This window comes from Mobula birostris, chromosome 23, assembly GCF_030028105.1.
Source record: "Mobula birostris isolate sMobBir1 chromosome 23, sMobBir1.hap1, whole genome shotgun sequence".
Classification (NCBI taxonomy): Eukaryota; Metazoa; Chordata; class Chondrichthyes; order Myliobatiformes; family Myliobatidae; genus Mobula; species Mobula birostris.
Genome location: NC_092392.1, coordinates 29,783,783 through 29,927,961, shown reverse-complemented (window position 1 = coordinate 29,927,961; position 144,179 = coordinate 29,783,783). Strand labels below are relative to the sequence as shown.

Below are 144,179 nucleotides of genomic sequence, written 5' to 3'. Positions count from 1 at the left end.
CTGTCTTGTATAATTTATGAATAATTTATATATAATTTATGTTCTGTGTGCATTGTCTGTTCAGACAGCTGTGGTTGGCAGCTCATCTAGGAGAAGGAAATCTCTGATCTCAAACCCCCGCTGCCTTGCGGCTATACCCACTCATGGGGAAGGCTTTGGGAGTAAACCCCGATGAAAAATCTGGAGCCAGAGTACCTAAGGCAGTCCAACACTGAGTTCAGCACTGACTGGCAACTCTGTGACACTGCTGGTTCCCAATTATATTGGCCTCTGCTGTTCCTTTGGATTCATCAGCTGCATGGAGAGGAGGAGGCTAATATAGGGGGAACAGCTTGCTTTCCATATCGTTCTGCCCTGGCTTGTGTGTATCACGTGACAGTTAGGACACAATATCTATGGTCAACCCCAACCAATGGAGGGGCCTAAAAAAAGGTGCGTTGGCTATACCTACTAAACTGTGATGCAGTTACAAGCAGGGTTGTCATTATACCTGCACTTCCGCACATAATAATAATTCAACTTAACTCCAATTCAGTCAAGGCCAGAAAGCAACTTAACCTGTTCTACACACACTGCTATCAATCAGGAATCACAGCACCCATACAGTATGTCCAAGCAAACCACCCTGACTGGATACGATATTAGCCCTGCCAGGTCCAAATGGTACCCAAGCAGAAGACACACTCAGCAGTATTTCCCAAAGCTGTCTGTAAGGACTTGTACATTCTCCCCGTGACCAGGTGGGTTTCCTCTGGGTGCTCCGGTTTCCTCCCACAGTCCAAAAACTTATTGGTTGGTAAGTTAATTGGTCACATGGGTGTAATGAGTGGCATGGCCTCCTTGGACTAGTAGAGCCTGTTACCATGCTGTATCTCTTAATAAAAAGATATAAGTAATAGCCCGACACATCTACACAGTGACCACTTTATTAATCACCTCCTGTACCTAATAAAGTGGCCACGGAGTGTATGCTCAAGATCTTCTGCTGCTGTAGCCCATCCACTTTAAGAATGTAATTTGTGGTTACTTCAGCTGCTGTCGTCTTCCTGTCAGCTTGAACCAGTCTGGCCATTCTCTTCTGACCCCTCTCATTAACAAGGGATTTTTGCTCATAGAACTGCTGCTTCTGGGTGTCTTCTGTTTTTCTATAAGATCTAGAGACTGTTGTGCGCGAAAATACCAGATCAGCAGTTTCTGAGATACTCAAACCACCCCATCTGGCACCAACAGTCATTCCACATTCAAAATCACTTAGATCACATTTCTTCCCCATTCAAATGTTTGGTCTAAACAACTGAACCTCTTGACCATGTTTGCATGCTTTTATGCATTGAGTTTCTGCCAATGATTGACTGACGAGATAATTGCATTAACAAGCAAGTGCACCTAATGAAGTGGCCACTGAGGATATAATTTCAGTGTTAAAGTTCTTGCTCTAACTACAACCTCCGACATTCAGATCACAAGATCAACAAACCCAACTCATTTTCAAAGGTTATTGCTTTACTGTTAAATTTCTACTGTTTAGCACATTCAACCACCAGCAGTGAGCAACAAGGGCTGGCATAATAGTTGACATAATGCTTTACAGCGCCAGTGATCAGGCCATTGCTGCTTGTAAGGAGTTTGTACGTTCTCCCCTCATGGATTTCCTCTGTTTGCTCCGGTTTCCTTCCACATTCCAAAGGCATATGAATTAGGGTTAGTAATTGTGGGCACGCTTTGTTGGCGCAGGAAGCATCGCGACACCTTCCGGCTGTCTCCAGCACATTCTTGGACCGTGTTGCTCGTTGACACAAATAATGCTTTTCACTGTATGTTATGATGTTTTGATGTACATCTGACAAATCTTTAAATTTTTAATCAAAAGTGCTCACATCCCTGCTTGGATACTGTGCATCCTAGTTAATCCCCCAGTTCCCATGCATGCTTTTTATCCCCGTGTTGTATCAAATGGTCAAAATTTTCTCTAACGTCACAAGATAGATTCCACAGGATTGTATTACATAGGTACTGAAATGTAATTGTCACCAGGGTCAAAATTGCATTTGGTTTCAGTGAAATGCAGAATCAGCCTTTTCTTTCAAAGAGAATATTCCCTTTTGTGGCTAGTACAATAGTCAGTGAGGGATCCTTTCCCTCACAAGTAGCCAATATCATCTTATGAGCTTTTAATGTTAGAACAAGAGTTGAGGTTTGCAAATGATATTTACTTATTAAATCCAGCATCAGAACAAAATCCTAAATCAACTGGTTTAAGACAGACATCATAACTTCAGAAATTAGATTATTAATAGGTATTTCATTAGTTTTTGCATGTGACATAAATATTTATATATAAAAATCAATTACTCATAACTTGCCCAAGCTTGTTACAACTGAGAAACTGGCTGCTTTGTGGGTCCTTGATTTACTTCCTTCTGATGACCACCTTGTTAGTGAGGTCCCACAACATAACGAGGGTGACTGCACTGAAGAGCATGACCAGAACAGAGTGATGAGGAGAGACTACATTTGTTTTTGTGAGAGGTGAGGAGTTGGGGAATTAGAGTCTGATGTTCTTGTTGGTAATTTTCTGTGTGGGCGATCTGTTAGTTTTGGTAAGTGGGAGAGGAGGTTGGGTGTTTTGAAGCTAGTGTCGTTGTTCTTTCCTGCAAGGGAGGGGGTTGGGGGGTTTGATGTTATCGTCGCTGTTTTTATTTATGAAGGAGGGGGTTGAGGGTTTGGGGATTAGAAACCATAGAAACTACAGCACAGAAACAGGCCTTTTGGCCCTCCTTGGCTGTGCCGAACCATTTTCTGCCTAGTCCCACTGACCTGCACATGGACCATATCCCTCCATACACCTCCCATCCATGTATCTGTCCAATTTATTCTTAAATGTTAAAAAAGAACCTGCATTTACCACCTCGTCTGGCAGATCATTCCATACTCCCACCACTCTCTGTGTGAAGAAGCCCCCATTAATGTTCCCTTTAAACTTTTCCCCCCTCACCCTTAACCCATGTCCTCTGGTTTTTTTCTCCCCTTGCCTCAGTGGAAAAAGCCTGCTTGCATTCACTCTATCTATACCCATCATAATTTTATATACCTCTATCAAATCTCCCCTCATTCTTCTACGCTCCAGGGAATAAAGTCCTAACCTATTCAACCTTTCTGTAACTGAGTTTCTCAAGTCCCGGCAACATCCTTGTAAACCTTCTCTGCACTCTTTCAACCTTATTTATATCCTTCCTGTAATTTGGTGACCAAAACTGAACACAATACTCCAGATTCGGCCTCACCAATGCCTTATACAACCTCATCATAACATTCCAGCTCTTATACTCAATACTTTGATTAATAAAGGCCAATGTACAAAAAGCTCTCTTTATGACCCTATCTACCTGTGACGCTACTTTTAGGGAATTTTGTATCTGTATTCCCAGATCCCTCTGTTCCACTGCACTCCTCAGTGCCTTACTATTAACCCTGTATGTTCTACCTTGGTTTGTCCTTCCAACATGCAATACCTCACACTTGTTTGTATTAAATGCCATCTGCCATTTTTCAGCCCATTTTTCCAGCTGGTCCAAGTCCCTCTGCAGGCTCTGAAAACCTTCCTCACTGTCTACTACACCTCCAATCTTTGTATCATCAGCAAATTTGCTGATCCAATTTACCACATTATCATCCAGATCATTGATATAGATGACAAATAACAATGGACCCAGCACCGATCCCTGTAGCACACCACTAGTCACAGGCCTCCACTAGGAGAAGCAATTCTCTACTACCACTCTTTGGCTTCTTCCATTGAGCCAATGTCTAATCCAATTTACCACCTCTCCATGTATACCTAGCGATTGAATTTTCCTAACTAACCTCCCATGCGGGACCTTGTCAAAGGCCTTACTGAAGTCCATGTAGACAATATCCACTGCCTTCCCTTCATCCACTTTCCTGGTAACCTCCTCGACACTCCAATAGATTGGTCAAACATGACCTACCACGCACAAAGCCATGTTGACTGTCCCTAATAAGTCCCTGTCTATCCAAATGCTTGTAGATTCTGTCTCTTAGTACTCCCTCCAATAACTTACCTACTACCAACGTTAAACTTACTGGCCTATAATTTCCCGGATTACTTTTCGATCCTTTTTTAAACTCTCCAATCCTCCAATCCTCCGGCACCTCACCTGTAGACAGCGACACTTTAGATTTTGATGTTCCAGCTGCCATTTTCCATGTGAACGATCTGTTTGTTTTGTGCGGGGGGGGGTTGGGGGTTTGTGAATTGTGTTTCTTTTTCTCTTTCGTGCCAGAGGGAGGGGGAGTCGTTGTCTTTCAACAACACCCATGGTTTTTCTGTATTTCCTGGCTATCTGGAGAAGATGAATATCAGAGTTGCATTGCACGAGCATATTTTGATAATTACAACAAGCATAGATAAGGGTGGCAGGCTGGAGATACGTCTGTACCAAAGGAGGTGTAAAGCATTCTTTCCGTCTATTAACCTTGGGCAAGGTATAGCACCTACTTATCCCCCCGCCGATCAGGGTCACATGAAGCCATGGGAGCAAGTGGTGGATGGTCGTATGTGCAGCTGGTACATATCACGTCCTGGTTATGCAACCAGGACTTGCCAGGCCGACAATCTCTGAAGAATATTGATAATGGCTGGGGTCACCCATCTTGTAAAGACACTGCCCAGAAGATGGCAATGTCAAACCACTTCTGTAGAAAAATTTGCCAAGAACGAACATGGTCATAGACCATGATCGCCAACTTCATACGACACAGGACATAATAATGACGATGTAAATAGGGGGCAGAGCAAGAAACTTTTCCAAGAAATACAGGTCTAAAACCTGAAGGCAGAAGTTTAAGGTGAGAGTTAAAGCAAATCTGAGGAAGATATTTTTCACTCGGGCAGGGGTTGGGATCTAAACGCACTGCCTGAGCGGGTGGTGGAAACAGAGACTCTCATAGCATTTACTAATGTTGAATTAACAGGGCAGAGAAGGTAGGGACCAAGTATTGGTAAAGGTTATTAGTGTAGATGAGTATTCGCTGTGCTCCATGACTCTAAACCAGAAGGTGGAAAAAACATCTGGGATTGTAATCACGAACAGAACCTTGAACAGGCCAGTGTGCCTTTACATTAAAATTTATTAACAATGTGTTTTCTGACACACTTGCAGAAGCCAGGTGAGAGTGGGAAAGCCAACACCACAGCATAAGGAATACAAGTTCCCTAATTCTAGTATTTTACACATGCAAACTGTGTGGGAGCTGACAACATTATGTAATTCCAAGTAGAAATTGACTATAAATAATACATGACTGTAGATATCCAAAGTCTTGAACAAAGAGTGTGCAGAGGGATTCTGTTCCAGGGAAGAGTCAGTCAGTAGTCCCACTCTTTACTAAAATTGCCCATCGCCAGTGACCCTGGACAGAGAATTTTGCTGGGCCATTTCACAGGGGAAAGACCATCTCTCATGAAGGTGCTCCTTATACAATGCAGACCATGAACACAAGAGAGGCCAATGGGGGAAGGAGACAGAGAATTCTGTTTCAGCCCCCGGAGAGGGCGAATTTTGATAAATGCCATAAAATGATGCACCATCTTTGGTAAAAGAGCAATTGATTGTTAAATGGGCAGCTGAGATCCCTCTCAGCATCTGGTACCTCAGGGTCCTGGACTGAGGTTGATGATGAGTTAGGCACTTGGCATCAGGCCCTCCTGCGGTGCAGGGCCCCCTCAGTACCACCTCTCCTTCAATGCTGAGTTCCCTCATGGAACCTCCAGAGGCGCAGGTAGTCCTCAGTTCTGCCCCTCCCTCATATACCACCCTCAATACAACCCCTGCCCCTCATGGCTCTTACCTCAGTACCATTCCCTCAGGATGGCGCTCCCTCAGTATTGCCCCTCCCCCAACACGGAGCTCCCTCATGGCCGCTCAATTTCACTCCTCCCTCAGCACCGACCCTCCCTAGGCGCGACGTTCCATCACAGTACCGATCCTCCCTCGGCGAGGCGCTCCCTCAGCACCGACCCTCTCAACACAACCCAATTAACAGTCTCCTTTTCTCAGGTGAGATTCCCGCCTTCAGTGCCACCTCGGGCACCAGGTGAAGATTCCCCCCGCCCCGTGACCCCGAGTGAAGGGTGGGGATACGGGGTGGGTAATCGGGAATTAAACCAGAGCAGGGGGTCCAGCAGCTCCCCCCGGGGGAGGGGGGGGGTCGGCTCCTGTCCACACCGTACCCCCGCTGCAGCCGGACGCCGGCAATCCAGCGCTGCCCTCGGCTACTGACACTGCAATGCAGCAGAGCCTCAGCAAGCAGGTAGCGGCTCCGCAACAGGTCCGCACGCCAGCCGCTGACGGCAGGCAGGCAGCCGAGACCCCCTGCAAACCGAACAGGTCTTCAATAAAAATAACGCACGTTCATTTATCCAGCAAGCCCCTTTTTAAAGCAAAAAAAACACCGGACTGGACTCTGTTGGAAATTTACATTCGTCGACAAATGCATACATCTGGGATTAAAGCCTACCTTGCATTTTTGAGAATGGGATTTAGATTTCCACGGGCATTGCGTGCCCAAAAAGCGGCATCTCCGTCGGGTTGGTTTATCGTGACCCACGCCGCTCCATTCACTCTCGCACCGGACTCTGCGCGGGTCCCGCAGCTACGCATCTGTCCATCACACCCCGCACACGCCGGATTACCGGGTTCTCGCCGGCTCGCTGTACCTCCGGTCTCTGGAAATGCAAGCGGCGACTACGCTGTGCAGTCCCCGGCACTGGATGCAAACACTGCGTTTGCAAACCCGTTCAATGCAATCCTTTAACATTGCAATGTCATCACGTGCCACGCCGAATCTTTATCCTTTCATCAACTGTAGCCTCATCTACATACAGATCCATAATTCCTTGAAAGTGGCGTCGCAGGTAAATAGTGTGGTAGAGAGTGCTTTTGGCACATTGGTCTTCTTAAATCAAAGTATTGAGTACAGGAGTTGGGATGTTATGTTGAAGTTGTATAAAATATTGGTTTGTATTAATGTTGAATCTCACATTGAAGAACGTGACCTGGACTCTCTGGATAAGAGTTTTCAAACTGGGGTCTGCAGACCCCTCTGGTAATGGTAAGGCTCCATGGCATAAAAAAGTGGTTGGCAACCCCTGAATAGTACCTCAACTGGGGCAACTTCAGATGGATGGGAAGATGAAAATGTCAGCTGGGAAACTGATGATGGTTTGACCGAGGATGAGAATGCAGAGGACAGTGAGGCACTTGAAGTTGGAATGGAGGTAGCAGCACCTTTGGAAGAGTGGGGTGGAACAAGCACAGGGAGCTGGTGCAACATCAGGTCGTTCAAATCCTGACAAAACCAAAGGGTGCATCTCCCGAAGGCTTTCACAAGATAAAGGAAGTCGTCAAAATTTTGGAAAGTTTAAAGAATATTACAGTGGAGCAGTTGTTGGCTGGCTCTGCTACCTCCCCAACAATAGAACCAGAAAGGCAAACTAAGAAGAAGATTCAAGGGGCTATCAAGAAGCTGCAGGAAATGCCTCAGAAGACTCTTGACAATGTAGCCATAGTGGAGGAAGAGAAAATGGAAGCTGTAGCAAAGAAGAAACAGTTGACATGCAGTGTCCAGTGAGTTCTGAGTGGACAAGTGATACACCTATGCTTTGCCACTAGAGCAGCAAGCCTAGAGTTACATTCACTAACACAAAGGGGGAAGTCCTCACTGTTCTTGAGTCAGTACCAGTATAATTTTGAAATTTCCAGACTCTGGGATGCTTTCCTTGCTCCAAGTCAACCTATCTGCCAATTGATAGAAGAGGAAATTATGAACTTTGACAGTATTTGGGTTGATGTCACTGGAGCCAATAATTGTAGCTGCATTTTGTTCCAATATTGAAGATAGCCCCAGTTTTATGAACTAGACCTTGGCTGGTCATCTGCGCTGATCTGTCCTCAGCACTAAAGGGATCTTTTAACATGGACAAGAGATAGGGCAGATTCTTCATTAATGATATAAGACCATAAAGGGTTAAAATTGAGCAAGTTAAAATGCAATTGGTTTGTTAATAATTCCTCTGAGTTTCAAGCTGGGGTTCCCAACCTGGGGTTCACTGACCCCTGGGTTAGTGGCAAGGCTTCAAGACATAAAAAAAGTTGGGAATCCCTGGTTCAGAGGATAGATTGGTGATCTGATAGAAGTGTTTTAGTGTCCTGGTGGGACAAATTATTTCCTTCATGGTGGGGTGTGCAGTGTGGGATGGGAGGGGTGTTGTGGTTGTGGTGGGCCTTAACTTTAACATTTGGAGCCAGGCTTGCCAGGGTTTGATGTCAGGGAGTGTTGCTCCATGCTTGTTTCATCAATAATGTGTCATTCCAATTTTGCTCACTTGCAGAGAGCCAAAATGCAACTTCACCCAATAGATTCAATTTTTTTTTAAGCACTGCGAGAAAAGAAATGGCACTAATTGCTACTGCACTTCCTGATTGTATCATGGTCAAAACATTCGAGGACAGAATGGCAAGTCGAACCAGTTTGTTGAATGCTTTCACCTGGTAGTCAGATGAAGTAACCTTTGTCCCTTGCTGTCCTTTTACTCTTCTTTATTATTTTTATTGAAGGAATGACACAATACAGAATATATAATGGATTACATTTTCCTCCATTTTGCTTTAGTATCGTACCCCCAAAACAAACCTCCCCCCACCCACCCTCCCCGAACATATCATGACAACTAATATATTTACAACACAACAATTCACAAATACAAGTACGGACATTTCACAACCATACCCCTACATTACTTCAAAATGACGGCTCACACACATCTGCAACATGTCAGATGATCCAAAATACACTCATATTTACAATTCATCAACCACCCTGTGAGGTAAATTATAAGCGTGTTAAATGGGAGGCAACTTCCCAAGTACAATCAAATGCCCTCCTTTTACTCTTAATATATCTGTAGAAGTCCTTGGGATTCTCCTTCACCTTGTCTGCCAGAGCAACCTCATGTCCTCTTTTAGTCTTTCTGATTTCTCTGAAGTACTTTCTTGCATTTCTTATACTGAAGTACCATATTTGATCCTATCAGTACATGGACGCGGGGATGGGAGGGGTGCACAGATGGCTATGGTTCAGGTGCAGGTTGATGAGACTAGCAGTTCAGCATTGGACTAGATGGGCTGTAGGGCCTGTTTCTGTGCTCTAGTGTTCTATAACTCTATGATATACCAAGTCTCCTCAAACTCATAATAAACACAAAATTCTACGGAATCTGGAGATCCAGAGCCATACAGACAAAATTCTGAAGGAACTCAGCAGGTCAGGCAGCACCTATGAAGAGGGATGAGCAGTCAAATTTTCAAGCCGAGGCCCTTCTTCAGGAGTGGAAGGGAAGGGGGAAGATGCCCGAATAAGGAGGAGAGGAAGGAAGACAAGCTAGAAATTGATAGATGAGACCAGGTGGATGGGGATGGGGGTTGAAGTAAGAAGCTGGGAGGTGATAGGTGGAAAAAGTAAAGGGCTGTAGAAGAAGGAATCTGATAGGAGAAGAGAGCAGACTATAGGACAAGGGGAATGAGGATGGTCACCAGGGGAGGTGAGAAGCGGTAAGAGGCCAAAGTGGAGAATACAAGAAGAGGGAAGGGGGAGAGGAAAAAATTACAAGAAGGGGAAATTGATGTTCATGTCAACGGATTGGAGGCTGCCTAGACAGAATATAAGGTGTTGCTCCTCCACGCTGAGAGTGGCCTCATCATGTCACAAGGGGAGACAATGGACCAACATGTCAGAATGGATATAGTGATAGGAATTAAGGTGGTTGGCCACCAGGAAATTCCACTTTTGACGGATGGAGTGGAGGTGCTCAACAAAACGGTCCCCCAATTTTCATCAAGTCAGATCCAATGTAGAGGAGGCTTCATGAGGAGTACTAGACACAATAGATGACCCCAACAGATTCACAGGTAAAGTGTTCCCTCACCTAGAGGGACAGTTTGGGGCCCTGTATGGAAGTAAGGGAGGAGGTAAATAAACAGGTGTATTATTTCTGTTGCTTGCAGAGATACTGTATGTGCTAGGAGGGAGATTAGTGGGGAGGGATGAAAAGACAAGGGAGTGATCCCTGTGGAAAGTAGACAGGAGCTTGGGAGGTAAAGATATGTTTGGTGGTGAGATCCTGTTGAAGATGGCTGAATTTTCTGCAAATTGATGTGTTGGATGTGGAATCTCATGGGGTAGTAAGTGAGGACATGAGAAAGTCTATCCTTGTTAAGGCAGTGGGTAGGTGGGGTGAGAGCAGATGTCCTGGAAATGGAGGAGATGCGGGTGAGGGCAGCATCAATGGTAGAGGAAAGGAAACCCCATTCTTTGAAGAAGGAGGACACCTCTGAAGTCCTGAAAAGGAAAATCTCATCCTGGGAACAGATGCGGCGGAGACGAAGAAGCTAAGAAGCGAGAGTAGCGTTTTTCCTGGTGACATGGTGGGAAGAGCCTTCGGAATCTGTAGGTTTATAAAAGATGTCAGTGGACAGTTTCAATAGTTCCATTTAATATCAGAGAAATGTATGCAATATACATCCTGAAATCCTTGTTCTTCACAGACATCCATGAAAACAGAAGAGTGTCCCAAAGAAAGAGTGACAGTTAAAACATTGGCACCTCAAAGCCTCCCCACCCCCACCCCCACTCATCCCTCCCACCCACAAGCAGCAGCAAAGCAATGACCCTCCTCTACCCCCACCCACTTCCGCAAAAAAGCATCAGCACCCTCCACCTACCAAGCAAGCAACAGCAAAGCCCCCAAAATCGACCGTAATCTGCAGTACAACAAAAACTAATCGTTCAGCCGACAATTCGACATACCCCACAGGCTCTTTCTCTCTCCTTAATAAAGGTAAAAAGAGGGGTCCGCTTTCACAGAGCGAGGGAAGACATAACGAAACAACACACTGATTTACGGTGATAAAAGTCTATCGTGCCGCTTTTTCTCCGGGGGGGGCAGAGAGAGAGAGAGAGAGAATGATAATGATTCATAGAGCACAGACTCTTCAACAGCTGATCTGCTGTTTCCAATGTTGTGTCCTCTCCCGCGACCTTCAGTTAGCAGCACCGGCTTAGAATCAGTCCGTCCGCAGGGCCGTGAGACCTCAGAACCCCGAAGGCACGCTCGTCTTCTAGGCTGCGTCCTTGGGATATCGGAACGCGGCTGGTCGAGAGCCCTTGGAAGCGGGTCCCACCACCGCAAAGAACCGAAGTCTGAGGTCAGAGTCATCAACAGAACCCCATCCACCCTGAGAGGCAAAAGGAGAGATGTCAAAGGTAGAAATTAAGCAGTTTTCATAGATGAACACGAAGCATTCACAATTTCGCGTCATCATAATTTCACTTCCGCCTTCGTAGTCTCCAGAGCTGGAGACGGAGGGACAGAGGAAGAGGAAGGAGGTGTCAGAAATGGACCAGGTGAATTTAAGGGCAGGGTGGAAATGGGAGGCAAAGTTGATGAAATTCACAAGCTCAGCATGGGTGCATCATTTCTTTATAACTGGATGTGGGACTTGTAGTGGATGGCACCTACGTTAGTAACTTATTTTCTTTCCATAGGATCTGTTCTCAGCTCTAATCAAAGGCCTAACATAGACTGCATATGATGATGGGTTATTTCTGTTTGATACATAGCTTGCTAGTGCTCACCCTGCAGTTTCTCCACTTTGCCATTACATTTCTCAATGTGGGTGTCTCGACCCCAACTTGTACGATAATGGCAATGTCTGTGTAAGTCTCTTGGGCACATGGATTGGAAAGATATGCAGAGATCATGCTCTCTTCTCGTGGCTGCCATCAGGAAGAAGTACAGGAGCCTCAGGACCTCCACGATTCAGATCATGCTCTCTTCTCGTGGCTGCCATCAGGAAGAAGGTACAAGGGCCTCAGGACAAACACCACCAGATTCAGGAACAGTTACTACCCCTCAACCATCAGGCTCGTGGACCAAGGGGAAAACAACACTCACTTGCCCTGTCACTGATCTGTTCCCACAACCTATGGTCTCACTTTCAAGGACTCTTCATCTCATGTTCTCAATATTTTTTGCTTTATTATTTATTATTATTGTGTATTTAACATTTCAGTAAAATTTAAGTAATGTTGTACATATATTATTTGCTCAAGCATTTTTTTGTTTAAAGAATTCATTATGGGTTATCTGTAAAAGTACGTGCATGGCATACGTCATCACACCACTACGTCACGTGTGTGCCTTGCATGTAAAATGAAACTGACGTACACGAGTAATCTCAGCTCCGTGTTTTTCTATTAATTAGCTTGGCGTTTGGAGTTACAGAACATAACAATGATTATTATTATTTCTTTTTTTCTATTTGCACAGTTTATTGTTGCACACTGGTTGTCCGCCTGTCGGTGCGGTCTCTCATTGATTCTATTATGGTTATTGGATTTATTGAGTATGCCTACAAGAAAATTAATCTCAAGGTTATAGGTACTTTGATAATAAATTTACTTTGAACTTTGATGGAAATGACCCATTATTTGATGGTAGTATTTGGTAAGATTTTTACTGGATTAATTTCTTTTGACAGACACAGTTAAAGGTAAAACTAAGGAGCTGTGGTCGTTTCTTAAGCAGAAATTAAGAGATCTGATATGCATTCAATCAGGAAAAGTTTTGACAGCAGTCATGAGTGTCAGCCGACACCGACATAACAGATAAGTGGCACAAAGAGCTTTATCATAATCTGAAATATATTGTCTGAATGGCTAGTGGAATCTGGCACGGTAGTACATTTTAAGTGTATAGATACTTGAGTACTTGAAGTCTATAGAAAAAGGTTAGTGGAACTAAATGGCTAACTCTTTTAAAGAGCTGCAATGTGCACTACACTGATTGGTCTTACCTCAAATAATAATGAGACAGCCTACAGAGAAGAAGTCATCACCCTGACACAGCGGTATCAGGATAACAACCTGTTCCTTAGTGTCGCAAAAACAAAGGAGCTGGTTGTGGACTACAGGAGGAATGGAGACAGGCTAACCCCTATTGACATCAGTGGATCTGGGGTTGAGAGGATGAACAGGTTTAAGTTCATCGGCATAAACATCACTGAGGATCTCAGGTGGCTGTGTGGTGAAGAAGGCACAACGGCGCCTCTTTCTCCTGAGATGGTTGAAGAGGATTGGTATGGGCCCCCAAATCCTAAGAATTTACTATAGGGGCACAATTGAGAGCATTCTGACTGGCTGCATCACTGCCTGGTATGGGAACTGTACTTCCCTCAATCACAGACCTTTGAAGAGAGTGGTGTGGACAGCCCAGTGCATCCGTAGATGTGAACTTCCCAGTATTCAGGATATTTACAAAGACAGGTGTGTAAAAAGAGCCCAAATGATCACTGGGGACCCGAGTTACCCCAACCACAAACTGTTCCGGCTGCTAACATCCAGGAAACAGTACCGCAGCATAAAATCCAGGACCAACAGACTCCAGGACAGCTTCTTCCACCAGGCCATCAGACTGCTTAATTCATGCTGACACAACTGTATTTCCTGTTGTACATAATATTTATTATAAATTACTATAAATTGCACATTGCACATTTAGACAGAGATGTAACGTAAAGATTTTTACTCCTCATGTATATGAAGGATGTAAGTAATAGAGTTCATTCAATTCAGTTCAATTCAATGGGTTTAATAGTATCCACGCACCAGATATTGGAGTGATTGTAACTGTGTGTAATGGATCAATTCCTAAGAGTACCTTAGCTTGATAACCTAAAATTACTGCTAAATACTTGCTGTAGCTTGGTTGTCAACATACTTGCCTCTGAGTCAGAAGGTTAAGGACTTCAGCAATTAGAGTACAAAAATCATACTGGCATTGAGAAGGTGCTGCACTTCCTCCAGGGATTAAATAATGTCTCATAGCATCATTCCGAAATAGAGAATATTCTGAAATGGTCTCTCAATCTCACATTAAATAGAAAAAAGCAGTAAGAATTGGAAATGAACTGTTGCTTAAACTAGAAAATGCTGCAATGGAAACCAGAAAGAGGAGCTAAGGAGGACTAGATCCTTTAGTTATACAGGAAAGTGCCAAGGGAACGAAGGAACTGAGGATTAATTAAAAACATTGTTAAGTAAAGTTAAAAGGAAACACTTGCACTTATCTCTACCAATGTAGTTGCTGGTGAGTGTTCCAATGTGTTTCTGAGAAGCTGGTGATGGGTGCATCGATCTGGGCTTTATTGTGTTTGAGCTCTGCCCTTGGACCTATGCTGTGTCCAGCACAGCAATCGACTGGCTGCTCATCTAATGATGATTACAGTGTGGGACTGAAGGGGAGTCTTTATCCTGTCAACCATAATGTGTGATCAGATTTGTTTCCACGTGCAATTTCGTTTAGGAATCACTGTTAATCTGTGTTCTTTCTACCAGTTAATACTTTGACTTTCAGGAACAGAAAGGTGGACAACTAAATCTAGTCTTCTGCAGGTACTCATATGAATTCAAGGTTAGTGCTGAGAAATATTGATCTAGTTCTTGTGATGTTCTAATGGGATGTAGCAGAAAGGAGTGACCGGAAGCCTGTGGATTTTGGGCTCCTTTTGAAGTGGGCTTATTCACTGGTCCATATTCTCTGTTACTTGGATTCTGATAGGGTTCCACTGACAAGTACAATCAAAGTTCAAAGTAGAAATTAGTATCAGAGTACATATATGTTACCACATACAACCCTGAGATCCAATATTCAAAGACATTTGTATATGTGTGTGGATAGGGAGGGGTTAAAGGGATGTGGGTCAAAAGCAAGCAATTGACACTAACTCAGGAAGGCATCTTGGCCAGCATGGACAATTTATTTGAAGGACTTGATCTGAATTCCATTATTTGACATGTACTTGGCAAAGCCACCCCCTTCAGCTCACTTTACTCCATCTTCCTCTCTGTATTCTCCCTCTTTACCTGTCTCCATCTATCATTCACCCGCCTTTGTCTCCCATTTCTACCTCTGCTCCCCTCCACTACTCTCACACCACCTGACTGAGCATAGTGTAACAATCGTCTTGATCTCCTTTCTCACCTCTCACCTTCTCTATACCATAATCCCTCAAGAAGTGAGAGCAAGATTAAGGCATTTGGTCCATATGTCTGCTCCCTGCTGATAAAGGGCATCAGTATGAGACTCTAAGGTGTAAAAATATTGATAAATGTTTCTCCCAGTGACAAAGTGATATATACACTTTTTAATCCAGATTTAAATGTCTACACATGTGGACTTTATTAAATTCAGAATGTTGATTGCTTTCTACTTATGTAAACATTGTAAGAATGCATGTTTTATTTTTTGAAAGTTACTTTTGGTTGCCTTATACTAGTGTAATATAAAACTTTACAGTTAAGATGTCACTGAATTTGAGTTTCACATTCTTTGCTGCTCAGTGATTGTTACAACATTCCCATAACACTGAATTAACGGCACAGAACATTGTAACACGCACAACACGCTGAAGGAACTCAGCAGGTCGGGCAGCATCCGTGGAAACGAACAGTCAACGTTTCGGGCCGGAACCCTTCGTCAGGACTGTAGAAGGAAGGGGCAGAGGCCTTATAAAGAAGGTGGGGGGAGGGTGGGAAGGAGAAGACTGGTGAGTTCCAGGTGAAAAACCAGTAAGGGGAAAGATCAAGGGGTGGGGGAGGGGAAGCAGGGAGGGGATAGGCAGGAAAGGTGAAGAAGGAATGGGGGAAAACACAATGGGTAGTAGAAGGAGACGGAACCATGAGGGAGGTGATAGGCAGCTGGAGGAGGGGGCAGAGTGAAACTGCGATGGGGGAAGGGAGGGGGAGGGAATTATTGGAAGTTGGAGAATTCTATGTTCATACCAAGGGGCTGGAGACTACCCAGACGGTATATGAGGTGTTGCTCCTCCAACCTGAGTTTGGCCTCATCATGGCAGCAGAGGAGGCCATGTATGGACATATCCGAAGGGGAATGTAAAGCAGAGTTGAAGTGGGTGGCAACCGGGAGATCCTGTCTGTTGTGGTGGACGGAGCGGAGGTGCTCGATGAAGCGGTCCCCCAATCTGCATCAGGTCTCACCAATGTAGAGGAGGCCGCACCAGGAGCACCAGTAATATTGAATTCTCCAACTTCCGGTAATTCCCTCCCCATCCCTTCCCCCATCCCAGTTTCACTCTGCCCCCTCCTCCAGCTGCCTATCACCTCCCTCATGGTTCCGCCTCCTTCTACGACCCATTGTGCTTTCAACAAACCTTAGAGCTCATCTGGAAGTGAAGCCCTGTTGCTGCCTATGTCACTTGCTGAGAGGTGATGGTATTCAAGCCTTGCCACAGCTGTCAAACATCTTTCATCGATTTGCTTAGTCTGAATCTTTCATCGATTTGCTTAGTCTGAAATTGCCACCACCCATGAGGTGGCCTTCCGGAGATTGTACCTGGACTCCTCGTAACTTTCTTGGTTGCCAGAATTGAATGCTTCTGATCTGGCCTTCAGCCGATTGCAGATCTCCTTGGTTCATTCAGGGCTTCTGATTGGGGAAGACTCTGAATGATTTTGTGGGGGCACACTCGTTTATTCCAAGGATAAAGACCCAGCCTGGTCAATCACTATCACTCAGGCCCTCTCGTCCTGGCATCATCCTTGTAAATCTTTGCTGCATTCTTTCCAGTTTAACCAGATCTTTTCTCCAACAGGATGATCAAAACTGCATACAGTACTGCGAGCAACACACATCGAAGTTGCTGGTGAACGCAGCAGGCCAGGCAGCATCTCTAGGAAGAGGTATAGTCGACGTTTCAGGCCGAGAGGGTTGCTTGAATTTCCAGCATCTGCAGAATTCCTCGTGTTTACAGTACTGCGAGTGTGGCCTCACCAATGATTTATACACCTGCAGTCTAACACTCCTACTCCTGTACACAATGCCCAAACTCATGAATGCCAGCATGCTAAATGCTTTATTCACCTCCCTGTCTACCTATGAAGCTGCTTTCAATTGCCTATGCACTTGTACTCCTGGGTCCCTGGTGCCCTACCATTCATAACATGTCCTATGCCTCATCAACGACCACCGCAGAACCAACCAGCCCAGGGGCCTGTATGGTGAGATCAACCTGGCCGCTTCTCCACCATCTCGTCCTGGGACACCCGCTCTTACCTGCATCCACACTTACCACCCACTGCTTCGCTCTCCCACCACTAAAAGCGGGAGGAGAAGATGGTGGCGCGACACAGCTCGCAGCGGCCACTCCGGTGGTGATGTCTGTTATTTGTCAAGGAGGGTGCCGTGCACAATCCTCATTTGATGGAGATGGACGTGAGAGCACTGAGGAACATCTGGTGAAACTTCTGAAATGCCTGCTTCACTGCTGCTGCTACTGTGTGGTCCAGAATCTCCGGAGGAGAAGGCCCCAAGTCCTCGGTCTTGCTTGTTGCTAGGCGGCCGGGGCAGGGTCGAAGCGCTCGGCAGAGATGGTGCTCGGAGAGGCTGTGTCAGAGGGGCTGGTCGGAGGCTCGAAGTTTTCAGACGGACCCAGAGTCCGCTGCAGTCGGGTGCTTCCAATGGTGCTGCATCAGCAAGTTGGTGGCGCTTGGAGGGAGAGTTCCTCCCTTCTGCCGCCTGCATGAGATGATGAGTCTACCGGGACTTTGAGACATTTTTTTACCGTGCCCATGGTCCGCTCTTTATCAAATTATGGTATTGCTTTGCACTGTTGTAACTATATTTTATAATTATGTGGTTTTGTCAGTTTTAGTCTTGGTTTGTCCTGTGTTTTCTTGTGATATCATTCTGGAGGAACGTTGTATCATTTTCTAATGCATGCATTTCTAAATGACAATAGATGAGAACTGAGTGTCCTCATAATCTAATCTAATCTAAAAATACCCAAGATATAGGAGTGGAATTCCCATTCGGCCTGGTGAATCTGCTCTGCCATTCGATCATGGCTGATTGATTTTCCTTCTCAACCCCATTCTCCTGCCTTCTACTCATAAGCTTTGACACCCTGAGCAATCAGTAACCTATCAGCCTCTGCTTTAACTATACCCTCAGCCATCTGTGGCAATGAATTCCACAGATTCACCACCTTCAGGCTAAATATGTTCCCCCTCATCTCTGTTCGAAATGGACTTCCATCTATTCTGAGGCTGTGCCCTCTGGCCCTAGACTCCCCCTCTACAGGAAACATCCTCTCCACATCCACTCTATCAGGGCCTTTCAATGTTTGATAGTTCAATGAGATCCCCCCTAATTCTTCTAAACTCAGCAAGTACAGGCCTAGAGCTATCAAACCCTCCAGTGTCAGCACATCCTTTCTTAAAAAAGTGTCCTAAAAACTGCTCACAATACTCCAAATGTGTTCTAATTAATGTCTTTTAAAGCCTCAGCATAACATCCTTTCATGTTCTAGTTCTCTCAAAATGAATGCAAACATTGCATTTGCTTTCCTTCCTACTGACTCAACCTGCAAGTAAACCTTTAGAGAATCCTACATCAGGACTCCCAGGTTCCTTTGAACCTCCATATATAAAATGTTCTCCCCATTTAGAAAATAGTCTACACCTTTATGCCTTCTACCAAAGTCCTTCATTCATACTCTTTGCACGCTGCCAGTCAGCCAACCTTCTATCCATGCTAGTATCTTTCCTGCGATACCAGCAATGAAAAATCCTTCCTCAGCTGACTGTGATGGAATTCCTCAGTCTCCACCCTGGACTTGCATGACTGACAGTAGTGACAACTGACAGGAAGCGACTGACATGATGAAAGAAGCCCTGAACACTGCTAGAGATGGAGGACCTTCATTGCTGCCCTAAATAGGAAAGGAACGTCGCATCCGGAGCGGACGATTTCCCTCCACGCCTCTCTGACGTAGTGGAGGAACTGCGTACGAGGCAAGTTACAGCAGTGGTTTGCCATTGCCTTCTACCGGGTGAGTTTCCAAAGAGATCACCAGCTCGTAACCCAGCACAGATAGAAAGCGTGTAGGGGAGCCGGCTGGATTCGAACCCGGGACCTTTCGTCCCGAAGTCCGGCGCTGATGCCACTACACCACCAGCCGGATTGCTGCCCTAAATGAAATGCCAGTGGCATAATGGGCAGTAAGTAAATAAACTTACTTTATCAGTCACAGGTGCCCCATCCTCCCTTTAGAATAGTTCTTCGTCTTTGGGAGGAATCTACCCTGTGCATTCTAAATGACTCACAGAAACTGTACCCAATGCAACACCGGCCCCTTTTCCACGCTTAGATCTTTATTGAGACAGTTTCTCATCAGTGCACTTTTTACAAAGAATGTATCTCAAAGTAAATTTATTATCGAAGTATGTTAACCACGTACTATCTTAACATTCTTTTTCTTGCAGGCACAGCAACTCAAGGCTCACCCCAGCTTGGGGTAGGGAATGGGGCCAGTTCCAGAGGGGAGGGGGAGAGGGGTGTCTGGGACCTCATAAGGGAGCCCTCCCTCTATTCTCCTCCCCCACCCTCCTCCTCCTCCTCACTCCATCTCACTCACCCACTCCCTCATCGCATCCTCTTCCCCCTCCCCCTCCCTTCCTCTCCCCTCCCCCTCCTCTACACCTCCCAATCCCCAACCCACACCCTCCCACATCCCCTTCCCTCCCTCTCACCTCTCCTCCTTCCATTCCCCTAACCCACCTCCACATCCTCCCCCACCTCCCCTCCCACTCCCCTCAACCTCTCCTCCTCCCTCCAACCTCCTCCCACCTCACCTTCCCCACACCTTCCTCCTTCTTCCCCTCCCCTCCCTCCCTCCTCCCCATCCACTCTACCTTGCAACTTCACTCCCCCTCCCCTATCCCTCCCTCTCCCTTCCCTACCCTTCCCACTTCTCCTCTCCTCTCATGCCTCCTGCTCACCCTCACCTCACTCCTTCTTCCCCTCCCCCTCATTCCCTCTTCCCCTCCCTCTCCCCTCACTCCCACTTCGCCTCCCCCTCCTCTCCACCCCCCCTTACTCCCCCTCAATCCTTCCTGCACTCCCTCCTCTCCTCACTCCCACTCACTTCCTCCTCCTCACTGCTTCTTTCCTCCTCACCCCCTCCTCCCCACCATCTCCTCCTCACATCCTCCTCTCCTCCCCCACTCCTCACTCCCTCATCCCCACCTACCCTCCACACCCTCCTCCACATTCCCTCCTCCCTCCCTCCCCTCTGAACTCTGCTTCCCCTCCCTTACCCCTCCTTCTCCCTCTCCTCCCCCTCCCACCTCCCCAATCTCCCCTCTCCCCTCAACTGCTCCTCTTCCTCCTCCTCCACACCCCTCCGTCCATCCCCCCGACTGTGTGTGTCTGTGTGAGAGGGCTGAGGGTGGGGACGGGGAAGGGGTATGTTGGGGATGGAGACAGGTGGTGGAGATGAGGAAGCAGCGAGGGCAGGCAGGAGGGGGTACAAGGGGAGTTTGAGTGGGAGAGAGGGAGGGTGGGAGGTGCAGCAGTCGAGGGGCAATGGGAAAGGAGTGTCCAGTTTGCGCAAGCTTTGCATTATGTGCGGGGTTGCAGTGCACACGGGGGAGTGGGGTTGTAGCGTGGAGTGCACAGCGTTGTGATGTGTGCGAAGGTTGCTGTATTGCAGTGTGTGCAAGAGTTGTGGTATGTACGGGGTTTGAGGTGTGTGTGTGTGGTGGGGGGTTGTGGTGCTTACAGACATCCCACCCTGCAAAAACTCATTTCAGGGAGGTCTCAACCGGAAGTCTCAACCTCATAGCAGGCTGTGTCAATGAATTTGTTAATTTTGCAAGACATAAGATTCACAAGTGTTTTGTGAGACGGCTGACTTCTGAATTCTGTCTTAATGTGACGCACCATGCTGAATGCCCTTTCTACATCACAATTAGAATTTGGCAGCACCAAAAGCAGCTTCATCAACTGGCAGAGCTCTTTGAATCTCAACTGCCCTGTGCTCACAGATTTTACTTTGGACAGCTTCCCCCAGAACTCAACTGGCAAACTTTTGTAGTTTGGCACCAGTCCTTCAGGTTAATTGAGACATAATCCAGAACTCACCTCAATATGTCTTTTACAGTCATTTAACCCACCACAGGCAATAGAAAAGTTACTGTTGCAAACAGTGCAGCGAGCAACACTGCCATTATTTTTGACCCCTTATTAGGCAGGGGTACACTTTAGTGTAGTCTGGGGTGACGTACATTTTATATTTTCTTGTTTTGGAACACTCTGCCATGGCGCTGCAAGACACTAAACTGAACTGATGGACAATGAAAGAGAGAGAGAGAGAGAGAGAGAGAGAGAGAGGTTGACTGTAAAGCCTGCCCACAGAGAAAACTGATAGGTCTACTTAACACAAAGAGAGACCAATCAGGATGCTCTCTCTGTCACTCCCTCGCTACATTTCTCTCTCTCTCTCTCTCTTCCCCCCCCCTCGCAATCGCTCACTCCCAAAAAATCAATTTCCTTGATATTGTATATAACTTGCGGGCGTCAGGGAGTCACTATCAATATGCGGGAGACTCCCGGAACTTCCAGGAGAGGTGGGATGTCTGTGCTTATGAGGGTTGCAGTGTGTGCGGTAGGGTGAGCACATTGGTGGAGGAGGGAAGAGGGGGAGGGGAAGACAGGTCTCACACACATACATTTGGGGGGAAGGAGGGTAGAGGTGGGAAGGGAGGTGAGGGAAAGGGAAGGGAGAAGGGGAAGGAGAGAGGAAAGGAAGAGGGGGAGGATTGGGGAGGGAACGGGGAGGGGTAGTGGTAGGGGAAGGGGAGAGGAGGGGAAGGGGAAAGGGAAGGGGAGGGAAGAGGGGAAGAGAGAGTGGAAAGGCGAGAGGGAGGGAGAGGGGGAGGGGAGGGGAGAGAAGGGGTGGCAGGAAGCGGAAGGGAGAGGGGAGGGGAGGGTTAGTGGAGGGGATAGGGAAGGGAGAGGAGAGGGGAGGGAGAGAGGAGGCAGAGGGGGAGGGGAGATGGAGGGGTAGGAGGGGGGGTGAGGAGGGGAGGGTGAGAGGGAGGGGGTTGGGGAGGAGGAAGGAGGAGAATGCAAGGAAGGCTCCATCATGATGTCCTGGGGGGAGGATGAGTGAAAAGGGGATCGGGTAAGAGAGGAGGTGGGTGTTGGGAAGGGGACGGGAAGAGAAAGGAGGTGCTCCCTCACTGGAGGACCCAGGACGAGGGGCAGAGGATGGGTCATGATGGAGGGTAGGGGAGGGTGAAGAGAACATGTCACTGGTAGTGCCCCATGATTGGTTGGATACTGATAATTCAACAAGCCAATCAGCACGGCAGATTTGAGTTGTTGGGGAGTTAATTGGCTCCTGTAGGGCTGGCCCACCGATTGAGCATTCGGTGGCACAGTGCTTGAGTCATTGGGGAAGCCAATCAGAGCCGCCTTAGTTGAAATGTTCAGTGGGCCAATCGGTGTTGTCGTTGTTGAGTCATTGGATGGTCCATTTGCAATGGCCATACTGAAATTAGTTGACAAGCCAATCAGAGCAGACATTCTGGTGTCAATCAAGGGGTCAATTGGAGCTGTTGAATCATGAAGAGCATAGTGGTGTTGCTGCCTGAAGCTGAAAGGCAGGAGTCCAATGAGGAGCCTGCAAATGAGGTAATCAAGTAGGGATCCTTATGTAGACCAATCAGCAGGATTATTGGATTGGAGCAAATCAGTGATGATGTTGGAGGACAGCCAATGTATAGTTGACTGGAGCCAATAGATATTGCTGTTGCTGAAGGACCATCTGCGGGCAGCAGGAAAGGGCTGAAGAGGGGACCAATGCTGCATCACAGGGAATGATCCTATCACCAGTGAGACAGGCCATTAACCAATGGGGCACAGGTGGAGCCCATCACAGGGGTGAAATTGGTTGGGCTGCATGATGACATCAAAGCTCTGGAGCCAATCACCATTGTCGTGGGCACAACCCCAAAGCCAATCGCAGGAGGCATTGCTGTGGAATCTGTTGGAGGTGACAGTCGTGGGACCAATCACAACCAAGGGTCTGGTCAACTAAATTGGCGATGCCATTGTCCTGAAGCCAATCACAGAGGCTGCTCTGGAAGGGTTGGTCATTGATATCACTGTCCCGGAACCAATCAGAGAACTTGATTTGTACCATCTGTTGAAGAGAACATCATTCTTGAGCCAATTGCATCAACTAGTTTGGATGACCTGGGGTAGTGGAGTAATGGAGGATGACAGAACAGAGGGGAAGAAGAAAACACTGGAGCAATCCCCACCTGAGCCTGTCCTATCTGCTTGCATTCGGCCTGTATCCCTCTAAACCTTTCCTATCCATGGGTGTCTTTTAAATGTTGTTAATGTACACACTTACCTCAACCACTTCCTCTGGCAGCTTGTTCCATACATGGACCGCCTTCTGGGTTAATATTTTCCCCTCAGGTTCCTATTAAATCTCCCCCCTTTCACTTTAAGCTCATGCCCTCTGGGTCTTGATTCACCAATCGTGGGGACAAAGACTGTGTGAATTCTCCCTAACTATGCCCCTCATGGTCACCCCTCACTCTCCTGCACTCCAAGGATCGAAGTCCCAACCTGCCCAACCTCTCTCTATAGCTCAGTCCCTCAGGTGCTGTCAAAAGCCTCATAAGTCTCTTCTGCACTCTTTCCAGCTTAATGGCATCTGTCCTATAGCAGTGCAACCAAAACTGAACACGATACTCCAGCTGTGGCCTCACTAATGTGTTTTTCAGTTTGAACATAAGACCACAGGAGCAGAATTAAGCTACTTGGTCTGTGAGGTTTGCTCTAACACTTCTTTAGTGCTGATTGATAATCCTATCAACCCCATTCTCCTGTCTTCTCTTTGTAACCTTGATAATCGAGAACCTATCAACCTCCACGCTTCATCGTGCGCCTCCAAGTACCTGAAACCTTACTTTAATAATGGACTCCAACATCTTACCAACACCTGAAATCGGGTTAACTGGCCTATAATTTCCTTTCTTCTGCCTCCCTCCCTTCTTAAAGAGTGGAGTGATATATGCAATTTTCTAGTCCTCTGGAATCATAACAAAACCCAGTGATTCTTGAAAGATAATTACTAATTACTTTAAGATCATTATTTATTACTTTAAGGGGAACCTGAGGGGGAACTTCTTCACAAAGAGAGTGGTGAGAGTGTGGAACGAGCTGCCAGCATTAGTGGTGGACAGGGATTTGATTTCAACATTTAAGAGACATTTGGATAGGTACATGAATGAGAGGGATATGGAGGGTTATGGTCCAGTGCAGGGCAATGAAATGAGGCAAATAAATAGTTTGGTACAGATTAGATAGGCCAAAGAGCCCGTTTCTGTGCTACAGTGTTCTATGATTCTAATGCCTCCACAATTTCTTCAGCTACCTCTTTCAAAACCTGGGGTGTAGTCAATCTGGTCTAGGTTATTTATCTACCTTCAGACCTTCCAGCTTCCCAATCACCTTCCCTGTAGTAATGGCACCTACACTCACTTCCTCTCCCCTCCGACACTCTCACATTTCTGACGTACTGCCAGTGTGTTCCACAGTGAAGACTGACACAAAATTGAATTCATCCACTATTCCTTTGTCCCCCATTAATACCTCTCTAGCTTCATTTTCCAGCAGCCCAATATCCACTCTCACCTCCCTGTTACACTTTATACATCTGAAAAAAAAACTTTTAGAATCCTCTTTGAGATTACTGGCCATCTTGTCTCTCCTTAGCAATTTTTGGTTTCCTTCTTATGGTTTTTAAAGGCTTCCCAATCTCTAACTTCCCACTAATTTTTGCTATACCATATGCCCTCTCTTTTGCTTTAATGCTGTCATTGACTTCCCTTGTCAGCCATGATTGTCTTGTCCTCTCTTTAGAATACTTATTCATCTTTGGGAAGTATCTATCCTGTGCCTTCTGAATTGCCCCCAGAAACTCCAACCATTGCTGTTTTGCCATCATCCCTGCTAGTGTACCCTTCCAATCAACTTTGGCTCTGAAATACCATCTAAGAATCTGTTCCCCTAACTAATGAATCCCCTATCACCACAACTCACCTCTTCTCCACACTTCCCTTCTGAATCACAGAGCCAGAGATCCGACCACTGTGATTTTCCTCTGCTAGGTCATCTCACCTCACCCCAACAGAATCCAAAGTGTTGTTGAGGGGGATGGCCACAGGGGTACTCTGCTCTGGCAACACCCTTCCCCTTCCTGACTGTCACCAATTTTCGGTGTCCTGCACCTTGAGTGTAACTACCTCTCAATATGCCCCATCAATCACCCCCCCCCACCCCCCACTCCCTCAGCCTCTCAAATGATCCAGATTTCATCTAGTTCAAACTCCAACTCTTCAACACGGTTTGCAGCTGGATGCATTTCTTGCAGGTGTAGTCCTCAGGGACACTGGAGGTCTCCCTGCCTTCCCACATCCCGCAAGAGCAGCATTCCACTACTCTACCTGGCATCCCTACTGCTCTAACTGAGCAAGTATAAAAAAGGAAAACAATAAATAAACTGGGGAATATCTACCTGCAGCTTTTTCACCTTCTTTCATTCAAGCCTCTCCTCACTGAAGCCTCGAAGAGAAAAAGCCTCAAAATCCCCACTCTGACACTGTCAGATTGGCCACTGCTCAAAACACCAACTGCCATGAATCGAAGCCTTTTGTACTCAGTTAGCGAACCCGAGTGAGCTGCATCTTCTTGCGCTTTGGATCCCCAAGTGGCCGCTCCTCAAGGCACCAAACTACTGTGAATTGTCGCCTAACGTACTCAGTTGATGAACCTGAGTGAGCTACAGCTTCTCATGTTTCAGATCGCTGATTGGCTTTGCACCTCGGAGTTTTCAATTTTCTCCCTGTTTAGAAAATAGTCTGTGCTGTTATTCCTTCTCCCAAAGTGCATGACCCTACACTTCCCGGCACTCTATTCCATTGTCACCTCTTTGCCCATTCTCCTGATCAGTCCAAGACATCTGCAGCTCCCTGCTTCCTCAACACTACCTGCCCCTCCACCTATCGTTGTGTCGGCTGCAAACTTAGCCATAAAGCCATCAATTCCAGCATCCAAATGTGAGTCATGACCCCAGTTCTTAAGTACCAGTGAGGGTCTACTCAAGGTTCTGCTGCAGCCTGGAGGGGCTTGAGGTGGAAGGGTAGGTGAAGTGGTGACATCTGGTGGATATCTTGCTCCTTCATCGAGGCTCCCACGGCCTGCAGCCCCAGTGGGAACTCTCAAAAGTTGGCCCTCACTCTGGCTTGTTACCTGCAAGACCTGAGCTACCAGAGGGTGTGGACATTGGAGGGACTTCTGAAAACTCAGTTCCAGACTCACTTTTCACCATTGGGTGGAACAATTGGGGGAATACTCCGAGACTCTGTTTGCCTCAGTGACAGTGTGGAGCCCCCAGCCGCCATTGGGCAGAATTGACCCCCTGGACTGCGCCCTCTCCAATGCTAGTGTGGTAGCTCTGAGCAATGTCAAACCAAGCCGAATCGGTTCCTGTTGTCGATGTAGGGTCATGGAGACGGGACATGAAGGTCCAACCCAGGGGAGAACCCATTATCAAATTTCACCAAGAAATAATCAGACCAAACAACTTCAGGCAGAACTGGTTGGGATGACAAACACCCATTGGCACTCAGAAATGGCAACTTTTTAAATGAGAAAAAAATCAATGTTAAAAACGTATTTCGAGGTGGAAGGGTGAACCCTCAGTCCTGAGGTGAGAGACTCATACCATCTTCATGACTTAGTCGACCTGTGGAGGGAATCGTAATGGTGTTTGAGTTAGCACTGAGGGGTGGATAGGACACAGGAGGGCCATCGGTTTGATTGTAGTCTGCTGTCTCGGGCTCGTATTGCGGACTGGTCACTCACAGCGTTATCACTGGCTCGTGCGGTCAAAGTCTGTGTTTTCCTGCCCTCACCCAGGTGGCACGCTTTCTGCAAGTCTTGCCCCTCTGGGCGAGGGAGGAGAAAGTAAACTTAGAGAAAGACAGGACCATTTAGAGTCACAGAGTTACACAGCTTTGGAACCTGTCCAAACCTTATTCACTACCCTGCCTACCTGTGTAGGCTCTTTCAGGGAGCTCTGTACTTGTAATGCTCGGTCTCTTTGTTCTACAACTCTCCCTGGACCCTGTCATTCACTCTGTATGTTCTACTCTGGTTTAACTTCCCAACATCTATCACATTGTACTTGTCCAGTTAAGTTCCACCTGCATTTCCTTGGCCACTTCCCCAGCTGGTCTCCATCTCACTGTAACCTTAGACAACCCTCACTTTTACCACACACCAATTCTGGTGTCACCTACAACCTAACTGTTCAACCTACATTTTCCACCAAATTATTAACACCTTTACACCTATGACTGTGGGGCTAAGTACAGTTCCAACACCATATACGAGTTTGCTGATGACACCACTGTTGTGGCCTGTATCAAAGGTGATAAATCAGCATACAGGAAGGAGATTGAAAATTTGTCTGAGTAGTGTAATAACAACCTCTCACTCAATGTCAATAAGACCATGGAATTAATTGTAGACTTCAGGAGAGGGGAACCAAAGGTCCATGAGCCAGCAATCATCAGAGGATCAGAGATGGAGAGGGTCAGTAACTTTAAATTCTTGGGAGTCACTATTTCACAGGACCTGTCCCGGACCCATTGTATAAAAATGTAATTGCAAAGAAAGCACGACAGTGCCTCTACTTCCTTAAGAGTATGCAGGGATTCGATATGTCATCAAAAATCTTGGCAAACTTCTGTTGGCGAGTCAGTGTGATGGGAGAGGGGAGATGAGACAGTGTGATGGGAGAGGGGCGACAAGACAGTGTGTGATGGGAGAGGGGCATTGAGCGGAAAATCCTACAGAAGGTGGCGGATTTAGCCCAATACATCATGGTTAAAACTCTCCCAACCATTGAGCACATCTACATGAAACATTGCCGTAGAAAAGCAGCACCCTTCGCCAAAGATCCTCACAACCCAGGCCAAATCCTGACGAAGGGTCTCGGCCTGAAACGTTGACTGTACCTCTTCCTATAGATGCTGCCTGGCCTGCTGCGTTCACCAGAATTTTGCGTGTTTTACTTGAATTTCCAGCATCTGCAGATTTCCTCGTGTTTGCGCCATGCTCCTTTCTATCTGCTGTCATCAGGTAGAAGGTATAAGAGCCTGAGGACTTGCACCTCTAGGTTTGAGAGCAGTTACTACCCCTCAACCATCAAGCTCTTGAACAAAAGGGGATAGCTACTCTCACTTAAGGACTCATCTTTATTTCATGCCTGTTATTTATTACTATTTATTTATATCTGCATTTGCACAGTTGATTATCCATTGATCCTGAAGGGCCTTTGTTAACGTCACCCTGGGAGCAGCTCCGTAGTTACTGTTCTATAGATTTGCTAAATAAGCCCGCAGAAAAAGAATCTCAGGGTTGAATGTGGTGACATGTATGTACTCTGATAATAAATTTTTCTTTGAACTTTGATTAACATATGTGACCATTAACAGATTACAACAAGACGATAACAAGACCATTTTGTGCTTCTAGATTCGGGTGGATTCAGGCACTACCTGAGTATTAAAGGCAGAATGTTTTCTGGTCTGCAGTTGGATGTCGGGCACCATCTTCAGACAGACTCAGGGGGTGAGTTTGACATCACTGAAGGGGCTTTGTTGACATCACCCTGGGAGCAGCTCCTTAGCAACAGCCCAGGATCAATAAAGACAGAGGGCCCCAAGCAATAATTACATATATTTACCCAGAGTTGCTCCCAAATGCCAGCAACTAATTTATCACATTCAGTACATTGTCTCACTATTGGTAGAGTTCTCTCTCTCAGGGAGTCTCTCCTTGTATAGGTTTCTTTCTTCCTCTTTAGATGTCTCCACCTATTCTCCACAACTGTCTCTCTTCAGAGTTTCGATGTGGAAAGTTTAGTTCAAGAGTATCAGTTAGTTTGAGGACCAGAATCCTGAATCTTAGGAAGAGGCCTTTCATCCATTGGTGGTGCTGCTAGAATGAATGCTCCAAAGATCTTCCCAGCGTTTCTCTGTCCTCTTCCTCTCCACCTCCAGCTCTCCCTTTCTCAGGGGTTTCACCCCCTCGACAAAATCTGTTCTCTTCCACACTCTGTTTCACTGTAAGACTTCCGATACAGAAAATGCAATCCCTGAAAGGAACTTGAGGCCACCAATAAATCCCATTGGAGGGGAACAATTCCCAAATCCATGATCAGACCTCGTTTGGTTGTAGATCTGAATTCACCAGGTCCTGACTTGATCAGTGCTGCTCTGTTGGGAACACCAGTGAGCAGGAAGATCCAAGGACCAAATTTGTCACTTGGGTGCCGGGCAAATCTCAACATCACCATCCGAGGATCAGCCAGATCTGTAGCTTTAGTGAGGCATTTTAACACCTTGTGTCTACACCAGCCTCCAGATCAGCACACCATCCTCCAGCCACGCTGAGGGTGGTTGATCTGCCTCTGGGTTCCAGGTGACCAGAGTTTAAATCCCGTTGTGATGCTGCATCTCATTGTGATGTGGCCTTCTGGTGTCACAATGGGCTTGAGATGTCTGGGTTTGACCTCTCCCTGAGTGGTCGCATTCAACAGCTCTGTATTTAGTAAAAGCCATGGTTATTGGCTGGGTTGTAATGGTGTGATATGGGTGAAAGGAATAACTGGTTTTCTTGCTGACCCTGGGTCTGTCAATACAGCAGGGTACCAGCAGGTGGGAGTATTGTCCACAGGGGACCTGTGATAGCGGCAGAACGCCACCAGGCGGGAGTATTTACCACAGGGGACCTAATCCTAACCCTTTCCCTACCCCTCAGGATCAGAATCAGAGTCAGGTTTAATATCACTGGCATATGTCGTGAAATTTGTTAACTTTGCAGTAGCAGTACAATGCAATACGTAATAATAGAAAACTAAATTACAGTAAGTAGTGCAAAAATAGGAAGTAACAAAGTAGTGAGGTAGTGTTCATGGGTTCAATGTCCATTCAGAAATCAGATGGCAGAGAGGAAGAAGCTGTTTCTCAATCATTGAGGCTTTTGTTCCTCCTTCCTGATGGTAGCAATGAGAACAAGACGTGACCTGAGTGATGGGGGTCCTTAATGATGGATGCTGCCTTTTTGAGGTATCGTTCTTTAAAGGTGTTCTGTGTACTATGGAGGCTAGTGCCCATGGTGGAATTGACCACGTTTACAATTCTCTGCAGCTTTCGATCCTGTGCAATGTACCCCCCCCCCATATCAGATGGTAATGCAGCCAGTCAGATTAAATTAAACCTCCATCAATTTTTTTTCATTGTGTTTAGAGATATGGAGCAGAGCAGACCCTTTCACTCCTTTGAGCTGCGCTGCCCAGCGACCCCTGATTTAACCGAGACCAACCTCTGGGCACTTTACAGAGACCAATTAACCACTCGAGCCTGTACGTCCTCTGACTGTGGGAGGAAACCGTAGCACCCAGAGGAAATCTATGCATTCCACATGGAGGACGTTCAACTTCCTTACAGATGGAGCTGGAATTGAACCCCGAGCTCTGATGTCCTGAGCTGTATTAGAATCCAGTTTAACCACTGTGGCACCCTATATTACCTCATTCTCCTCCACTCTAGGAAATAAAGTCCTACCCTATAACTCAGGTCCTCAAGTCCTGGCAACATCCTTGTAAAATTTCTCTGGACTCTCTCAATCTTATTGACATCTGTCTTGTAGGTTGGTGATCAGAACTGCACACAATGTTCCAAATTAGGCCTCACCAACGTCTTATCCCACTTCAGCATATCATCCCAACTCCTGTACTCGATATTTTGATTAATGAAGGCCAATGTGCCAAAAGCCCTCATTGTGACCCTGTCTACCTGTGACACCACTTTCAAGGAATTATAGACCTGTATTTCCAGATCCCTCTGTTCTACAGCACTCCTCAGTGCCCTACTGTTTACTGTGCCAGTCCAACCCTGGTTTGACCTCCCAAAGTGCAACACCTCACACTTGTCTACATTAGCTTCCATCTGCCATTTTTGGCCCACCTTTCTAGCGGGTCCAAATCCCACTGCAAGCTTTGATAGTGTGCCTTGTTGATCCTGACTGCAGTGTACATACCACCTGCGGCCAGCCATGATCAACTCTTGAGATACTGCATGATCCCATCACGAAACAAGAAAAGTCCCGCTTTTTCTGACAGACGGATCATAGGTGCTTGGCAAACGTTCGCCCAATCTACATCGGGTCTCACTGATATACAGGTGGCCACACTGGGAGCACCAGACACAGTAGATGACCCCAGCAGACTCGGAGGTGAAGTGTCATCTCTCCTGGAAGGATTGCTTGGGGCCCTGATTGGTAGTGAGGGAGGAGGTGTAGGGGCAGGGGTGGCACTTGTTCCACTTGCAAGGATAAGTGTCAGGAGGGAGATCAGAAGGGAGGGACGAGTGGACAAGGGTATTACATAGGAAAGCAGAAAGGTGGTGGGGAGGGGGGAAGGAAAGGATGTGCTTGGTGGTGGGATCCTGTTGGAGTTGGCAGAAGTTATGGAGAATGATGCGCTGGATGCGGAGGCTGGTGGGGTGGTAGGTGAGGTCAAGAGGAACCCTATCCCTGGTGGGATGGTGGGAAAATGGGGGTGAGGGCAGACGTGCGCAAAATGGAAGAGATGCGGTTTAGGGCAGCGTTGATGGTGGAGGAAGGGAAGCCCCCTTCTTTGAAGAAGGAGGACATCTCCTTTGTTCTGGAATGAAAAGCCTCATCCTGAGAGCAGATGCGGCAGAGATGGGGGAATTGAGAGAAGGAGATAGGATTTTTTACAACAGGGTGGGAAGAGGTATAGTCCAGGTAGCTGCAAGGGTCAGTGGGTTTATAATAGACATCAGTAGATAAGCTGTCTCCAGAGATAGAGACAGAGAGATCGAGAGAGGGGAGGGAGGTGTTGGAAATGGATCAGGTAAATTTGAGGGCAGGGTGGAAGTTGAAGGCAAAATTGATGAAGCTGACGATCTCGGCTTCGGTGCAGGAAGCAGCACCAATGCAATTGTTGATGTAGTGTAGCTTAGATAAAGTGGGGGAAGTGACGCCAGTGTAGGCTTGGAACAAAGACTGTTCCACATAGCCGACAAAAAGCCAGGCATAGCTGGGACCCAGGCGGGTGCCTATGCTACACCTTTGGTTTGGAGGAAGTGGGAAGAGCTAAAGAAGAAACAATTGAGAGTGAGGACAATTTCCACCAGACGGAGGAGAGTGGTGGTGGAGGACAACTGGTTGGTTCTGGTGTCCAGAAAGAAACAGAGAGTTGTAAGGCCCTCCTGAAACGGGTGGAAGTATATAGGGTCTGGACGTCCATAGTGAAAATAAAATGATCAGGGCCAGGGAACTTGAAATCATTGAAAAGATGAAGAGTGTGAGGTGTCACAGGTGTAGATAAGAAAGGACTGAATTGGGGGGTGGGGGATAAAACTGAGTCGAGGTATGCAGATATGAGTTCAAGCAGAAACAATAGGTCTGTAGGTTTGTGGATCTTGGGCAGGAGGTAGAAATGGGAGGTGCAGGGTGAGGGAACTCTGATGTTGGTGGCAGTGGATGAGGTTGGAGATGGTGTGGGAGACAATGGCCTGGTGTTTCTTAATGGGGTTCTGTTCAGGGGGTAGGTAAAAGGAGGTGTCTGAGGGTTGTCGCCTGGCCTCAGCAAGGTAGAGGACGGTCCGCCAGACTACTACAGCGACCCCTTATCTGCGGGTTAGGATTGGTGCAGAGAGAGTGGAGAGCAGAGTGTTCAGAAGGAGCGAGGTTGGAATTGGAGAGAGGGGTGGTGAGGTAGAGACCGTTGACGTCTAGTCAGCAGTTAGCAATGAAAAGGTCCAGAACAGGTAGAAGACCAGAGCAGGGTGTCCAGGAAGAGGAGGAGGGCTGAAGACGGGAGAAGGGGTCATTGGTGCAGCTCTGAATATCAGTCCAATAGTGTGGCTCCTATTTCACCTGTCCTCAATGTGTACAGCATTGTCTGTGGAGCATGTGGAGTTCACTAAGCTCGAGGAGAGAGTGATGAGTGAGTTTATAAATTTAAACATAGGTTAGCAACAGATGTAATCAACTTTGTCCTGGTTTTGTGATGTGAAATTCAACATGGGATGCAAGTTAAGGCTCAACACTGACACACTGTGGTGAGAGGTGGAATCACATGCACGATCAGAACCAGAATCTGAATCAAAATCAGGTTTATTATCACTCACTGACATGGTCTTCTGCTGCTGTAGCCCACCAGCTTCAAGGTCCGACTTGTTGTGCATTCAGAGATGCTCTTCTGCACACCACTGTGGTAACATGTGGTTATTTTAGTCACTGTCATCTTCCTGTCAGCTTGAACCAGTCTGGCCATTCTCCTCTGTCCTCTGTCATTAACAAGGTGTTCTCACCCACAGAACTGCCGCTCACTGGATATTTTTATTTGTTTTTCATACCACTCTCTTTAAACTCTAGAGACTGTTGTCCATGAAAATCCCAGGTGATCAGCAATTTCTGAGATACTCAAACCACCCCATCTGGCACCAACAAACATTCCACAGTCAAAGTCACTCCTTCACCATTCTGATGTTTTGTCTGAACAACAACTGAACCTCTCGACCTTGTCTGCCTGCTTTAACGCATTGAGCTGCTGCCACGTGATTGGCTGATTAGATATTTGCATTGACAAGCAGGTGAACCCAATAAAGATTGTTCTTAAAGTAGGTTATAAGGTCAGTACAACATAATGGGCTGAAGTGCCTGTACTGTGTTGTAACGTTCCATGTTCTGTGTCCTATGTTCTAGCCATTGCTGCTCTAGGAAAAAAAAGTTGCTGGCAGTCACTTGATCTATGCCTCTTATCATCTTGTACAACTCTATCAAGTCACCTCATATCCTCCTTTGCTCTAAAGGAAAAAGCCCTAGCTCACTCAACCTATCCTCATAAGACATGCTCTCTAATCCAGGCAGCATCCTGGTAAACCTCCTCTGCACCCTCTCTAAAGTTTCCACGCCCTTCCTGTAATGAGATGACCAGAACTGAACACAACAGGAGGTACCTAATAAATTGGCAACTGAATACACGTTCTATGTTACAAGTAATTGGAATTTAAATTCATTGTTGTTTTTCCCTGAACAATAATTTCCAAATATTTACATCAGGGAGGAGTTACAGGAGCCTGAAGGCACACACTCAACATTTCAGGAACGGCTTTGTCCCCCCCCGCCATTAGATTTCTGAATCGACACGTGAAGCTATGCACTACTAATTTAATTTTAATTTTTAAAAATATATTTCTTAATGTGATTTATTGCTCTTTTATTCTTATGTTTTGGGGGAGAAGGCAGGAGATTGGGGCTGAGAGGGAAAATGGATCAGCCACGGCAGAACAGACTCGATGGGCCAGAAGGATCTAACTCTGCTCCTATATCTTATCTCAAGTATTGCAGTGTGCTGCTTCCACAGATATTTCACAACATCAGAAATGCCAGTGATATTAAACCTGATTCTGATTCCAAGGAGAGGCAGGATCTGATGGGCTACACCCGGGGACGGCCTGAAAGACTGGCTCTGGGCAGAGGGCTCTGGCGAGCGGCTGACGGTGGGAAGGAGATGGACTTAAATACCATGAATAATTCCAAGAGCTGCTGTTTTAACAGGAAGATAGATCGTGCATTTGCAAAGGTAATTCTCCTGGTACAGTACTGTTGGATTAGACCGCACAATTGTTATTTTCTGTGCAGTTTAACAACCTATTCCTGCTTGAATTTTATATACAGTGGATTCTAGTTAATTCGAACACATTGGGGCATTTTGGCTCAAGTAATCAGCTGCTCCAATGAGCCAAAGTTTCATGGAATTAGTTAAAAAGACAAACAATCATTTAACAGCAACAATTTATGTATTTAAATGAAACACAGAACAAATTAGATCACAATCAATACCACTACAGTACTATAAAACTGTGTATTAGGTCCACAAGGAATTTATCTAGTGTGTGCTGCTGTGTTCTTTTGATTGACTGTAATTGAACAAAATCAGTGCAGACAGCTAGTGTAGAAAACAGACTGCCTTCATACAATGCTTTCGACGATTTCATCCTCCAAATCTTCATTTTCATTGTAACATTCAAGTTGATTGATGGTCAATACTTTTGTAATTGCTAACTTGTTGAAGTTGTGAAATCATTTCATTTTTACCCCATTTCTGGCATTTCCAAGCCTGAATGCTAGAATTCGTGGTAAGAAAAACAGGTCAGCATTGTCTTTTTGCTTATTTCTTGCCAACTATCATGGACAAAAATCACTGCTTTTTCAACGCAAACACATGCAACTGAGGTCATTTATAAACTGTTCACTCTAATCACAGTTTTAGTCTCTAATGGCCATGCAAGTATATGCGACTGATGTTAGTTAGAAACTGTTCTGCAACAGTCTCCTGTCCCAAACAAATGAGGGGAATCCAACCTCGTTTCTAGATTTATTGTTTGTTCTTTAAGAGTTGTCCCAAATAAGCAGCTGCCCTGATTAACCAATGCCCCAATTAACCGGACTCCACTGTAGTCACTTTTGTATATGCAATTGTTCAGTATGCCCCCTAGTGGTTACAGTGGAAGTTTCTCTGGTATTACATTATTTGAATAGGACTATCCAACTGGTTAACTCTTATCTACAAATTTGAATGAATTATTTCTTACCTGTGATATAAGAAGGGCAGAAAACATTGGCCCGCCATCTTCTTTTTCTTCTTTGCTTCTCCTTTCCTTTCTCCATTAACCCAACTACTCAGAATCAGGTTTAGTATCACTGCCATATGTCAGGAAATTTGTTGTTTTGTGGCAGCAGTACATTGCAATACATAATAATAAAAAGTTTCAAACTCTGTCTGTTCCATTAGCACTTAATAAAACTTTTGTGAAGAAACAAGGTTTATGCCTCTTTCCTAACTTTCAAAAGAATCTTGGATCAAAAACACCAAAATTCAACAGTTCTGAACCTCATGCCCGGTGTAGTGAGTTATGGTTTCATATATCTGTTGTTTTCACTGGTGAATCACATCTTAATTTTCAACAGGAAACCAGGAAAGCTGGTTGCTTTTTGATGTCTGATTCACAAACTCACATTCTGAATCAACAATAGAGAGGCAAGTCTCCACTGATGTCAAGTTCACCACACACTCCCTTGGAAGGTACTAATTATTCACAGTTCCGACTTAACCCTTTGCAAACTGATTCTGTACTCGCTGGGGTTTAGAAGAATGGGGGGTACACTGACACACATGTTTTGGTCTTGTTCTGTACTGGAACAGTTCTGGAAGTCAGTTTTTTTGACAATTTCTAAAGCACTTAAAATTAATTTACAACCTAACAAATTAACTGTGCTTTTTGGAATAATTCCTCAAAATATCCGTGGTATCTCTGTGTCTGACCAACATGTTATTGCATTTGTTACATTGATAGCTAGGAGGGCCATTTTGTTGAAGTGGAAGGATACATCAGCTCCCGCTTTGTCACAATGGTTCTCTCAAGTGATGCTATGTCTTAGTTTGGAGAAAATTAGAAGTTGAACCTTTGAACCTTTATTTGATTTTGTGAAAAGATGGGGTTCATTTGCTTGTTATTATCAGTTGAGTTAATTGATAGATTTCCTCCACGATCTAATTGTAAATTTTTAGTATTTCTTTTCTTGCTGGCAGTTTGATGTTTATCTTTAGAAGCTTTTTGTATGACGCATGGCTCCGGGGTTGAACACCTAATGGGTTTTTCCCCACTTTTTCTGCTTAGTAGGGTTTTTGCATTATCACCAAAATTTTTCAATCTTTAAAATGATTGTTGTTTTTCCTTGAGACGTTGTAAGTGTTGCTTACTTCGATGTACTCGTATTATTTTCGAATAATATAATAATAATAAAAAGATTTGAAAAGAAAGAAAAGAAGAATGGGGGGAGGGGTCTCACTGAAACATATGGAATATTGAAATGTCTAGATAGAGTGGACGTGGAGAGAATGTTGCCAACCGTGACAGAGTCTAGGACCAGAGGGCACTGCTTCAGAGTAGAAGGATGTCCATTTAGAACAGATGAGAAGAAATTGTAGCCACAGACAGCTGTGGAGGCCAAGTCATTGGATGTATAAAAAGCGGGGGTTGATAGGTTATTGGTTAGTCAGGGTGGCAAAGGCTATGAAGAAAAAGCAGGAGAACGGGGTTGAAATGGAATGGTGGAACAGACTCGATGGGCCTGTTGGCCAAATTCTGTTCCTATGTCTTATGGTCTTATGATCTCAGCCAATCATAGTCTACAACACAAGAAGGAAAAAGCATAATTTTTAATTAATTTTTTAAATATTACAAAGAGAACTAAGTAAAAATTGGAGATTACAAGTACTGTTTAAAGACATTAATGAATGGAATAAAAACTCAATACATTTCTTGGATTTAACAAACTATATCCTGGGAATTCATAGGATCTCTGTAGGGACAATGGTTCTGAAGTTATAGTAGTTCATAGATTATGGACACTGCTCCCTCTAAGCTGTGCAGGTAAACGGCCGCATAGTGACTGAAATGCTCCTGTGCACATAACCTTTATTGGCACGCAGGTTTCAGACAGTGTAAAAAATTCCTGCACAAAGCAATGGCTAGTCTATATAGCTGTAAAAAAAATTAGAGAGAACGTTGATTATAGAATGGTTTCTTCAGATAGTTTTATTTATTTACCATTTTAATTGTTTGCGCAATTGGTTAATTTTTTAAACTTTGGATGTTTGTCAGTCTTTGTTGTGTCTTTCGTGGATTCAATTGTGTTTCTTTGTTTTGTGGCTGCCTGCAAGGAGATGAGTCCCAGGGTTGTATATGGTATACACACTTTGAACTTTGAAGATCACAATGATATCCCCATTATTCACGAAAGTGACAAAGGTTAAACAAAACAGAATGCAGAATAAAGTGTAACAGCTACAGAGAAAGTGCAGTGCAGGCACAGAGTGAGGTGCAGGATCATAATGAGGTAGATTGTGAGGTCAAGAGTCCAATTTATGGCACTAGAGAACTGTTCAACAGCACGATACAAGCTGTCCTTGGGCCTGGCGGTATGTGTTTTCAGGTTTTTGTATTTTCTGCCCAACAGGAAAGGGGAGAAGAGAGAATGTCTGGGGTGGGTGGGGTCTTTGATTATCTTGGCTGCTTTACTGAGAGAACGAGAAGTGGAGGCAGAGTCCACGGAGAGGAGCTGGTGTCTGTAACGTGATGAACTGTGTCCACAACTCTCTGCAGTTTCTTGTGGTCACGTGCAGAGCTGTTTCTGAACCAAGCCACGATGCATCTGGGTAGGATGTTCCTATGGTGCATCAATACAAATTGGTAAGGGTTGACGACGACTCTCTGAGTTTCTTGAGCCCCCTGAATGAGAAGGTTGCCTGATTATAGAGGACGACAGCTGAATTTCATTGGTAATGTCTCCAGTGTTTCCAATCTAATGAAGGATAACTGACAGAACGTGAATCCCAGGTTGCTTTAGCAATCTTGGAAACTCACAAATCAAATACGACTTCAATTAAATAATTTTTAAAAATCGCTCTGCAATATTAATGTTTGCCCCGACATGATTGCTGTTGACACTGCATTAACTTTGAAGGCTGATGCTGCCTTCTGGGGGCTGTTATCAGTTGTCATACTGAAACCCAGGTGACATGGCAATCTGCTGCCTATTTCGAACGACAAAGAGCCAGTGATGTCCTGTCACCAGACTTAAGTAGCCTGCAGACACGGCGGAAAGGAAATACGGTACTGGTCAAAAGACTTGGGCGCATATTTAAAGCAAAGTAGTTTCAAAAATGTTGAAAAGTTTCTAAGCATCAGAAAATTTACTATAAAGAGCAGTAAACAGTAAAAAACCTAAATCAAATCAATATTTAGTGTGACCACTCTTTGCCTTTAAAACTCATCAGGTCTCTTACGTACAAAGGATACTGCACAACATAGATCAGTTGCAGATATGGGCAGAGAAATAGCAGATGGAGCTTAACCCAGATAAATGTGAGGGGTTGCACCTTGGTAGGGCAAATGCAAGGAATCAGTGCACTGGTGAGGGCAAGATTACCAGTTCGGCATTGTCTAGATTGGCCATTGTCTAGATTGTTTTTGATTTATCATTTGGAACCTTCTCTCCTGGCCATGGGATTTTACTGCTGTGTTTGGAGAAAAACAGTGTTCCACTCCCACATGAGCCAACATCAGTTGGTAGGTGACCCAGCATCAGTCGGTAGGTGACCCAGCATCAGTGGGTAGGTGACCCAGCAACAGTCGGTAGGTGACCCAGCATCAGTGGGTAGGTGACCCAGCATCAGTCGGTAGGTGATTCAACATCAGTGGGTAGGTGACCCAGCAACAGTCGGTAGGTGACCCAGCATCAGTCGGTAGGTGATTCAACATCAGTGGGTAGGTGACCCAGCAACAGTCGGTAGGTGACCCAACATCAGTGGGTAGGTGATTCAACATCAGTGGGTAGGTGACCCAGCATCAGTGGGTAGGTGACCCAGCATCAGTGGGTAGGTGACCCAGCATCAGTGGGTAGGTGATTCAACATCAATCGGTAGGTGACTGCTTCAGGGGGCAGTTTAATTCCCATCGTGCCCGTGCACCGTACACATCTGACTAGTCGTCAGAATCTGCCTTCTCCCTCAGCAGTGGTAACAATTCTATGGACTGCACAAAATGGGCAGGGGTTAAAGTCAAGATAAACAGCAATCTGGTAATTGGTAACTTGTTTTGTGATTGCCACGTGTACCACGCTATAGTGAAGGTCTTGTTTTGCATGCCGTCCACTGCCCATCGAAAGGACAGGCAGGTAGGCAGGGGGGTGGGCTGGTTCTGTTGGTAAAAAATTAAATCAAATCCTTAGAAAGAACTGACATATGTTAAGAAGATTCAGAATCCTTGTGGGTAGAGTTAAGAAACTGCAAGGGTAAAAAGACCCTGATGGGAGTTATTTTCAGATACATGGAGAACTGTCGCAGGAAAGCAGCATCCATCATCACCACCCAGGACGTGCTCTCTTCTCGCTGCTGCCATCAGAAAGGAGGTACAGGAGCCTCAGGACCCACACCACCAGGTTCAGGAACAGTTACGACCCCTCAACCACCAGGCTCTTGAACCAAAGGAGATAACTTCACTCAACTTCACTTGCCCCATCACTGAAATGTTCCCAAAACCTATGGACTCACTTTCAAGGGATCTTTATCTCATGTTCTTGATATTTATTGCTTATTTATTTATTATTAATACTTCTTTCTTGTTGAATTGAACAGTTTGTTGTCTTTTGTACTCAGGTTGAATGCCCAAGTTGGTGCAGGCTTTCATCGATTCTGTTATAGTTATTCTATCGATTTATTGTGTATGCCCACAAGAAAATGAATCTCAGGGTTGTATATGGTGATATATATGTACGTTGATAATAAATTTACTTTGAACAATATAAATGCAAATTTTGGAGTTTCTGTAGCGACATGTAGTTCACCATCTGTCCTCCTGAGGGAGACATTTTCCAAACTCTGACAACATGTAACTTCAGAATCAGTCAGATTTATAGTCACTGACTTAAATGCAATGAAGATTATTATTTTGGAGGAGCAATAAATGGCAAAGAAATTAAAACAATTATAAATTACAAAATAAATAGTGCACAAAAAGGAATAGCGAGGTGTTGTTCATGGCTTCAATGTCCATTCGGAAAACTGATGGCAGGTTCCTGAATCATTGAGTGTGTGTCTTCAGGCTCCTCCCTGATGGTAGCAATGAGAAGAGGACATGTCCTGGGTGGTGAGGTTCCTTAGTGTTGGATTCTGCATTTTTGAGGCATTGCCTCAATGCTGGGGAGGCTAGATTTAAGATTCAAGATTCAAGATTGTTTAATGTCATTTCCAGTACATGAGTGTAAGGAGAACAGAATAATTGTTACTCCGAATCTGATGAAATACAAAAAAACCCACAAAAGATAAAGAACACAGTGAAAAAACACAATGAATATAAATACATAAGATAGTTTACAGTATATACACAGATTGATTGTAAGTCCATAAAGTGACATTAGGCCGTACGTAAGGTGACTGACGGGAAATGATGAAGTAGTGGGTGGAGGTGTCGATCAGCCTCACTGCTTGTGGAAAGTAACTGTTTTTGAGTCTATGCTGCATAGCCTCCTCCCCGATGGGAGTGGAACAAACAGTCCATGAGCAGGGTGGGTGGGATCCTTCATGATGTTATTGGTCCTTTTCCGGCACTTTCTGTAGATACATCCTTGAATGTGGGTAAGCTGGTGCCAGTGATGTGTTGGGCAGTTTTGACTTCCCGTTGTAGAAACTTTCTGTCTGCTGCAGTGCAGTTTCCACACCGTACAGTGATGCAGATTGTCAGGATGCTCTCCATTGTGCATTGGTAGAATGACGTGAGTATGGATGTGCAAAGTCCAGCTCTCTTCAGCCTCCTCAGAAAGTGGAGGTGTTGGTGAGCTTCCTCGACTGTGTAGGACGTGTTCTGGGGCCATGGGGGTTGTTTGTGATGTGCGCTCCCTGGACTTTGAACCTGCTCAGTTCCCACTGCTGTGCCACCAATGTAAAGGAGCCTCTGAGTGATGGAAGTTCTCCTGAAGTCGATAACCATCTCCTTTGTCTTGTAGACATTAAGGAAGAGGTTATTTGCAAGTTCTTCCACCTCCTCTCTGTAGGTCGTCTCATCGTCATTGGTGATGAGCCCCACCACTGTCACGACATCGGCGGACTTGACAATGCGGTTATTTGGCCGAACAGTCACATGTGAGCAGTGTATACAGCACACTACCCTGGGGGCACTAGTGTTGTGGATGATGAGCAGGGAGACACGGTTGTGCAGCCTGACTATCTGAGGTCTGTTCATTGGGAAGTCCAACATCCAGTTGCACAGAGATGTATTTAGACTGAGAAGTTTGTTCACCAAGGTCTGTGGAACAATGGTGTTGAATGCCAAAATTTTGATAACCTCCATCAAATCTCCCTCAATCTTCTATGTTTCAGGGAATAAAGATCTAACCTATTCCATCTTTCCATATATCTCCCGTTCTCAAGTCCTGGCAACGTCCTTGTAAATTTTCTTTGTACTCTTTCAACATTATATACATCTTTTGGTCAAGATGGTGCCAGCAAACAATGATTCCTCAGGTGCCATCTTCCAGATAGCCAATTATTTCACTTTCTCTATGCTCTGCTTGTTCTCTTTGTCTTGATTGTGTTACGGAAACTGTTGGAGCCAGCAACATGCAGATTGGAAATCGATCGAATGGTTTAGCACTCTGCTGTGTGCAGAGAGCTGCCTCGTGGAGATCAGAGACGGGGTCCTGAATAGGGCCGAGATGACTCATGGAAAAGCCCAGTATTGTATTGTACATGCATACTTTGACAAGAAAATGAATCTTTGAACCTTTGAACTTTTGAATCAGGTAGGTGATCAAAACTGGACACAGTACTCCAAATTAAGCCTCAGCAATGTCTTACACATTTTCAATTTCACTTTTTCCTCGCCTTTCAATATTTGATAGGTTTCAATGAGATCCTCCTCACCCTCCATTCTTCAAAACTCCAGCGAGTGCAGACTCAGAGCGATCTCAAACACACCTTATATCTCACATCTAACATGCAAGTCAACAGCAAGATAATCCCAGAAAGGCAATTCCATTAAACTGCGCTCGCTTTAGTACTGATGCATGTGCATTACCCTGCTGTTCTTGCCAGGATAAATGCTTTGACTTACACCAGTCTCTGCTTTGTTCCAACGTTATTGGTCCTGATGTGTGGGTGAACCAATCCCTGCTTCACTTTATTAACTATCCATTTTCCTCTCTGATATTCACCTCCTGGGAGTTGGGTGTCAGCGGGAATCACTGTCCATCCCTGATATCAAGCCTAATTCTTGCAGCTGTTTCCAATGTGCTGTTGGAAGCTGATATATTAATGTCACATATTTATATTTAGAGACACAGCCGGACCTCGAGCCACGCCGCCCAGCAATCCACCTACATAACCCTAGCCTAATCACGGGACAATTTACAATGAGCAATTAACCAACTAACCGGCATGTCTTTGGACCATGGGAAGAAACCGGAGCACCCGAAGGAACCAAGCATGCACACGGGAAGAATGCACAAACTTTCTTACAGAGAACGCTGGAATTGAACTCTGAACTCTGAGGCCTTGAGCTGTAATGGCTTTGCACTGACTGCTACACCACTGTGGTGCCCACACGTACGAAATATAATGAAAATTTTGTTCAACAGGCCATCCAGACAGCTCTTTCCATATACAGGTAGTACAATATTGAAAAGCCTAGAGGCAACTTTGAAAGTTCAGAAGATGTTTGAGTACAATAATGTTACAGCTGGCATGGACTCTAGCAGCGGTGTTGCCACCCAGGAGACAGGCGTTGGACTCGGTGCGTTCCACCAGAGACAGTGTGGTTCTGCCCCCTAGTGCTCACTTGACAGAAGGCAAGCTGTATTGTGTTCAACTGCAGACTGCTGCAACATTCGTGGAGTCAGGGTCTTGGACTGTATTTTACTGATATCTGTGCTCACTATCTTGTGCTACGTATAACTGTTGGCACTGTGTTTTGCACCTTGGCCCTGGTGTAACGCTGTTTCATTTGGCTGTATTCATGAATGATTGAATAATAATTAAACTTGATCACCAACTATTATGCAACACACTCCCAACCACCGCTACTTTATCATTTCCTGTCAGTCACCTTAGGTTCCAATCTGCACCCTGTAAGGCATGAAAATTGCCGACTCAGGCCTCTCTTGATCTGAATTGACGTTCCCTCCTCATCCTCCCACCTTAGGTACAGACACTCCTGTGTATAGTGTCGTTTTATGGACATACAATCTATTTACATAAGCTATCTAGCTATCTTATGTATTTATATTTATTGTGTTTTTTATTATTGTGATCTTTGTCTCTCACCACTTACCAGTTTAGCGTGAATATTGTCCATGCCTTGATGCAGACGGCGATGGGCGGCTTCAGTTGTTGAGAAGTTGTGGTTGGTCCTGAATGTTGTGCAGGTTAGAATTCTGATTTTAATCTACTAACCTATACATTAGGAACAGAATTGGGTTTATTATCACCATCTTTCGTGAAAGGTCGTGAATCTTTCAGAGGGTAGACCTCAAAATCCCCGGCCTTGCCTGCTTTTGGCGACTGAGAAGGAGGTTGAATCATTCGGATAGAGATGGTGCTCAGTACTCGGTGTCGGAGAGCTGATCAGAGCTCGAAGTTTTCGGATGACTCAGAGTCGGATTGTGGATTGTAGGGAGAGTTTTTCTTCCTTCTCCCGTCTGCGTGAGATGTGGGACATTTGAGAAACTTTGAACTTTACTGTGCTCACGGACTTCTTCATCAAGTTACGGTATTGTTACACTGTTTGTAACTGTATGTTATCATTATGTGGTTTTGTCAGTTTTTTCAGTCTTGGTCTGTCCTGTGTTTTGTGATATCACACTGGAGGAATATTGTATCATTTCTTAATGCATGCATTACTAAATGACAATAAAAGAGGACTACGTGTCTTCATAATCATAAATCTATGGATATTTTGTAGACAATAATAATGAACCTGATTTTGATCTGCACGTGTTTGGAATGTGGATGGAAACTGGGGCACTCAGAGGACACCGGTGGTCACAGGGAGAATGTACAGACTCCTTACAGCAGTGGCAGGGACTGAACCTGGGTCGCTGATACTGTAATAGCAACACCAACTACTACACGGTGGCGGGGTGGAGATGTGTCTCTACCAAAGGAGGTGTAAGGTTCTCCTTCCCTCCACTAGCCTGCAGGTCACCCTTGGGCAAGGTGTAGCACATGCTTAGGCCTCCCCCCACCCTGATCAGGGTCACGTGAAGCCAGGGGAGCAGGTGGTGGACGGCCGTATGAGCAGCTGGTGCTGATCACAAGTCCTGGATATGCCATCACCAGAGAATCTCTGAAGAGTATTGATAATGGTTGGGGTTACCCATATTGTGAAGACACTGCCCAGAAGAAGCCAATGACAAACCATTTCTGTAGAAAAGTTTGCCAATAACAATCACGGTCATGCAATGGGCACGGCACATAATGATGATGTCATAGACACGGCACATGATGGTGATGAATGAACTACTACATTACTGTGTCTCTTACCACTTAACGACCTTGCCTGAATATTCTCCAGGTCCTGATGCAGGCAGCTATGGGCTGTTTCATTTTTGTTGGGAAGTTTGTGTTTGGAGTGGAATATTGTGTAATCTCAGTGTACATCCCCACTTTGAATGGAAGGAAGGACATTGTTGAAGACGGCTGAGCCCCAGGGAAGTCCCGCACTGCTGTCCCTTGGGTCTGAGGTGACTGTCTTCCAGCAACCACAACCATCCTCCTCTGTGTGAGGTCCGACTCTGACCAGTAGGCAACCTTTGACACCCCTGCTATCAGCTTTACCACATCCCCTCAGTACAACACTGAGAGCGACATTTTGCTAGTTTGATGTCATCTCAAATTAGCTTCAGGGAGGCTGATATACTTGGTATGTAACCAAAGACTCGCACAAATTGCTGCAGATGTACAGTGGCGAGCATTCTAACTGGCTGCGTCTCTGTCTGGTATGGGGGGTGGAGGCACTGCACAGGATTGGGAAAAGCTGCAGAAAGTCGTAACTCAGCCAGCTCCACCATGGACACCAGCACCCAGAACATCTTCAAGAAGCATCATCCATCATATGGACCCCCATCACCCAGGACATGCCCTCGGCTCATTGCAACCATCAGGGAGGGGGGCACACACTCTGTGATTCAGGAACAGCTTCTTTCCCTCTGCCATCTGATTTCTGATGCACTGTATTTTTAAAACTGTAGCCATGACAACTGTTTTTAATGAAGTCTTTCTGTCTCTGCTTTGGTTTGAGGGATTGAATGGAAGCAGTGAAAACCCAGCTGAATAGATTTGCATATTAATAAAAAAATCTCCCCACCTCTGCCAAATGTAATGGGCTATTAATGGACCACAATGGAATCGGTAATGCCTGTACCTGTACGGTTGTATCCGGCTATACCACCACCCCTGGCAGCATGTTCCACACTCTCACCACACTCTGTGTAAAAAAAAAACCCTCTGAAATCCCACCTGCAATTTCTTCTTGTAATACTCCCTTGTATTAGCCCTGGGAAAATGTCTCTAGCTGCCCATTCATCTATGCCTCTGATCATCCAAGGGTCCATTACTGTGTGTGTGTGTTAATTAGTTACTGTCTGTTAAGCCACTGACGTTTAGGGCAGCAATGAAGATTTTCTTCATTGCTGTTTCGTAACAGTTTTATTTTACCCGTCAGGGTTGTTCGCCCTGAGCTGAACCCCTGAACCCGGGGGACCGGTGGACCACTCTCAGTCTGGCCTCTACCCTTTCACCTGTTTGGCATGGGTGACCCCACTAAGAGTCAAAGCACAAAGCCCTGACTCCAGCCAACACAGCTCTCCGGGTCACTGAGGCACGCAACAACCCCCCCCCCCAAAAAAAGTTTGTGGTCCTCTTGGAGGGTGTGTGTGTGTGTCGAAATGAAAGGAAGAGGGCAGAAGCCAGAATAAGAAGATGGGGGAAGGGGAGGAACTACCAGTTAGAAGGTGACAGGTGAAGCCAGGTGAGGGGGAAGGCGGTGGATGGGGGGGGGCGGGATGAAGTAAGAAGCTGGGAGGGGGTAGATGGAAGGGCTGAAGGAGGAATCTGATAAGAACAGATGAAGGACCATGGGGAAAAAAGGGAGGAGAACCAGACAGGTGATGGGTAGGTGAGGAAAAGGGTAAGGGGGGAGCCAGAATGGGGAATGGAAAAAGAGAGAAGGCAGAGGAAATGACTGGAAATTAGGGAAATCAAATGTTCATGTCATCAGGTTGGAGGCTATCCAGATGAAAAATGAGGTATTGCTCCTCCAACCCGAGTTTGTCCTCATCGTGGCAGTAGAGGAGGCCATGGACAAACACGTGAGAATGGGAATGGGAACTAGAATTGAAATGGGTGGCCACTGGGAAATGCCAGCTTTTGCAGCTCAGTATATTGCCTCATTACCAATTTCGATGAACAACTACTGACCGTTTAGCACCTTCAAAGGACACATTACATCCTTCGTATGTGTAATTGGTGCATCTGCCCCTTTCAAAGTGGTCAAATTTAAACGGCTACACAAGTCTTTAACGTTTCAGTTCTGGTGGAAGGTTATCAATCTGACACCAACTCTGTCTCCCCCACAGACACCGATGGAAATTAAAATCAAGAAAAAGGCAGCCGCTCAGCGTTGTTTTTTTTTCTTTATTGAAGCAACACGTTTAGAGAGGCAGCCCCTTGTGAACGGGTTGCCCCAGACTACTCCTGGCTTTTCAATATACTGGGGCGGTACAATCAAACGACTACTCTCACCGATACTGAGCCATCAATAAAAGCCTTCTAGTTTGCTGCAAAATGGAGGCAATTGGACTGATCGATTCCTGGTGAGATGCCTCAGTTACCACAGTAAGAGTTCCACAGTGTAGATAACCTGGCCTTGAAATAATTCTCTGGTCTGCTGGGACAAGCGGCCAGGTGAAATGTCAGAAGGACGACACATCTGTCTTCTGCCCATTTTAAGGAGCGATGCAAAGCTTTAGGCAAGACAATATATCAACAAATTCAGAGAATACCAATATGATCACACAACACTAACAGATCGACAATTACAATCGTGAATCTCCCTATTGACCAAATCATATTTAAAACGCGACAATACACCAACTTCAAGGCAATTATTTTTAACCTTTCCACAGTTTTCGTATCACTGCCATTTCACTGCAAAATGCAATCCCCCCCCCACCCCGCTGAAATCACACCACGATCCATTCCGCAGAAAATGACACGTCTGTCTTTTCATCGACACGGCAAGAGCATCAGATCCGCTGCTCACTTCAACACCGTGCACAGCTATGGTGCATAGACGAGAGGGAGCCAGCATTACAAAATTTCCTACTCATCAGAGAGGCAAAATATAAATCCGTTCCCAGTATTAAATCAGCACAAGTATTATAGAATTTGTTGAGAGACATTGCAAACAATATATAAAAACAAAACTGAAAATACTTATCAAAATCAGGAATACACAGTCACCAATCCAGATGTCCAAATCCGGAAGGATATTCAGAGGAGGAAAGATCCTTTTTTTTTGCATTATGTTAGGTTCGTGACTGCGTCAGAAAAATTATCCACTTGGATTATTCTGCATTGGCTATGGGAACCTCAGAGATAAGGTAATAGGCAGCGAAATGCTGGTACAGTTTACATAACCGTGGACGAATTGCCCCTGAAATCCGGTAACTCAGGGCTACCCAAACTTTTTTTTATGCCATGGAGCCTTACCATTAACCGAGGGGGTCTGTGAACCCCAGATTGGGAACCCCTAATAACTGAAGCTTAGAAAAGGCTATCACTGATGATAATGAGTGAGTTAGTAACATCGTTTGACAAAATCCTGGTTAACTTCTATCGCTGACGTGATAGAAGCACGTCCACTTGGTTTGTACTGAGAGTATCCCGAACATAAGACTTTTAACAGAAGTGGATTGGTCACCAAGAACCTTAGGTGGGCTTTAGAGGCCGTGGCCAAATAGGATACTTGTCGCCTACCTATGGCCATTTCTAAACACATTCCAAAAGAAGGCTTCTTGCCGTAACATCCCACAGTAAACAAGAGTCTGACAAAGGCTGAAATTCGACTTTGGTATCTGATCTCTTCCCTGGGATCGGGTGTGAATACACTAACATTTTATGACAAGTCCATCATCTGCAAAGTCGAATTTCCTGCCCATGGACGGTCTAAACAGCATGCAGACAAATTTTCAGTCTCTGTCTTCTGGGGTGGTTCCCTTTGTTTTGTTGTTAGCTCGCGTTTTTCCAAAGTTGAATTCCACCAGTTCTCCTGTCTTTCCACCCCTATATTCCCAAACATCCGCACGCGCTCCCGCGCTGCAGCTGGGGGTCGGTGGGGGGGGGGGGTTGATGACGCTGCTCAGAGTCACAGTGGGAGGCGTGCTGGGGGAGGGTGGGGGGAAGAAGGCAGTGAGGTAGGGGGAAGCACGTGCTGGGAAGCTCGAGCTGCCTGGGTCCGTTGTCAAGCTGCCGCCATGGAGATGGTCCCCCGGGGAACCGCTCCGGGAATCCTGCGGCCACGCCCTCCTCTAGGACACCTGCATGTCCGCGCTCTCCTCCTGCCGGGTCCGCCGCAGGTTGTCTTTCATCTTGACAAATTCCGGCGCATTTTCGCGCCTCTCTTTGGCGTCCAGTCGCTCCTGTTCAATCTGAAAAGTGGCAAAGACAACGGATTTCAGTTTCACAAACCGTTGCAACTCTCCAGAACTCCCTGGCTCATCCCCGATAATGGGAACAATTACCACCTCCACAACATCCCAAGCTACTTATTAATACACACACACACAGGATCCGACTGACGCAGGCAAGGTTGGCACCTGAGATAAAATGTATCAGCACACATACGTACGTGCACACAAACACACAAACAAGGCCAATCAGTCCAATGCAATGTTAGCATTCATTGCAAGCACTCGAATAGAAAAGCAAGGATGTAATGCTGAGGTTGTAAGGACTAGTGGTGTTCTGCAGGGGTCAGTGTTGGGTACGTTTCCTTTCACGTTATATGTCAATGATTTGGATGGCGGAATTGATGGTTTTGTAGAAAAGTCTGCTGACAGTACAAAGCTAGGTGGAAGGGCAGGCAGTGTTGAGGAAGCAGGGAGTCTGCAGAAGGACTTGGACAGACTGGGAGAATGGGCAAAGAAGTAGCAGGTGGAATATAGTGCAGGGGAGTGTATGGTTATACACTTCGGTAGAAGGAACAAAGGTGTAGACTATTTTTGAAACAGGGAGAAAATTCAAAAATCGGAGGTGCAAAGGGGGTTGTGGGTCCTTGAGCATGATTCCCTAAAGGTTAACTAGCAGGTTGAGTCAGTAGTAGGGAGGGTAAAAGCAATGTTAGCATTCATTTCGGGAGGACCAGAATATACTGTAAAGCCAGGATGTAATGCTGAGGCTTTATAAGGCACTGATCTGACCACATTTGGAATATTTTGAGCTGTTCTGGGCCCCATATCTAATAGAGATGTGCTAGTGTTGGAGAGAGTTCAGAGACGGCTCATAAGAATGATCCTGAGAATGAAAGGGTTAATGTATGAGGAGTGTTTGATGGCTGTGGGTCTGTACTTGCTAGGGTTTAGAAGAATGCGGGGAGATCTTATTGAAACCTATGGAACATTGAAAAACCTAGATACAGTGAATGTGTAGAGGATGTTTCCAATAGTGGGTGAGACTAGACCCAGAAGGCACAGCCTCAGAATAGAAAGAAGTCTCTTTGGAACAGGGATGAGGAGGAATTTCCTTAGTCAGAAGTTGGTGAATGTGTGGAATTCAGTGCCACAGACGGCTGTGGAGGCCAAGTCATTGGTGTAATTAAAGGTAGGGCTTTTCCCTTTGGAGCGAAAGAGGATGAGAGTTGACTCAATAGAGGTGTATAAGATGTTCAGAGGCATAGACAGAGTGGACAGACAGACTTTTTCCTCAGAGTTTTACACAGAGAGTGGTGGGTGTGTGGAACACGCTGCCAGTGGTGGTGGAAGAGGCAGATACATTAGGGCCATTTAAGAGGTTCTTAGATGATAGAAAAATGGAGGGCTATGCGGGAGAGAAAGGTTAAATTGATCTTTGAGTAGGTTAAAGTGTTGTCACAACACTGTGAGCCCTGAAGGGCCTGTACTGTGCTAGAATGTTTCACGTGACATGTTCAGTGTATTGTTGCCGGGACTTGAGGACTGAGTTATAGGGAAAGGTTGGGCAGGTTCAGACTTTATTCTCCTGGAGTGTAGGCTAACCTTATAGAGGTGTATACAAGATCATCTGCCGTGAATGCACACAGTGATTTGACTCTCCGTTAATGTACTCTAGGGTCAACCATACATAGCCCTCCCCATTTTCTTTTCACTGTGACTCCAAGGACTTTATTGCAGGTGATAAGGCCCAGCTTTCCCTCAGTTGTGCCCACCTGGTCCAGCCTCTGCTGTCGTTTTATTAACTCCTGCTCCAGATCAGATTTCTTCAGAGCCTCCGCCTCCTTCCTCTGCTTGACCACTTGGTCCCTCTTGCGTTGCTCCATCACTCTCTGGAGCTCGGGCTTGTTCTGAGGAGCGATGCCTCTGAAAGCGCAAACGGTCCACGTGGTGAGGGCAAGGCTCGCCAAGAACGGAGACTAGCTGCAAGGACGGACAGACACACGCGCGCCTGCGCCCACCGCCCCTACGGATTACCCAGAACATCTCCCAGCAAGAAAACTCTTAATATTTATCCTCCTGGCCCTTCAAGCCGAGCCACCCAGCAACCCCCGATTTAACCCTACCCAATCACTGAACAACTTACAGTGACCAATTAACCTACTAACCCGCACGCCTTTGGACTGTGGGTGGAAACCGGAGCACCTGGAGGAAACCCACGTGGTCATGGGGAGATCGTACAAGCTCTTCGCAGACAGTGGTGTGAATTGACAGATGGAGAATCAATCATCGATGCGTTCATACACACCTTACCCAAATAAACAACGCAACTGGAAGGCGTAATACAAATATCCCTACCATCTCTCTACTCAGGGAGTGCTCCACTGTTGGACGAGGAACTCTCTTGGTGCCCGCCTGGTCTTTGAGGTAGATGCCAAGAAATGTAGGGCACCAAATGGAAAGCAACATGGTTGCCAACGTTAAAACATCAGGTCATTTGCACCAACACAGAACTTCAGGGTCATTATCAGGCTGCTGCTTGTGGGACCTTGATGTGTATAACTGGGCTAGCACGTGCACCACCACAATGAATACATACTGAAAAAAAAAATGAACCACCAACTAGGATGCACTCGGGTCACAGAAGGTGCTACTGAAATGAAAAACTCTCCAGGACGTGGAATGTGCTGCTAGGGGTGGGCGGTAGAGGCACATGGATGATAGAACAATCCAGGGCTATGGGGAAGGGAAGGGTTACGACTGATCTTGGAGCAGGTTAAAAAGTCAGCACAACATTGTGGGCTGAAGGGCCTGTACTGCACTGTTCTATGATTACTACTTGAAGTAATCTGCTAGAATTAGATTACTTCCAGCTCTATCTTAGCACAGGGACTGTACACACTTCAGCAAAGAGACTGATGCAATAAACAGACCCATTCTATGGTCCGACTCTTGCCAAGCTGACTGTGACTGTGATGCAGTGCTATTGATTTGTTCCATGATCTGGGAATGAGCAACGGGTTGGAACAATCGGGAATGCATCCCACTACACAGGCTCGCTCCCTTTCCGCAGTCCCTAGGTGCTCGAGTTTCTACTTCCTGAGTCACGTGCACTGAAAAAGCCGAGCCATTTAAACTGAAAATGTATTAACCTGTTGCAAGGCAAAACCAGAACTCAAAACTTTCCAACCAAAGTAACACCAACAATTAAAAAAAAACCCCAAGATTCAATCAAGTAAACTGAAACCAAATGGAAACGTTAAGCGCAATCCATGAGAATAGGGAACAACACCTCTGCCATGATTAAGCTCTCAACACAGGTGCCCCACAAGACTGTGTCCATGGCCCCCCCACTCCACTCCCTGTACACTTATCACTGTGTGGCCAGATTCCATTCCATTTATTTAGGGATACAACATGCAACAGGCTCTTCCAGCCTTTCGAGCCACGCTGCCCAGCAACTCACTGATTTAACCCAAACCCAATCACGGGACAATTTACAATGACCATTTACCCCATGACTGCTTGTGGAAACCAGAACACCTGGACATGGGAAGGAACGCACAAACTTGCTTACAGAGGATGCCAGATAAGAACTCCAAACCCTGATGCATGGAGCTGTAATAACGTCACGCTACCCGCTACGTTACTGTGGCGCCCCAAACATATGGATGAAATTCTGCCCAAACTCTATCCGTAAGATTGTAGACGATGCCACTGCAATGGGCTGGATCTCAAACAACAATGAATTGGAGTAGAGGAAGGAGACAGAGAACATAGTGACAAGGTGTTATGACAAAACCTTCCCCTCAATGTCAACAAAAGAGCTGGTCATTGACCTCAGGAAGAGGTTGGTGCACCTGCTCCTGTTTACATCAAAGGGGTTGAGGATGAGAGAGTTGAGAGCTTCAAAATCCCAGGTGTGAATATCACAGATAACATGCTCTAAAAGCAGGTGCCATGCTTCCATCAACCATTTTTATCAATGTACCAATGAAAGCACAGAGGCCGAGCTGGAGGTATGTCTCTACCAGAGGAGGTGTAAGGTGCTCCTTCCCTCCGTTAGTCTGCAGGTTACCCTTTGGCAAGGTATAGCACGTGCTTAGCCCCCTGATCAGGGTGGTGTGAAGTCATGGGAGCAGATGGTGGATGGTCGTATGCATATCACGTCCCGGTTATGCAACCGCTAATGGCAGGCAGACAATCTCTGAAGAACAGCTAGGATCATCTCTCTTGTAAAGACACTGCCCAGAAGCCAATGGCAAACCACTTCTGTAGAAAAATATGCCAAGAACAATCATGGTCATGGGACCATGATCGCCTACGTCGTATGACATGGAACATGATGATGATGATGACCAAAGAAAGCATTCTGTCCGGATGCAGAATGGCTTAGTATGGCAACTGCTCTGCATGTGGCTGCAAAAAGCTGTAGAGTTGTGGACTCAACTCAGCATTTCACAGGAACCAACCTCCACTCCAAGGACCTTCAGTAAAGGAGTCAGCATAATCAAAGACCTCAGCCACCCCAGACATTCTCTCTTCTCCCTTCTTCCATCAAGCAGAAGACACAAAAGCTGGAAAGCATGTACCACCAGGCTCAAGGGGAGCTTCTATCTGCTGTTAACAGACTTCAGTATGACATGATGGACCCGTGGCCTCACAGTCTACCTCATTATGATCTTGCACTTTATCATTTACCCGTACTGCACATTTTTGGTGGCTTTCACACTTTATTTCTGCATTGTTATTGTTTTGCCTAGTTCTACCTCAACACACTATGTAATGACCTGATCTGTATGAACTGCATACAAGACAGGCTTTTCACTGTATCTCGGTACATGTGACAATAATAAACCAATTCTAAGATTTACTCTCTATCCTTGTTCAAAGTCAGGTCTTTGACTTGAAATGTTAACTGTTTCCTATCCTCAGATTCTGCCTGACCTGTAATCTATCAGCTTCCACCTCTCCAGAGAAAACACCCACGTTAGTCCGGCATTGCCTTACAGTACACATGGCCTCTAATCCAGGCAGCATCCTGACAAACCTCTTCTATACTCTCTCCAAAACCTCCACATCCCTCCTGTAATGGGGTGACTAAAACTGAATGCAATACTCTAGATGTGGCCCAACTAGTGTCCTAAAGCCAGTTGACTGTCAGAATTTCATGACCAAGTCCTGCAATAGGGCCCTTCATCACTGACTTTTCTTAAAATCAGAGATGTTTGTTTTCTGGCTTTATTTCAGGTTTGATCATTCATCATTATGTGCTGCATCCTATGACGTGGGTGATAATGCTCTTTCCACAACCACAGCTGTTCTTGGCAAATTTTTCCACAGAAGTGGTTTGCCATTGCCTTCTTCTGAGCAGTGTCTTTACAAGGTGGGTGACCCCAGTCATTATCAATACTCTTCAGAGATTGTCTGCCTGGTGTCAGTGGTCACATAACCAGGACTTGTGATCTGCACCAGCTGCTCACGTGACCATCCACCACCTGCTCCCATGGCTTCACGTCACCCTGATCAGGAGGCTAAGCAGGTGCTACACCTTGCCCAACGGTGACCTACAGGCTAGTGGAGGGAAGGAGTGCCTCACACCTCCTTTGGTAGAGATGTATCTCCACCCTGCCACCCACTTTGATCATCAGTGCCAAATTCTTGATTGGCATTCCATGAACCCCATGCACCTCCAGTGATGTCCCCCATTCCAGATCCCACGACAGTGGGAAATGCCTCTGTGTCCACTTGTCTCTTCTTATCTTGAAAAGTTCAATCAAATATCAAATACCATCATCCCTCAAAACTAATCATTTTACTCCAAGACCTGACATCAATACCTCCTTGTGCAATTGGATCCTGGATTTCCTCACCGGCAGACACCAGTCAGTTCTCATTGGCAAAAACGTCTCCTCCACAATCTCCATCAGCACAGGTGCATCACACGGCTGTGTGCTTAGTGGAGCCTCCTGCTCTACTCACTTTATACCTATGACTGTGTGGCTAAGAACAGCTCTAACACCATATTCAAGTTTGCTGATGACACCACTGTTGTGGGTCACATCAACGTTGGTGACGAATCAGCATACAGGAGGCAGATTAAAAATTTGGCCGCATGGTGTCATAACAACAACCTCTCACTCAATGTCAACAAGACCAAGAAACTGATCATAGACTTCGGGAGAGGGAAACCAGAGGACTATGAGCTGGTCCTCATCAGAGGTGCAGAGGTGGAAGAAGGTAAGTGACTTTTCACTATCTCAGAAGACCTGTCCTAGATCTATCATATAAGTGTAATTGCAAAGAAAGCATGAGAATGCCTCTACTTCCTCAGGAGTCTGGAGATTTGGCACACCATCAAAAACTTTTACAAATTTCTATAGACATGTAGTGGAGAGTGGCTAGATTATGGCTTGGAATGGGAACACCAATGCCATTGAATGGAAAATCTTACAAAAGGTAGTGGGTCCAGCCCAGTACATCATGAGTAAAGCCTTTCCAACCATTGAGCACATCTACACGAAACGCTGCTGTAAGAAAGCAGCATCCATCATCAAAGATCCTCACCACCCAGGCCATGCTCTTTTCTCACTGCTGCCATCAGGTAGAAGGTACAGGTGCCACAGGACTCGCACCACCAGGTTCAAGAACAGTTACTACCCATCAACCATCAGGCTCTTGAAGAAAAGGGGATAACGACACTCATTTATTGAGATGTTCCCACAATAAGTGATCTCACTTTATGGACTCTTTTTCTTGTTATTTCATGCTCTTATTATTTATTGCCATTTATCTACATTTGCACAGATTGTTGTCTTCTATGCTTTACTTGATCTTTCATTGATCCTGTTTACAGTTACTATTCTATAGGTTTGTCTAGTACGCCAGCAGGAAAGAGAATCTCAGGGTTGTATGTGGTGACGTGTGTGCACTCTGATAACAGAATTTACTTTGAACATCGAAGTACGGGGAAGCACAGTCGCACAGCAGTTGGTGTAATGCTTTAGCGCGCCAGCAACCTGGTTTAAATTCCCGTCACTCTCTGTAAGCTCTCTCCATGACCCCATGGGTTTCCTCTCACAGTCCAAGATGTATGGGTTAGGATTAGTGAGCTGTGGGCATGCTATGTTGGCAGTGAAAGTGTGGGCTGCCCACAGCACATCCTCAGACTGTGCTGGTCGTTGATGCAAATGACGCATCTCACTGCATGCTTCAATGTACACGACAAATAAAGCTAATCTAATTTAAATCTTAAACCAATGCTTAACTTACTAAGTTTCATTAATGCGGCTTCTAGCATTTTGTTTTAATTTTTGATTTCCAGCATTTGCTGTTTTTGAGTTTCAATCTCCTTCGAACAGATGGTGTTCGGAGACCAGTTGCCTGGAACCAGGAGCGAGGGACTCAGACACCTCAGGGGTAATGTCATGTCTATGGCATCTCGCGAGGTGTTGACCCCTGGGGGATCCCAGATCCCAGCAGCAGTAGGGGCAGGCAGCAAAGCTGCCAACAATCCCCACTTCCCTGTGGAAAAGAGAGAGACGTGGAGGAGCCTTGGTAACAAGTCAGTGCTTGCTTACAACCAGGAGCCATTCCTGGCGGGGGGTGGTGCAGGGGGGCAGGTCACCTGACTCTCCACCCGATGATCTGGGAATGAAACCACAAGGGCACTGGAAGAGGCACGAGGGATCTACAGAAAGTGATGGTCACATTCCAGTCCATCACAGGCATAACCCTCCTCACCATTGCACACTGCCACAAGACAGCAGCATCTGTCATCAAGGACCCCAACAATCCAGGCCATGCTCTCTTCTTGCTGCTACCATCGGGCAAGAGGTACAGGAGCCTTAGGTCCCACACCTCCACGTTCAGGAGCAGTTATTACCCTACAACCATCAGGCTCCTGAACCAATGTGGATAACTTCACTCACCTCAACACTGAACTGATTCAACAGCCTACAGAATCACTTTCAAGAACTCCACAACTCATGTTCTCAGTATTATTTATTTATTTTATTTGCAAGATTTGTCTTCTTTTGCACATTGATTGTTCGTCAGCCCTTGTTTACGTGTAGCTTTTTAAATTATTTCTATCAGGTTTCTTCATTTTCCTGTAAATGCCTGCATATACGTACTTTGATAATAAATATACTTTAGACGTTGGGAGGCTGCAGATGCTGGAACCTGGAGCAACAATCTATCACTAAAGACTCTCACCATCTGGGACCTGTCCTTTTATCTCATTACTACCATCGGGGAGGAGGTACAGGAGCCTGAAGACCTACTCTCAATGATTTAGGAACAGTTTCTTCCACTCCATTATCAGATTTCTGAACAGACCATGGATGCTGCCTCGCTCCTGTCCATTCATTTTCACTTTTGCACTACCTAGTTCTGTAATTTATAGCAATTACTTGTCTTTGCACATTATTGCTGCCACAAAACAAATTCCACGTCATGTGTATCAATGATACATCTCAGAGGAACTCAGCATCTACAGAGGGGTAAGTAGAGTACAGGTAAATAAATACAATACAAAGACCACAAAGAGGTCGATTAGAAGATCACGAGTTCACCTTTTAGTCCATTCAATAAACTTATAGGATAGAAGCTGTTCTTGAACCTGACGGTACATGCTTTTGGCCTTTTGTATATTCTACCTGATGGAAGATGGGAGGAGAGAGAATGTCTGGGGTGGGTGGGGTCTTTGATTATGCCGACTACTTTAGTGAGGCAGCGAGGAGTGTAGACAGAGTCCATAGAGGGGCACAGGTTCCTGTCATGTGCTCAGTTGTATCCACAACACCCCGCAGTTTCTTGTGGTCACGTGTAGAGCAGTTGCCGTACCAAGCCGTGAAGTACCTGATAGGATGTTTTCAGTGGTGAATCTGTAAAAATTGGTGAGGATTGCTGGGGACATGGCAGATTTTCTCAGCCTTCTAAGGAAGAGGAGATATGGAGGTGGACTTACAGCTTTGAGCATAATTTAGACAGGAAAAAAAAACGTTGACTCACCTTTTCTGGTTGATGACTAACTCTCTGTGAAGCTCCTGATGATTTTTCGATGACTTGACGGGATTGATCAGCTTTCTGGGCTTGATGAGTTCCGCACATTCTTCATCGTCTATATAATCCGGCTCGGCCATGGTCCCTCTTCCAACGCCTGACACACGGTGTCCCAATGCCGGGTTTTCACTCTCTGATGAACAAAACCAGAAAGCAGATCCCATAAGACCATAAGGCACAGGAGCAAAATTAGGCCGTTCAGCCCATCAAGTCTGAAACACGATTCCATCATGGCTGATTTATTATCCCTCTCAACCTCATTCTCCTGCCTTCTCCCTTTTGATGCCTTTACTAATCAAGAACCTATCAACCTCTGCTTTAAATATACCCACTGACTTGGCCCCCACAGCCACCTGTGACAACGAATTCCACAGACTCACCACATTTCGGCTAAAGATAATCCTCATGTCTGTTCTAAGGGGATGCCCTTCTTTTCTGAGGCTGGGCCCTCTGTGCCTAGATTCTCTCACTATTGGAAATATCCCCACATCCACTCTACCTCGGCCTTCCATTGTTCAAAGTATAAAGGTAGGTTTCAAAGAGATCTTCAAAACTCAGCAAGTATAGATTCAGAGCAATCAAACACTCTTCATACATTGTCCGTTTCACTGTCGAGATTGTTCTCGTGAATCTCCACTCTAATGCTTCAAATGCAATGAATTTATCACTTATTTCATTCCACTAGAAATGTTCTGTCCTACGCTGCTCATGACTTTGACAGAGCTTTATTTCCTCCGGCTTTCCAACCTCTACTAAATTCTGTCAGTCAGCATTAACATGGCTGTCAAGCAGTGAATTTGGTCAAATCTAACATGTCAGGAAACTAATCCCCAAGGCACTCCATATGATCTCTGATCGGCTGTGTGACAATATTCCACAGGAGCTTATAGACTTATGAGAGGCATAGATAGGGTGGACGGCCAGAACTTCTTTCTCATGGAGGACAGCCCGAGCTGTTTTCACCCAAGCCTGTTGAGCCAAAGCCTCCGACTTGAACATTGGCCCACTCCAACAACCGCCGCTCCTCTTACACCTCCCTTCTTTTTATTGGCTGAAACAAAACTTGCTCCCGATGAAACTTGTTCTTTTCGAATGGCTTCCACCCTGCAATGATGGTGCTCTCTCACTTGCTAATTTAAATTGTGAATCACTTCTAATGAGAGTTGTTCTTCTACCAGAGTAGAATGGCTTGTAAAGCTATACCAGATGGCACGGCTTTAAGATGAGAGGGGGCAAATTTAAAGGAGATGCTCGGGGCAGGTTTATTTTTTTTAAATTTTCACACAGAGTGGTTGATGCCTGGAACGCACTTCCAGGGTTGGTGGTGAAGGTAGGTGTGATGGGGATGCTTAGACAGACACAGAGATGAAGGTATACAGATCATCTATAGGCAGAGAGGATTAGTTTAATCTGGCATTGTGGTGAGTACAGGCATCATGGGCAGAAGGGCCTGCTCCCGTGATCTCCAGATGGACTTGTTGCTAACGGGGAGATGACTGCTGTGGGCTTCGATCACAGCGAAGTCTGTTTTTTCTGATTTGAGTTGTCTTGCAATTCAATTCAAGATTATTTAATGCCATTCCCAGTACACAGGTGTAAAGGAGAACAAAATAATTGTTACATTGTATGGATGCAGCACAAAAGCACAATAAGATAAAGAACACTATAATAATTTTTTAAAAACACAATAAATATAAATCCACATACATAGATTGATTGTATGTCCATAAAGTGATGTTAGGCATAAGGTGACTGACAGGAAATTAAAAAGTTGTGGTGGAATGGTGGCTGGTGGCTGGTGGCATGGGTTAGTGGGTGGAGGTGTTGATCAGCCTTACTGCTTGGGGAAAGTAACTGTTCCCAAGTCTAACAGTCCTGGCGTGGATGTCACGTAGCCTCCTCCCTGATGGGAATGGGACAAACAGTTCATGAGCAGGGTGGGTGGGATCCTTCATGGTGTGACTGGCCCTTTCTGTATAAGTGTCCTTGATGGAGGGTAGGCTGGTGCCACCGATGTGCTGGGCAGTTTTGACGACCCGTTGTGGAGCCTTCCTGTCTGCCGCAGTGCAGTTTCCGTACCAAGCAGAGACACAGCTTGTTAGGGTGCTCTCTACCATACATCTGTAGAATAACGTGAGTGTAGATCTGCATACCCACTTTCATGGCGGATATTGGGGGAAAGATGCAAACTTGACTGGAAAAGTGACAGGTAAAACAGTAAAAAGGGAACTACTGTCGTGAACCCATCACTTCCCACCACCAGTGGCTGTTGTGGAGAGAGGCAGGTGTGCTAAACATCCACCTTAAAACCTCACCACTCAAAAGATGGTTCTTGCACAACTTCCTAACCCTAACATACAAAGGTCAATTAGAGGTCCAGATGCCGTAGCCCATTGGCCAAAGCCCGGAGATCTGTCCTGGAGTTGGAGGACTGTGTGGGGGTGGGACAGTTTGTCATTAACACACGAAATTCTGCAGATGCTGGAAACACTGAGCAACACACACAAAATAAGGTTGAAAGGGTATAGAGAACATTTACAAGGACATTGCCGGGTCTGGTGGACTTGAGTTATAAGGAAAGATTGAATAGGTTAGGACATGGTTCCTTGGAATGTCGAAGATTGAGAGGAGATTTGATAGAGGTTGTCAAAGTTATGAGGGGTGTGGATAGGGTAAATGCAAGCAGGCTTCTTCCACTGAGGTTGGGTGGGACTACAACCAGAGGTCATGGGTTACTTTACTTTATTGTCGCCAAATAATTGATACTAGGGCGTACAATCATCACAGTGATATTTGATTCTGCGCTTTGTGCTCCCTGGAGTACAAATCAATAGTAAATAGTAAAAATTTAAATTATAAATCATAAACAGAAAATAGAAAAGGGAAAGTAAGGTAGTGCAAAAAACTGAGAGGCAGGTCTGGATATTTGGAGGGTACGGCCCAGATCCGGGTCAGGATCCGTTCAGCAGTCTTATCACAGTTGGAAAGAAGCTGTTCCCAAATCTGGCCGTATGAGTCTTCAAGCTCCTGAGCCTTCTCCTGGAGGGAAGAGGGATGAAAAGTGTGTTGGTTAAGAGTAAAAGGTGAGAAGCTTAAGGGGAACATGAGGGGAAACTTCATCAATCAGAGGTTTATGAGAGCGTGGGATGAGCTGCCAGCACAAGTGAGCTCGATTTCAACATTGAAGGATAGGTACATGGACGGGAGATGTATGGAGGGGTATGGAGCAGGTTGATGGGAGTAGGCAGTTTAAATAGTCTGGCATGGATCAGATATACCAAAGGGCCCATTTCTAGGCTGTACTTTTCTATGGCTCTAAAATACTGGAGGAACTCAGCAGGTCAGGCAGCACCTATGGAAATGAATAAAGAGTTGATGTTTCGCACCAAGACCCTTCTGCAGGACTGGCAAGAAAGGGGGAGGAAGTCAGAAACCCTAAATCTAACCTGTATGCCTTTGGAATGTGGGGGAGGGAGCCATACAGTCACGGGAAGAACACACAAACTCCTTACGCACTGTGACGGGAATCAACCCCCAGTTGGAGAATGCTGGCACCGTACAGCATTGCTCTAACTGCTATGCTGCCACATAGCCCTGTTGGAAGTTGGAATTGTAAACGGACTCTGTGACTGCTGGGCGTGGAAACACCCACAGGAGGTGAGCACAGTCAGGTCAGTTACTGACTGGCTGGGTGCTTATGAAGGTTGATGAATGCAGACAGGCTTAAACTGCCAATACACAAAGTAAAGTTCAGAAGTCTGGTTGCCACATACCATTCCCTGCCTCCCCTCATTCTCCCTAACCAAAGCCACATGTACATATTGAACACATTTAGCTAATATTAAAAACAGACTAAGATTTTGTGGCCCGATTCTGCTGGTACTTTGAAGAGTGTAGTTTGAAACGTTTCAAGGCTTTTTCTACTATTTTTTCCCAGAATCCCAATTATTTATCTTATTTTAATTTTATTCTGCAATATTGCGTAAAGTAGGCCCTTTGGGCTTTCTGAGCTAAGCCGCCCAACAACCCCCAACACACCCAATTGACCCTAACCTAACCACAGGACAATTTGCAATGACCAGTTAACCTACCCGGTATGTCTTTGGACAGTGGCAGGAAACAGGAGCACCTGGGGAAAATCTACACATTCCACGGGAAAGACGTATAGAGGCTCCTTACAGAACGGTGCTGGAATTGAACTCTGAACTCTAGAAAACCCTGAGCTGTAATAGCGTCATGCTAACCGCTACGATACCATGGCAACCAGATTTGTCATCACTTGACATACATGGTGGAATTTGTTGTTTTGTGAAACTACCATAATAGATCATATTAGAACATAATGGGACGGCACAGTGGTGTAGTGGTTAGCACAATGGTTTACAGTACAGGTGACCCGGGTTCAACTCCTGCCATTGCCTGTAAGGAGTTTGTATGTTCTTCCCGTAACCGCGCGAGTTTCCTCCGGGTGCTCTGGTTTCCTCCCCCCAGTCCGAGGATGTACCAGGTTAATTGGTCATTGTAAATCGTCCCCTGATTAGGCTAGGTTTAAATCAGGGGATTGCTGGGGGGCGGGGGGGGAACGCAGCTCGAAGTGCTGAAAGGGCTTATTCCGTGCTGTATCTCAATACATTAATAAGTAAGCAAACACAGCACATTACAGTACGATACAGGCCCTTCAGCCCAGACTATCGACTACATGATCAATCTAACCCTTCCCTCATACACTGCCCATTTCTTCTTACATTCATTGTACCTGGCTAAGAGTTACACTGATAGTATTACACTAACTATGCCGCCTGGAGTGTTGCGTCATTTTTTGCATATCAACAATATTGGATAAGATTGACTCTTGCCCTCACAATCTATATTGTTATGATCTCACACCTTATTGTTTACATGTACTGCACTCTCTCAGTAACTGTTACACATTATTCTGCATTCTGTTACCATTTTCCCCTGTTCACCTCAATGTACAGTGTAATGATCTGGTCTGTACCAACACTATGCAAGGCAAGCTCAGTACATGTGACAAAAATAAATTAATTCCAATACCAACTTATATCAAGGTGCAAGTTTGCCAGAGAACAATAAAATTAGGATAAAGCAGGAAATCCTATTTGTCACTTCAGGAATTGCATAACCTATATCTGTATACAAGAGATAAGGAGTTCTACCTCAATACACCATGTAATGATCTGATCTGTATAAACAGTATGCAAGACAAGCTTTTCACTTTATCTTAATACATATTACAATATAAAATCAATTCCAATTCCAATCATATGTCCCAGGCTCATTAATACTCCCAACATGCATCACCTCACATTAATCCAGATTAAACTGCATCTGCCATTTCTCAGCCCATTTCACCAACACACTGATACCACCCTGTAGTTTAAGACCACCCTCCTAACTTCAAGTACAGGAAGATGGATTCTGAACCTCACAATCTTTCTCTGTAACTGTTACACTTAATTTTGCATTCTGTTACTCATTTACCCTGTTCTAGCTCAATGCACTGTGTAATGATCTGATCCATATGCAAGACAAGCTTTTCACTGTATCTTGATACAAGTGACAGCAAATAATCAATTCCAATTCTAAGAGGTAATGGAGAAGAAGCTTCCAAGCCCATTGTAAGGAGGATCAGAGAGAGATCAGAGATCTGCGTAGGGATTTCTGGAGCCTAAGACAGTTGAAGATGCATTCAAGAAGGGAAAAGCAATTAAAACCAGGGATGTGAGAGGATGTGGAATTAGCAGAGATGTGGAAACCAGGATTAGAATTTGAACACAAGCATTTAAAAATGTACTTGAACTATCCAAAGCATCACTTCCTTCCGCATACACTCAGTGGCCACTTTATTGGGTACACCTGTTCACCTGCTCGTGAATGCAAATACCTAATCAGGCAATCTTGTGGGTGCAACTCAATGCATAAAAGCATGCAAACATGGTGAAGAAATGTGATCTAAGCGACTTTGACTGTGGAATGGTAGTTGGTGCCAGACAGGGTGGTTTGAGTTATCTCAGGAACTGCTGAACTGGGATTTTCACACACAACAGTCTCTAGAGCAGGGGGTGCCCGACCTTACTGTATGCCTTGAACCGATACCATTAAGCAGGGGACCATGGACCCCAAGGTGGGAACCCTTGCTCTAGAGATTATAGAGAATGATATGAAAAAACAAAAAAAAGCATACAGTGAACAAACAAGAGAAAATCTGCAGATGCTGGAAATCCAAGCAACACACACAAAATGTTGCCTGGCCTGCTGAGTTACTCCAGCATTTTGTGTGTGTAGCATATAGTGAGTGGCCGTTCAGTGGGTGAAAACACCTTATTAATGAGAGAGGTCAGAGGAGAATGGCCAGACTGGTTCAAGCTGACAGGAAGGTGACAGTAACTCACATAACCATACGTTAGAGCAGTGGTGTACAGAAGGGCATCTTGGAATACACAACACGTCGAATCTTGAAATGGATGGATGACAGCAGAGTTCCAATCCTGTACCGAATAAAGTGGTGACTGAGTGTAACTGCCAATGGATGTTTCTGGTTTTGGGTTGTAGTATACGATTGAACCCTCCAGGGAGGGAGGTGATTAACGTAGAGTAAGAAGAAAAAATATTATTTGCAAAGGAAGTGATAAAGTGGGAAAAAGAGTAGCTCTGTGAAGTGTCTTCTATTCCCATGGGGCCATCAATGCTCAGACATCAGGGCTTATCATACTTTCCTGTGTTAAACACCCAGTTGTTTTCTGAAGCAACCGAGAACCAGTCTGGTTCCTCCGATCGGGAAGAGGAACATCACGTCCCACCTTTCCGGCAAACTGACTTTTCCTAGGACTGCTTCCCACCTCCAATCTAATCTGGCCGAGCCTGTAAATTTGTAAACTACCTCCCAATCCCACAATTTCTCCCTCCCTGAGGTGATTTTTTTTACAACAGTGACAAAAAAACCCTAAGAGGAGGCAAGAAATGAAAAGATCACCAAATTTCAAAGGGCACAGCATTAACTGGAAATGATTAATTATGAATAATTAAACAGGCATAATCAATTTAATTGAGTTTTAATTAATCAGGCATACTTTGTTTTGACCCAGGTTTTTGAATGTAAATCAGAGGCATGAGGATCCTTCTCTGATGGCCCAGGAGATCATGTCTGATAACATACACCGATGCCATCCTCCCCATACCCCAAATATCCAAAAGAAAATCTAAAAAATCAAATATACTTCAGTGACCAAGTCTCAGTGCCCTCAGGTGGAGAAATCCAAAGCATTGCACATCAGTCTTTCTTTATGTTGAGTTTTTCATAAATTCTATTGTATTTCTTTATTTTCCTGTAAACACCACAAGAAAATGAGTCTTGGGGTCATTTATGGTGACGTATAGGTACTTTGATAATAAACTTACTTTGGCTTTTGCACAGAAGGTATGTGGGATATAGGTCAGAGTATGAGGAAGGTTTTGACTGTAGAAAGAGCTGAAAACTGGGGTGAGAATTTCCACACGGAGGCAGCGACTGGCAGCATGTCCTTGTTTTACTTGTTATTGCTGAGTATATGATATTACTGCACCTCAGTACACATGAGAATAGGAATCTAATTTACCAATTTATCTGTTCTTCTAATTGACTCTTAAATGTAGTAACTGCATCAGGTTCCACACCTATGTTGCAAGGTATCTCCCACACTGGGATTCGAGGACAGATAAAAGTTGAACAGGTTAGAACTTTATTCCCTGGAGCGTAGGAGAATGAAGGGAGATTGGATAGAGAGATACAAAATTATGAGGGGTATAGATAGGGTAAATGCATGTGGGCTTTTACCACTGTGCCACTTTTTCTCCCCACATTCTTATCAACTTCGCCCAGAGTCTACCCACCTACCCACAAACCAGGGACAATTTGCATCAGCCCATTCATCCAACCTGTACATTGCTGGATGCAAGAGGAAACTGGAGCACCCGGTGCAGTCAGACAGAGAACGTACAGGTCAGGACTGAAGCCAGGTGTCTGTTTGCTTTTCACGCTGTGCTACTGATTTCCTTTCCTAAAGGACAATCGAGTAGATTTGAGGATTGTTACTGACACTGTTCATTTTGTTAATTGCAGATTGTTAAATTCAGCAAATCCAAATTTGCCAGCGACCGCAGCTCTGTGTCACAATTTTCAGGTTCAAGTTCTCAAGTTTCAAATTTCAAGAATCTGTGCCAGCCCCCAAAACAAATAGGTCTTTCAGCCTACTGCCTTTGCTAATCCACAGGATAATTCAGGCTATTCAGCCCAATTAATTCAGTTTATGTCAGCCCACACAACAAATCAGACCATTTAGCCCAATCAGTCCATTCTAGCCCCATAATGACATAGGCCATTCACCCCTTTGACTCTATGCCAGCCCTCAGAATGAAATGAGCCATTCAGCCCATTGTCCAATCTAGCCCACAAAATGACAGGCCATTCAACCTAATGAGTCTATTCTAGCCCATGGGATGACTTCAGTGATTCTGCCTAATCAATCAGTCTATGCCAGTGTACGGAATGATTTAGTACACTCATCCCAGTCAGTCTATTCTGGCCTACATTCATCCCATTGCGTCATGTAGGCCATTGAGGTGTAAAGGGAGCCATTCAACCTATTGAGTCTACGCCATGCAACAGAGTAATCGCAATGCCCCACTGCAACCTGTCAGCCTCACATCCCATTGACTCCCTCGCACCTCACCGTGCTCTCATCCACCACCACCACCCCCACTTACCATGAACTCATGACTCACTCACAATGCCTGCAAGATGGCTCCCGCTGCAACTCCATTGGGCAAGTTTTCCGCTCACTTTCAATAAAGTCCCCCCGCAAGACCCTCCTCCTCCCCGCGGGTCAGCACACTGTTTCAACAATGCCCGTGCATGGTGTTTGCCGAGCTGTGGAGAACATTATTCAGTGCACGGCAGACTGCATTTCGTGCCTGGGAACCAATCCTGGCTTATCATTTACACAACGTCTCAACCTTTGCCCTTATTTGGAAGGGAGCTGAACTGACTGAGCAATCCCAGGTCGTGACCTGCCTGCGTCAAAGCCAGACACAGACACCTGTGCTGTGTTATCTACAGGAACTAGCAAGACTCGCCCTCAGGGTGAAAGAAGAAAGCCTGCTCCCTGCCACTTCCAGCTTCGTCAGCCAGAGGCTGTTCCCCATCACAGCACCTCCTTCAGTGAGGGTTTTATTTTTTGAAACAAACTTCCTCCATGCGGGAGCCATCAGTATAACGTGGCGAGGATCAGATGCAGCCTGGAACTCCGGAAAATGTTCTCCTTTTCATTGCGCGCATTAGAAATTGGGAAGTGACCAGGAAAGTAGTCGTAAGGAGGAACTGAATAAACACATAACAACCCACACAAGGTGCTAGAGGAACTTAGCAGGTCAGGCAGCATCTATGGAGAGGAATAAACAGTTGACGTTTTGGCCCGAGACCCTTCTCCAGACCTGAGAAAGAAGGGGGAAGATGCCAGAATAAAAAGGTGGGGGGAAGGGGAAGGAGGATAGCTGGAAGGCGTTAGGTGAAGCCAGGTGAGGGCTGGATAAAAAGGGATCTGATAGAAAAGGAGGGTGGACCATAGGAGAAAGGGAAGGAGTAAGGGATCCGGGGGAGGTGATAGGCAGGCGAGAAGAGGTAAAAGGCCAGAGTGCAGAATAGAAGAAGAGGGGAGAGGGAGGGATTTTTTTTACGGGAAGGAGAAATCGATGTTGATGCTATCAGGTTGGAAGCTACCCAGACGGAATATGAGGTGTTGTTCCTTCACCCTGATGGTGGCCTCATCGTGGCTCCATGGACTGACACGTTGGAAGGAGAATAGGAATGGGAATTAAAACGCTTGGCTACTTGGAAGTTTGGCAGATGCTGCAGAGGTGCTCGACAAAGTAGTTACCCTAATTTGCGACAGGCCTCACCAACGTACTGGAGGCTGCATCGGGAGCACCCCAGCAGGTACTCAGGTGAAGTGTCGCCTCACCTGGAAGGACTGCTTGGGGTCCTGAGTGGAGGTGAGGGAGGAGGTGTACGGGCCGGTGTAGCACTCTGGCCACTTACAGAGTCAAACAAGAACAGGCAAGGAAATCCAGAGCAACACACACACAGAATGGGTGTCTGATGTTTTCTTGAATGGGTTCCATGGTGTTAGTTTTGGGGCTGCCTGTGGCAGGACGCATCTCAGAGTTCTATTCAAACGCTCATAGGAAATGGCTTCCATCATCAGAGACGCCCACCACCCAGGCCACGCGCTCCACTCACTGCTGCCATCAGGTAGAAGGTACAAGAGCCTCAGGACTCGCACCACCAGATTCAGGAACAGTTACTACCCCTCAACCATCACTTCCCATCCACTGAGATGTTCCCAGCACCGATGGTCTCGCTTTAAGGGCTCTTTATCTCACGTTTTCGTTATTTATTTATATTTGCATTTGCACAGTCTGTTGTCTTCCGCTCTCTAGCTGATCTTTCGTTGTAGTTACTATTTTATAGATTTGTGGCATACGCCCACAGGAAAATGAATCTCAGGGTTGCGTATTGTGACATGTATGTACTTCGATAATAAAATTTACTTTGAACTTTTAACATATACTTAGATAATAAATGTACTTTGGATCTTTGAAAATGCTGGAGGAACTGAGCAGATCAGGCCACATCCATGGAAAGAAATAAATATTCGATCTTTTGGGGAGAGACCCTTCATCAGAATTTCAGCTCCAAATGTCGACTCTTTACCCCCTCCATAGATCAGGGGTTCACAGCTTTTTTTATGCCAGGGACTCCTACCATTAACCAAGGGGTCCGTGGACTCCAAGTTGGGAACCTCTGCCAGAGATGCTGCCTGACCTTCCGCGTTCCGCCAGCGTTTTGTCAATGTTACAGTTGAATAAACAAACGAAGGAGATGGGGAGGTGAAGTTAAGCCGCCTTGGAGCAGAAACAACAACACAAAGCAAAGGCGCTGAATGGCCTGTTTCTGTGCAATGTGTCGCATTAGAGGAATGGGGAAATACAAGATCTGGACACCAAGGATGAAGGAGTCACCTGCAAAATAGCAACACAGAATCAGCAGGAAGCAGGCCGAACACTGGGTAACAGCTTCGAAAGAAAGGTTGCACCTCTGGCAGTGTGGTGCTCCCTCAGCTCTGCAAGGCTCTCTCTCAGACCTGCTTCCTCTTGCACGGTGGAAATTGCAGATCTACAGTACTGTGCACAAGTCTTGGGCACATATATATAGTTAGGGTACCTGAGACTTTTGCACTGTACTGTAGTAATTTTACGTATTGAACTGTACAGGTGCCACAAAAAAAATTTCATGACATATGTGAGTGATGATAAACCTGATTCTGATATGGGTCTCTATTGTGGACTGAGAATGGGAAGGGGGCAGGGAGAGGGGAATCATGGTTGGGAAAAGGGAAAGGGAGAGGGGAGGGAGCTGTAATGATCAATAAACCAATTGTTCGGAATCAAACAATCTTGTCTGGTGTCTCAGGGCTGGGTGAGTCCGCACCTGTCCCACACCCCTCCCACGGCACTCCACCCTCCCCATTCTCAACATCCCTTGCTCTCGCCAGATTTACAAACCTGCTATCTGCTCGTTGTTGACAAGTACAGTGCTGTGCAAAAGTCTTAGACCCCCTAGCTATAAATATCTGCCTAAAACTTACAATAAGCCAGTTAATAAGTAGTGCAAAAGGAGCGCCAAAGGAGTAGTAAGGTAGTGGATTATCATCTTCAGCCTACGAGTGGTCAGTTCAAGAGCGGAAGTTGTCTTTAAGCCTAGTAGCTTGTGAGCTCTTCTTCATCACTGAACTCTTCCCTTAACCTACGGACCCACTTTCAAGGACTCTTCATCTCATGTTCTCGATGCTTATTGCTTATTTATTTAGTATTATTTCTTTCTTTTTGTATTTGCACAGCTCGTTGTCTTCTGCACTCTGGTTGAATGGTCTTTCATTGATTCTGTTGTGGTTTTTATTGAGCACACCTGCAAGAAAATGAATCTCAGGGTTGATAATAAGAACTTTCTCCAGCTTTTATATCTTCTGGCCAACAGGAGGGGGAGAAAGGAGAGTGGCCAGGATGGGAAGAGGTCTTTGATTATTTTGGCTGTTTGCCTGAGGAAGCGAGAGGTGCGGACACAGGCAGTGGACGGGAGCTGGTTTGCACCATGGACTCAGCTGTATCCACAGCTACCAGCAGTTTCCTCTGGTCTTGGACAGAGCAGCTGTTGCTGGAACTGATCACAAAGTAAACTCAGATCAGAGAGAGTGATCTCATCAACCTCAGCAAATCCCTCCTGGAAAGGTTTGCATCAGGATGGGGAAACTAAACCAGTCCTTGGCACCACCATCTTGCCAACCTCCCACACTACAGAAAGAACCATAAAGATAAAAATTTTAAATTAGCTTTATTTGTCACGCGCATGTCGAATACAGTGAAACATGTTGTTTGTGTCGAATCAAAGCAGAGAGGATTGTGCTGGGGAAGCCCGCAAATATCACCATGTTTCTGACATGCCCACAAATGACTAACCCTATCGGTAAGACTTTGGAATGTGGGAGGAAACCAGAGCACCTGCTGGAAACCCACACAGCCCCGGGGAGAATGTACAAACTCCTTACAGACAGCGACAGGAATCGAAGCGGGTCTTACAGATGGCGCTGTAAAGCGTGACGGTAACCGCTGCCACCTATGTGGGCACGTGGCCAAGTGGTTAAGGCATTGGACTAGCGACCTGAAGGTCGTGAGTTCGAGCCCCAGCCGAGGCAACGTGTTGTGTCCTTGAGCAAGGCACTGAATCACACATTGCTCTGCGACAACACTGGTGCCAAGCTGTATGGGTCCTAATGCCCTTCCCTTGGACAACATTGGTGTCGTGGAGAGGGGAGACTTGCAGCATGGGCGACTGCTGGTCTTCCACACAACCTTGCCCAGGCCTGCGCCCTGGAGAGTGAAGACTTTCCAGGCACAGATCCATGGTCTTGCAAGACTAACGGATGCCTTAACCATGCCACCACCCCGTAACTGAGCACATTTACATGAAGCTCTGCCACAAGGAAGCAGCAACCATCACCAACAACCACACCATTCGGGCCATGCTCCCTCTTGCTACCACCATCGGGAAGGAGCTGCAGGAGACTCAGGATCCACACCACCAGGTTATTACCCGACAACCATCGGGCTCCTGAACCAGCGTGGACGACTTCACTCACCCCAACACTGAACTGATTCCTCCACCTACAGACTCTACTACCCATGTTGCCAGCATTATTTTCTTAAAATCTGCACATCCTTAAACGGCTCAGTAAAAGGCCCCTCGAGCCTACGCCGCCCAGTTACACCCATGTGACTAACTAACCTACAAACAGGAGAAAATCTGCACAATCTGTAAACCCAGAGCAACGCACTCAAAATGCTGGAGGAACTCAGCAGGTCAGGCAGCATCCGTGGAGAGGAATGCAGTCAACATTTTGGGCCGAGACCCTTCTTCAGGATTCCTACCACCCCCTGAGTCGTGGAATGTGGGAGGAAGCTGGAGCACTCAGAGGAAAGCTGTACAGTCATACGGAGGAAACCAATATGGGAAAACATCCCAACGGATAGCGATGGAAATTGAACCTGAGTCACCCATGCCGTAGAAACGATTTGCTAATCATTACATACCCAGCCGCCTGGATATTTGCCTTCATTTGGCAGACTTTATGTTTTTTTTAAGATTCTGTTGTATTCTTTTATTTTTTTCTCTCTAAATGCTTGCAAGAAAATTAGTCTCAGGGTAGCCTATGATAACATATACATAGCTGAATAATAAATTTACTTCGAACTACTGAAATAGAACCAAGCAGTTGCGAACACCTGCCCTGCGAAATGAATATTTGCGCAGGCTCATTCTTATTCCGAAGGAACCCCTCTGTCTAACCAGATGGTGCACATTTCTGAAGATTATGGAATCGTTTGCAGGCACAAGGACGTTTACAGATGGTGTCAGACAAGGGTGGGGGGAGGGAGCCAAACAAACGGGAAGCTGCAGGCGCACGTCAGCTAACAAAGCAAGCAGCTAGCCACAGTCAAAGGTCTCCAACTGAGAAAAAGTAGGGTTTTTTTTTAAAAAAAACAGAATTAGACAAATTCTGTAAAATGAGTAAGGTTCCCAGAATCTCTCCACTGAATACACAAGAGTCTTAAAAGCGGGAAATCCTTTGAATAGGAAACCATAATAAATTGGAATATGGAAGGCTTTGGTGGTTGAAGACATGGATCCCACAGAGATGACAGAAGATTTTGACCTAATTTGGAGAAAAATCTGGATATACTTCAGAAGGGAAGCAAGCTTTACAAGACACAGTGGGACTCAAAGAGAGGGATGAGTCCCAGTGCAAGATTCCCTAAAGGTTAACTTGCAGGCTAAGTCAGTGATACATGAAATGAAGGCAAATGTTTACATTCATTTTGAGAAGATAAAAATATAAAAACAAGGATGTGATGCTGAGGTTTTATAAGACATTGGGCAGACGGCACTAGTGAGCAGTTTTCAGCCGCTTATCTAAGAGAGGATGTGCTGGCATTGGAGAGGGTCCAGAGAAGGTTTGTGAGAATGATTTCTATGAAAGTTTTCTGGGCCTATACACACTGGAGTTTAGAAGAATGTGGCGGGGGAGGGGGGGTCTCTGAATCTAGGATCAGCGGGCACAGCCTCAGAATAGAAGGATGTCCCTTTAGAACAGAGATGAGGAGAAATTTCTTTGGCCAGAGGGTGGGGAATCTGTGAAATTCATTGCCACAGGTGACTGTGGAGGCCATCATTGGGTATATTTAAAGTGAAGGTTGATAATTTCCTGATTACTGATATAAAGTAGGCAAGACAGCAGCTGTATTTCATTAGGAGCTTGAAGAGATTCGGTTTGTCATCTGCACACTTGAAAAGTTCTATAGATGTACCGTGAAGTTGGGGGGGGGGGCTACTGCATAGGGCCGAAAAAAGCACAGAAAGTTGTAAAATTAGCCAGCTCCATCATGGGTACTAGCCTCCGTAGTACTCAAGACATCTTCAAGGAGCGGTGCCTCAGAAAGGTGGCGTCCATTATTAAGGACCCCCAACACTCAGGGCATGCCCTTTTCTTGTTGTTACCATCAGGAAGGAGGTACAGAGTGATTCAGGATCAGCTTCTTCCCATCTGCCATCCAATTCCTGAATGGACATTGAACCTATGAACACTACCTCACTCTTTTTTTATTATTTCTACTTTTGCACTTTTTAAGTAACTATTTACTATACATATATACGTACATTTACTGTAATTAACTTTTTCCCCTACGTTATCATGCACTGCATTGTACTGCTGCCGCTAAGTTAACAGGTCTCATGGCACATGCCGGTGATAATAACTCTGATTCTAATATATTGGATAAATAGATGATCAATAAACATGGCCAGAAACAAACCCATTCAGTCTGCCTCAACACCAACGTCTGTCCTTGCAGCAATAAGAAATGGAAACCTATCTGCAGTCTAGTGATCTCACCAAGACGTACAACTGGGAAAGTCCACCTTAACATTGTACTCTAACCACTTTCCAATGAAGCTGCATGCTAACTAGTTTCAGATTCATGTGGTAGGAGCAGGTCTGCAAGGATTTCAAAACAACAGGCACAACACTGATCACTACAGTTTAGTAACACTGTGACCACTTCAATCACTTTACTGTAAAATAGACTTTTTGTTTGCACTAGTTCTTTCTTGCAAAAATATTTAATTTACATTTTACTTTTGGTGGGTCTCATCAGCAAGAACGATGAGTCAGCATACAGAGAGGAGGTGCAGTGCAGCGGCTAATGGACTGGTGCAGAGCCAACAACCTGTCTCTGAATGTCAACAAAACAAAAGACGACTCCTCCGTAGAGATCGTTAAGAGCACCAAATTTCTTGGTGTTCACCTGGCGGAGAATCTCACCTGGTCCCTCAACACCAGCTCCACAGCAAAGGAGGCCCAGCAGCGTCTCTACTTCCTGCGAAGGCTGAGAAACGTCCATCTCCCACCCCCCATCCTCACCACATTCTACAGAGGTTGTATTGAGAGCATCCTGAGCAACTGCATCACTGCCTGGTTCGGAAATTGCACCATCTTCGATCGTAAGACCCTGCAGTGGATAGTGAGGTCAGCTGAGAAGATCATCGAGGTCTCTCTTCCCACCATTACAGACATTTACAATCACACGCTGCATCTGTATAGCAAACAGCATTATGAAGGGCCCCACGCACCCCTCATACAAATTCCTCTCCCTCCTGCCATCTGGCAAAAGGCACCAAAGCATTCGGGCTCTCACAACCAGACTATGTAACAGTTTCTTCCCCCAAGCCATCAGACTCCTCAATACCCAGAGCCTGGACTGACACCAACCTACTGCCCTCTACTGTGCCTATTGTCTTGTTTATTATTTATTGTGATGTCTGCACTGTTTGTGCACTTTATGCAGTCCTGGGTAGGTCTGTATTCTAGTGTAGTTTTTGTGTTGTTTTTACATAGTTCAGTGTAGTTTTTGTATTGTTTCACGTAGCACCATGGTCCTGAAAAACGTCTTGTTTTTACTGTGTACTGTACCAGCAGTTATGGTCGAAATGACAATAAAAAGTGACTTGACTTGACCTGAACACTGCTTACCTGACACTTTGTGCCAGAGATGATGCTTGAGTAAGTTTTTCATTTCACCTGGGCTCACAGGTACTCATGCCAATGACAATAAACTTGGGTTTGACTTTGAAAAGCAGAATATTTATTATTGCACTGGAAATATCCTTAAGCCGATTACATTAAACTATTAATGGATTTGTTGGTTGTAGGATGTTGGAGAGGCCGCAGAATACGATGTCCATTCTGAGGTTATTCCATTAGCTTTATGAAATAGCTAAATTTATTCCAATTTTTTTTAAAAGACTGCATTAGCTCTGCCCTTTGGCTGAACACATATCTACAAGCCTTTCCACTTGCAGTGTTGGAACTGCCCGTGCTCTGTTTGCCATCACGATCAGCTCATTTCCTTTGAGAGAAAATAACATTTTGGACACGCCACAGCTCTGTGACTGATAATGGAAAGCCCTAGAAAATGATTATCCTTTCATTTCCAACCACCATCCATCTGTAATCTATCACCCTGCTGGTTCCTAACTGTCTCGTGTCGAATCCTGGCCTTTCAGAGATTACTTCATGTATTAAGGCCTTAAGAGGCCACGGTTTTTTTTAAACTTGCCTCCTTCTTCACTGCCAGACATTGTGTGTGCAAACAGACACATTCAAATAAAGCCTGGAATTGAAGCCCCAGAGGTTGCTTTCAATCACAATTACCATAGCAACTCTCAGGAGCCAGAGTTTGATGGAGACTGAAGGCTCTAATACAACAGAAAGAACAGTATTGACTTTTCCACAGTCTTGGGGATTCAGCCGCCACTTTAATACTCCTGGAACACAATGGCTCCTGTAAGACATATGACAGCCAATTTTTTCCCAGCTAACTTTCACATCAGGCAATGTTCTGATGTGGAAACGATCAGTTATGTAATATTGATTGAACCAGTGTGGATTAACTTCACTCACGTCAACATTGAACTGATTCCACAACCTATGGACTCACTTCCAAAGGCTTACAACTCATGTTTTCAATATTATTTTATTTATAGTTAGTTTTAAAATATTTGCACAGTTTGTCTTCTTTTGCACATTGGTGGTTCTGTCAGTGTGTAGTTTTTCATTAATTCTGTTGTAGTTCCTTGTATCTACTATGAATGCCTGCATGAAAATGAATCTCAGGGTTGTATATGGTGACATATATGTGCTTTGATAATAAATTTACTTTAAACTTTGAAATATTGGGCCAGCACTGTTGCTATCGAGCTCCCCTTAACTTCTTCAAAGCAGTACCAAGGTGCGTATACTAGAGAGCACAATCAAGGCTAGTTTAACACTTCACTCAGTGAACATTTATCTTGCTTCTCACAAAAGAGGCTTTCAATGCTGTTTTTACTGAAGGAGGTCATGGACTGAGGGATCATTCTCCTCAAACTGTAATGCGCAACAAATATTAAAAATGTAAAAAACTATTTTCGTTACAACTCTGACCATGCCACGGAAGAACTTTTGGGTATAAAGCACTTTAGGAAGGCAGGGGGTCATAAAACCACAAGACAGATGAGCAGAAGTAGGCCATTCGACCCATCGGATCTGTTCTGCCATTCCATCATGTCTGATTTATTATCCCTCTCAACTCTTCTCCCTGTGACCTCTTGACACCCTGACTAATCAAGAACCTATCAACCTCCGCTTTAAACATACCCGATGACTTGGCCTCCACAGTCCTCTGTGGAGATGAATTCCACAGATTCACTACCATCTGGCTAAAGAGATTCCCCCTCTACTCTGTTCTAAATCGACGTCCCTCTATTCTCATCTTTCATAAACTTTCAGCTTCTCGCAGTCAAGGCACAAACTTTAAGGGGTTTGACAGAGCTCAGATTCAGTAACATGTCACTGGGTATGATGTATCCGGAGATCAAGTGGTGTTCATCACATCTGTACACACACAGACTTCTGCAGATGAAAATAAGCTTGACTTTGACAAGACCAGAGTTCAATTCCTACCACAGCAACTTGTGGGTGCCACGGTAGCGTAGCGGTTAGAGCGACGCTAGTGCTGCTCACGGCATTGGAGCTCAGAGTTCACTCCTGGCAGAGTTCAGCGTTCATTCCTGGCGTCTTCCTGAAGGAGTCCCTGTACGTCCTCCCTGTGGAACGCTTGGGTTTTCTCCGGGTCCTCCAGTCCCCTCCCACAGTCCAGAGACATACCGGGTAGGTTAATTAGTCATTGTCAATTGTCCTGGGACTAGGTTAGGGTTAAATCAGCTGTCAGGGGTTGCTGGGCAGTGCAGCTCGAAGGGCCGATTCTGCACGGTATTGCTAAATAAATAAATGTTTAGGATTTGCCAGAGCGCAGATGCAGTGACATGCCTGTGGAACAAGTCACTGGATACAATGATTTTTGTGGAGAACAAGTGGCTAGAGATTTATAAATGTAGCTCAAGAACTATTGGGAGCAATGAACTGACTGACTGTGTCACACAAATGCACACTGGCACATTCAGCCAACAACAGTAATCTCACAGCAACTCACAAGTGTGCTGAGGCAGAGGCAACCAGTCAGCAAAAAACAAAACTGCATATGCAAACGGGAGACAAAATCTAGATGCTAGTGACATTTATTGCCCGTCTCGAATTACCCTAGAGAAGAAAGGTAGCTGTATTTGTCACCTGTACATCGAAACATACAGTGAAGTGCGCTATTTGCATCAAATCAAATCGGTGAGGATTGTGCTGGGCAGCCCACAAGGGGCGGCACACTTCCGACGCCAACATAGTACGACCATAAAACATTAACCCTAAAGGAGTACATCTTCGAACTGTGGGAGGAAACCAGAGCACCCAGAGGAAACCCACGCAGTCACGGGATGGACGTCCAAAACTCCTTACCAACAACGGTGGGAATTGAACCCCGGTCAGGGATAGCGCCGCTGTAAACCGCTACGACACCGTGGCAGTTCCTTAAGCCTGTTGGTACGTGCTTTCGGGTTCTTGTGCCTTCTGCCCGATGGGAGAGGGGAGAAGAGAGAACGTCTGGCATGGGCATGACCTTTGATTATGCTGGCTGTTCTACTGAGGCAGCAAGAAGTGTAGACACAATCCATGGAGGGGGAGGCTGGTTCCTGGGACATGCTGAGTGTTGGCAAGTTTTTGGCTAGGACGGCTACTGATGATGGACGCTCCAAGGAACTTGAAGCTCTCAAGCCTCTTAAGCTCAACTCTGCTGATGTAGATGAGAGGCAGGGCCACTGCTCCCCCCCACCCTCCTTAAATACAGGTTTTACTCATTTTGACCATGGAAATAGATATCGCCTGTCCATTCTACCTAGGACTCTGATAATCTTATTAACTTCAACAGTGCTTTAATGGATGTGAACACATGGAGGCACTTACCAAGGTTCCCTGGAGTTACAGCAATGATGGGCGGTGGGTGATTCAGGGTATGACAGTGAAATATCAGCTGCGCCTTCCTCTTCGCAATGACTGCACTTGCTGACGCACACACCCTCCCTCACACTGATTTGAGCTTTGCTGCCTGTGCTTGCTCACAGTTCCTGTTCCAGAACAACTGTTAACTGTCACAAACTAATTACACTTTGTCACACAACCTTCTGGGGGGTGGGGGGAGAAGACAAGAAACAAGGGCAGCTTAGTATGCACTTGCTCTAGTTACAGCACTACAGACAAAGTCACATTCTGCTTCAGTTCGGTAGGTCTGAGTTTAGGAGACTGGCTAACGTTCACATTCAACTAAGCACGAGGGATTCTGCAGATGCTAGAAATCCAGAGCAACACACACAAAGTGCTGGAGGAACTCTGCACGTCAGGCAGTATTTATGGACAGGAACAAACCATCAACATTTCAGGCTAATGAAGGGTCTTGGCCCAAAATGTCGCCTGTTCAGTCCTCTCCACAGATGCTGTCTGACGTGCTGAGTTCCTCCAGCATTTTGTGTGTGGTCCTATAGATTTTAACCTACAACTTACCAAACCAGGCATGGGATACAAGAGGGAACTGGTCCTTTTGTAAAGCACTAGGGAGGCACCTTCTCAAATGCAGTCACCGTATAACATGGGGAACACAGCATAGGAAGATCCCATAAGAATGCAATGTCTAGATAACACAACAAACTGCAGGGAGTTGTGGACACAACTCAGCACATCACAAAAATCAGCCTCCCCTCTATCAACTCCGTCTTCATTTCTCACCGTCTTGGTAAAGCAACCAGCATCGTTATAAGTTCCCACACAAACTGGACATTTTCTCTTCTCCTCTCTCCCACCAGGCAGAAGATACAAAAGTCTGAAGGCGTGTACCACCAGGCTCAAGGGCAGCTCCCTCCGCACTGTTATACGATTATGGAACTGTTTCCAAGTACAATAAAGAGGGCCCTTGACCTCATAACCTAACACATACAAAATGTTGGAGGAACTCAGCAGATCAGGCAGCATCTAAGGAAAGGAATAAAGAGTTTACATTTCCGCCGAGTTCCTCCAGAATTCTCTTGTGTGTGACTGAATATCTAAACAGCTGCAGTATTTTGTGTTTATGACCTCATAATCTACCTCGTTATGATCTGGCATCTTATTGTTTACCTGCACTGCACTTTCTCTGTAGCTGTTACACTTTATTCTGTGCTCTGTTATCGTCTTACCTCATTCTACCTCAATGCACTGTTGTATTAAATTGATCTGGTTCCTTAGGGTTGTTTTAGCAGGGGGAAGGTAGTGGGGACAAGTTCCCACTACTTGTTAAATGTTCACAATAACGTATGCCTCAAATAGCCTCTGACATCCAAGTCCAGCTCCTAGCCTTAATGTGCAGCTCAGCTACTTAGCCTGGTGGAACCGATTCTAGTGACAGGAGAAGGAGAAAAGGCGGGTTACTGGTGCCTTAAGACCAGTCACTTTGGGCAGATGGGTTTCATCAGCCATGGTTGGCATCTCATCTAGAGGGAAAAGCTTGATTTCAAATTTCCGCTGCCTTGCAGCTACACCCACTCATGGGGAAGGCTTTGGAAGTAAGAAGAGGAAGAAGAAAGCCCTCAAGTGGAGTAATCGGGACGCTGTCATGACAGCGTTTTTTTTTAGCAGGCTTTCTTATTTTTACGAGGCCGAGTTGCTAGCTCGACGCTCAACCCAGCACGAATGGAAAGCATTCAAGGGAGCCGGCTGGATTCGAACTTGGGAGCCTTCGCTCCGAAGTCCGGCGCTGATGCCTCTATGCCACCAGACGGCTTTGAAAGTAAACCGTGAGGGAAAAATCTGGAGCCAGAGTCCCTAAAGCTGTCCTATGTTGAGTTCAATATTGACTGGCATCTCCTGCAACACTGCTGGTGCCAAACTGTATCGGTCTCTGTCGTTCCTTTGGGTAAATCAGCTGTGTGGAGAGGGGGGAGCCTGCTGCATGGGCAACAGCTTGCCCTTCATATTGTACTGCCCTGGCTTGCGTATCGCATAGACTGCTGGGATGCAATATCTGTGGCCGAACCTGACCAACGGAGGCCTCGGCAATTAAATTAACCTGTATGGATGGTACGCAAGACAAGCTTTTCACTGTATCTCAGTACATGTGACAATAATAAACCAATTTATCAATTTTAATTAGTTTTTATGCTCCTTGAGGTGTTTTGCTCAGAGCTGCATTATAAAACTCAGATGTTGAAAGCTGTTATTATAACCATTAGCTAAACCACTGGACACAAGCCTCCACTTTAAGGCAGACGCTCTCATAAGCAGCTGTCCCCTGTCGTTCTGGCTCACTTGGCAATGCTGAGGGAAACGTGCCAATTCTCCTCAGTTCCAGCTGGTCCCTGCCTCCTCTCCAGTATTTATCGGTGGGAGATGGTTTCCACTTCACTGTGTGAAGAAGCTGCCCCTGATGTCTGGTCTTAAACTCGTGCCCTTTTGCACATGGGTTGAATGCCCAAGTTGGTGAGATCTTTCATTGATTCTATTATGGTTATTATTGCCTTATGGATTCATTGAGTATGGCCAGAAGAAAGTGAATCTCGGGGTTGTATATGGTGACATATATGAATTTTGACAGTTTTTTTTAAAACTTTGTTTTTAAGCTCCCTCACCCTGGGTAAAAGATTACATGGTTCCACCTCGTGTGTGACCCTCAGGATCTTGTACACACTGTCAGGTTACCCCTCGATTTCCTACATTCCAGGGAATAAAGACCTGGTCTATGCAACTTCTCCTTGTAACTCAGGCCTCCAAGTGCAAGAAACACACTGGCAAGTCTTTTTTCTTAAATTTCTTTACAGATACAGCATGGCAATAGGCTCTTCCGGCCTAACAAGTCTCTGCAGCCCAATTATGCCCATGTGACCAATTAACCTACTAAGCTGTACGTCTTTGGAACGTGGGAGGAAACCAGAGCACCTGGAGGAAACCCACATGGTCGTGCAAAGTACTTACAGACAACGGGAACTAGGTACAAACTCCTTACAGACAACGGGAACTATGTACAAACTCCTTACAGACAACGGTGCAATTGAACCTGGCTTGTTGGCCCTGTAATAGTGTTTTGCTAACCACTATGCTACTGTTCTGCCCTTTTCTGCATGCTTTCTAGTCTCATAATGTCTCCTGTAACAGGGTGACTAAATAATACTCAAAGTGCAGCCTCACCAAAATCTTAATTAACTGCCTCATAACTTCCCAGCTGCTTTGCTCACTGCCCTGACTGATGAGGGCTTGTGTGCCAAATGCCTTCCAAATCCCTATTTCTTGGAGCTGAACAACTAACTTTTACTTTAAAGTTGAAATTTAGCTTAAGTCTATTGTCATTCAACCATACACATGTACACAGCTTAACAAAACAATGTTTCTCAGGGTCCAAGGTGAAAAGCACATTACGTACATCACAAACAGCACAGAACGTAATATAAACAGATAAAGAATGTTTTCTGTAGATGTGCAAGTTGATGTAAAATGCGTATACAACACAGAACACTTTATGTCAAGTTCCTGGGTGTCAACATCTCTGAGGATCTGCCCTAGGCCCAACATATTGATGCAATTACAAAGAAGAGATGACAGCGGTTAAATTTCATTAGAAGTTTGAGGAGGTTTGGCAAGTCACCAAAGAAAAGCACAAATTTCTACAGATGGACCGTGGAGGGCATTCTAACTGGCTGCATCACCATCTGGTACGGAGAGGCCGCTGCACGGGACCAAAATAAACTGCAAAAAGTTGTGAACTCAGTCAGCTCCATCATGGGCACATGTCTCCCCAGCATCCAGGACACCTTCAAGGAGCGATGCCTCAAAAAGGCAGCGTCCATCATTGAGGACCCCATCACTCAAGGCAAGCCTGTTCTCATTGCCACCATCAAGGAGGAGGGACAGGAGCCTGAAGGCACACACTCAATGATTCAGGAACAGCTTCTTCCCCTCCCGCCATCCAATTTCTGAATGGACATTGAACCCGTGAATACCACCTCACTACTTTCTTCTTCTCTTTTTGCATTAATTACTTAATAGAACTTTTAAAATCTATATATGCTCACTGTAATTTACAGTCCTTATTATGTTTTGCAATAACCGCTCCCACAAAAACAACAAATTTCACAACACACGCCAGTGACATTAAACCTGATTCTGAAGGCAAATGTATGCGTTAGGTTATGAGGTCAGGACTCTGTCCACAGAATGCTTCTTAAAGGTCAGATCCAAAACACTGCCACCAATTCTTCCTCCACAAATACTGCTACTTTCCTTTCGAAGTGATGTCTCCCTTTCTGTTACTCCTCCCAGTCATCGAGTGAGCAGATGAGCTCACACCTGACCTGCATCGAATGTCGAGGAGGTTGGACAATTAAACTTTTCCAACAGAATGCTCTCAAAGCAATAAACTGCAATTTCACATGAGCGTCGGGGACAGGAGCATCAAGAACAGACGGCACCACTAACAGGCCACCATCGTGACCTATCAAGGTCATTTTCATGGGGAGCCTGAATTAGCCGAGTAGAGTCAATTGATGGGACATTACTCCTCCCACGTTGACCCAAAGGTCTTCACAGTCAAGGAAATGTATTCAGAGGGTAGGCCCTGTGTGAGATTTGAAAAGCAGCAGGCAACCTGTACAAACAGAGAGCATATACAGCACAGAGTTTCACCAGAAATGGTGAATGCCAATTGTTGGGCAGAAGACCAGAAATACTCCTGCTTCCTCCCACCTCCCAAAGATGTGCAGACTAGTAGGTTGATCAGAATAGAGTATTCCAGTACTGCAGTGCAGAAGCAGACCTTTTGGCCCATCTAATCCGTGCCAAACAGTTTTTCTGCTGAGTCCCATCAACCCACACCCAGACCACAGCCCTCCCATCCACTTATCCACGTTGAAATCGAACCCCCATCCACCACTTTCGCTGGCAGCTCGCTCCAGACTCCCACAACCCTCCAGTGTGTGTGAGAATGGGGAAAGGATAAACTAGGATTGACGTAGGATTAGTGGAAGTGGGTGGCTGATGGTCAGGGTGGACTCAACAGGCCAAAGAGCCTGTTTCAGTGATGTACCCCCTCAATGCCCCTCCAATTCCTTACACAGTCTGGCCTATAGTTATACAGCACAGGCACAGGCCATTCTGCCCAATGCATCCTTGCCAACCATCATGCCTATCAACATCAATCTTACCCTCTGTGACTTATATCTTCAGATACCCGTCCAGGTGCATCTTAAATACTGTTCCTATCTACACCACTTCCTTCTCCTCCACCCCAAACTCTGAACTTCCAGCTGGGCACAAAGCTGTTCAGGGATCTTGAGCCAAAAGGGGATAACTTCACTTGCCTAATCATTAAAATATCCCTACAACCAATGGACTCACTTTCAAGGACTTTTCATCTCACGTTCTCAAGTTTTATTGCTTATTTATCTATTATTATTATTTCTTTCTTTTTGTATTTGCACAGTTTGTTCTTTTGCACACCAGTTGAACGTCCCAGTTGGGCAGTCTTTCGTTGATTCTGTTATGGTTATTATTCTATAAATTTATCAAGTATGCCCACAAGAAAATAAATCTCAGAGTTCTATATGCTGACGTAGGTACTTTGATATTGAAACTACTTTGAACTTTGATTAGATTACTTATTTGTCAAACGTAGATCGAAACATACAGTGAAATGCGTCATTTGCATCAACAACCAACTCAGTCCAAAGCAGTGCTGCCTTGTTTCTGGCCCCAATGCAGCATTCCCAAACTTACCAACCTAACCTGTTTATCTTTGGGATGTGGTGGGAGGGGGGTGTGTGTGAAAGATGAAGCATCAGAGGAAACCAGTGCAGTCACGGGAATGAATGGGAAATGTTAGTGTTACAAATGACACCCACCCCCTGTGACTGAATAAATAATATAAACAACTAGTCACTATAAAACATCAGTGGCTGAAACAGCAGTGGGAAATGGTCACAATGCCCGTCCTGTCTGCACACTACCCGACCAGGAACGCCATCAGCAGATTTGCATCTCTCTATATCCAGCACTTGATTTGCAAAATTAGTGCCACTCACTTTCCATTTCCTCAGCACCACACAGCGAGTCCAAAACAAATGGCAGCACTGAAAATCCCAGTGAGAGCTCGGGCGGTTTCTGCACCGCCTTTAACAGCCTCCGGGCAAAATCTCTGAGCACCAAATGGTGTCAAAACCACTTTGTGCAGGACTTGGCAGTTAATGAATTAAGGGTGGCAGTCAGTGTCAGATCAGCTACTTCCCTCAACCATTACTCACCTAAACCAACTGCACAACCCTAATCACAACCTCAGTTGGCAACACCATGATACATCTCTACCAAAGGAGGTGTAAGGCCCCTAGCCTGCAGGCCACCCTTGGGCAAGCTGTACTTCCTGCTTAGACCTCCCCCCACAATCAGGGTCATGAAAAACCATGGGAGCAGGTGGTGGATGGTTGTATGAACAGCTGGTGCAGATCACAAGTCCTGGTTATACAACCACTGAAGCCAAGCAATCTCTGAAGAGTATTGATAATGGCTGGGGTCACACATCTTGTAAAGACACTGCCCAGAAGAAAGCAATGGCAAACCAGGAAAATTTGCCATGAACAGTCACGGTCATGTAACAACCATGATCAACTACATATGACATGGCACATAACAAACGAACAATTTGACGTGTATCACAGCTCCTTCATTACCACTGGGTTTAAATGCTGAAACTCCCTGCCCAATAGCACCAGAGAGACTGCAGAGTTCAAGAAGATGGCTCACCTACACCACCTTGAGGGGCATTACATGCCAGCCTTGTTCATCAGAAACACTTGCAAGTTTCTACATATGTACGGAGAGGGAGGAAGCATACCCCTCCTCTCCTATCAAATTCCTACTTCTCCAGCCCTTTGTCTTCTCCATCTATCACCTCCCAGCTTCTTATCTCATTCGCCACTCCCTCACCAAACTGGCTTCACCTATTACCTAGCTTGTTCTTCTTCCCTTCTCCCCACCTTTTTTATTCTGGTGGCTTCCCCCTTCCCTTACAGTCCTGATGAAGGGTCTCAGCCTGCTGGAATGTCAACTCTTTATTCATTTCCACAGATGCTGCCTGCCCTGCTGAGTTCCTCCAGCATTTTGTCTGTGTTGCTTTGGATTTCCAGCATGACTGTTTGGAATGGAGACTCCAAAGCACAGAGTCACAAGAGGCTGCAGAGATTGCAGATTCAACCAGCTCCATCACAGGCACAATCATCCTCACCATCTTCAGAAGGTGCACTTAGAATCCTCACCACTCAGGACATTCCCTCTTCATCACTACCAACAGGGAGGAGGAAATCATAAGCACAACAGATACTGCAGATGCTGGAAATCCAGAGCAACAGACCCAAAGAGGTACTGGGCAGTGCCAAGCAGCATCGATGGTGGAGAATAAACAGTTGACGTTTCAGGCTGAGTCTTGATGAACTGTCTCGGTCTGAATTATCCTCTCCACAGATGATGCTCGAATTGCTGAGTTCCTGCAACGTTTTGTGTATGTTGATCGGGGAGGAGCTACAGCAGCCCGAAGGCCCTCACTCAACAATCAGGAAACAGCTTCTTTCCCTCTGCCATCAGATTTCTAAATGGACACTGAACACAAACTCATTTAGAGCCATAGAGTGAAAGAACACTACAGCCCAGAAACAGGCCCTTCTGTCCATCTGACCCATGCTGAACTATTAACCTGCCTTGTCCCATTGACCTGCACCTGGGCCATAGCCCTCCGGACCCCTCCCATCCATGTGCCTATACAAGTGTTGAAATCATTTAGTAATCCATTGTAATTTTAGGTCCTTGCACTGCACTGCTGGCACAAAACCACACACTTCACATCAAACAAAGGCAGTGACAATATACCTGGCTCTGATTTTGCTAGCAATCACCTCAGGAGGAACAAGGACAGAGGTTAAAAAAAAAATGGGCGCCAGGATAGCAGTTAGCGCGATGCTATTACAGCCTGGGGCAAGTCAGAGCTTTGAGTTCAATCCCAGAGTCCTTTGTAAGGAGACTCTGTACATCCTGCCCGTGGAAGGCACGGGTTTCCTCCGGGTGCTCCGGTTTCCTCCCACAGTCCGAAGGCGCATCAGGTCGGGGAACTGATCATGTGATTAGGTTAGGGCTAATCGGGGTCGTTGGGGGTCGCAGGGCAGCGTGGTCGAAAAGCCAGAAGGACCTACTCCACGCTATATCACTAAATAAATAAATAAACAGATCGATACAGTGTTGAGAGGAAACTATTGATCATTTTATTCAGGAGGGACAGTGGCATTTAAATCACTTATCTGGGAGAGATAAAAACTACTTCTACCTCTGCAACAACTATCGTAATCCCGTCTCCAGATGGAGAGAGTGGTTGTCAACAGATTGATTCTTGCAGCATTACATATACTGCAAATTAAACAGTTTGATATTATCCCTAAAGATCCCAGAATCAATTTAATGACATCGTGCACTGGATTAAAAATAACACCAATAAATAGGGTAGGTTCCTTAAGATTGTTATAGCCGGAGGGAGGTACTGGGGCTAAGTTTCCACTACCTATTACACGCTCCCAATGGCACGTGCATTAAATAGTCTCTGACAGCCAAGTCCAGCTCCTGGCCTTCACGTGTGGCTTAGCTACTAAGCCCAGCAGAACTGTTTCTACTGACGTAAGTTACTTTCTAACTGTTTCTACCGACCTTCCTACAGAGGTGGGTTACTGGTGCCTTAAAACCAGTCGCTTAGGCCAGGTGATGGGGCTCATCAGCTGTGGTTGGCAGCTCATCTGGGAGAAGGAAAACTCTGATCTCAAACCTCCACTGCTTTGCGGCCATACCCACTCATGGGGAAGGCTTTGGGAGTAAATCTCGAGGAATAATCCATAGCTGGGGTCCCCAAGGCAGTCCTACGTTGAGTTCAACGCTGACTGGCAACTCCTGCGACGACGCTGTTTCAGTTTCTGCTGTTCCTTTGGGTTTATCAGCTGTATGGAGAGGGAGAGACTGCTACATGGGCAACAGCTCGCTCCCCATATTGTACTGTCCCGGCTTGTGTAACACGTAGACAGCTGGGACCACGACACCCATGGTCGACTGCGACCAACGCAGGGCCTCAGATAGGGTAGACAGTCAGAATCTTTTCTCCGGGGTAGAAATGTCAAACAGCAGAGGACACACTTTTAATTTTGGGGAGGTGGGAGGGGGTGCTTGAAGATGATGTAAGCAACAAACTTTTTTCGTAAAAACGTAGAGAGTGATAGATGCTTGGAATGGGTTACGAGGGGTATTAGTGGAAGCAGGCAGTTTGGTTGAGTTGAGGAGGATTTTAGGCAGAATATGAAGGGAATGGAGGGATATGGATGGTAAACAGGAAGAGTACATTTAGTATAAATTGGCATCAAGATCAGTACAATGTTCTGGGCCAAATGGCCTGCCCAGTGCTGTCCTGTTCTGTGTTTGATATTTAATCATTTGCTCCGTATTTATTCAGGAACAGACTCTTTCAAGCTGTAGTATGTGAATCTTCATGGGCCTTACCTGAATCAGCTTTATTATCACTGGTGTAACGCCATAAGATTTGTTGTTTTACTTTGCAATACATAAAATATATGATAAATTACAATAAGAAACTGCATGACCCTCTGTTGGTCAGGGTCGACCATGGATGTCACGCCCCAGCTGTCTAGATACACAAGGCTGGGCAGTACGATATGGAGAGCAAGCTGTTGCCCGTGTAGCAAGCTCCATCTCTCCCTCTCTCCAAAGGAATGGCAGAGGCTGTTACAGTTTGGTACCAGCGGCATCACAGGAGTTGAACTCAACATGGGACTGCCCTAGGGACTCCAGCTCCGGACTATTCCTAAGGAGTTTTCTCCTGAAGCCCTCCCCAAGAGAAATATATATATATATATAAAAAGTAGTAGTGTGAAAAAGAGCAAAACTAGTGAGGTAGTGTACATGGAATGCTCAGGAATGTGATGGCCAGGGGAAGAAGCTCTTCCTGCATCATTGAGGGTGTATCTTCAGCCTCCTGTACATCCTCCCTCATGGTAGCAATGAGAAGAGGCCATGTCCTGGTTGATGGGGCCCTTAATGATGAATGCTGACTTCTTGAGGCATCGCCTTTTGAAGGTGTCCTCGATGCTGGGGAGGTGTGTGCCCATAATGGTTGAGTTCAAAGGGAAAGGAAATGAGGATCTAACAGTGTAACCTTTGCACTCTAACCTTTGACACATTGCGCCCAGCTCCCGTCAGAAAATAGTGATTTCCACACTGTGAATAATAGGCTTATTTAAAGAAAACGAGAGGTCAAGGAAAAGGAAATGATCCGCAGGAAAGGCTTACTGGCTGAGGGATCTTGCTTTTAAACTCAGACTTGCTGTTCTTCTCTGCATTGCCCTAAATTACCGGCATTATCCCAATTCACTGCAGAATTCCTGGAAATCGCGGTGTTATATTTGGTGTTGGAGATTGAGAACAGCCCGCAATTAGTCAACTGTGGAAAAAATTCCACCCCCCCCCCCCCACTTCCTAGGGTTCAGTCTTTTCCTTCTTAAAGGCACAGGCATGCAGGAAGACCCAGCCACAGTTGAATGGCATTGTGCCAGTAACCCAGTGATAGGCTTCCTAACATTCAGCAGAGACCAGCAGACTCCTATCCCGCCCTCGATATCCATGCTGAGCAGATTCTAGTGGACAAGGAGCAAGAACGGCCATCTCTGGAATTCAGTCTGGCCTCCAACCTAATCAACGTCTCTCCATATTTCAGTCCCTCGAGTGCAGGTAAATGGGACAAGGCAGATAACAGATCGGCACACTAGATGGGCAAAAAAGCCTGTTTCCATGCTGTAGTGTTCTATAAACTCTTTATTCCTTGGAATGTATAACATGGTGCAAATTTCTTAGGCATTTATATAGCTAGGGTGCCTAAGACTTTTGCACAGTACTGTAATAATTTTATGTATTGCACTGTACTGCTGCCACAAAAAAAAAATAAGTGAGTGATGATAAACCTGATTCTGATATAGGTCTCTATTATGGACTGAGAGTGGGAAGGGGGTAGGGAGAGGGGAATCTTAGCTGGGGAAAGGGGAAGGAAGATGAGTGGGAGTGGAAAATGACTGTAGACAGACATTCTGTAATGATCAATAAACCAATTGTTTGGAATCAAGTGACCTTGCCTGGTGTCTCAGGGCTTGGTGTATCTACCCCAACCCAACACTCCTTCTCTGCCACCCGCCCCACACCCCTCCTGCGCTACTCCACCCTCGACGTTCCCAAAATCCTTTGTTTCCACCAGATTTATAAACTTACTGTCCTCTCCACATTGACAAATACAGTACTGTGCAAAAGTCTTGGGCGCCCCAGCTATATACATGTGCCCAAGTCTTGTGAACAATACTGTAGGAGATCGAGGGGTGACTTTACAGAGGTATATACAATCATGCCAGCTGTACACAGGGTGAATGCAGTTGTTTTTCCAGGAAGAAGGAATTAAGAACTAGATTTAAAGGGAGAGGAGAAATACTTAAAAAGGATCAGAGAAGCAACTTCTTCACAGAAGGAGAAGACATAGAAGCAGAATTAGGCCATTCAGCCCAAACAATCTGCTCCATCATTCCATCATGGCTGATTTACTATCCCTCTCGAACCTATTCTCCTGCCTTCTTCCTGTAACCTTCATATAATCAAGAACCTATCAACCTCTGCTTTAAATATACCAAGTGACCTGGTCTCCACAGCCCTCAGTGGCAATAAATTCCACAGGTTCACCACCCTCTCTCTGGCGAAAGAAGTTTTCTCATCTCAGTTCTAAATGGATGCCCTTGCATTCTGAGGCAGTGCCCCTCTGATTTTCTGCCCGCTGTAGGAAACATCCTCTCCACATCCACTCTATCTGGGTATTTCAATATTCGATAGGTTCCAACGAGACTCCCCCTCATTTCTCTAACCTCAGAGAGTACAAGCCTACAGCCATCAAACATTCCTCATACATTAACCCTTTAATTCCAGGGATCATTCTTGTTAACCTCCTCTGGACCCTCTCCAAACCCAGTACATATTTTCTTAGATAAGGGACCAACAAGTGCGGGCTGACCAATTCCACAGAAAGCCTTAGTGAGGCTTATAAGACATCAAACCCAAACGTGATTAAGATTAACCTAGATTTGAGGTTATTGAGACCGAACAGCGAATTCTACAGTTTCACCGCCCTCTGGCTGAAGAAATTCCTGCTCATCTCTGTTCCAAAGTGAGGTCCTCCAGTTCTGAGGCTGTGCCCTCTGTTCCTAGACTAAACAGTGAACAGTCCATGTTTCGGACTGAGACCCTTCATCAGGGCTGGAAAGAAGGAAAAGTTTTCTCCGGCTCAAAACATCGACTAGTCACTCTTTTCTATGGATGATGCCTGGCCTGCTGAGTTCCTCCAGCATTTCGTGCGTGTCGCTTTGGATTTTCAGCACCTGCAGATTTTCTTGTGTTAAGTAACTCCAGCCCTCACAATGTTGTACAGAACTGCAAGCAGTTCAGAAACAGGCTCTGCAGCCTTTGTGTGCAATCGGGAGAGGAAAGAGTGACCGTAGTCTAAATTTGGATCTAAACTGCACTTTCATCCAGCAGCTCTTTACTGGAGACCATCCTGTCCCTCGTTCCCACTTGCTTCAATTTACTTCATAGAGTCACGGAATTTTGTTTCCTCATTTTTAATTTATGGTTCGTGACTCAGAATCCAAATAACTTTGAAGCCTGAGCGGTGTGGCAGGCAGTGGAAGGCCGGTTCCGAATGCTCGGGTGGCTCAGTCGACACATCGGCTACGGACAGAGTGGTGACGATCTGCTTCTTTCTCTGTGTGTGTGTGTGTGTGTGTGTGTGTGTGTGTGTTTGGAAGAACACCCCCTTTACCCACCTCTACCTGAAAGGAAAGGGGGCGATGGGACGAGTGTGGCAAACGGTTGGCAAGACATCTGCAGGTTTGAGAGTCTGGGCCAGGGACGAATCCCCGCACCCCCCACTCCTCCTCCAGGTCGGCGAGTCCCAGAGTCGGAAGTTCGTGTGGGCCAGAGGTCGAGTCGGAGCCCCGTGCAAGTCCAAAGTTAGAGGCCCAACGTTCAAAGTCCTGTGATCAGGGAGTGTCCTGGGGGCCAATATCAAAGGTCAAAATCCGCAGTCGGCAGGCCGGAAGTTGCGGCCCTTGGGTCAGCAAGCATGGAAGCCGGAGGCCCGATGAATGGGAGTCAGGGCCAGAACCAGGGGCTGGAGGCCTGTCTGTGTATGTGGGTGGGCGGGAGGCAGGAAAGGGGCTCGTTCTGCAGCTGTTGCTATTGCTTGCATTCTGTTTCGGTGCGTTCTGCCGAACATTGTGGGTATGATACATCAGCACTGGAATGCCCAGCAACAGTTCCAGGCTGGTCCCAGCACATCCTTAGCTTGTGTTGGATGTTAACGCAAACAACGCATTTCACCGTACTTATCAATGTGCGTGATAAGTATATGAATTTGAACTCAACCTTTCGAGAGCTGCAAATCTCTCCAGAACACGTTAACATGTCCCGGCTAGAATCAGGATGCTGCAAGTCATCATGGGCTTCCCCACTACGGAGGAGTGACAGAGGTTCAGGGGTCGGGGACCTTGCCGGCCGGGACATGCCCCACAGCAATGTGAACAGCTCACTGCACAGGCACTGCGGAACTGAATTCAGGCAGCTGGCAAAGTATTCAAGGGAAATCTGATGGACAACTTCTTCGCTCTGAGGGTGGTGCAAGTGTGGAATGAGCTGCCGGTGGAGGTGGGTTCAGTCGTAACTGGGCGGCATGGTGGTGTCGTGATTCACACAACACTTCACTCTACCAGGAACCAAGGTTCAATTCCCGATGTTGCCTCTGAGCAAATTGTATGTTCTCACGGTGATTATGTGGGTTTCCTCCGGGTAATCCAGTTTCCTCCCACAGTTGAAAGACATACCAATTAGTAGGTTAATTAGTCATTGTAAAATTGTCCTGAGATTAGACTAGCGTTTAATCGGGGGATTGCTTTGTCAGTGCGGCTCAAAGGGCCCTGTATCTCAATCAATCAATCGATAAATCAATAAATAAATAAATAGATTAATTAATTAAAGAGAGGTTTGGATAGGTCCATGGATGGGAGGGGCATGGAGGGCTATAATGACCTGGGAGTGGGTAGTTGGGACTAGGCAGAGAAACAGGTCAGCATGGACTAGATGGGCCGAAGAGCCTGTTTCTGTGCTGTAGTACTTTCCAGTCATTCTGGAATGTTACTTATTTTTTATTTTGACTCTGAGCTCTGACGCCCTGAGCTGTAATAGCATCACGCTAACCACTATGTTACCAAGACGCCCTTGAAATGTTACCAATAACACCTTCTGAAGCAATCCATGTCAATGCCAAACTCTCTGTTGTACTGTGCACCTTCTCTAACTCAATTCTAGCTCATCCCTCGCAGAGTAGGCTGGTCATGCAGTCATAGAACTCTACAACACAGAAACAGACCCTTCAGCCCATCTAGTCTGTACCGAACCATTATTCTGCCTAGTCTCACCGACCTACGCCTGAATTATAACCCTCCAATCCATGTACTTTTTCTAACTTCTCTTAAATGTTAAACTCAACCCCATACTCACCACTTACACTGGCAGCTCGACCCACAGACTTACCCCCGTCTAAGTGAAGAAGCTCCCCCTGAGGTTTCCCTTAAATTTTTCACCTTTCGCCCTTAATCCATGACCTCACTATGTTTTTGCACTTTTTTAATTTAACTTCTAATATATATATATTTCTTATTGTAATCAACAATGTTTATATTTTGCACTGTGCAGCAGCAGCAAAACAACAAATTTTGCAATAGTCAGTTAGATTTTGATTCTGCCTGTACATGATTCATATCATTCTCTGCATATTCCTAAACCTAATAGCCCCTTACACGCCTGTCGTACCTGCCCCCTGACAGTGCATTCCAGCTACCCAACACCAAGGAAAAATTATTGCCCCTGACCTCCTCTGAACTACCACTTTGCAGCATCAGCAACTGGAAGAACGGGGTTCAGTTCCCAGCAAAGAGTTTGTACCGTTCTCCTCGTGACTGCGTGGGTTTCCTCTGGGAGCTCGTTTGCGTGAATGAGAGCAGGAACGGACCTGAAGAGCGGAATGATTCTCCCAGCATAGCCAAAATTTCTATGTTCCTCCACTCCTGTTTGCAAGCGACAGGCCCATTGAGTGATTCTTCGCTGGTGACCATTAAACACACGAGCAGAATTAGGCCACGTGGCCCATCGAGTCTGCTCCACTATTTCATCAGGACTGATTTATTAACCCCCTCGTTCTCCTGCCTTCTCCCCTTAACCTTTGACACCCTGACTAATCAAGAACCTATCAACCTCTGCTTTAAATATGCCCAGTGATTTGGCCTGCATAGCAGTCTGTGGCAATGAATTCCACAGAGTCACTATCATCTGGGTAAAGAAATTCCTCCTTATCTCTGTTCTAAATGGCTGTGCCCTCTGGTCCTAGACACTTCCAGGAACTATCCTCTCCACGCCCACTCTGTCAAGGCATCCCACTACAGAGGAATTCTGGAAAACACAAAAATTCTATAAATTAGTGAGGAGGCTCTTGGGACAAACCCTTTCCAGCTATTATCTCAACTTTTCTGATTCCATCTCTTGGCAGTGCAGGATGGATGAAACAGGAAGGGAGAGGCATCGGCATGTGCACACAGAACTCCCTTGCTGTGGAACAAAGGTGCACTCTCCCTGTGGGGAGAAGCAAGATGTAGGTCACTGAACACAGGTGGGTGGGTATCCTGGAGTGGGTGAAAGGTGAGGGGGGTGGGGGGAGAGTGCGGGTGGTTTACCCGAGCACCTCCACTGCTTTTCTCCTGTAATTCCTTAAACTACAGCAGACCGGCTGCTGATTCACAAGCTGTAAGCACCCTTGGTACTTGGTGCCTTGCCAAAACTACACTGCGACACCAGCAAACAGAAACAAGAGGCTGTAAATGTCAGGTCATCAAACCACACCAGCAGTCAAAGCTGTAACACCCTTCAAAAGAACCATCAAAAACACAGGAAAGTCTGCAGATGGTGGAAATCGAAAGCATCGCACACAAAATGCGGGAGGAACTCAGCAGGTCAGGCAGCATCTATGGAAAAGAGATCCCAGTCCTGAGGAAGAGTCTTGGCTTGAGACGTCGACTGTTTAATCCTTTCCACAGACACTGCCTGACCTGCTGAGTTCCTTCAGCGTTTTGTGTTGCATCACCCAGACGACAAATATACTGACAACTTGACTCTGGCCAAGACTGCTTTTAAATAGCCATCTTCCAATAAACAGATATTAGAAAAGATAAATTTGCTTAATGTTTTGCATTTTAAAACTAAACCCACTAGGAGCCACTGGGCAACTTTTTTTAGCCAGAGGGTGATCAGTACGTGGAACGAGCTGCCTGGGACAGGAACAGCTTTGGTGGGTATATGGAAAGGTTTGGTTATAGACCTAACATGGGCAAATGGGACTGATTCGAATGGGCATCTTGGCTGGTGTGGTCCAGATGGGCCAAAGGACTAGTTTCCACACAGTGTGACTCTGACTCCATATAATGGGCATGAAGAGAGTCACAGGACCAATGCAAAGTTCTGCTTGAAATATTTCCTCCTTCTCACGCGCTGATGATTATATTTTCCAGATTTTTAAAAAAACAAGTTTTTGGTTTGGATTTCTGGCCTTCACTTTATTCTAAAAAGGCAGCATTCGTCATTAAGGACCCCTATCACCTAGAACATGCGCTCTTCTCATTGCTGCCATCAGGGAGGAGGTACAGGAGTGAGACACACAACACACTCAATGATTCAGGAACCAGCCATCAGATTTCTGAATGGACATTGAACCCATGAACACTACCTCACTACTTCTTATTCCCCTTTTGCACTATTTAATGAAGTTATTTTTTGCATATATCTATTGTAATTCATAGTTTTTGTCATTATGTATTGCAATGTACTGCTGACACAAAAGGATAATTTTTATGACATATGCCGGTGATATTAAACCTGATTCTGATGCCAATTCCTTTAAAGCTCTTGTTTCTGTTCGGTTTAGAGTGAAACTAGGCCATAATAAAAGTCAAGAGTCCAGCAAATGTATTTTCACCACAATCCTCTGATGGTCTGACTAATCCGGGAGGAAAGCAGAGGCTTTGTCTCACAGGAGCCCATGCTGGCTCCAAGGGTTTGGTGTCTGATCGTAAGGGCAGAGGGAAGTTGGGTGGGGGGAGGGAGAAAGGGGGGAGGGGAGAGGGGGGAGGGAGGGGGAGGGAGGGGGAGGGAGGGGGAGGGAGGGGGAGGGAGGGGGAGGGAGGGGGAGGGAGGGGGAGGGAGGGGGAGGGAGAAAGGGGTGAGGGGGGAAAGGGGTGAGGGGGAAAGGGGTGAGGGGGAAAAGGGGGTGAGGGGAAAAGGGGTGAGGGGGAAAGGGGTGAGGGGGAAAGGGAGAATTTTTACTTCACCTGGAAGGACTGTTTGGGGCCCTGAACAGGGGTGAGGGAGGAGGTGAATGGGCAGTTTTGGCTGCTTGCAGGGATAAGTGCCGGGAGGGAGATTAGTGGGCAGGGACGAATGGACAAATGAATCACGGGGGCAGCAATCCCTGTGGAAAGCGGAGTGGGAGAGGTAAAGATATGTTTAGTGGTAGGATCCCTTAGGAGAGGGTGGAAGTTGCAGAGGATAATGTGTTGGATGCAGGGGTTGATGGGGTGGTAGGTAAGTCAAGAGGAACTCTATCACTGTTAAGCCAGCGGAAAGATGCAGTAAGCACAAATATACCAGAAATGGAGGAGATTTGGGTGAGAGCAGCATCAATGGTGGAGGAGGGGAAACCCCTTTCTTTGAAGGAGGAGGACATCTCTGATGTCCTGGGACGGAATGCCGCACCCTGGCAACATATGAAAGAACTGAAAAAAGGGAACAGCATTTTTGCAGGAGACAGGGTGGGAAGAGGATAGTCCAGACAACCATGGGAATCTGTAGGTTAATAAAAGACGTCAGTCGACAGGTTGTCTCCAGAGATGGCTCACATTATTTCCTTACTAACAGTGAGAGTGGGAGGGGTTTGAATAAGAATGGAAAAGAATTGCAGCCAGTGTGCCTGTCCCCACAGAGCTGTGAACTTCAGAGTTGAGGCATAAACAGATGTGCCAACACGTACTCAATATTCTCCCACACAAAGCCCACAGACTCTGGTTTTAAATCAACCTTTTGGTGCTTTAGAGGTCTCTCCGACCCCCACCCCCCCAACTTCCTCTGAATCAGATTCACTTATTTATCACAAGTACATCGAAGCGTAAGTGCATCATTGTGTGCTACAGAAGCCGCAAGGCATCGGACTGCAAGACCCCAGACAGGATATGAAAAACTGCCACGAGGAAACCAGGGTCTTCCTCCTCCCTTTTTCTGACACACTTCAAATATTGTAAACAAAGAGCCTCAAGCATTGCTGAGGGTCCCTACCACCCACCCCCAATCCCCTTGGACCCTCTACCATCAGGAAGGAGGTACAGGAGCGTCAGGACTAGGACTGTCAGACTGGGTAACAGCTTCTTCCCCCAGGCTGTGAGAGTAATGAACACCCTGCCACCACCGAGGTCTTGTCACTAGGACAGCGAGCTGTTTACTTTTTACTGTTTACCTGCGCTCCGCACTGCATTAATTTTGAATTATATTTTATTAATTTATTTGTGGTAGTATTTTTGGTTTATGTGCTGTGTGTGATTTGTTGTGTGGGTGCACTGTGGTCTGGAGGAACGCTGGTCCGTTTGGTTGTATATAGGCACAGTCAGATGACAGTAAACCTGAACTTGAAATGTGTAGCTTGTGTTGACAACCAACACAACCTTAAGGACGTGTTGCCACTGTAGCACGACCACAATGTTCAACACACAACACGAGCAGCAACAAAGTCAAGACGATAGCAACTCCCTCTCACCCATGCACACACATAGACAGTCCTCTCATCCCAGGATAGGCCGTCTCCAGGCCTCCAGTGGTCTGAACTAACCCACGCATCTTTAGAATGTGGGAGGAAACCAGAGCACCCGGAGGAAACCCATAGGGAGAATGTATAAACTCCCTACAGACAGCAGCAGGAATTGAACCAGGGTTGCTGGTACCGTAATAATGTTACGCTATCTGCTACACTACCGCGCCACCCCCAAACATCCGTGGAGCTTCAATGAAGAAACACAAGAGACAGGCGGAGGGCAATCACCAAAATATATCAGGATGGGACAGGAGGTGGGGGACTGGCGGTCATCAGACCCTAGGACACCTGGTCTCTCTCCTTCGAGTCACCCTCTTAAATATTTGTCACTGCAATGCACACAAAATGCTGGAGGAACTCAGCAGGCCAGGCAGCATCTATGGAAGAGAATAAACAGTCGATGCTTTGGGCTGAGACCCTACATAGGACTGGAAAGGACGATCAGAGTAAGAAGGTGGGGGGGGGGGGGGGGGGGGAGGGGAGGAAGAAGTACAAGGTGGCAGATGATCAGTGAAACCGGGAGAGGGGGAGAGGGTGAAGTAAAGAGCTGGGAAGTCAATTGGTGAAAGAGACACAGGGCTGGAGAAGGGAGAGTCTGATAGGAAAGGACAGAAGGCCGTGGAAGAAAGTAAAGGGGGGAGGAGAGCACCAGAGGGAGGCGATGCGCAGGCGAGGAGATAAGGTGACAGAGGGATAAGGGGATGAGGAATGGTGAGGTTGGGGTGGGGGGGAGCCGTTACTGTAAGTTTGAGAGATCAATGTTCATGCCATCAGGAATTGGCACAATAGGAGCCCACTGACCGACACGTTGGAATAGGATTGGGAATGAAAATTAAAACGTTTGGTCACTAGGAAGTTCCACTTGTGGCGTGCGGAGCGGAGGGTGTCTGACAAGGCCGTCCCTCAATTTACAACGGGTCTCACCAAAGCACAGGAGGTAGCGTCGGGAGCACTGGGCGCAATCGATGACCCCAGCAGATTCACAGGTGAAGTGTTGCCTCAAAAAGGAGCTCCGTTTAGGCCATCAAGCCTTTTATTATACTGTACAAAGTTGTCCAAAGGATCTCCCGGGTGGGCTGGAGTTTACTGTCATGTGTAAACATACACAGGGTATAAAAGCTGTGGAAATCAGCCGTTCGCAACAGAAACAGCACTGTACACTACAAACAGAAATTAATACAGTGAGTAGTCTGATGGAACCCACAGTTGATTCCCCACCAAATTGGAAAGAGATATAACTAAGTCTTTGGAGGCTGGGTTAATCCCACAAGGGTCACAGGGAGCTTCTACAGGCTGGGGAGGGGAAGGGGGAAGGGAGGAATGGTTTCAGAAACACACAAGAACGACCAAATATGCAACCGGAGGACAAGACATCAGCTGTTCAGAGAACACAAAAAACTTGTATGAAAATTCATTGCAAAAGGAAACCAAAAGTTAAGAAGAATGTGTCTCTGCCTTTAATACTGGGAAGTGTTAAATTTGCTTTTCACGTCACCAGTCGTTGGAAAAGCTCCCCTTTCATTCAGACACGTGCTCCTGATTACATTTTGCCGCATGAAATTAATCAAAGCGTGACACTTTCTGTCCAGGAACGCTGCCAACAGCCTGGTCGGGCTGCCAGTTAAACTCTCCAAGTCACTGCTCTGTTATCATGGAGAGGCCTGCAGTTGCAAAGGCCTGACTGCCACTACGTTAAGCATCACAGACACAAAATGCCGGAGGAACTCAGTGGGTCAGGCAGCATTTATGGCAGAGGTTCTCAAGCTGGGGTCCACAGACCCCTCAGTTAATGGTGGGGGTCCATGGCATCAAAAAGGTTGGGAACTTCTTTCTCTGGAGAGGAATAAACAGTTGGCATTTTGGTAAGGCTCTCTGATGCCTGAACCGCCGAGTTCCTCTAGCATTTTGTGTGTGTTACTCTGGACTTCCAGCGTCTGCAGATCTTCTGCTTTATGATCAGCTTCTTCCCCTCCACCATCAAATTTCTGAATGATCCATGAACACAACTTCACTATTTTCCTCTCTTTTTGCAACATTTATTTTGTATATAAATGTTCTTATTATAAACTACAGTACTTTTTTATGTATTACACTGTAGTACTGTTGTAAAGCAAATTTTGGTGATAATAAGCAACACACATAAAAATTGCTGGTGAACGCAGCAGGCCAGGCAGCATCTCCAGGAAGAGGTACAGTTGACGTTTCTCGGCCCAAAATGTCAAAACGTCAACTGTACCTCTTCTTAGAGATGCTGCCTGGCCTGCTGCATTCACCAGCAATTTTTATGTGTGTTGCTTGAAATCCCAGCACCTGCAGATTTCCTCGTGTTTGCGTTCGGAGACAATAAGCCTTATTCTGATTCAGTTAGTGAACTACATTCAAAACCCCTGCAGCCACAAAGTTAGACTCAAACTCAATGGAGACAAATCTCAGGATTATCCCACCAATGGATACCCGAACACTGTCAAGGACTGCATGGTAGTGTAGTGGCTAGCGTAAGGCTTTACAGCACTAGCAATCAGAAGATCAGGGTTCAATTCCTGCAAAGCCTGTAAAGAGTTTGTGCCTTCTCCCCACGACTGTGTGAGTTTCTTACCACATTCCCAAGATGTGTGGGTTAAGGCTAATGAGTTATAGGCGTGCTACGTTGGCACCGGAAGCATGGCGACACTTGCAAGCTGCCCGCAGCACATCGTTAGTCTGTATTGATCATTTATGCAAATGACGCATTTCACTGTGTGTTTCAATGTCTCGATGTACGTGTGACAAATAAAGCTATCTTTTTATCTCAAACACCAGGTTAACTACACTGTTCCTGAAGTTGAACAGATGGAAAGTTGCAGCTGTTGTTGTTGCATGAACTACGCTGGCTCTCATCCTGCCTCAAGGGATCACTCCGGTTCACGTGGGTTGGGAAGCCTTGACATTGACGTATCGGTAAGGTTAGCCGGCAGACTGAAGACCTTCCTGGCAAGGAAGGGGAACAGGAACGCAGAAACAGAGGAAGAATCAGACGAAGAGCAAGCCCACACATTTCCTGCCATCTCACAGAAGACAATGCAGCTGTCATGCGCCTGTGAACCACCCAGAGTTGTAGCTTCAACTATAGACACTTGTGTTTTCTCAGGCCCAGCAGCCTCTAGGCAGCCCATTCCTGACTTACCAAGTTTCAAAATTCAAACTAAATTTACTATCAAAATACATATATGCCACCTTATACAACCCTGAGATTCGTTATCATGCAGGCATTCACAGCAGAACAAAGAAATACAATAGAACCAATGAAAAACTACCAAGCAGTAAGAGCCAGTAACTTCACCACTATTTTTATCATTTCCCGTCAGTCACTTCATGTACAATCCAGTATCACTTTATGGACATACAATATATGTGGGCTATTATATGTATTTATATTTATTGTTTTTTAAAATTATAATTATTGTGTTCTTTATCTTTTGTGTTTTATTGTGCTACATCAGATCCGGAGTTCTCCTTACATTTGTGTACTGGAAATAACATTAAAGAATCTTGAATCCTAAATCCTGAATAAACAAAGCAGCAGCCGTCATTAGGTACCCCCAATGCCCAGGTCATGCTCTCTTCTCTCTGTTGTCATCAGGAAGAAGATGCAGGAGCCTCAGGACTCACACCACCAGGTTCAGGAACAGTTATTACCCCTCAGCCATCAGGCTGTTAAACCAGAGGGGAAAACTTCGCTCACCCAAATACCGAACTGTTTCCAAAACCCATGCACTCACTATCAATGACTCTTTGTCTCATGTTCTCCATATTTATTGCTTATTTATTTATTATTACTTCAATTTTTTTATATTTGCACAGTTTGTTGTCTTTTGCTCACTGGTTGAATACTCAATTGGTGAAGTCTTTCATTGATTCTGTTGTGGTAATTATGGACTTATTGTGAAAGCTCACCAGAAAATGATCTCAGGGTTGTATATGGTGACATATTTCCTTTGATAATAAATTTACTTTGAATCAGACAAACTGTGCAAATACAAGTAAAAAAATAACGGTGAGAACATGAGTTGCAGAGTTCTTGAAAGTGAGTCTATAAGTTGTGGAATCAGTTCAGAGTTGAGGCAAGTGAAGTTATCCCCTCTGGTTCAAGAGCCTGATTGCTGAAGTATAATATCCGGTCTTGAATGCAGTGGTGAGTGTCCTGCCACCGTCTTCCGACGGCACCAGCAAAAAGAGAGTGTGATCTGGTTGGTGAGGGCCCTTGATGATGGATGCTGCTTTCCTGTGGCAGATGCTCGGTGTAGATCTGCTCAATGGTGGGGAGGGCTTTCCCACACTGAGAGCTGGAGACCACGTCCCTTCTCCCGGCACCAAGCCCAGACAAAACTCCAGGTTTCTACACAGGAGCAAAAAGAGAACACTGAATGTGGAATGTTTGCTCAGGCAACCTAGAGTGAAACAGGCCCTACGCTTCACCATACTGCAACTTCTCTGCCCGTTACCACAAGAAACTGCAGAGAGCTGTGGGCACAGCACATCACAGAAACCAGCTTCCCCCCTATGGACCCTGTCTACACTTCTCACTGGCTCGGTAAAGCAGCCAACATAATCAAAGACCCCCCCCCCCCCGGATATTCTACAACACCACCACTAATTACCTAAAAGACTGGTTCAAGCTGACGGGAGAGTGACAGTAACCACATGTTACAACACTGGTGTGCAGAATTGACTGAACAACACCTTGAACCTTGAAGCGGATGTGCTACAGCAGCTGGAAACCACGAACATACTCTCAGTGGCCACTTTATTAGAGAGAGGGGGTAGTTAATAAAGTGAGCACTAAGAGTCTGTACTGTGCCTACACATCTGAAGGGTCATGGCACAAAAGGTCAACTGTTACTTCTCCTCCATAGATGCCGCCTGACCAGCTGAGTTCCTCCAGTATTCTGTGTGAATTGCTCAAGATTCCCTGCATCCTGTGTTTATAGATTACAACAGGGATCTGTTTTCTCAATGTGATGATGACATTGAGGAGATTTTACTCTTTTCCAATCATCTCTCAGTGTGGGTTTAACCACACAATGAGTGTTGCAAACTCTTTCATCAGTGTTGCTGGTATACACAGGTCAACCTGTTCAACACATCAGTCAACACCTGTAGGTTGTCCCAAAGGAATGGGAGAGCAAACAGACATGACAATGGCCGGGATGCCCCGAGAGCAATGGTGAGATCCTGCCCTGGGAACATCTCCTATTGACAAATAGATGACTCTTAGAGTTGGCCAGTCACAGGTTGGGATGCCGCAATAGTTAGCAGTTAGCAAGACGTTTCTCTTTCTCTCCTCCGCATCTCCCTCCCCATCCCACAACGTCCCCATCGATCCCAGTACTGTAACACCCCACAATGGTCCCGTCGATCCCAGTACCGTAACACCCCACAACTGTCCCTTCAATCCCAGTACTGAAACACCCCACAACGTTCCCTTCGATCCCAGTACTGAAACACCCAACGTTCCCATCGATCCCAGTACTGAAACACCCCACAACGTTCCCATCAATCCCATTACTGAAACACCCCACAACGTTCCCTTCGATCCCAGTACTGAAAGACCCGACAACAGTCCCATGGATCCCAGTATTGAAACATCCCACAATGGTTCCATCGATCCCAGTACTGAATATAATTAAAGGCTCAGCACTCTTATTCTCTGGATTAGAAAATTCCAGAGATTTGCAGCCTTCTACATATGAAAACATTTCTTTGCCTCAATTCCAAATAACTGTTCCATCATAAGGATGGAATATCTTAGCCAGAAATGGCATGTTTATTCCCTTCCACAGAAGCCGCCTGACCAACTGAGCTCCTCCAGCATTTTGTGTGTGAATTTCTAGCACCTGTAGAATCTCATGTTAATAAATTTGCCAAGAACAATTATGGTCAAAAGACCGTGATCACCCACGTCATACGACATGGCACACAAGGTTGTTGATGAATAGGAATTTGTTCTGGTGTGTTGGTCAGGGCACAACATGCAACAAGAAACAACAGCATTCAACAATTAAAAATAAAGAATTATATAAAAAAAGCTAGAGGTTAAAGTACAGTTTTGGAATAAAATGTGTATTAATATCAGCATGTACTAAACAACATTATAATCATCATCATAGCTTGTCACACCAGACAGCCAGCCACTCTAGTGTTGTTTGGTTGATGTTGAGCAGGTCAGTGGGTCACTAAATCAGGTGAGAGTGGGCAGTTGCGCAGAATGTGCTCAATGTTCTGCATCCTTTTGCCACACTCACAGGATTCGCTGGTCTTTAAACCCCACTTCACCATATTGTCTCCCGTCCTACAAACTCCCGCTCTCACTCTGTTGAGAGTGCACCACCTCCGTCTGTCAAGCAGTGCCCCGTCTGGCAATATTTGGGGTCTTGCACTGTATTGTTTGGGGGGACGTTCCGTGCGGTAGTTCCTCCACTGTAGCAAAGCTTCTCCTCGACTTTATGTGTTATAATAATTGGTTTAAAGTGTTTACAATGCAGTGATAGGGGTAATAAATAGAGAGGAATGGGGTGGGGTTCTAATTGGAATGGTTGATCAGATACAGTAACTGCCTGGGGGAAGAAACTTTTAAGATGGTGTGGTTTATTGTTTTAAAAGCCCTATAGCACTTTCCAGAAGGGAGATTTTGGAAAAGACAGATTGCAGGGTGGGGAGTGTCTGCAATGATGTTACTGGCTGCTCTTTGTCCTGGACATACACATCCTGGAGTGATGATAGACTGCAGCCAGTGACGTTTTCTACTGTCCAGACAGCTCACTGCAGCTCTCGTATATTCTGAGAGGATGCTGTACCAAACCCAACAGTAGTGGCTGATTAAGTAGTTATGGGAAAAAAAGGGAATCATATGTCATATGTTTTGCTTCATCCTGAAGGGATTCCCCTCCCTCCCAAGGGAAACATTTTTGTGGCTCAGGGAAGTCTAGCTGTTTTAAAAATGTCTTTTCTTTCATGGTTCAAATGCCTGGTGCTTTACAAACTGGCTTGTGGTTGGATTATTTGACTTCAGTACCTCTTGCCAAAGACAAAAATTTCACGCTGTGGCTCGCAGTACCTGCAAGGAACAACAGTCTTGTCTGCTCCTGACTTACAGATGCTAAGTAGTAAAAGACAAACTGTGGTTTGTGTGGTGCCAGGCGTCTGGTTTACAGGAGTGTCCCGAGCAAAAATCCCCCCCCCCCAAAAAGGTACTGTAATTCTGATTTCACTAAATTAGATAATCTGATCATTATCACACTGCTACTTAAATGAAGAATTGTACAGCACAGGGAAAGGCCAGTCGGCCCACAATGTCGATATCTCTGAATGCACAACCTTGACGTGGATGGGCTACAGCAGCAGAAGACAATAAACGTAAACTTCAGTGGCCACTTTTCTAGATACCTCCCATTTCTAATAAAGTGGTCACTGAGTGTATGGGTCACTATATACTATCTTGAGATTCAATTTCTTGCAGACATTCACAATAGGACAAAGAAATACAACAGAATCAATGAAAAACTGCACACAAACACTGACAAACAACCAATATTTCAAAAACCAGCTGTTTTTTGGTTCATTACAACTGATTTAATTTAACTATCTTGGAGCTGCAGTGACATAGACCCAGCACTGTAAAGTGGAATTTGGCTGGAGAGCTCTTTTTCTGAACAGCACTGAGGCAGAAGGCCTAACAGCCTCAGAGTTGCAAACTGCCTCTGATTCTCCGAATTGCTAGGGTGTGATTGAGAGTGTGGATGATGCTGATAACGTCCTTGGTTGCAATCAACTTCCGTTAAAAATTCAAGATTAGGCGGCACTGAAAACCACAGGGAGATTCACCCTTGGACAAGACTGAGGTTGAAAGGAGATTAGCTTTATTTGTCACATTTACAACAAACTATCCTGTGAAATGCGTCAATGACCAACACATCCAGCTTTCTTTGATTAGGTAGCAGGCTGCTTTTTAAAAAAAAATTATTATTCATTTCTCTTTTTACTACAATTCTGGGGTGATAAAAGCTTATCTCAAATGTCCTTTCAAATATTTATACTTACATATTTATATATTTAATATAATGGCTGGCTTGGAGTTGGATAGTGGGTGGGTTGGGTGTTTTCCTTTCTAATTTTTTCATTTTTAATATGGGTGACTTGCTCATTTGTTAAGACATGTATTATTGCTATTTTTGTCTGTATTGCAATGATCCTTCTACTTATACTATTGATTTTTTTTCTTCCACGCTGTAGTTTGTAGAAAATCATAAATAAAATATTTTTAAAAAACAACCAACACAGTCCGAGGTTGTGCCGGGGGCAGCCCACAAGTGTTGCTATGTTTCTGGCACCAACATAGCATGCCTACAATTTACTAACCCTAACCCATAAATCTTTGGAATGTGGGAAGAAACTGGAGCACCCAGGTAAAAAAAAACACATGGTCACGTACAAACCCCTTACAGAGAGCGGTGGGAGTTGAACCCCGATTGGTGATGGCTGGTATTATGCTGCCAAGCCGTCCATATTGGAAACAGAACCACCCATGGGCAGAGCTTTCATCATATACCTCTCATCTTGCATCACAGCAAAGTCTAGCAATGCAGCACCGAAAGGCTCTTAGAACAATTCTTTACAACAGACATGAGGAGGAATTTCTTTAACCAGAGGGTGCTGAATATGTAGAATTCATTACCACTGGCAGCTGTGAAGGCTAAGTCATTAGGTATATTCAAAATGGATGTCGATAGGCTCTTCATTAGTCGGGGTGTCAAAGGTGACATGGAGAAGCGAGGAGAATGGGGTTGGGGGGAACAATAAATTTATTAAATTTAGTGCCCACAAGAAAATGAATCTCAGGGCTGTATATGGTGAAGTATATGCACTTCGATAATAAATTTACTTCGCACTTTAAAAACAGCCATGATAGAATAGCAGAGTAGTCTTGATAGGCTGAATGGCCAAAGTGCTCCTGTATTTTACGTGGCCATTTAGCAGGGTTGGGAATCAAACCTCACCCTGACACTCTGATTCTCTCTCTCTCTCTCGCACACACATACAAAATCAGGTCTACAGGGTAAAGTCAAAGAGCCATCCCTTCTTTACCAGTCCTTCATGACCCAGGGAGAAGCCATTTGGTCTACTGAATAAATTCCAGTCAAACTGTAGCCATCTGACCAGATCTCACATTCCATTTCAAGGGAAGAGAAGAAACAAGTGTCCCTTCGGCCCCTCAAACCTGTGACATCAACCCATTCTTGACTTCAACTCTGATTTCCTGCCCAAGCACCCCTTCCACCTCCTCCAAGTAATTCTCTCTGCACTGAACCTCTTCCAGTACAGAGTACAGGTAATGGCTGTGGAATAGAATATTACAGGTTCACAATCCTTCAAGAGACAGCAAACTTCCTTAGGAGGAAGTATAGAAGCATCAGGACTAGGACTGTCAGACTGGGTAACAGCTTCTTCCCTCAGGCTGTCTGACTAATGAAAACCCTGACATCACTGAGGTCAGCACCAGGACAGTGAGGTGTTTTCTGTTTACCTGTGCTGCACACTACATGAATTCTGAATTATATCTTATCAACATATTTGTGGTAATATTTTGGTTTATGTGCTGTGCTTTGTGGGTGCATCGTGGTCTGAAGGAATGGTGTTTTGTTTGGTTGTACTAATGTACAGTCAGATGACAATGAACTTGAACAGCTCCATGTCCTCTCTCTCTCCTGAGCTGGCGAATCATGTTCTGAGGCAACAGCTGCCATATCACTAAATCAGGTACATACAATAAAACAGGTTCCTGGCAGGGACCTAGCAGAGGCTCCTCTATCACCAGGGAGGAGATGCAGGAGCCTGAAGACACACACTGAACGATTCAGGAACAGCTTCTTCCCCTCAGCCATCAGAGTTCTGAACGGACATTGAACTCATGAACAGTACCTCACACAACACACACAAAATGCTAGAGGAACTCAGCAGGTTGGGCAGCATCTATGGAAATGAATAAGCAGTCAACATTTCGGGCCAAGACCCTTCGTCATTGTTATCGAGAGGATACTCAGGGGGACTGTCCTGATGAAGAGTCTCGGCAAACAATAAAAGTAAGCAAATAGCATTCAGAACTGAAGTTCTTGAAACTCTTCCCCCCTCACCTTAAATGTGAGTTCTCTGGTTCCTGATTCTCCCACCTGGGGAGAAAGGCGGTGTGTATCTACCCTATTGATTCCCTCATGATTTTATACACTGTCTCTCAGGAACAAAGTCCCAGCCTGTCCGAACTTGCCCAATATCTCAGGCCCTCAACGTCTGGCAACATTCTTGTAATTTTTTTTCTGCGCTCCTTCCTGAAGGTGGGCAACCAAAACTGAACACAAACCTCCAAGTGGCGCCTCACTAGTGTTCTGTATAACTGCCCCGTGACCTCTCAACTTTCATACACAGCCCTGCTCACTCACCATTTCACCCTCTGAGACATTACCCTCACTTCCATTTTATTGTAGTGTAAACCAAGCGGGATTCACATTTAGCTTTTTCCTTACACACGGTACCTCTGTGGATAGGCAGATTCAAGCAGGCTCGACACTTACAAGCTGACACCAGACATTCACTCTGACAACAGGAAACGTGCTGCATCGTTCCCATTTACAAGTACATTTACACAGAGCGCTGCCACAAGAAAAGCAGAATCCATCATCAAGGCCCCCCCCCCCCACCATCCAGGCAACGCCCTCTTCTCTTCTCGCTACTACCACCGGGCAGGCCTTCAGGCCCACACCACCAAGTTTGGGAACAGTTATTATCCCTCAACCATCACGCTCCTGAACCAGACTGGATAACTTCACTCACTTCAACACGGAACTGATTCCACAGCCTATGGACCAGTTTTAAAGGACTCTACAACTCCTGCTCATAATATTTATTATTTTTTTTGTATCTGCATGTTTGTTGTCTTTTGCACATTTGTCATATCTGTCGTGTGCAGGTTTTTCCTTTAATCTGTCGTGTTTCTTTCCACTTACTGTGAACGTCCAAAAGAAAATGAATTTCAGGGTTGTATACAGTGACATATATGTACTTTGATAATAAATTTACTTTTAAGTTTGAATTTTAAATGCTCTGAAAAATGAATCTGAAGTTAGTATATACAGTGACATATATGTATTTTGATTCTTCGTCTCTGAAACTCATTGGAGCAATCTGCAATGAACCAATCCCACACTACAATGAAACAAGACATCCATCTCAATGGCATCTCCAAGCACGAGATGGCTGACAACCCAATCTCCAGAGCAACAGTGACACTAAAGCAGAAGTAGTTTAAGACATTATTACTGACTCAACTGAATAAATGTCACAAGCAAACTGCTGGGGAAACACCAGCACATCTTAAGAACTTCAGATTAATTCCCCAATTATGTGTCTCATTCATTCTGATCATTTTTTTTAATTACCTCGAGGTGCACAGTGGAATAGGCCCTTCCAGCCCAGCAACCCACCTATTTAACTCTAGCCTAATCATGGGGGACAATTAACCTACTAACTGGTACGTCCTTAGACTGTGGGAGGAAATGGGATACCCAAAGGAAACCCACGTGCATACGAGAAGAACATACAGACTTTCTTAAAGAGGACATCGGAATTGAACTCCAAACTCCGAACATCCCCAACTATTGGACCTGCCCCAACTACCACTTCTGGTAACCCATTCTGTAAACAGACTCTCTGTGTAAAATAACCTTCCCCCGCACATTCCTATTAAATCTCTGCCCTCCAACCTTAAACGTTTACCCTCTATTTCTTGTTTTCCCCAACCCTGAAGAAAAAGACCGAACGAATTCACCCTGTCTATGCCCCTCGTGGTTTTATAAACTTCTGTAAGTGCTTAGGCCTCTCAAAACACCAACCCTGTGTCCCCTGTCATGAGAAGTGGAAACATGTAAGGCCGGCCAACAGGGCTCTTGTGAAGCTGTATAGACCTATCCCCTGTACGGTGGATGCAATGGATTACAGAAACATTGATGAACTCCAACCATACCATCGACTTTGGACAATGGAGATGGGAGGTTATCAATGGCCTATTCCCCACTGGGAGCTAAGGGCCCAAGAAGTAAAAGTAGTGCTCAGATGAAGCACTTCTGTTGGGACAGACATCAAAGTGGAAGTAAATTTATTGCCAATGTTTATGCTGCCATGTACTGTTGTCAGCAGGAAACTGGCTCAGAATAAATGTTAGCAACACATTAAATGCTGGAGGAACTCAGCCAGACGGGCAGCATCTATGGAAAAGACTAAACAGTCAACGTTTTGGGTTGAGACCCTTCAGCAGGACTTTTACTCTCCATAGATGCTGCCTGGCCTGCTGAGTTCCTCCAGCGTTTTGTCGCTTGGATTTCCAGCATCTGCAAATTTTCTCACGTTTGTGATCAGATTAAATGTTATGTGGAATTTACACTGAATAAATCTCCTCCTAGCCAATACACTTCAGTCTTCTAACTGCACTGCACTCTCTAACTGTAACACTATATCCTGCATTCATGTATTCCTTTGTACTACCTAGACAGTATCCTAACTGGTTGCATCACGGCCTGGTATGGAAACAGTTCCCAAGAATGGAAAAGCCTACAAAAAGCGATGGGCACAGCTCAGTCCATCACAGGTCAAGCCCTCCCCACCATTGAGAACATCTACAAGGAACGCTGTCACAGGAAAGCAGCATTCATCATCAGGACCACCCACCACCCGGGCCAGGCTCTCTTCTCGCTGCTGCCATCGGGAAGGAGATGCAGGCAGACATCCCACCTCTCTCTGAAGTTCCGGGAGTCTCTCGCATATTAATAGTGGCTCCCTGATGCCCGCAAATTATATACAATATCCCAGAAATCAATTTTTTTGAGAGTGAGCGAGCGAGAGCGTGACAGCGAGTGCGAGAGTGACGAGAGACAGTGCGAAAGAGCGAGCGTGCGTGAGAGACAAAGCGCGCGCGCCATGGCAGAGTGTTCCAAAAAAAATAAAACGTACGTCACCCCAGACTACACTAAAGTGTACCCCTGCCTAATAGGCGTCAAAAATAATGACAGTGTGCTCACTGCACTGTTTGCAACAGTGACTTTTCTATTGCCCATGGTGGGTTAAGACTGTAAAGGACATGTTGAGGTGAGTTTAACAGGTGTCATTCATTCATTAGTATAACTAACGTTATTTAAACTAGCTGGCTGGCTGCTAAGGAGCTACTCTATTGCAGACATCCCACCTCTCCCGGAAGTTCCGGGAGTCTCCCGTAAATTGATGGTGCTACCTCCCTGAAATGAGTTTTTGCAGGGTGGGATGTCTGTGCAGGAGCCTCAGGTTGCACACCCCAGCTTCAGGTGCAGTTATTATCCAGAATCATCAGGTTCCTGAATCAACATGGATAATCTCACTCACCTCAACACTGAACTGATCACTGAACACAACCTATGGTCTCTCTTTTAAGACCTCTAAGACTCATGTTCTCAGTGTTAGTTTGTTATTTATTATCATCCCTGGATTTCCTTCCATTTGCAGTTTGTCTTCTTCTGCACATTGGTTGCTTGTCAGTCTTCGTGTATAAGTTTTCATTGATTCTATTGTAATTCTTTGCTCTATTGTGAATTCCTGCAAGAAAATGAATCTCAGGGTAGTATATGGTGGCATATACATACTTTGACAATAAATTTACTTTGAACTCTGAATGTACTTAGGCAAGGAACGATCTGTCTGGGTAGCACGCAGACAAACGCTTTTCACTGTATTGTGGTACGTGTGACTGCAACAACTTGATTCCAGTCCCAAGATGGGGGTGAGCATTGCTGTGTGGGATGATCACGTCTTGTAAAACGATCCCCAGCGTCAAACCGCGCCAGACGCGTCACCAGTTGCTCTGACCAAGTTGCAGAATGATCAGAGACATATGTAAACCCAACCAGTGGGTTCTCCAGATGAAAGCCCGTAGTAAACGTTTCTCCAAACTTGGGACGGCACAAAAGAATAGTGGAGGAACAGAGAAAATTTACAAGGATGCTGCTGGGACTCGAGGATCTGAGTTATAAGGAAAGGTTGTGAGGGTTAGGACTTTACAGTGGAGGAGAATGAGGAGAGATTCAGAGACAGAGTTATCTACCACATGTGCATCAAAACATACAGTTAAACGTGACAACCAACACACCCAAGGGTGCTCCGAGGGCAGCCCACAAATGTCGCCACACATTCTAGTGCCAATGTAGCATGCCCACAATGCTTGGCAGTCCAACACAGAACACAGCAACCAATAAAACAACAGCAAAACAAGCCTTGTATGCTAAATTATGAGGGGAATAAATCGGGTAAATGCAAGCAGGTTTTTACCACTGAGGCCAACCTCAGACTAGACTAGAGCTAGATATCATAGGTGAAAGGTGAAATACTTAAGAGGAAACTTCTTCACTCAGAAGGTGGTGCGAGTGTGAAGTGAGCTGCCAGCAGAGGTGGGGGGATGCGTATTTGATTGCAATATTGAAGAGAAGTTTGGATAAGTACATGGATGGGAGGGGTATGGAGGGTTATAGATCAGGTACAGTTTGAATGGGCTAGGCAGTTTGACATGGATTAGATGGGCCAAAGGGCCTGATTCGTGCTGTGGTGCTCTGACTCTAACTCAGCAGGTCAGGCAGCATCTATTGAAATGAATTAATAGTCAACATTTTGGGCCAAGACATTCATCAGGACTGGAAAGGAAGGGGGCAGAAACCAAAACAAGATGGTGGGGGGAGGAGAGGAAAAAGAGTGCAAGCTGGCAGGTGATAGGTGAGGGGAATGTGGATAGGTGGAGGAGGTGGGATGAAGTAAGAAGCTGGCAGGTGATAGGTGAGACCAGGTGAGGGGGTATGTGGGTAGGTGGGATGAAGTAAGAAGCTGGCAGGTGATAGGTGAGACCAGGTGAGAGGAATGTGGGTAGGTGGAGGAGGTGGGACGAAGTAAGAAGCTGGGAGGGCACAGGGGAGATCAGGTGATGGGTGGGGGAGGTGGGGTTGAAGTACAAAGCTGGGAGGTAAAGGGCTGAAGAAGGGACGAAGGGTCTCGGCCCAAAATATTGACTGTTCATTCCCTCCATAGATGCTGCCTGTCCTGTTAAGTTCCTCCAGCATTTTGTACTTTTTACTCTGGATCTGCAGAATCTCTTCTATTTAGGAATCTGATAGGAGAGGAGAGTGGACCATGGGAGAAATGGAAGGGGGATGGGAATCAGAGGGAGGAGATGGTTAGGTGGTTAGAGAAGAGAGGGGAAACAGAGGAGGAGATTAGCTACAAATCCATCCTGTGAACTTGGGACAGCAAATTTTTGGATTAATAAAGTGACATCGTTTTGAAGATTGAGAGGGTGTTGTCCAAAATCCCAGGATTTCAGTGCAACATCTAAATCTCTGACAAACTCCGATAGACGTATAATAGAAAGTATAATGACTGGCTATATCACAGCCTGGTATGGAGACACCAATGCCCTTGAATGGAAAATCCTACGAAAAGTATTGCATACGTCCCAATCCATCACAGGTAAAGCCCCACATGAAACGCTATTGAAGGAAAGCAGCATCCATCATCAGGGACCCCCACTGCCCACGGCTCTCTTCTCGCTGCTACCACCAGGAAGGTGGTACAGGAGCTTCAGGACACCCACTCCACCAGGTTATTAGCCCTCAACCATTAGGATCCCGAACCAAAAGGGATAACTTCACTAAATTTCACTTGACTTTTGATTGAAATGTTCCCACAACCTATGTACTCACTTCCAAGGACCCTTCATCTCATGTTCTCAACATTTATTGCTTATTTATTTATTTCTTTTTGCACTTGCACAGTTTTGTTGTCTTTTGCGTTCTGGTTGAACGCAGAAGTTGGTACAGTCTTTCATGATTATGTTATGGTTATTATTTTATCACAGATATACTGAGTACGCCTGCAAGAAATAAATCTCAGGGTTGTAAAGGGTGACATACATGTACTTCGGTAACAAATTTACTTCGAACTGACATTTACTTCCCGAATCTACGTCACTAAAACAGACTCTTGTGAGATCTCGCTGTGCGGAGACAGGCTGCTACCTCAACTGCACACCTATCCTTTGGCTGTGAGCTGCTGCCAGGCATCCTGAGGAGCTCTAGTCTAAATAAATGTGAGCTGTTGTCAAGTGGCATCAACCCTTCCCAATGAAAAAGAATGTTATATTGAAATCTCTAAATCCCAGTAACATTTAGCTGAATCAGTGGGTTTCACGAGCGTCTGAAGAGGAAAAACAGATCCCATTTCAGTTCAGGGTAGCGCTGGGCTTAGGTCGGCCGTGTGGGCACGGCTTTGCTCTTGGCCGAGGTTCTTCCGCCTTCCGACACAGAGACCACACTGAGATAGCATTCGGTGATTAATTAGGACGCCTTTGGATCTCACACACACCAACCACCTAACTAACAATTAGGGCACTTGTTGACACCGAGCACATAATTAACTTATAACTGCAACAGCTGGGAATTCAAAAGAGCAAAGTTTCATCTGTTGCTGTTTTTGTGAGAACAGTCTGCCTATAAGAAGCCAGTAGCAAAAAGTGACGAGGAGGCGCAGACTTCTTAAAATATCAAGGCAGTTCTCAGAGATAACAGCAGTAGGAATCAGTCTGTGTGCTCCTACAAAACTATGCCTTCACGTTCTCCAGAGAGCACTGCTATATCATAGAGTGTTACAGCACAGAAACAGGCCTTTCAGCCCATCTAGTCCATGCTGAACTGTTATACTGCCAAGTTCCATTGATTCGCACCTGGGCCATAACCTTCCTGCTAACAGACCCCCTTTCAAACCCTTTATTTGTGCATCCCCCTTGGCAGCATAAACAATAACTGTGGGCTTCCTCAATGGTGGGACTGGAAGTGGCCAATCACTTAAAGGCACACACGCAAAATGCTGGAGGAACTCAGCAGGCCAGGCAGCATCTAAGGAAAGGAATAGTCCACATCCCGGGCCAAGACCTTCAAAACATCTACTCTTTATTCCTTTCCATTGTTGCTGCCTGCCCTGCTGAGTTCCTCCAGCATTGTGCGTGTGTTGCTCTGGCTTTCCAGCATCTGCAGAATCTCTTCTGTTTGTAACGCATGGCGTTTCTTTGTTTTGTGGCTGTCTGTGGGACGACGAATCTCAGAGTTGTATACTGGTGCACAAACTTAGAGAATAAATGTACTTTGAATCTGGAGTACTGCATTCAGTTCTGGTTGCCCCATTATAGGAAGGCTGTGGAGGTTTTGAAGAGGATGCAGAAGAGGTCCACTAGGTTGGTATCTTAGTGAGAGGGCATGTGCTATAAGGAAAGGTTGGACAAACTTGGCTTGTTTTCTCTGGAGCAGCAGAGGCTGACAGGAGATCTGATAGAGAATTATGAGAGCCTTAAAAAGAGTAGACAGCCTGCATCTTTTTTCCCAGGGTTGAAATATCTAATACATGGGCATACATTTAGTTGAGGGGCAAGTTCAAAGACTTGCAGAGCAAGTTTTTAAAAATACATAGAATGGTGGGTGTGTGGAATATACTGCCAGAGGTGGTGATGGAGGTAAATACGATAGAGATGTTTAAAAGTCACATGGAGATTGGAGGAATGTGGACATTGTGTAGCCAGAAGGGTCCAGCTGTGTAAATAGTTGTATACAACATTGTGGACTGAAAGGCTTGTTCTTATCTGCACCATCGTAAATCTCTTTCACACACATACACCATCCTCAGTACTTCCTGCACGTGTGTTTATAACAAGTCCACACCTTAATACCAAAAGCTTGTATTTAAGTAACCGTTTTGTCATAGCTGAACAGTCCAAAGCTCTTCACAGAAGTACAACCAAACAGAATAAACTCGAAAACTACAATATCATATAAGCAGCACTCACAAGAAAAACATAAATTGGTAGAGGTAGATACATTAGGGACATTTAAGAGACTCTTAGATAGGCACATGGATGATAGAAAAATGGATGGTGACATGAGAGAGTTCCTGTTCTACCCTCAATGAACACAATCCTGCTATCACCTTCTGTACTTTTTTGTTGTAATTTATGGTTTTTTTTATGTATTGCAATGTTCTGCTGCCGCAAAACAACTAATTACATGACATGTGTCAACGATAATAAACCTGATTCTGTCCAAAGTTTACATAGAGAAATGAAGGAATGAAGATGTGAGGTGAGGAGTGGAACCCGAGGGTGGTGGCGCTCCATCTGCCCACATGTAACTCTACTGGGTGATTCTACATCACAGTTACTAAGTTCGATGCCCACTTCGTTCCATTCCCCAACCTTGAAACGACTCTTAAAAACTTGTGTCACACAGTGCAAGTTGACACAATGCAAGGTACCTAATCTTCCACCGAATACACATCCCAATCAGAATTAGATTTAAAATCACTGGCATATGTCGTGAAATTTGTTGTTTTGAGGGAGCAGTACATTGTTATACATAATTAAAAATGTATAAATTACAGGAAGAAATACAGGTATATATAAAAATTAAATTAAGTAGTGCAGAAAAAGAGCAAAAATGTGAGGTATCGGTCATGGGCTCATTGTTCGTTCCTGTAAGCACTCCTCCGCCTCCGTTGACCATACCCTCTTGGTCCTCACCATCAGGGGACGGTGAGACAAAAGGATTCAAAGAGATAGTGGAAGGGAGCTAGGAGAGTTCCCTGAGGAAGGGAAGAGGCAGCTAGCTTATATGTGCTGTATGTGCCTTGTGCTGTCTATGAATGTTGGTACTGTGTTTTGCACTTTGGCCCCAGAGATATGTTTTGTTTGGCTGTATTCATGGGTATTCGTGTATGTTTTAATTAAACTTTTGAACTTTAGCTTGGGAGAAAGATGATCGGAATGTCAGGAGCTAGAGGCTAAAGATGATAAGGACACCACTTGATGGGGCGGTGAAGGCCAACGTATTGACAGATGATCATTATGACTGTGTACTTGACCAGTCATAAAGTTCAGATCTTTCTCCCAACACTGCCCCTGCCTGTCCTCCGGTTCAATATCCACCCACTAACACACCCTTTCACACTCCACAACCACTTCATCATGTATCATTTCCCATCAGCACAGACACTCCTGTGCCTACTGTCATTTTATGGACATACATCGATGTACAAAATATAAGCTATCTTAAGTATTTATTATGCTTTTTATTAATGTATTCTTTATCTTATTATATTCTTTTTTGTTCTGCCTCAAATCTACAATAACAATCATTCTCCTTTACCCTTGTGTACAGGAAATGACATTAAATCATTTTGAATCTTGAATCAGATTCTCAACATGCTCTCCCTCCCTGAATAATGACCATGCTCTGAGGTTTCTCAAGGCTACTCCCACAGTAACTCACGAACACCTCTAGCACCAAAGGACAGAGAAATCAGAATCAGATCGGGTTTATTATCACTGACGTACATTGTGAAATGTGTTATTCCGCAGCAGCAATACAGTGCAATAAGTAAATATGCTATAAATTGCAATAAGAAATATATATTTTAAGAAATGAAATATGTAGTGCAAAAAGAGAAAATAAGGTAAATGATATAAAAGAGAAATAGTGAGAACGGTGAGGTAGTACTTGTGGGTGCGTGGATCGTTGAAATCTACTGGTGGAGGGGAAGAAGCTGTTCCTAAAACATTGAGTGTGTGTCTTCAGTCTCCTACCCCTCCTCGTGGATGGTAGCAATGACATATCCTGGGTAGTGGGGGTCCTGCATGATGGGTGCCACTTTTTTGAGGCATCACCTTTTGAAGTGGTTAGTTGCCCATGATGGAGCTGGCTAAGTTTACAGCTTTTTCCCACCCTGCAGGAAGGCCCCTCCGTACCAGACGGTGATCCCACCATGGGAACGCAGCCTTCAGATTCCCTCTGCCCCCTCCATTCTGAGTTGGAACTATTACCACCAGGCCCTTGTTGGTGCTGGTTCTAAACTCTGGAACTATTTCCCAGACTGGGAGTGATCTTGCCACCTGCCTGTAACACCAACGAAGCCCAAATACACAGCAAAGAGCAGGTGAGACCGCACAGAGCACCTCCAAAGCCCAACACCTTCTGGCACATTTCCCCAGCCTCACACTACTGTGTTCTGAATTCCCCGTCACATCAGCAAGCTCCTGCTAGTCTTCCCTTACCCCCAGCACACCATTACAAATCCCTAAATGCCCCCTGGTTATGGTGGGGGAGATGGATGGGGATGAGGAAGTGTGGGTGAGCTGCCTTCTTGAACAACTGCAGTCCCTCTGACCCACATGACGTTTTAGGGGCAGCTTCTTCCCCTCTGCCATCAGATTCCTGAATAGTTCAGGTAGGAGAGAAGTGTTAGATTGAGTTCAGAGTAGATTAAAAGGTCGACACAACACCATGGCTCGAAGAACCTGTGCTGTACTGTTCGAAGTTCAATGAAACGATCTTGTATACCTCTTTTGGACTTTTTTTAAAAAAATGTAACTTATAATTTGAAAATGAAAATAAAAGCTTGTACATTAATCAATACACGTCACCGAAAGTTCGGGGAAACCCCTTTGCCCTGTGCAGGCTCCGTATTCTCCACATTTAAGAGCCTATTTGCATACAATGTGATTAATACACCACTGCAAGTCATAGAAAAGTGCAACACAGAAACAGGCCCTTTGGCCCATTTAGTCCGTGCACACCCACTTAAACTGCCTAGTCTCGTCGACCTGCGCTGGGACCATAGCCCTCCATAACTCTACCATCCACACGTCTCGTAAACGTCTGGAATCGAGCTCCCGTGCACCACCCGTGCGGGCAGCAGGTTCCGCCCTCTAAGTGAAGAGTCCCGGTTACTTATCATCCCAAGTCAAAGTAAATTTATTATCAAAGTGGATACATGTCACCACATACAACCCTGAGAGTCACTTTCATAGAATTAATGAAAAATTAAACACAGACAAACATCCAATGTTGTCCTCCAATCAACTTAAAAATGATGCTGTCTTGTATTAGTCATTTCCGGCCTGGGGAAAAAGTCTGATTTTTTTTCCCACTCAATCTATGTTCTCCTACCTTGTACACCTCTTTCAAGTCGCCCACCACCTTCTTTCGCTCTAAAGCCTAGCTTGCTCAATCGCTTGCAAAAAATAAACTCCCCCCCCCCACCGATCTTAGGGAATACCCCAGGGAAAAAAAAACCCGAGACAGACATTTCAAAACAGAGAGGGGACCCTGTAGGGGGGGGGGCAGGGTTACATTTATGGAGGCTGCGTTTCTCCCCACACGCTACAGAAAAGACCTCCCCCCCAGTGATCTGTGTGGTCAGACACATCCATATTGGGAAGATCTCACCCAACACAAACGCCCGATATTTTGTGACTCCCCCCGGGAGGGGATGAAAAGCAGGAATACACGTTGTTGTGATTATTTCTCTCACTAAACTGTCGAATCGCATTTCCAAATGCCGAACGAGAAAACCACGTTACACAGTCCGCACGTTTGTAGAAAGGCTGCACACATTGTTTAAAGAAGCGCACAGAGAAATGGGGGGAGTTGGAGAAGGAGAGAGGTTCAGTAACAATGAGCGAACCACGCTGCTTGAAACCTGTCACCGCCACACGAGGCTGTACAGACAGACGCTTTTGTCAGAAATCCCTCTCTCTCTCCTCTGTGTGTGTGTCTCTGTCTCTTCACACACAACCTGCTCACAGTTGCCCTACTCCGAGGCATTTTACATTCTGATCTGACTTGAACAATCGAACATCAGCACAGGCGAGTGGAGGGAGGAGAAGGGGGGAAACTGTGGGTCTTTGTCTGCTTGAAGCTCACCTACCTTGTGAAGCAGGACAGGCGAGCTGCTCCTCGCTGCCGGCGGCTCGCTCACTTGGAGCCCCGGGGCGTGTGTGAGCGAGCAACCGGGGCCGGCCAGGCGGACTGTCACCGCCCGGTCACATGAGGCCCCGCGTCGGGAGGGGAGGGGAGGGAGACAGCGAAACCCCCGCCCTCTGGTAACCCCGCCCCGGAGAGACGGCGAACTAGCAAACATCCCCACTCGGGAGATCCGGCGGGCTAGCAACCCCCCCCCCATACACGTAAACTTCCCCCACCTCACCCCGGAGAGGCGGCAGGCTAAACCACCCCCCCCCACTCCATCGCAAGCTGGAGAGCTAGGAGCTGCCGGCAGGCAAGATAACACAGTATTGGGGAAATCTTCCCACATCCACCCCATGCGCTCTCCCTCAGACCACCGCTCCCTAGTCTCTTCCACCCGCTCCCCCACCCCACACCTCCACAACCCCCCTCCCCCTCCCCAACCCTCCACAATCCCAATGCCCCTCCCCACACCTCCACGTTCCCACTCCCCCCTCCTCCACAATCCCACTCCCCCACCCCACATCCCCACTCCTTACGTCCCAACACCCACCTGCATACCCACAACCCAGCTCCCCCCCCCCACAGACCCCTCCTACACACATTGATCTACCCACCTAAACCCACTAAGGCGAGGGGGGGGGTATAGCGGCAGAAGAAGGGGATTCTTGATGGAGGGGAGGGGAGGGGTAGGATGGACAGTGGGTGGTGTTGGGGGAGGGGAAGGATGGGGAGAGGGGACAAAGGAAAAACTGGTGGGGAGGGGAGGGGTGGGGGTAAGGGGACAGCAGTGGACGGAGGCAGGAAGATTCCCCAATATCGTGTTTGCTGGTGTACAGGCTGATCTGAGCAGAGAGGAGGATCCTGGTGCCAGTGTTGGAGCTGCGGGGGGGGGGGGCATTATTGTTGAGTTAGCAGCACTTTGTAATCAGAGGCATATGTAAACTCTAGCCCAGCCGCCATACACGGTCATTTCCCTGCCCCAGGGCCACTATTCAAGTATTCCCATGGTAGAGGTGTGCTCTGTGAGCTGGAGGACACGTTCCTGTTAACCCCCTCTTCTCCAGCACTTACTTCCTTATTTCTCTTTTGCCAGGGAAGCTGTAACACTGGGATTGAAATCTGATAGTTGACTGTTCATTCCCCTGCATAGGTGCTGCCTGACCTGCTGAGTTCCTCCAGCATTTTGTGTGTGTTGCGCAAGATGTCCAGCATCTGCAGAAACTCTAAAGTAGATTTCTTGGTAATTTGTCCTTCCCTTTCTCTCTTTCCATTCCTCATTCTGCCCCCCCCCCTTACCCCTTCTCTTCTCACTTGCCTATCACCTTCCTCTGGTGCCTGTCTTCTTGCACCTTCTCTCATGGTCCACTCTCCTATCAGATTCCTCCTTCTTCAGCCCTTTACCTTTTGCTCCTATCACCTCCCACCTTCCCACTTCATCCCCCCCTTCCACACCCACCTTCCTTAACCCTCACCTGGTCTCACCTATCACCGAGTAACTTCTACTCTCTCCCCTCCCCACTGTCTCATTCTGGTCTCTGCCCCCTCCTTTCCTTTCCCATCTTGATGAAGGGTCTCAGCCTGAAACGGCGGCTGTTTTTTTTCATTTCCATAGATACTCCCAGACCTGCTGAGTACCTCCAGCATGTAATGCATTTTGTCTGCAGAATCTTTAGAGTGTCTCTGATTTTTTAAAAATCCGTTAACTATTAACTGCAAAAACTGAGCTTTCTTTATTTAAGGTAATCCGTAAACACAGTGGGTCAAAGAAGCATTGCTGTAAATTCTTCTGCCAACCTCCCCCTCCATGGACTCTGTCTACACCTCTCGCTGCACCAGTGAAGCAGCCAGCACCACCAAAGACCCCACCCACCCCAGGCATTCTCTCGTCTCCTCCTCCCATCGGGCAGAAGATACAAAAGCCTGAAAGCACGTCCCACCAGGCTCAGAGACAGTTGTCCCACTGCTCTGTCTATTAGATGGTTCCCTAATACAGAAAAGTTTTTTAGAGGGATATAAAACCTTGTAGAATGTGTTTAGTCTTTATCCATGGGTTGGAGAATAAGGAACTAGGTGGCATAACTTTAAGATGATGGGGGAGAGATTTAATAGGGATTTGCTTCTACAACATTGTTATAAGACTATTAAATACAATGAGAAATTGCACTCTTGACGTCACATTCTAACTTTGCACCTTATTGTCTACCTGCACTGCACCTTCTCTGTAGCTGTTACACTTTATTCTGCATTCCGTTATTGTTTTACCTTGTTTGACCCTGTTGCAGAATCAGAATCAGGTTAATTATCACTGACATGTGTCGTGAAATTTGTTAACTTAGCAGCAGCAGTTCAATGCAATAAATGATAATGTAGAAAGAACAAAAGTAGATCAATTACAGTAAGTATGCATATATATATATATATTAAAGTAGTGCAAAACAGAAATAATATAAAAAGGTGGGGTAATGTTCATGGATTCAATGTTCATTGAAGAATCAGATGGCAGAGGGGAAGAAGCTGTTCCTGAATCGCTGAATGTGTGCCTTCAGGCTTCTGTACCTCCTACCTGATGGTAACAATGAGAAATGCACTGTGTAATGAGCACCACACATCAAAGTTGCTGGTGAACCAGCAGGCCAAGCAGCATCTGTAGGAAGAGGTGCAGTCAACGTTTCAGGCCGAGACCCTTCGTCAGGACTAACTGAAGGAAGAGTGAGTAAGAGATTTGAAAGTTGGAGGGGGAGGGGGAGATCCAAAATGATAGGAGAAGACAGGAGGCGGAGGGATGGAGCCAAGAGCTGGACAGGTGATTGGCAAAAGGGATATGAGAGGATCATGGGACAGGAGGCCCAGGAAGAAAGACGGGGGGGGGAACCCAGAGGATGGGCAAGGGGTATATTCAGAGGGACAGAGGGAGAAAAAGGAGAGTGAGAGAAAGAATGTGCGTATATAAATAACAGATGGGGTATGAGGGGGAGGTGGGGCATTAGCGGAAGTTAGAGAAGTCGATGTTCATGCCATCAGGTTGGAGGCTACCCAGACGGAATATAAGGTGTTGTTCCTCCAACCTGAGTGTGGCTTCATCTTTACAGTAGAGGAGGCCGTGGATAGACATGTCAGAATGGGAATGGGATGTGGAATTAAAATGTGTGGCCACTGGGAGATCCTGCTTTCTCTGGCGGACAGAGCGTAGGTGTTCAGCAAAGCGGTCCCCCAGTCTGCGTCGGGTCTCACCAATATATAAAAGGTCACATCGGGAGCACCGGACGCAGTATATCACCCCAGCCGACTCACAGGTGAAGTGTTACCTCACCTGGAAGGACTGTTTGGGGCCCTGAATGGTGGTAAGGGAGGAAGTGTAAGGGCATGTGTAGCACTTCTTCCGCTTACACGGATAAGTGCCAGAAGGGAGATCAGTGGGGAGGGATGGGGGGGGACAAATGGACAAGGGAGTTGCATAGGGAGCAATCCCTGCAGAAAGCAGAGAGAGGGGAGGAGGGAAAGATGTGCTTAGTGGTGGGATCCCGTTGGAGGTGACCCTACGCGACTCCCTTGTCCATGAACTATCTCACTATTCCTCTTTTGCATTATTTATCTATTGTAACTTACAGCATTTTTAAAATGTCTAGCACTGGATTGCTGTCACAAAACAACACATTTCACGACGTACAGTATGTCAGTGATTCTAGTTCTGAGGCGGGGGATAGGATGCTGAGTGAGCGGGCTGCTCTGTTCTAGGTGGTGTGCAACTTCTCGAGATTTGTTTACATACACACAGAAAGGTGCTGGAAAAGGGCCAGTAACATCATGAAGGATCCCACCCACCCTGCTCATGGACTATTTGTCCCACTCCCATTGGGAGGAGGCTACGCCAGGACCACCAGACTCAAAAACAGTTAGTTCCCCTAAGCAGTAAGGCTGATCATCATCTCCACCACACTCTACACTCCCAACCACCACTACTTTCTCATTTCCTGTCAGAGTCACAGAGTACAGACACTCCTGGGCCTAGCATCACTTTATGGTCATGTCATCAATCTATGTATGTAAGCTATCTTGTGTACTTTTAAAAAATATTTGGTGTTGTTTATCTTATTGTGTACTTTTTTTGTTTTGCATCGGTTCTGGAGTAACAATCATTTCAAAGCAACACACAAAATAATGCTGGAGGAACTCAGCAGGCCAAACAGCAACTATGGAAGAGAGTGGGAGTGTCAGGCTTTGGCTCCGGGTGAGTTTCTGTTAAATTTCCCCTTTTTCTTACTGTGTCAGGAGTGTTTAGTGTAGTTTAAATAGCCGGTGTGTGTTCTTTGTGTGGGCACGTGGCCAAGTGGTTAAGGCATTGGACTAGCTACCTGAAGGTTGTGAGTTCGAGCCCCAGCCGAGGGAATGTGTTGTGTCCTTGAGCAAGGCACTTAATCAAACAATGCTCTGCGACGACACTGGTGCCAAGCTGTATGGGTCCTAATGCCCTTCCCTTGGACAACATTGGTGTCGTGGAGAGGGGAGACATGCAGCATGGGCAACTGCTGGTCTTCCATACAACCTTGTCCAGGCCTGCGCCCTGGAGAGTGAAGACTTTCCAGGCGCAGATCCATGGTCTCGCAAGACTAACGGATGCCTTAACTTAATTTGTCTGTTCTTCATGCCGAATGTTGGAGTCCTGGGAGACCCAGAGTCTCGTAGGGAATTACATCTGCGTGAAGTGCAGCTCCTTGAAGACCGTGTTAGGGATCTGGCACAACAGCTAAATGACCTTCGGTTTGTATAGGAGGGTGAGGAGATCATCGACAGGAGTTACAGGGAAGTGGTCACCCCTAAGTTGCAGGAGGCGGGTAGCTGGGTGACTGATAGGTGAAGAAACGGGATGGTGAATAGGCAGTTAGCGCAGAGCACCCCTGTGGCCATTCCTCTTGATAATAACTATACCATTTTAGATACTGTACTCTTTGGGGGATGACCTTCCAGGGGAATGCCACAGAGACCAGGTTACTGGCTCTGAGCATGGGTCCATGGTGCAGAAGGGAAAGAGGGAGAAGAGGGGAGCGGTAGTGATAGGGGACTCAATAGTCAGAGGAACAGACAGGAAACTCTGTGGATGTGAAAGGGACACCCAGATGATATGTTGTCTCCCAGGTGCCAGGTTCAGGGATGGCTCGGATTGTGTCCACAGCATTTTGGAGAGGGAGAGCAGCCAGATGTCTTGCTACATATTGGTACCAATTACACAGGAAGGAAAAGCAAAGAGGTCCTGAGGAAATAATTTAGAGAGCTAGGCAGAAAGCTGAGAAGCAGGATCTCGAGGGTAGTAATTTCTGGATTGCTACCTGTACCACGCACCAGCGAGGGTAGAAACAGGATGATTTGGCAGGTAAATGCATGGCCGAGAAGCTGGTTCGGGGGCAGGGGTTCAGGTTCTTGGATCATTGGGATCTCTTCTGGGGGAGGTATGACCTGTACAAAAGGGACTAATTGCACCTGAACCCGAGGGGGGCCAATATTCTCGTGGGCAAGTTTGTTAGAGATGTTGAGGAGGACTTAAACTAATTTGGCAGGGGGATGGGACCCGGAGTGAAGGGACTCACGATAGGACAGATGGTAAAAAAGCAAAGATAGCATGCAGTCAAACTGTCAGGAAGGGCAGGCAAATGATAGGACAAAATTGCAGCCAGCAGGGTGAGTATCAGTGCATGAGGGATGCAGAATCGAAAAGGGCAGCAAAGACAGTACTCAAAATGTTATATCTCAATGCATGGAGTGTAAGAAATAGGGTGGATGATCTTGTTGCACTTTTACAGATTGTCAGGTATGATGCTGTGGCCGTCACTGAATCGTGGCTGAAGGATGGTTGTCATCGGGAGCTGAATTTCCAAGGTTACACATTGTATCGGAGGGATAGGAAGGTAGGCAGAGGGGGTGGTGTGGCTCTGCTGGTAAAGAATGGCATCAAATCATTAGAAAGGTGTGACATAGGATCAAAAGATGTTGAATCCTTGTGGGTTCAGTTAAGAAACTGCAAGGGTAAAAGGATGCTGTTGGCAAAAGCTGGGATGTAGACTACAGATTACAATGGGAATAGAAAAGGTGTTTCAAAAGGGCAATGTTGCAATATTTATGGGAGATTTTAACAAGCAGGTAGAGAGGGAAAATCAGATTGGTAATGGATCTCAAGAGAGTGGATTTGTTGAATGCCTATGAAATGGCTTTTTAGGGCAGCTTGTCATTCAGCCGACTCAGGGATCAGCTGTACTGGATTGGGTGTTATGTAATGAACCGGAGTTGATTAGGGAGCTTAAGATAAAGGAACCCTTAGGAGGCAGTGATCACAATGTGATTGAGTTCAACTTGAAATTTGATAGGGAGAAGGTAAAGTCTGACATAGAAGTATTCCAGTGGAGTAAAGGAAATTACAGTGGTAAGAGGGAGAGGAGTTGGCCAAAGTAAATTGGAAAGGTGCTGCAGGGATGACAGCAGAGCAGCAATGTCTTGAGTTTCTGGGGAAATGAGGAAGGTGCAGGGTAGATATTTTCCAAAAACAAAGAAATATTCAAATGGCAAAATAGTACATCTGTGGCTGACAAGGGAAGTCAAAGCTAATCTAAAAGCAAAAAAGAGAGGGCATACAATAAACCAAAAAACAGTAGGAAGATAGAAGATTGGGAAGCTTTTAAAAAACTTCAGAAAGCAACTAAAAGAATCATTAGGATCCAAAAGCTGAAATATGAAGGCAAGCTAGCAAACAATATCAAGGTGAATAGATAGAGATTTTTCAAGTATGTAAAAAATAAAAGAGAGAGGAGAGTGGATATAGGACCGCTAGAAAATGAGGCTGGAGAAATACTAATGGGGATAAGGATGAACTAAATGAGTATTTTGCATCAGTTCTTCACTGTGGAAGACACTAGCAGTGTGCCAGATGTGGAAGGGTGTGAGAGAAGAGAAGTGAGTGCAGCTACTATTACAAGGGAGAAGGTGCTTAAAAAGCTGAAAGACCTAAAGGTACAGAAGTCACCTGAACCAGATGAACTGCACCCCAGGGTTCTGAAAGAGGTAGTGATAGAGATTGTGGAGGCTTTAGAAAAGATTTTTCAAGAATCATTGGACTCTGGCATCGTTCCAGAGGACTGGAAAATTGCAAATGTCACTCCACTCTTTAAGAAAGGAGGAAGGCAGCAGAAAGGAAATTATAGACCAGTTAGCCTGACCTTAGTGGTTGCGAAGATGTTGGATTCAATGGTTCAGAAATGAGGTTATGGAATATTTTGTGAAACGGGACAAGATTGGACAAAGTCAACATGGTTTCTTTAAGGGAAATTCTTGCCTGACGGACCTGTTGGAATTCTTTGAGGAGATTACAAGTAGGATAGATACAGTGGATGTTGTATATTTGGACTTTCAGAAGGCCTTTTACAAGGTGCCATACATGAGGCTGCTTACCAAATTAATAGCCCATGGTAATACAGGAAAGTTACTGGCATGGTTAAAGCATTGACTGATTGGTAGGAGACAGCAAGTGGGAATAAAAAGGATCCTTTTCTGGTTGGCTGCTAGTGACTAGTGGTGTTCTGCAGGGGTCGGTGTTGGGACCACTTCTTTTAATGCTGTATATAAATGATTTAGATGATGGAATAGGTGGCATCGTTGCCAAGTTCGCACATGATATGAAGACTGGTGGAGGGGCAGGTAGTGTTGAGGAAACAGATAGGCTGCAGAAGGACTTGGACAGATTAGGAGAATGGGCAAGAGAGTGGCAAATAAAATACAGTGTTGGAAAATGCATGGTCAGGCACTTTGGTAATAGAAATAAATGTGCAGACTATTTTCTAAACAGGGAGAAAATCCAAAAATCTGAGATGCAAAGGGACTTGGGAGACTTGTGCAGAACACCCTGAAGGTTAACTTGCAGGTTGAGTTGGTGGTGAGGAAAGCAAATGCCATGTCAGTATTCATTTCAAGTGGTTTAAAATACAAGAGCAAGGATGTGATACTGAAGCTTTATAAGGCACTGGTGAGGCTTCACCTTGAGTATTGTGAACAATTTTTGGGCCCTCATCTTAGAAAAGATGTGCTGGCATTGGAGAGGGTCCAGAGGAGGTTCACAAGGATGATTCCAGGAATGAAAGGGTTTTCATACAAGGAACTTTTGATGGCTCTGGGTCCGGAATTCAGAAGGATAAAGGGGGGCCTGATTGAAACCTTTCAGATGTTGAAAGGCCTAGATGGAGTAAATGTGGAAAGGATGTTTCCCATGATGAGAGAGTTTAGGACAAGAGGGCACAGCCTCAGGATAAAGGGGTGCACTTTAAAAACAGAGATGCAGAGACATTTCTTTAGACAAAGGGTGGTGAATTTGTGGAATTTGTTGCCACACGCAGCTGTGAAGGCCAGGTCATTGGGTGTTGAGTCGGTGGTGAGGAAGGCAAATGCAATATTAGCATTCATTTAAGGCAGAGATTGATAGGTTCTTGATTGGCCACGGCATCAAAGGTTATAGGAAGGATGCCAGGGAGTGGGGCTGAGGAGGAGGGAGAAAAAGATCAGCCATAATTGAATGGGGGAGCAAATTGGATGGACCAAATGGCCTAATTCTGCTCCTATGTCTTATGGTCTTGTGATAAACAGTCTATTGTCCTTTACGCTTTGTGTACTGGAGATGACATTAAGCAATCTTGAGTCTCAAATGAACTCATCCAGACAAGTGGAGCGTGATCCATCAGACTCTGAATTGGAAGCCCTGCAAAAGCCTTGTGCTTTCAGAGGTGATTTATCGCCCGTACAAATAACCACGTGTACTGTCTCATCCTGCGATTTACACTGTGGGTGCTTTCAGTATGAGCTGTCCTCCTGACAACTCAGTTCCCTGTTTTTGCACTTGAAAAGGACAACATCAGTATTTCTGATCTTGAGGAGATAGAGATTTATCGTTGCAAGTGTGAATCTAAGGGTGGGGTGGGAGTCAGATCAGGGTTAATTTTACTGCCTTATATGGTCTGAAATGTGTTGTTTAGCAGTACAAAGACATAAAAATATTGTAAATTACAAAACGATAAATAGTGTTAAAAAGAAGGTAAATGAGGTCATGTCCATGGGTTAATCTGATGGTAGAGGGGAAGGGTCCGTGGAATACTGCCATACTGATAACCACCCACCTCCCCCACCAGCTAGTTACAATCAGAATAGACACAAAATGCTGGAGGAACTCAGCAGGCCAGCCAGCATCTGTGGAAAAAAGTACAGTCGACATTTCGGGTTGAGACCCTTCAGCAGGACTGGAGAAAAAAAATGAGGAGTAGATTTAAAAAGTGGGATGGGGGGGGAGAGAAACACAAGGTGATAGGTGAAATTGGGAGGGGGAGGGATGAAGTAAAGAACTGGGAGGTTGATTGGTGAAAGACATACGGGGCTGGAAAAGGGGGAGTCTGATAGAAGAGGACAGAAGGCCATGGAGGAAAGAAAAGGGAGGAGGAGCACTAGAGCGAGGCGATGGGCAGACAAGGAGATGAGGTGAGAGAGGGAAAAGGAGATGGGGAATGGTGAAGCGGGGCAGGGGGTATTATGGAAAGTTCGAGAAATCGATGTTCATGCCATCAGGTTGGAGGCTAACCAGACAGAATAGAAGATGTTGTTCCTCCAACCTGCGTGTAGCCTCATCGTGACAGCAGAGGAGGCCGTGGACTGACGTGTCAAAATAGGAATGGGATGTGGTATTAAAATGGTTGGCCACTGGGTGATCCTGATTCTTCTGGTGGATGGAGCGTAGGTGCTTGGTGAAGCAGTCCTCCAATCTACGTTAGGTCTCACCAGTATACAGGAGGCCATACCAGGAGCACCAGTCACAGTAGATGACCCCCAACAGAGTCACAGGTGAAGTGTTGTCTCACCTGGAAGGACTGTTTGGGGCTCTGAATGGTTGTGAGGAAGGAGGTGTAGGGGAAGGTGTAGCACTTGTTCAGCTTGCAAGGATAAGTGCCAGGAGGAAGATCAATGAAGAGGGACTTTCTACTTTCCACAGGGATCACTCCCTACACAACTCCCTTGTGCATTCATGCTTTTTCCATTGCAAAATTGTAACAATAAACACAGAATGGAAGTCAGTAGCTCATTGTTAATGAATCACCGGCCTGCTGAACGCTGATGCCATCTAGTACAAACATTTTACTTTCGCCAATGTACCTGCCAGTTGTTTTGACTGCCTAACATTGTTTACTCGTGTTGTGATTTGTGTTTATTTGATGTGCATATTACAAATAAAAGAATTAAAGTGCCGCACTGTTTTCAGGCCGTGTAAAGATTTCCTGGTCAGAGCAATGGTTGGTCCACACATCTGTAAATAAAAATTAGAGGGAATATTGCTGATGGTAGCTACGACCATCACCTTTTTGAGGGCAGGAGCAACAGGCAATAAACTTTTGCCTTACTAGTGAAATCCTTAACCTGAGAGGTCCATCCAACCACCACTTCCTAAACTATCTGTGTGTTGGATGTCGAAAGATGACTGCAATATCCTTCTGTTAAGTTACTGTGCATTGCTTCATTCATCAGTACATCATTGGGAAATACACAGTGTACTCTTCTGCAGTGCCAAGCCGCCTTGTGCTGCCCCACCCCCTACAGATGCACTCTCATCCTGCACTGGTAACTTGTTATTGTCTATCGCTACTGTTGTACATATTTATACAGCTGCTTGTTTTAGCGATACCTTGTGCAACAGACCCTTCTAGCCCAAGGAGCCACACTGCCCAGTGACCCACCTATTTAACCATGGCTTAATCACAGGACAACTTACGATGACCAATTGAATTACTTACCGATACATCTTTAAACTGTGGGAGGAAACTGAGCACATGGACGAAGCCCACATGGTCACAGGGAGAAACTACAAACTCCTTACAGATGGTGCCATAATTGAAATCCAAACTCCAGAACACTGCGAGCTGTAATAGCATCACGCTAATCACTACAGTACTGTGGCACCTATATTATTATAACACCAGTAATATTGGATGCTCTCTTTCCCCTCCCACCACCTATTTATTGTGGCATCTTCCCCCTTCATTCTCAGCTCGAAACGTCGACAGTTTATTCTTCTCCATAGATGCTGCCTGACCTGCTGAGTTCCTCCAGCATTTTGTGTGTGTTCCCCGTAACATTATACTGTCTCACATTAATATGCACCTCACACTTTATGTCAACCCATCAATCATGTCACTCAAACACTTGTGCTAATATTACTTTGTGACTCTGTGTGCTGGATCGTAACTATACGTGGTGTGTGATTATATGTGCTGTGTTTTGCTCGTTGGCCCCAGAGGAACGGTTTCATTTAGCCGTATACATGAATCTGGTTGAATGACAATCAACCTGAATTTGAATGTGAACTTCAGGAACATATTCCACCTGAACTAAATTGAGCTCTGTAATTATACATTTGCAAACTGTATATTCAATTTGCAAAGCAAAGTTTTGAGATAAGGAAGTTTTATGTTGCTAAGGGAAGTTTTGGAAGGTTCTAAATTGCTTTACAACCAATTAAGTCATATTCAAAGTGGAGTCATTGTGGCAATGAAGTGTCAGGTCCCTAAAATGATCACAACACATTCTGAGAGATGGACACAGGAATCTGGAGCAATGCACAACCTGCTGGAGGAAGACCATGAGACATACAGTACTGTGCAAAAGTCTTGGGCACACTTATATAGCTAAGGAGACTAAGACTTTTGCACTGTAGTAATTTTATGTATTACACTGTAATGCTGCCACAAAAAAAACAATTTCATGACATAAATAAGTGATGATAAGTCTATTTCTGATATGACTGAGAGTGGGAAGGAGGCATGGAGAGGGGAATCATGGTTGGGAAAAGGGGAAAGGGGAGGGAAGAGAGACATTTTTCTGTAATGATCAATAAACCAATTGTTTGGAATCAATTGACCATGTCTGTACCCATGCCAAGCTGTGCCCCTGGCACTCCTCTGCCATCTGTCCTATATCCCACCCACGGCGCTCCACCCTTGCTATTCCCTACACTCTTTGCTCCCGCTGGTTTTACAAATTTGCTCTCCACTCCCTGTTGACAAATACAGTACTGTGCAAAAGTCTTCGGCACCTTAGCTAGATATATCTGCCTAAGACTTTTGCACAGCGCTGTTGGAGCAGAATTATGCCATTTGATCATTGCTGATCATCCTTCTCAACCCCATTCTCCTGCCTTCTCCCTGTAACCTTTGATGCTCTTACTAATCAGGAACCTATCAACCTCTGTTTTAAATATACCCAATTACTTGGCCTCCACGGACATCTGCGGAAATGAGTTCTGCAGACTCGCCAGCCTCTGGCTGAAGAATGGCTGAGGTGAAACTCAAGGGGCCAAACATCATCTGTGGGATGAATAGAATCTTTGGTGTTTTAAATTGAAACTCTGCGTCAACACTGAGAGTGCAGAGGACACAGAACTGGGGATCATCAACACAAGAGATTTTGCAATGCTGGAAATATTGAGCAATACACACAAAATGCTGGAGGAATTCGGCGGGTCGGGCACCATCTACAGAAATGAATAAACAGTCTATGTTTCAGGCTGAGACCCTTCATCAGGACTGGAAAGGAAGGGGGCAGAAGGCAGAATGTGAGGGTGGGTGGAGGTGGAGGGGTACAAGTTGGCAGGTGGTAGGTGAGACCAGTTGAGAGGGAAGGTGGGGGGTGGGGAATGAAGTGGGAAGCTGGGAGGTGACAGGTGGGAAAGGTAAAAGTCTGAAGAAGAAAGAATCTGTTAGGATAGGAGAGTAGACCATGGGAGAAAGATTATGAGGAGGGGAACCAGAGGGAGGTGGTGAGCAGCTGAGGAGAAGAGAACGGGTGTGAGGATAATCAGAATGGGGAATGGGGAAAAAAGAGGAGGGAATGGGGAGAACTTAGCAGAAGTTAGAGAAATTGATGTTCATGCCATCAGGCTTGAGGTTACCCAGATAAAATATGAAGTAGAGCACCTCAGACCCCCTCACCTGGTCTCACTTATCACTTGCCAGCTTCTCCTCAACACCTTCTTATTCTGGCTTTTTCCCCCTTCCTTTCCAGTCCTGGTGAAGGGAATCAGCACCTACCACCAGACCGAAGGACAGCTTTGTCAGACCATTGAGAGGTTGCCTCATACAATAACTTGCAATCTTGACCTCACAATCTATCAATTGAAGTTTCATATCAAATCATACTACCTATGATTCTAGCACATTATTGCGTACCTGCATTACACTTTCTCTACAGCTGTTACACGTACCAGCTGTTAGATCGGGATTCAGTTATCCCCGTTGTCTGTATGGAATTTGTAAGTTCTCCCTGTGACGGTGTGGGTTTCCTCTGGGTGATCTGGTTTCCTCCCAAATTCCAAAGACATATGATTAGGTTTAGTAAGTTGTGGACATGCTACATTGGTGCCAGAAGCACGGCAACACTTGTGGGCTGCCGCCAGCACATCCTCGGACTACGCTGGTGGTTAATGCAGAACGGTGCAATTCACCGTATGTTTCAATGTACAGAAATGTGCAAAAGTCTTAGCCACATACATATAGCCAGTAAACAAACAACACACAGAATGCTGGGGGAGCTCAGCAGGTCAGGCATCATCCATGGAGAAGAGTAAACAGTCGACATTTTAGGCCGAGACCCTTCTTCAGGACTGGAGCACACGGAGGAAACCCAAGCACAAATGGGAAGGAAATATAAACTTTCTTATAGAGGATGCTCAAATTGAACTCCAAACTCTGACGCCCCGAGTGCAATGGTGTTGCGCTAACAGCTATGCTGTCAGGGCTCCCCAACAGTAACAGGCAGTCAGAAATTAGCAATGGAAAAATGAAGAGATTATCACCTTGGAGATCCGAAATAAGAAGAAAATACACTGGAAACCCAGCAGATTTTGAACTTTGAACAATAACAAGCCAACTGCAGTTCCAGTTCCTGATCTCAACTCAGCCAAGGGGCCAGGTCTCTGTAAGTCACACCCGACGTGTTCTTTCTGTCAACAGGAAACTCTGAGCATGTTTCTGCAGCTCAGGGATCTTGTCCTGCCAGGCTGAAGATTAATGACGCACTCGGGACTTAGAGCGAGCTGAGAACTGGGAAAAACTGCCGAAGTTTCCGTTGCAAACATTACCATCTTCTCAACACGCAATTACAGTAGTTTGAGTTAAAAATATGTAAAGAAGGGCTTACATTCCCACAGCTCTTTTCCAAAGTCAATGAAGTACCTTGTCAATGTAGTCACTGCTATGAAACTGATACACAGAAACAACCAGGAAAGAAGTTATTATTGATATTAATTGAGTTAAATATTACTCACAGATTAGTAGAATCACAGAGAAGTACAGCACAGAACCAGACCCTTTGTCCCATCAAGTCCATGCCAAAACCATTTAAACTGCCCACTCTCATTGACCTGTACCTCTATCATCCATGTATCTATTCAAGCTTCTCTTAAACATTGAAATTGAGCTCACGTGGACCACTTGCATAGACAGCTCATTCCACACTCCCACAACCCACTGAGTGAAGAAGTTTCCCTTCACGTTCCTCTTAAACTTCTCACCTTTCACCCTTAACCTGTGACCTCTGGTTGCAGTCCCACCCAACCTCAGTGGGGAAAGCCTGTTGGCATTTACCTTCTCTATACCCCTTATAATTTTGTAAACTTCTATCAAATCTCCTCTCAATCTTCTACGTTCTAAAGAATATACAGTCCTAACCTATTCAGTCTTTCCATTCGGAAGAATACCTCTGCTTGGCTTTGGAATATTGCCCTGGGAGAAAGGACCGTCAGTTTAAAACCATTTTGGATTGTTAACTGAGATATTTGCTTTTAAGTCCAAATCAGAGACTTGCCTTTAACAGGGTGTTGTCCAGACTCGAAGGCCTGACTTATTGGAAGAGGTTGGGCAGGTTAGGATTTCACTCACTTGAGCATACGGGACTGTGGGGTGGCTTTATAGAGGTGTATAAAACCATGAGGGGCGCAGATAGGGTGAACGTACATTGTCTTTTTTTTCCCAGAAACTGGAGGGCACAGGTTTAAGAGATAAAGTGAAAGACTTTAAAGGGTTTAAGGGTAATACCTTCAAGCAGGAGGTGTTCAGTGCTGCCGGAGGAAGTGGTTGAGGCAGGTACAACACTTAAAAGGTACTTGGACAAGTGGCAGCCCTCCGCTGGTCGGACTCAACCATGGATGGTGCATCAAAGTCGACACATAAGTCAGGAGAGACCAATATGGAGAGCAAGCTGGTCCCCCTGCAGCAGGCTCCCCCTCTCCATGGAGCTGATGAATCGAAAGGAATGGGACAGGAATGTACAGTTTGGTACCAGTGGAATCAAGGAGTTGCCAATCAGTGTTGAACTCAATGTAGGACTGCCTTAGGGACTCCAGCTCCAAATTTTTCTCTCAGGGCTTTCTCCTGAAGCCTTCTCCGTCAGTGGGATGCATCAGCCGCAAGGCAGCAGATGTCTGAGACCAGGGATTTCTTTCTCCTTTGGGCAGTAAACGGACAGGAAAGGTTCAGAAGCTGATGGGCCTAATATTGGCATATGATATGAGCCTGGGTGGGCATCTTGGTCAGCATGGACCAGTTGGGCCGAAGGGCCTGTTCCCAAGCTGTATGACTCTGCGAGTTGAACAAGGCAAGATGTAAACTTGGCATCACTGCGCGGAGTTCAGAGAACAAGGAGAAGCCACTGGCTAACAAGCTCATGTTATCTCCTTGTAGCCCTTTCAGTCTTGCTCTATATGGAATGAGCTGCCAGAGGAGATGGTTGAGTCAAGTACATGACAACATTTATAAGGCACTTTGGCAAGTACGTGGATAGAAAAAGCTCGGAAGGTTATTGGTTGATACAGGCAAATGGGTCTGGTGAAGATGGACCTCTTGGTTAGCAAGCTCCAGTTGGGCTGAATGGCCTGTTTCCTTGCTTTAGGTCTCCATGGTTACCTGGAATCACAAATGAATGTACCTCCTTTGTCACAGAGGTAAGGCTGGGGCCTACTGAGATATTGCAAGCCCTAATGAATAAAATTTTATAGTGTCTGGATTATTTGATAACATAATTATTTATAGACGCAACGCAGTTACAGGCCCTTCCCGCCAACGAGTCCATTTCACTCAGTTACACCCATATCATCAATTAACCTAATAATCCATACAGTCGAGGTTGTGGGGCCCGGGCCCAGGCCCGAAAATGAGGAAAGACGCAACGTTTGACCGATTTAAGCACCGGTCCAAATTGGAAAGATTAGGTACAGGCTGAATCAAGGCGGCAGAGGCCCAGGCCCAAGAACATATCGAAGTAGCTCGGCCCGGGTCCGAGAGTGCGAACTGTCCCAAGGTTTGGCTGATTTAAGTGCCAGGCCAAATTGAAAAGGTTAAGATGCCAGGGCCAGAGGCAAAGGATGAGCCAGTGTTCAGTCGCTGTTCCACGAGGTTTACACGTCTCTGCGCTGAGCTAATGCCATGAGCTGCAACCAACAAGCTCCTGGATTGGCAGCAGTGATGACTGTTTCCCTCACTGGTTAGCTGGTTCGGCAAGACATGGTAGGAGGAATGGCCTGTTCTGTTCTGTGACTGGCTTCGTGAACTTCAGTTCTGAATGTTATTTGCTTACTTTTATTGTTGGCATGATTTGTTTTTTTTCCTGCACATAGGGTGTTTGACGATCTTTGTTCTAATAGTTCTATTGGGTTTCTTGGTTTTGTGGCTGCCTGTAAGAAGACAAGCCTCAAGGTTGTTTGGAATGAAATGATCATGGTCTCCATGCCTCACTGAAAATATGGTGCCTCCAGGATCACCTTTACTTATCACATGTACATCAAAACAGTGAAATACATCACTTTGCGTCAACGACCACAATAGCCCATGGACGTGCTGGGGGCTGCCTACAAGTTTCGCCACACTTCCAGCGCCAACATAGCACGACTACAACTCACAGGCCCTAACTTGTGTGTCCTGTCATCAAGAACAGTTATATACAAAGGTACCAGAAAAGGGCCAATAACATCACGAAGGATCCCGCCCACCCTGATCATGTCCCACTCCCGTCAGGGAAGAGGCCATTAGCATCCATGTCAGGCCCACGTGACTCAAAATCGGTTACTTTCCCCAAGCAGTAAGGCTGATCAACGCCTTCACCCGCTAACCCATCCCTCTGCACCCACCACCACTACTTTATCATTGCAACACACACAAAGTGCTGGAGGAACTCAGCAGGTCAGGTAGCATCTTTAAAGGGGAATAAACAGTCGACGTTTTGGACAGAGACCCTTCATCAGGACTTCTTTATCATTTCCTGTCAGTCACCTCATGCACAAACACTCCTGTGCTTGGCATCACTTTATGGACAGACAATCAACCTATGTATATAAGCTATCTTACGTATTTATATTTATTGAGTTTTTTTATTATTGTGTTCTTTATGTTATTGTGTTTTTTTTGCGCTGCATCAGATTTGGAGTAGCAATTAATTTGTTCTCCTTTATACTTGTGGATTAAAAATAACATTAAACAATCTTGAATTTTGAATTTTTGGACTATGGGAGGAATCTGAAGCAGTCAGAGGAAACCCACACTGTCACGGAGAGAACGTACAAACTCCTTTCAGACTGTGGTGGGAATTGAACCCGAATGGTGATTTCTGGTGCTGTAAAGCGACTGTGTAACTGTTACACTACAGAACCACTACAGTATGCAACAATCTATCAGTACTAATTTACACCTCTGCCTTTGATCAATATATAGATCAGAGGCATGCTCTGTCTTAACTTTATTGACTGCAAACACCGACAACTCAATACTTATGAGCACCAGGATTACCTGGCTTCATGAAGTATGCAAAGAGGGGTTACTGAAGTTCACTTCAACATTAAGCTCAAAACAACTCAAACGAAAACAGATTGGATATGTTATACAGCAATTGTTATGCACTTTTACAATGAAATCCCTCTGACCTTGGGGATCAGGTAGTCACCAGGGTGTCAAGTAAAGGAAACTCGCAGGTACAGAAATAGGTACCTAGGTCAGACTCTGAAAGAGAGAAGCAGCGGAAAGCCTTGTCTAACTGTACACCTCACTGAAGTTTCTCAGTGGAAAATCCCCAACACGTCGATTCAGAATACAATTAATCTGTAGATTTAAGACTGTTGACACTTAATTCAGTCCCATTCCATGAACTAATGGAAATTTATGTCCTTTGCGCCCTTAAACACTGGCTCTGAATGACAGGAAGACCAGGGAGGTTTACGTGAAACTCCAATAATCCATCACTCGGGGACTTCCACGGTGATGGACCAGCAGATTTTCCAGATTGGTTCAAGTTCAAATTTAGTTATCATTCAGCCATACATAAATACCCATAGATGCAGCCAAATGAAGCAGCATCACTCTGGGGCCAAGGTACAAAACACAGTACCAGCAGTCACACACGGCACATACAGAACATATAATTACAACAGCAGTAAGCATGCAGTCACAAAAAGTCATAATTATCTAGCCTAAGTCTCTGAGTGTTATATCCTGTGGACTGATGGTGCTTGGGGTGTTGTCAGCAAAAACAAGCCCACAGCAGTCCAATTATTATGCACTAGTGCAGCTGCAGATGAACGCAATCTGGCTTGTCTTCCACCGAGTAAACACTGGAGAGCAGCACCAATGGGACAGTTCAGTATGGATGCCCACCATGCCACACCAGCTGTGGCATCGCCTTCCCTGGGTGGCTGCAACAGGTGACCCCACGGCATGGAGGCCTGGTCCATGCGACAGCTGAGGCCAGGCAGCTCCCCTGCCATCAGTCTCTCCAGTGAACCAGTGAACTGGGCTTGCAGTTTTCTACATTACCAATGTCCAACAGATCGCAAGGTTATTGGATGTTATGCAGGGATGTCCCAAATTAAACTTTTTTAGATGTTACAGGGCAGTATAATCAACGGTGTGTACATAAAGGGAGTAGGGAACCAAACCCATTGTGTTTCCAGACACTGGGCAGCACAGTGGCACAACAGGTCGATCTATATCCTCACTCACACCTCTGGAGTTCAATCCTGACCTCTTTCCTCTCTCTCTCCCTCTCCCTCTCCCCTCCCCCCTCCTCCTCCTCCTCCCATCCCCTCCCCCTCCCTCTCCTCCTCCCATCCCCTCCCCCTCTTCCCCCTCTTTCTCTCTCCCCATTTTGCTCTCTTTCCCCCTCTCTCCCCTCTCCCCCTCTCTCCCTCTCTCTTCCCCTTCACTCTCTCTTCCCCCTCTCTCTTCTCCCTCTCAACCCCCTTCCTTTTCTCTCTCTCTCTCTTGTTTTTCTATCCCTTCTTTCTCTCTCTCATTCTCTCCATTTTCACTCTCTCCCTCTCTCTCTTTTGTCTATCCCTTTTTTCTCTCATTCCGATTCTCTCTCTTCCCCTCTCTTTCTTTCTCTCCCTTTTCTCCAACCCTTCTTTCTCTCTCTTTCTCTCCCACTCACTCTCTCCCTCCCTCTCTTCCCGCTCTCTCCCTTTCTTTATTTCCTTCTCCCTTTCTCTCACACTCTCTCTTCTTCCTTATCCCTACTCCTCCCCTCTTTTTTTCTCTCTCTCTCACACTCTCAATCTATATCTCCATTCTCACCCTCTCTCCATCTCCTCTCCCACAACCTCACTCCCTCTCTCTTCTCTCCCCCTCTCTTTCTTCCCCATCCCTTTCTCTCTCTCCCTCCCACTCTCTCTCATTCTCTTCCACTCTCACTCTCTCTCCCTCTCCTCTCTCCTCCCCTCTCTCTCTCTCACTCTCTCTCTCCCACTCTCTTCATCCCTCCTCTCCCCCACAATATTCTCTCTCTCACAATTTCACAATTTCTCTCTCTCAATATTAGTCAAGAACAGATGTATTTGTGTCCTCCCTAGTCACGACCCGCAGCTGGCCGCTGGGTGTTTGACAGCCTCTGCTGAGTTATTGATGCTCTGGTCCAGCGCTTGATCGATATCAGAGAGACAGATCAGCTGGTCATCTGTATGAGTATTGCCGGTACAGTATGAAGTAAAGCCTAATTTCAACACTCAACGTCACTCCATGTTTTCCATTTCCAGGAACCGCTTCGTCAACTAAGCAAGGTCGTCGTGGAAACTGCAGCTGATCGTTAATAGAGACTCTTGTGTAAAATATATCTTTAGCCTGAGGGTGGTTAATCCGTGGAACTCATTGCCACAGAGGGCTGTGGAGGCCAAGTCATCAGGTATATTTAAAGCAGAGGTTGATAGGTTCTTGATTAGTCAGGGTGTCAAAGGTCACAGGGAGAAAGGAGGAGAATGAGGCTGAGAGGGATAATAAATCAGTCACGATGGAATGGCAGAGCAGACTCAATGGGCTGAGTAGCTTAATTCTGTTCCTATGTCGTATTGTCTAATAATAGTTGATACTGAAGTTACATCTACGATACACTATTTCACATTTCTCATAAAATAGAATAAGGCCATTCAGCCCACTAAGTCTCTGTTCACTCACAGTGCAATTCCATTCGAAAATCCTTTTTCTCTCTCAATCCTATAACTCTTCCTGCAACTCACCAACACTAGGGGACAATTTAACTCGCTCAATTAACTCTCTGAGCAGCACGTCTCTGGGACGTGGTGGGGGGGAGCTGGGGCACCCAGGGGAAAGCCGACTCAGTCAAAGGGAGAACGTGCAAACTCGACACAGTGATTGCGGGAGGCTGGGATTGAATCCTGGTGTGGGGCCACCATTAATAGCCTGTACGGATGGGGCCATAAATTAATTTTGCTGTTTCATGATACAGCACGGTAACAGGCCCTTTCAGCCCAATGAACCCACGCTGCCCGATTACACCCACGTGACCAATCAGGTGGCAGGGTGGAGATACGTCTCTACCAAAGGAGGTGTAAGCTGCTCCTTCCCTCCACTAGCCTGCAGGTCACCCTTGGGCAAGGTGTAGCACCTGCTTAGTCTCCGATCAGGGTCACGTGAAGCCATGGGAGCAGGTGGTGGATGGTCGTATGAGCAGCTGGTGCTGATCACAAGTCCTGGTTATACGACCACTGACACCAGGCAGACAATCTCTGAAGAGTATTGATAATGGCTGCGGTCATCCGTCTTGTAAAGTCACTGCCCAGAAGAAGACAATGGCAAACCAATTCTGTGGAAAAATTTGCCAAGAACAATCATGGTCATGGAAAGACTATGATCGCCCACATCATAGGACATGGCACATAACGATGATGATGACCAATTAACCTACTAAACCTCACACCTTTGGAACATGGGAAGAAGCCGGAGGATGCACATTCCATGGGGAGGTTTATAGAATTGAACTGAATTGACTTTATTACTTACATCCTTCAAATACACGAGGAGTAAAAATCTTTATGTTACGTCTCCATTCAAATGTGCAATCTGCAATTATAGTAATTTATAATAAATATTATATACAACAGAATAGTCAAGAGGAGAATATACAAACTCCTTACAGACGATGGCAGGAATCGAACCTGGGTTACTGATGTTGTAATAGCGTTGCGCTTACTGCTACACTACCGTGAAGCCCCTGAACTCAAACACAAAGAAACCTTAAAATCAAAATTTACAATAATATTTTCAATTAAAGTAAATCTCTCCACCAAAAAAATTATCGTCACTCTCAGTAAGGTTAAATTGCAGGATCATTTGTAACATTTAAGAGAACCTTGGACAGATACATGGGTGACAAGGGTGTGGAGGTTTATGGTCCGGGAGCAGGTAGATGGGACTAGGCCGAAGACCAGATTGGCACAGACTAGATGGGCCGAAGCTCCACAAAGTATTTTAATCAAAGATGCAATAATTGTGTTATAGTTCGCAATTCGCCTTTTAATTTCCGTTGCAACAAAAAAGATCTTTTTGTTCTGCCTAGGGTTCGAGAAAGGCACCCTGAAAGTAGACACGAGTGATCCCACAAACGGCAGTATGTAACAGAGTCATGGAGACAAGGTGTCATAGTGATGGTGGGGGGGTGGAGTGAGGGGAAGGGGTTGCTGTACAGTGACACAGCCGGTGGAATGGCTGACTCTCAGGGCCAGGGATCCAGGTCCAATCCCAACAACGGGCGCTGTCTGTGTGCAATCTGGACCTGTGAGTTTCCCTTCCTACCAAGTCCTAAGGGTGTGTGTGTGAGGGTTGGTTAGCAGGCCGCCGTAAGTCACTGTAGTTGAGTGGTAGAATCTCGGGGCAGCTGAGCAGAATTTTATTTCATTTTATTTATTTTATTTTAATTATTACAGCATGAAAGAGGCCCTTTGGCCCTTCAAACAGAAGTTATTTAATCCTAGCCTAATCACAGGAGAATTTACCATGAGCAAAGTTCAGAAGTTCAAAACTTCAAAGTAAATTTATTATCCAAGTAAATATATGTCACCATATACAATCTTGAGATTCATTTTCTTGCGGACATACTGAATAAATCCAAAATAGAATAATAACCATAGTAGGATCAATGAAAGACCGCCCCAACTTGTGCATTCAACTGGTGTGCAAAAGACAACAAACTGCATATAAAAAAGAAAGGAATAATAATAATAAATAAGTAAATAAGCAATAAATATCGAGAGCATGAGATAAAGAGTTCCTGAAAGTGAGTCCGTAGGTTGTGGGAATAGTTCAGTGATGGGGCAAGTGAAGTTAAGTGAAGTTATCACTTAGCTAATGGTTGAGGGGTAGTAACTGTTCCTGAACCTGGTGGTGTGGGTCGTGAGGTGCCTGAAACTCCTGGACCAGCGGCGAGAAGAGAGCATGGCCTGGGTGCTGGGGGTCCCTGGATGATGGATGCTGCTTTCCTGCGACAGCGCTCTGTGTAGATGTGCTCAATGGTGGGGAGGGCTTTATCCGTGATGGACTGAGTTGTATCCACTGTTTTTTGTACGATTTCCATTCAAGGGCATTAGTGTTTCCATACCAGGCTGTGATGCACTCTCCACTACACATCTATAGAAGTTTGTCAAAGTTTTGGATGTCAGGCCAAATCTTACAAAGGAAGTTGAGGCACTGCCGTGCTTTCTTCATAATTACAGTTATGTGCTGGGCCCAGGACAGGGAGAGGTCCTTTGAAATGATAACACTGAGGAATTTACAGCTACTGACCCTCTCCACTTCTCATGCCCCGATGAGAACTGGCTGATGGGCCTCTGATTTCCTCCTCCTGAAGTCAATAATCAGTCCCTTGGTCTTGCTGACACTGAGTAAGAAATTGTTTTAGCACCGCTCAGCCTGACTTTCAATCTCTTTCCTGTATGCTGATTCGTCAATGAACCTACTAACTGTTACGTCTTTGGACATTGGCAGGAAACCAGGGCACCCGGAGGAAACCCACGCATTCCGCGGGGAGGAACGTAGAAACTTGCTTATAGAGGGTACCAGAGTTGAACTCTGACCTCTGACGCCCCGAGTCCTGAGCTGTAATGGTGTTGCGCTAGCTGCCAACGGTAACCGTGACACTCGATATGGGGATCATAAATGGGATTCGTGTAGATGTGTCTGTGATGGTTGGCGTGAACTGAGTCGGCTGAAGGGTCTGCTCCTATCCGCTCTGTGACAACGTTCTACACGCCAGCCTGAGGTTGTGGTGAGTGAGTGACTTGGCCTGCTCAGCACCATGTAACCAGAGCCTGGACTGAGGTTCTTGGTTCACTTCACCTGTGCTGCTCCATAAAGCATCAGATCTCTGCAGAGCTACTGTGGCCAGCATTGTGTGATGTCCAGTGTGGGTACAGATCTCTGCACTGTCCACCTTCCTGCACACACACATACACAAATATACACACGGATACAGTCTCTCTCTCTCACACACACACACACACACACACACACACACACACACACTTTGTATGATCCACAAATTAAGTAATTGTATCTTGCAAACTGCTTGCTACTGGTGGGATCTTGCTGTGCACATTTTGTTCACCTTTCACAGTCCTTGCTGGAACGACTACACAGTACAGGGCGAGATATGGAGCGCGGGGCTAGTCTCTGGAGGTGTTGGCACCACACATCCTGGTCACTTGGGACGCTGCAGTTCAGCACAGTGTCTTGGTGAACTGGGTGTGTAAGACCAGCACATTCCTGATAGGCAGTGCTGTTGTTTCTTCACTGGGAGACTGGCCCACACCAGTGTGATTGTACAGATACACAGAGGCACCACAGACCAAGTACTGTAGCTCAGTGCACACTGACAGACGGCTCTGTCTACCTTTAGTGAAGCAACAACAGAGCCCTCGGTGAATGACTGCCAAGGCAGGGAATGGACAGCTGTGTCTAATCCTCTGATCACGCGCTCTCTTCGCTACTACCATTGGGCAGGGGGTCCTCCAGAATTTTGTGTGTAATCCTCTGGATTTCCAGCATGCTTAGAAAGTGGTGAACATAGCCCAGGCCATCACAGGCAAAGTCCTCCCCTCCATTGAGAACACTGACATGAAGCGATACAGTCTACAAGGTCATGCTCTCTTCTCTCTGCTGCCATCAGGCAAGAGGTACTGGAGCCTTAGGTCCGACACCACCAGGTTCAGGAACAGCTAATAGCCTTCAACCATCAGGCTCCTGAACCGGTGTGGATAACTTCACTCACCTCAACACTGAACTGATCCACAACCTACAGAATCACTTTTTATTCGGCGTGTTCCTGTGTGCGTGCGT

At 45.7% G+C, this 144,179-nt stretch overlaps 1 protein-coding gene across 1 annotated transcript; it reads right to left on the bottom strand.

The window, feature by feature from the left end:
* Positions 1–47,364: 47,364 nt before the first annotated feature.
* Positions 47,365–119,594, bottom strand: fam107b (family with sequence similarity 107 member B). Its single transcript, XM_072241514.1, has 4 exons — positions 119,468–119,594; positions 58,388–58,571; positions 51,148–51,298; positions 47,365–49,393 (listed from the first exon to the last, which is right to left on the bottom strand). The coding sequence occupies exons 2-4, from the start codon at positions 58,516–58,518 to the stop codon at positions 49,274–49,276; spliced, it is 402 nt and encodes a 133-aa protein (XP_072097615.1). The 5' UTR covers positions 58,519–58,571; positions 119,468–119,594; the 3' UTR covers positions 47,365–49,273.
* Between the last annotated feature and the right edge of the window lie 24,585 nt (positions 119,595–144,179).

Coding starts and splice junctions, on each gene's coding strand:
- fam107b (XM_072241514.1), bottom strand. CDS start 58,518: ATGGCCGAGCCGGATTATATAGACGATGAAGAATGTGCGGAACTCATC. Junction 51,299..58,387: donor TTAGTCATCAACCAGAAAAG/GTGAGTCAACGT, acceptor TTGCGCTTTCAG/AGGCATCGCTCCTCAGAACA. Junction 49,394..51,147: donor GACAGCAGAGGCTGGACCAG/GTGGGCACAACT, acceptor GCCACTTTTCAG/ATTGAACAGGAGCGACTGGA.